Source organism: Elaeis guineensis, chromosome 9, assembly GCF_000442705.2.
Source record: "Elaeis guineensis isolate ETL-2024a chromosome 9, EG11, whole genome shotgun sequence".
NCBI classification, from domain to species: Eukaryota; Viridiplantae; Streptophyta; class Magnoliopsida; order Arecales; family Arecaceae; genus Elaeis; species Elaeis guineensis.
The window spans coordinates 6,698,174-6,827,789 of record NC_026001.2 but is presented as its reverse complement, the minus strand read 5'-3'; the positions used below and the strand labels follow the sequence as shown (position 1 = coordinate 6,827,789).

General features: G+C 39.3%; 7 protein-coding genes and 1 non-coding gene across 8 annotated transcripts in view; 3 read left to right on the top strand and 5 right to left on the bottom strand.

The window, feature by feature from the left end:
- LOC105051869 (uncharacterized) overlaps positions 1-2,263 on the top strand; it is a 16,801-nt gene extending 14,538 nt beyond the window's left edge. Inside the window, exon 2 of the mRNA XM_019852639.3 lies at positions 1,229-2,263. The gene's annotated coding sequence lies outside the window, so the exon portion shown is untranslated. The remainder of the gene's footprint in view (positions 1-1,228) is intronic.
- A 17,469-nt stretch (positions 2,264-19,732) lies between these two features.
- On the bottom strand, positions 19,733-34,448 carry LOC105051870 (tRNA nucleotidyltransferase cca2). Its single transcript, XM_073243526.1, is given in 16 exon segments — positions 19,733-20,295; positions 20,369-20,466; positions 22,714-22,878; positions 23,696-23,840; positions 23,994-24,056; positions 24,853-24,936; positions 26,450-26,516; positions 27,021-27,148; positions 27,286-27,395; positions 27,965-28,063; positions 28,143-28,195; positions 28,915-28,967; positions 32,043-32,160; positions 33,231-33,361; positions 34,086-34,180; positions 34,183-34,448. Coding segments are annotated over 16 exon segments (1,722 nt in total). The 5' UTR covers positions 34,382-34,448; the 3' UTR covers positions 19,733-20,181.
- A 1,004-nt stretch (positions 34,449-35,452) lies between these two features.
- Positions 35,453-38,252, bottom strand: LOC105051912 (pectinesterase-like). The gene is made up of 2 exons (XM_019852797.3): positions 37,258-38,252; positions 35,453-36,679 (listed from the first exon to the last, which is right to left on the bottom strand). Exons 1-2 carry the CDS (start codon positions 38,249-38,251, stop codon positions 35,988-35,990), a joined length of 1,686 nt encoding a protein of 561 aa, XP_019708356.1. The 5' UTR covers position 38,252; the 3' UTR covers positions 35,453-35,987.
- An 11,619-nt stretch (positions 38,253-49,871) lies between these two features.
- LOC105051913 (uncharacterized) lies at positions 49,872-57,578 on the top strand. Its single transcript, XR_012134204.1, has 4 exons — positions 49,872-50,037; positions 55,512-55,809; positions 56,878-56,985; positions 57,298-57,578. It is a non-coding gene; the product is annotated as an uncharacterized protein (transcript).
- Positions 57,579-59,427: 1,849 nt separating this feature from the next.
- LOC105051871 (calcium-dependent protein kinase 28) lies at positions 59,428-67,309 on the bottom strand. Its single transcript, XM_010932516.4, has 7 exons — positions 66,236-67,309; positions 63,082-63,225; positions 62,821-62,973; positions 62,594-62,709; positions 60,589-60,756; positions 60,224-60,448; positions 59,428-59,899 (listed from the first exon to the last, which is right to left on the bottom strand). Exons 1-7 carry the CDS (start codon positions 66,789-66,791, stop codon positions 59,771-59,773), a joined length of 1,491 nt encoding a protein of 496 aa, XP_010930818.1. The 5' UTR covers positions 66,792-67,309; the 3' UTR covers positions 59,428-59,770.
- A 5,657-nt stretch (positions 67,310-72,966) lies between these two features.
- On the bottom strand, positions 72,967-79,348 carry LOC105051872 (probable sodium/metabolite cotransporter BASS1, chloroplastic). Its single transcript, XM_010932518.3, is given in 9 exon segments — positions 72,967-73,601; positions 73,980-74,040; positions 74,276-74,416; positions 74,515-74,636; positions 74,704-74,859; positions 77,245-77,315; positions 77,318-77,344; positions 77,347-77,383; positions 78,822-79,348. Coding segments are annotated over 9 exon segments (1,161 nt in total). The 5' UTR covers positions 79,200-79,348; the 3' UTR covers positions 72,967-73,433.
- Positions 79,349-89,009: 9,661 nt separating this feature from the next.
- LOC105051873 (NAC domain-containing protein 37) lies at positions 89,010-91,471 on the bottom strand. The gene is made up of 4 exons (XM_073243592.1): positions 91,345-91,471; positions 90,289-90,459; positions 89,935-90,210; positions 89,010-89,721 (listed from the first exon to the last, which is right to left on the bottom strand). Exons 2-4 carry the CDS (start codon positions 90,446-90,448, stop codon positions 89,222-89,224), a joined length of 936 nt encoding a protein of 311 aa, XP_073099693.1. The 5' UTR covers positions 90,449-90,459; positions 91,345-91,471; the 3' UTR covers positions 89,010-89,221.
- Positions 91,472-103,526: 12,055 nt separating this feature from the next.
- Positions 103,527-105,945, top strand: LOC105051874 (zinc finger protein STOP1 homolog). Its single transcript, XM_010932521.3, has 2 exons — positions 103,527-103,707; positions 104,208-105,945. The coding sequence occupies exon 2, from the start codon at positions 104,225-104,227 to the stop codon at positions 105,749-105,751; it is 1,527 nt and encodes a 508-aa protein (XP_010930823.1). The 5' UTR covers positions 103,527-103,707; positions 104,208-104,224; the 3' UTR covers positions 105,752-105,945.
- Positions 105,946-129,616: the final 23,671 nt, after the last annotated feature.

The window sequence follows — 129,616 nt, the reverse complement described above, 5'->3', positions numbered from 1 at the left end:
CGACAAATCACTCCAGTCGCCCGGTCTTGCTACCCGAATGAAGGCATCGGCCAGCTCTCCACCCGACTTAGGAGTGGAGGGGAGCAACTGTTGGGGGATACCCACCGACCGACCGACTATCGGAGGTCCGACCGGCTGGACTATCGGAGGGCCCGACCGGCTGGCGGCCCGACCGACCGACCGACCGACTATCGGAGGGCCCGACCGGCTGGCGGCCCGACCGACCGACCGACTATCGGAGGGCCCGACCGGCTGGCGGCCCGACCGACCGACCGACTATCGGAGGACCCGACCGGCTGGCAGCCCGACCGACTAACCAACGGCCCGACGGACGACTCTGACTGGCCGATAGTAAGTCGGACGACAGGCCGACGGACGCCATTAGCGGCTAACTGAGGCCATTCCACGGTCCATTCCCGACCGACTAAACCCAGAGGCCCGGTAGCCGACCCACATGAAGCTCGCCGACCGACGGAGGAGTCCGGCGCCACTCTGCTGGCCACCGACCTTGGGTCGGCCGACTCCACCAACCACCGTACGGCCGCCAGACGTTGTCAGTTCTGACATGGACATGCGGCACAGTTACCTGGGGGCATTGTCCCGCCGAGAGCCGGGTCAACCCTGGTGATTAGACGGCTACACGGCGACATGACGTTTTCACGGCGGCTCTGACAGCCTACAGTGAGTTGACAGTTCCTCACTTGTCCGCGCCATTAATGATGGCGCCATACCGCGCTCCACTATATATACCGGGGAAGGCAACAGTGCAAAGGATCGATCCGCTCCGTCTCTCCCAAAAACGCAGGCTCGCTTCTCTCTCTCTCTCTCTCGAGCTCTCCGTCTGCATTTCACTGTTGCCCAGTCACCTCTCTGACTTGACCGTCGGAGGGTCCCCGCCGGAGCCGCCTCCGGTCAGTGCGGACTTCCTTTTGCAGGTGCACGCTTCCCGGCGATCGGGCGACGAGGCGATTGGCCGCAACAGAAATATACCCCATAACTTAGATATCAGTGTAAGCAACTAGATGATATTTACTGGTTTTTGTATCACAATGTGCTGCTATACCTTAATTGATTTGTTTGATAGGTATTTTATCAGAAAGAGGAAAACACGGTAAGCATCAACATACACATCGAAACTTCTAGCCTTTATGGAACTAAATAATTCATACGTTGCATATAGGTTCATAACACTTTAATGAACATTCTGAATATGTTTTGTTGTTATTAGGTTTACATGCACATTTGGGCGTGAGGGCTTTGCTAGTTGACATGAAATATACGCTAATGCTTGCAGCCGGATTTAGCCTTATTTATTAATCCCATTACAAAAATCATTGCAATGCAAACCTGTGTACTCTGTTAGACCAAACTCTCTTCTCTTTTTTTTTTTTTTCCCCTTTGACTCCTCTCTCCTAAGGTCCCTCATACATTATTTTACCAGCACAAACTTTGTTATGGTCATGGCAGCAATAGCGATCATGAGTATGGAGGATATGGCTAAAATGAATAGCTAGGAGTGATTTGTATGACCAGACAAATGGCTGAAATACTGCATTTTGATAACGTAACTAACCAATCTGGCATGTTTGCAACCCTCGATCCAGAGGTTTGTGTTTTTAAGAAAAATTACTATAACGCCAATTTCCTCAGGTTGTTCCTTTGGATAAACAGATCGAGTAGGATTGGATGGTGAACTAATAATCAGCAGCCACGACTTTTCATCGAGTTTGAACCAAGGGACTGGGTGTTTTCAAAAGAAAATTATCTGATATGCTGGTGGGAATTATCACTGCCTCAGCCAACCACTAGAGAAAATGAGTGAATGTCGAGGGAATCCAGATCGATGAGCAAAAGCAGCTCAGAATGGAGCAATTAAGCAAAATATGCAACCTAAACAAGCTTGACACTGTCAAAATCAGCTCGTTCGCTATGAACTCGTAGGACCATCATCACCTTTATCTCTGATCTCTAAAGGAGAACTAGAACACACTCACTCTTGAGCTCATAGAAGATGACCTTCCCAAGCTCCAACGTCCCAGCACTGGGGATTGTGCCTTCTAGTATAGCATGGATCCCAGCGTATAGAGCAAACAATTTGTTAATCCGTCGACAATGAAAGAGTTGATAGCCTCGGCAACGGCGGCAGGGATGTGGAAATCTGGCAGCCAGACGGATGATGGGGTCCATGGTCTTGGATGGATGGCTTCGCGGAGTTCACAACCTCATGCTCACCGAGGCATCCCACCGGTGCTGTCGTCGTCAGCTTACTCGCCTTTAGAGGTTTTGATTATGGAAAGGGGAGGGATGGCTTTTGGCTGATAGCGGTTGGGGGGGCGGGAGATTCGGATCAAGCGGGGTCGGCGGAGGGTGTTTGATAGTGTCCAGTGGAACCTACCTCTCCAGCTCCCATCGATCATATGATTCCTCGCACCTGAAATCCTCCAAAACGATGCCGGTCTTCTTTCTGGATCGGGCCGGGAGTAGTGGGAACTCGTCATAGTATCTACCTGTCCATCTTTCCCTCCAGAGTACTTTTCCTAATTAATATATAAAAAAATTATTTGTATAAATAATTTAATTTTTAACTTATTTAGATGTAAAAATGATAAAATATTATTTTGAATGACATTTTATCATCATCACGTCACCCTCCATTTTCTACATAAACGACGTCAAAAAAAAAAAAATCAAATAATATGACATTTTTAAAAACGCCATACTATTTGATATTTTTTATTTTTCTCTAAAAAAATGATAAAAAAATAAAAAAAAATTAAATTTATAAAAAAAATTTAATTTTGATAAAAATAAAAATTATTATTTTAAATTAGTATATCCATTTCAAATTATCTTTTTAAAAAAATATCTGAAAAAAAATTATTGTAAATAAAAAATTAAAAATATCATAAAAAAGAATCGAAAAGAAATAGAAATTATAATTCTAAATTTTAAGAAAATAAAAATTTTAATTTTAATTCAAATAAAAATTGTTATTTCAAATTACAATCTCCTTTTCAAATTAATTTTTTTTAAAAAATATCATAAAAGAAGAAAAAAATGAGAAAAAAATAAAAATTATAACTTTGAATGAATTTTAAAAAATAAAAATTTTAATTTTAATTTTAATTCAAATAAAAAAGATAATTTTAAATTATTTTCTCCATCTAAAATTATTTTTTTAAAAAATATCTAAAAAAATATTAAAAAATTTAAAAAATAAAGAATACCATAAAAAATGAGAAAGAAATGAGAAAAAAATAAAAATTATAATTTTAAATTTTAAAAAATTAAAATTTTAATTTTAATTCAAATAAAAACCATCATTTCAAATTAGTTTTCCCATGTCAAATTAAATTTTTTTAAAAAAAATGTTCAAAATAATAAAAAATTAAAAAAATAAAAGTGCCATAAAAAATTCAAAAATTTAAAAAAATGAGAAAAAAATTAAAATTAAAATTTTAAATTTAAAAAAATAAAATTTTTAATTTTAATTAAAATAAAAAATTATTTCAAATTACTTTTCCAATTTCAAATTAATTTATTTAAAGAATATTCCAAACAAATGAAAAAAATAACTTAAAAAATTTCATAAAAACAGAAAAAAATGATAAAAATGGAAAAAAATAAAAATTATAATTTTAAATTATAAAATAATTAAAATTTTAATTTGAATTCAAGAAAAATAAAAGAAAAAAATGCCATAAGAAAAGTGAAAAAAAGAAAAAATATGAAAAAAATAAAAATTATAAATTAAAATTTTAAAAAGAATAAAATTTTTAACTTTAATTCAAATAAAAAATATCATTTCAAATTACTTTTCCTATTTTAAATTATTTTTTTAAAAAAATATCTGAAAAAAAGAAAAAAATTGGTGTAAAAAAATAAAAAATACCATAAAAAAAGAAAAAAGGAAAAAGAATTGAATTGAAAAAAATAAAAATTATAATTATAATTTAAAAATAAAAATTATAATTTTAAATTTAAAAAATTAAAAATTTTAATTATAATTCAAATAAAAAATGATAAAAAAATAAAATTTGTAATTATTAATTTAAAAAAAATTAACTTTAATTCAAATAAAAAATTATCATTTCAAATTACTATGCTCATTTTAAATTAATTTTATTTATTAAAAAATCACATAAAAGTAAGTAAAAAAATTAAAAAAATTAAAAAAACCATAAAAAGAAGAAAAAGAAAAAAATGGAGGAAAACGCCAAAGCGAATGACGTTTTTGAAAACACCATTCCCTTTGGCATTTTTGAAGCATAAAATCCCAAAAAAAACCCCCTCTCTCCCTCTTCTCCCTCTTCTCCGATGTTTCTCCGACGTTTTTTCCTCTCCGACGGCACGACGGCGAGCTTCCAATGGTGGTGAGCTCCCTCCTCTCTCTTTCCTCTTCTCTCTCTCTCTTTCTCTCTCTCTTCCTCTTCTCTCCCTCTTCCTCTCTCTCTCCCTCTTTTTCCTTGGCCGCCGGCGATAGAGGGCCGGCGGCGGGCCCGCGCGCCCCGACGGCGGCCCCCCGCGGTGGGCCCCGGCCCTCCCTTTTCATTGGCCGGCCCCCTCCTCTCCCCTTCCTCTCTCTCTCCCTCTTTTTCCTTGGCCACCGGCGACAGACGGCCGGCGGTGGGCCCCGGCCCTCCCCTTCCCTTGGCCGGCCCCCTCTTCTCTTCCTCTTCCTCTCTCTCTCTCTCCCTCTTTTTCCTTGGTCGCCGGCGACAGACAGCCGGCGGTGGGCCCGCGCACCCCGACGATGGGCCCCGGCCCTCCCCTTCCCTTGGCCGGCCCCCTCTTCTCTCCCTCTTCCTCTCTCTCTCTCCCTCCCTCTTCCTCTCTCTCTCCCTCTTTTTCCTTGGCCGCCGGCGACAAAGGGCCGGCGATGGGCCCGCGCGGCCCGACGATGGCCCCGAGGTGGCTCCCCGCGGTGGGCCCCTGCGGCGGCCCACCGGCGACGGGCCCCGACACGGGCCCCGACGGGGGCCCCGACGACGGGCCCCGGCGGCCCTCCGGTGGTGGGCCCGTGCGGTCCTGCGGTGCCCTTCTCTTTTGATCCGCGACGGTGGCCCTCCGATGGCGGGCCCATGCGGCCCTGCGGCATCCTTCTATTTCAATTTTTTTAATTTTTATTTTTATCTCATTATTTTTTATTTTTATCTCATTAGATTCAGATTTATTTTAAAATTCGATTCGATCATAATATAAAAATTTTAAAATATATTGCATTTATGAAAATATAGACCTGTCAGTTGACCAATGTAGGATATTCTATGATATCCGTATAAAATATATATTTGATTATATATTTTTGTACAAGTACCGTAAAATATATATATTGATCAATTGATTGTCTAGTTTGGACAGTTTGGGAATTGCATTTAATTCTATAGGTAATTACATTATTCGAATGATATGCGGAGGGTTCGAGAGAAATTTCAGACAGTATTTTTCTTTAGTTCTCCTCACACATTTTCAGTCGTGTGGGGAGAACTAAGAGAAAATACTGTCAAAATTTTTTTCGATCCCTTTTGCATATCATTTGATTAATATAATTAACCTATAGAATTAATATAATTTTCGAATGGGATAAGATCTATTTGTACCTATTTGTTGATGATATGATGTATTTATCATGTAAATCTTTTGAAACGATAAAATAATTAATAATACTAAATATTTTGATTTTGATTTTGTTATAGGTTTCTCTGAGAAAATGGTCAGTACTCAAATTCGTGTACTATTGTATTATGATGGCATGATACAAAATGATGAAACTGGTGTGCAGTACAGTCACCCTGCAAATCGGATGATTAGAGTATCTTGATCATTATCACGTCAAAATTATTGGACTATTTATACAGCAGTATTTCTGTAGATAAAAAAAAATATGAAATAAAATTGAAATGAAAATCTCCTAATCTATCGGGACAGTTAATGCAGAGCAATTATATCTTAGTTCCAATTAATGACGATGAAGATGTCGAAGAAATACTGACCTTTTCTTTGAAATATTCATAATATCGATTTTTAGAATTATATATTGAAAAGGAAGATGTACCGAACTTTGGATACTATAGTCGGCTTTTAACTCAAGCGAACAATAATGTTGGGCCTTCCTCACCTTTCGTAACTCTTATGGTGCAAACCGATAGTATTGAGACCGTATTTGCAGAACAATATTTTACTACTGCCGATCCTAGTTGTCCAATTATTCAGAGTCCTATGTTAATTTTTTCTGTGTCTTCTGCTATGGTGACTTCTCCTTTGCTAGAAGTAGTGGTAAGTGCGGGAGACGATACTCATAAGGGAATGATGACTGGTAGTCGGTGGAATAAATTTTGATAATCTAGGCTTTGAGTTAGATGAAAGCCGAGATGAAGACTATTGGATGGATGAGGACAGTAACAGTAATGATGATGATGATTAAGATGAGAATGATGATGAAGATTTCAGACTAATATTAATGTGGGAAAATCTCAACCTCGTTTGCACAAACCTCTATAATTTTTTAACGATATAAATTTAGATGATGGTGGTTGTGTTAGTGCTGGTCGAAGATTGAACTCTGACTATCAGTTTTGAGACTCCTCGATGACTGAATTTTTTAAAGATCTAATGTTTGAGAGTAAAGATTATGTAAGGAGAGTTGTTGATCTTTATCACATTATGAAGCATCGGACATACAATGTAGTTCAGTCGCATTCGAAATTATGGTCCGTACGATGTGTATCATCAGATAATGTTCAAAATTGTAAATGGAGGCTTCGTGCTGCATTATTGAAAAAATATGGATATTTTCAAATCACAAAATATGAGGGTTCTCACACTTGTTTGTTTACGGAGTTGAATCGAGACCACAAACATGTCAGTGGAAGGATGATTGGTACACTAGTCCGACATATTGTTGAGAAAGATCCCGGTGTCAAAGTTGAAGCTATTGTGGTAACCATTAATGATCAATTTCAATATATAGTGTCATACAGGAAAGTATGGTGTTGAAAGCAGAAGGCATTAGTTGATATTTATGGAGAATGGGAGCCGTCTTATGCTAAATTATCCTATTATATTGCTGCACTTCAACATGCAAATTCTGGTACAGTTGTTTTATGAAATTTTTTTCAAACTGTGAATTCTAATGTCTGAGTTTTAAAGGATATTTTCTGGGCTTTCCAACTATCTATCCAGGATTTTACGCACTGCCGTCCTGTAATCAGCATTGATGGCACGCACTTGTATGGAAAGTTTAAAGGTAAGATGTTAATTGCAACAGGAATTGATGCAGAGAATGGGATATTTTCATTAGCATATGCAATTGTGGATGAAGAGACGACTGCAAGTTGGAGTTGGTTTCTTTTCCAGCTCAGAACACATATCGTCAAAGATAGAAATGGAATATATTTAATTTCTGACAGGCATCCAGGTATATTAAATGTCATCGCAGATGAGTCTATTGGATGGAGTCCACTACGTGCCTATCACTGATACTGCTTAAGACATATCTGCAGTAATTTCAACACTCATTTTAAAAATGTGCAGCTGAAAAGAGCAGTATGGCAAGCAGGAAGTACTCATCAAGTTTGCAAGTTTAACTTTATTATGGATAGAATCAGAACAGCGAATGAAGAGGCTTGAAGCTGGTTGTTCGAGATAGAAAAGGAGAAGTGGACGTTGGCACATGATGATGTCTGCGCTATGGTGTCTTAACTACAAATTTGTCGGAGATTTTTAATAGTGTTTTAAGAGGAGCTAGAAATGTGCCAATTACAGCTTGTGTTCAAATGACATTTTATCGTCTTGTGAAATACTTCAATACGAGGCATGCCCAAGTCTTGAGATATGTAGAGGAGAATCTAAATAATCTTTTTACTCATCATGTTGCAATTAAGATTGCTGAAGATCAAGTTAAAGCTAACCAGCACAGAGTAACAGCATTCAACCTTCAAAGAGGTATATATGAAGTGCTTACGAGGAGAGTAAGCGCAGGGTTATAAGGTGGAAAAAATTTATGTACTGTTACTTTAGTTAAAAGAAAAAATATTCTTATGAAAAGTGGAGCATGTACAAATATCCATGTTCACACGTTTTAGCTGTGTCAAAAAATTGCTGTACATTTTAGTGGTTTTGTGGATGATGCATATACAAGTACAGCATATATGAATACTTGGAGTGGTGACTTTAATCCATTACCACATGAAGATTATTGGATGCATACACGTATGTTCAAATATGTTCCTGATCATCATCGTTTGAGATCCAAGCAGAAAGGTAGACCAAAGTCAACAAGACTATGAAATGAGATGGATGATAGGCAAATAAGAAGTAAGAACCACTGTGATATTTGTAAGAAACAGGGTCATGACCGCCGCCGCCGTCCTAGGATACTTTAACATACTTCAACTTCAAGCAGTGGAAGAAATTAAAAGCTCCGAAGATATATTTTCATCATTGTTTTATATATTTCTATGAGATTGTATTTGAATATACATGTTTAATATCCTTAGATGAACTGAATTTTGTGTTTAAGTTATATTGTGTGACAATATTATATTTAAAATATATTTCTCATAAAATGAATGGCTATCATATCATATTTCTTATTTTTTAATATACTTATGATAATATCATTATTTTAGATTCATTAGCATATTATGGCTTACGATCCACAGTATCTCGGTCCTCGAGACAGTAGTATTCTTACATTGCAGGAGCACCATCGATCACAGACTATTTTAGATGGCGAGTAAGCATTCCAATTCTATTTACTATTTAATTTTTTTTTGAAAAGTTATATATATTATCTAATTATTATATTTTATTGCAGGAATCCAGACACCTTCGTCTACGACGATCCGATACTAACTTCTGGAAGACAGAGGACATCCCACATAGAGTGCTGGATTATTTACGATATCTTGAATTTTATGGAGTATATCGGATTGATCGTATACCGATGGACGTTGGTCTTATTACTGCTTTGTTTGAGAGATGACGTCTAGAGTCACACACATTTCATCTTTCATTTGGTGAGGCGACCATCATTTTACAGGATATCAGCATCCTTACTGGACTACCAGTTGATGGCGATCCAATTATCGGAGTTGATCCCACGCTTACCATTTTGGAGTGGCAGGCTTTGTGCTTGCGATTGCTAGGGTTTGAGCCCGACGCATACTTTTTTGATCATTCACGACTCAGGATTAAGTGTTTAGATGATCGTTATCGATATTTTCATATTGCGGATGATGCACCAGAGGAGATGGTGTAGCAGTATGTTAGGGGTCAGGTGCTGCGATTGTTAGGTGGTGTCCTGTTACCCGATATTTCATCGAATAAGATGAAGTTGATGTTTTTGTCATTATTAGAGGATTTAGATTTTGCTCATAGACTCAGTTGGGGCAGTGCAGTACTAGCTTGCCTGTACAGAGCTGTGTCGGGGTTCTTATGTGATCAGAGCAAGATTGGTGGTTATCTTGTATTATTACAGGTATGTGAATTAAAAATTTTTATTTTTAATATTCAATTATATTCCAAACATTGGGTATATCATGTATGATTTTTTTTGAAATTTACAGATTTGGGTATGGGAGCGTATGCCGACTATCAGTCCATTACGATGACAGTTGCTCGAGATGCCATTAGAGCAGCATGATCCTGATGTTCCATTCAGACTGGACGGACCATTGAGATATAGGTATAAAAATATTATTTTTTTATTTGAAACTTACTATTTTAAATTTGATAAAATTTATTTAACATGAGTAGATTGTGAAACAGATGGAACATTGTATTCAACGTTCATCACGTATCGACGAGAGTGGCACGGGTTTATAGGTGCCAGTTGGATACATTAGTTGATACATATAGACAGATAAATTTTAAATTTTTTATAAATATCATTTTATAGTATTCATAATCTATTAAAATTTTAGCTTACTAATTTTTTTTATTTTAACTCTATCAGTTTTTGTGGGAGCCATATACAGATGAGATATTGGCTATATTGCAACAGATGTGTACAGTTGGACATGACATATGGACTGCTAGGGTGTCACTTATTTATTTTGATACGGTAAAGTGGCATCTTTCCGATCGTGTCCTACGGCAGTTTGGTCAGATTCAGGGTATCCTAGAATAGTTTGATACCAGCCAGAGACTTCATCGTATTGATCGACGAGGGAGAGCTCGTATTGACTGACGTATCAGACATGTAGAGTACATCGATATTTGGGATGCACGTCGAGATCACATTGTTCATGGTGATCCCATTTTGAGAGGCCGTTCATATACCGATAACTACATAGCTTGATTTTTTAGCATTACAGTGCAAGTCATTGGACAGCCTCGGTATGTAATTCCCGGATACGAGGACGAGAGTTCTGCTGTGCGTCTTTTGGTAAGACTACAAAAATTAATTTATATTGTTTGTGTTATATTTTTGCTTTATATTTTACAGTATATTGACTATTTTATTTTATTTTGTAGACTGATTCTATATCGGGTCTTGTGTTGGACGCTCGTCGTGCTTTATCTACGACTGATGAGGACGAACGGATTCGGATACTGCGTGAGATAGAGAGAACAAGTTTCAAAATATTGGTGGCGATTGGTGTTGATCTATATAGCTGTGCGTCTTGGTATGGAGCAGCCGATGCGCTAGATATGAGATATACGCCGTCACCATATGCTCCACATATGCCATCATCGCATATTCTGTAGATGTCATCATTAGATGCTGCACAGATGCCACTGTCTTTTGATCCACAGATGGCAGCACCTTCTTCTTCCTACATCCTCCAGATGACATCATCGGATACCAGTTGGCCACATGAGTATGATACTTTCTTTTCAGACCCATCCGTGTATCCAGATGAGAGGGTTGAGCGGGTCGCTCAGTCCGTAGATGATCCGACAGCATCCGTTATTTCTGAGCAGCATGACCAGCGAACTTCCTCCACTGATATAGGGGAGGAGCCATCACAGCAGGAGCAGGAGCAGCCGTTGAGGACCTTCCTGAGAAGGTCCAAGCGACCACGGGTACCACGACATCTTTGTGGGATTTAGTCTTTTTTAGATTTGTACTTAGTATTTTTGAAACTTTTATTGTACTATTTTTTGTACACTTGATATTTTTATTTTATTTAATATTATTAATTATTGATTTTAATTTATATTATTTAATTTCAAGTGATCGGATATTATGCTTTGTAGATATGGTTACACATGCTCTAATATGTCTCAGAATATTAGGAGAAAAAAAGTTATGCTAAAAGAGCTATAGAAATTATAATATAAATAATAATAATATATTAGATAATTTAATTATGAGATGAATCGGACCGCACTGGTACATCTCGATCTGGTACAGGCACGAACAGCTACGTACGGTGCGGTATGAAAAAAAAAATTGAATTAAAATTTTTATTTTTTGAAATTCAAAATTATAATTTTTATTTTTTTCTCATTTTTTTATCATTTTTCTTTTTTATGATATTTTTTATTTTTTTAACCTCCATAATTTTTTTTGGGATATTTTTTAAAAAAATTAATTTTAAATGAAAAAAATAATTTAAATTTATATTTTTTATTTGAGTTAACATTTGAATTTTTATTTTTTTCTCATTTTTTTCTTCTTTGTTTGGAATTTTTTAAAAAAAATAATTTGAAATGGAGAAAATAATTTGAAATGGTATTTTTTATTTTAATTAAAATTAAAAATCTTATTTTTTAAATTAAAAATTATAATTTTTAATTTTTTTATTTTTTAAATATTTTGCTCTTTTATGGCACTTTTTTTATTCTTTATTTTTTTTGATAATTTTTTTAAAAAAAATTAATTTTGAAATGGGAAAAGTAATTTGAAATGATGGTTTTTATTTAAATTAAAATTAAAATTTCTATTTTTTTAAATTTAAAATTATAATTTTTATTTGGCTCTCATTTTTTCTTTTTTTAGGTATTTTTTATTTTTTTAATTTTTTAAGATTTTTTTGAGATATTTTTTTAAAAAATTAATTTTAAATGGACAAAATAATTTAAAATTATCTTTTTTTATTTAAATTAAAATTAAGATTTTTATTCTTTAAAATTCATTCAAAATTATAATTTTTATTTTTTTCTTCTTTTATGATATTTTTTAAAAAATTAATTTAAAATGGAGATTGTAATTTGAAATGAAGATTTTTATTTGAATTAAAATTAAAATTTTTATTTTTTTAAATTTTAGAATTATAATTTCTATTTCTTTTCAATTCTTTTTTTATGGTATTTTTAATTTTTTTTACACTAAATTTTTTTTGATATTTTTTTAAAAAGATAATTTGAAATAGAGATACTAATTTTAAATGATAATTTTTATTTTTATCAAAATTAAAATTTTTATTTTTTTATAAATTTAAATTTTATAAGTTTTTTATTTTTTATTATTTTTTTAAAAAAATAAAAAATGTCAAATAATATGATGTTTTTAAAAATGTCATTTTTAATGGTATTTTTAAAAATATCATTTTAAATGATATTTTTAAAAATATCATATTATTTAATATTTTTTATTATTTTTTTTTTTGAAGTCGTCTACGTAGAAAATGGAAGGTGACGTGACGATGATAAAAATATCATTTTGAACGACGTTTTATTAATTTTATAATAAGTTACAAACTAATTTATTTATATAAATAATTTTTTTTTTTTATATTAATTAGGAGAAGGACACTTCCCTCCAAGACCAGCTGGAATTCAGCGTATGAAGATTTTTGGGTTTGGGAAGGTGATTTGGCGGGACTGGTTTTAGAACTCAGGCGTCGACTCGTATCAGCAAGCGACCAGCTGGGAGCAGATGGAACCCATCCTCAAGAAAGAAACCCATCCTGACAACTTTTTTTTATAAAGAATATGGTGCTCGTCCTGACGAGCTCTTTTCCCGAATAATATATAAAAAATTTTTTTTACCAAAATATATTCAAACCAAACTTATTTACCAAAATGATGTAAGAGGGAAAAACGCCATTTTGAATGGCGTTTTTCCCCCTGCCACGTCACTCCCCATTTCCACGGTGGCATCGTCCCAAAAAAAAAAAAAAAAAAAAAAGAAACGTCATTTGGAATGGCGCTTTTAAAAACGCTATTCCAAATGGCGCTTTTAAAAACGCCATTTTGAATGGCGTTTTTATTTTTCAATTTTTCCACCCAAAAATAAAGGAAAAAATCGTGAGAAAATGAAAAATTTTGTTTTTTAAAATTTGAAATTAGTAAATAAATTAAAAATTTTAATTTTGATTGAATTTTAAAATATAAAGATTTGAATTTGTAATTCATTAAAAAAATTAATTTAGATTTTTTATTTCAAATTTTTTTTAAAAGATGTCCAAAAAAATCTTAAGAAATTAAAAAAAAATTATCATAGAAAATAAAAAAAGAGAAAAAAATATGAAAGAAATAAAAATTTGAAATTAAATTGAAAAACATCATTCGAAATACTTGTCTTCAAAATTTTTAAGAAAATTAAAAATTATAAATTTTTTAAAAAATAAAAAAAAAGAATTATAATGTAAAAATAAAAAAGAATAAAATTTTAAAGATAAATTGAAATTAAAATATTATTTCAAATTACTTTCTCAAATAAAAAATAATAAATTAAAAAAAGATTCAAAAAAATTTTAAAAATAGGCTAAAAAATTTTTATAAAAATACAAAGAATTGAAAAAAAATAGAAATTATAATTGTAATTGAATAACAAATTTTTTATTTTTTAATTTTAAGAAATAAGAACAAAAATTTTTAAAAAAAATTTAAAAATGACCTTAAAAAATTTATAAAAAGATAAAGAATTGAAAAAAATAGAAATTATAATTGTAAGGAAAAAAAGGGAGGAAAATTTAATTTATAACTAAATTAATTTAAATATTATTATTTAAAAAATATTTTAAATAAAGAAAAAAAGGGAGGAAAATTTAATTTGAATTAAATTTTGATCAAAAAATAAATCCAGTGTAAAGTTAAAAAATAAGAAAAAATGTGGAAAAAAAATTTTGTAAATTGAACTTTAGAAAAAATAATAATTTTTTAATTAAAGAAAAAGAATACGTAATAGAATGCTAAAAAGAAAAAAATGGAAGAGAAATGAAATTATAATTTCAAATGATAACTATTTTAAAATAAATAAAAAAAAGTATCATAGGAAAATAAAAAAATAACAATAAAATAAGAATTATAATTATAAATTTTAAAAAAAATTAATTTTAATTTAAATTAAAAATTATCATTTAAATTATTATTTTCATTATTTAATTTAATTTATTTATTAAAAGATTACAAATACATAATATAAAAAATTGTAAGAAAAGTAGATTTATATTTTTAGTCGACCCCATGAATCGACTCATGGCTAAAAGAGTTTAACGGCACGCAAAATTTTTGACTGCGACACTCTGTGAGTCGATCCCTTGACTTTTTTTCTGGTAATTTTTATTTTTTAAATTTTATAAATAGAGGAAGAGAGAGGAAGAGGGAGAGAGGAGGCAGCTCACCGTCGTGCTGTCGGAGAGACGCCGGAGTAGGGAGAAGAGGGAAAAAGAAGAAGAGGGAGAAGGAGAGAAGAAGGGGGAAAGGAGAAAACGCCGTTTCCTTCGGTGTTTTTTTATTCTTTTTCTTTTTTCTAAATTTTTTAATTTTTTTTTCATAATTTGTTTAATTATTTGTTTTAATTTATTAAATTTTTTAATGATGATAGTAATTTGAATGATAATTTTTAATTTAAATTAAAGATAATTTTTTGTTTTAAATTATAATTTCTATTTTATTACCATTTTTTATCTTTTATTTACTTTTTTTATGATATATTTTTTAATTTAATTTGTAATTTTTATAATTTAAAAATATAATATTAGTTTTCTTTCATTTTTATGATATATTATGTATTCTTTTCCTTTACTTAAATTTGTAAAGGAAGAAGGAGAAGATCGAGAAGGGAGAAGGAGAAGGGAGAAGGAGGGGAAAAATGGGTTTGGGGAGGGGAGAGAATGGCGTTTTCTCTTTTTTTTTATTTTTTATTTTTTTTAATATCTTTACTTATCTATTTATAATTTTTTAATAAATAAATTTAATTAAATAATAAAAATAATAATTTAAATGATATTTTCTAATTTAAATTAAAATTAATTTTTTTTAAAATTTATAATTATAATTTCTATTTTATTATTATTTTAATATTTTTTTATGATATTTTTTTAAAAATTTATTTTAAAAATTTTATCATTTCAAATTATAATTTCAGTTTTTTTTTATTTTTATCTTTTTAGCATTCTATTACGTATTCTTTTTCTTTACTTAAAAATAGACTTATTTTTTCTAAAATTCAATTCAAAGAGCAACATTTGATATATTATTATTTACGTTATAATTTTTATAATCCTTTCAGCATAACATTTTCTCTCCTAATATTCTGAGACACGTTCGAGTATGTGTATCCATATGCACCAATCATAATATCCAATCATTTAAAATTAAATAATATAAAATAAAATCAATATTTAATATTATTTAATAGAATAAAAATGTCAAACGTAAAAAAAAAATATAACAAATATGAAAAAATACTAAATACAAATACAACAAAGACTAAGTCCCACAAGAACGTCGCGGCGCCCATGATCGTCTGTCGGATCATCTACGGACTGAGAGACCCGTTCAACTCTCTCATCTGGATACACGGATGGACGCCTCTCAAAAAAGTATCATACTCATGTGGCCAACTGGTACCCGGTGATGGCATCTGGGGGATGTACGAAGAAGAAGACGCTGCCATCTGTAGATGAAAAGGCGGTGGCATCTGTGCAGCATCAAATGATGACATATGCGGTGATGGCATATGTGAAGCATATGGTGACGGCGTATAACTCATATCTGGCGCCCGAACTGCTCCATACCAAAGCGCACAGGTATGTGGATCAACACCAATCGCCACCAATGTTCCGGAACCTGTTCTCTCCATCTCCCGCAGTATCTGAATCCGCTCGTCCTCATCAGTCGTAGATAAAGCACGACGAGCGTCCAACACGAGATCCGACATAGAATAAGTCTATAAAATAAAAATAGAACAGTTAGTATAAAACAATCAGTATAGTGTACAATATAAAACAAAAATATAACACAAATAATATGAAGTAATTTTCATAATCTTACCAAAAGACGTACAGTAGAACTCTCGCCCTCGTATCCAGAAACTGCATACTGAGACTGTCCAATGACTCGCACCGTAATGCTAAAAAACCAAGCCATGTAGTCATCAGTATATGAACGACCTCTCAAAATAGGATCACCATGAACAATGTGATCTCGACGTGCATCCCAAATATCGATGTACTGTGCATGTCTGATACGCCAGTCGATACGAGCTCTCCCTCGTCGATCAATACGATGAAGTCCCTGGCTGGTATCAAACTGCTCTGGAATGCCCTGAGTCTGACCAAACTGCCGCAGGACACGATCGGGAAGATGCCACTCTACCACATCAAAACAAATAAGCGGCACCCTAGCAGTCCATATGTCGTGTCCAACTGTACACATCTGCGGCAGTATAGCCAATATCCCATCTGTATATGGCTCCCACAAAAAAAATGAGCGTCGGAATCCATGGACCCCACCGTCATCGCAACCCATCGCATCGGAGCCATCACCATGCGGGGCCCGCCTTCAGGGCCTGCGGCCCCACCGACCGTCTGGGCCCACCGCCGAGACGCGGGGCCCGCCGTCAGGGCATGCAGCCGGGACGCGCGGCCCGCCGCCGGGACGCGCGCCCCGCCGCCGGCCGTCTGTGGCCGGCGGCCACGGAGAAGGGAGAGAGAGAGGAAGAGAGAGAGAGGAAGAGAGAGAGAGGAGGGGGCCGGGAGCCACGGCCGGGACGCGGGACCCGCCGCCGGGATGCGCGGCCCGCCGTCGGGACGCGCGGACCGCCGCCGGGACGCGCGGCCCGTCGCCGGCATGAGAAAAAGAGAGAGAGGGGAAGAGGAAGAGAGAAAGAGGAAGATGGAGAGAGAGGCGGGAAGACCTCACCGCCACCGAGACCTCGCCGCCGTGCCGCCGGAGAGACGCCGGAGAAGATCAAGAAGGGAGAAGGGAGAAGGGAGAAGGGAGAAGAGGAGAAAGAGAAGAGGGAAAAGGAAGAAGAAGGGAAAAAGGTCCTGGGAGGGGAAAACGCCATTCTCTATGGCGTTTTCTCCTTTTTTTTTTTCTTTAATTATTATTTCTAATCTTTTAATAAATAAATTAAATTAAATAATGAAAATAATAATTTAAATGATAATTTTTAATTTAAATTAAAATTAATTTTTTTTAAAATTTATAATTATAATTTTTATTTTATTATTATTTTTTAGATATTTTTATTTATTTATTTTAAAATAATTATCATTTAAAATTATAATTTTAGTTTTCTTCCTTTTTTATCTTTTTAGCATTCTATTACGTATTCTTTCTTTTAATTAAAAAAATATTATTTTTCCTAAAGTTCAATTTATAATTTTTTTTTCATATTTTTTCTCATTTTTTAACTTTACACTGTATTTTTTTTATCAAAATTTAATTCAAATTAAAATTTTAATTTTCCTCTCATTTTTTTTCTTCATTTAAATTAGTTTTTTAAATAATAATATTTAATTTAATTTAATTATTTAAAATATTATTTTTTATTTCAATTTCAATTTTAATTTTATTTCTTAAAATTAAAAATTATAAACTTTGTTCTTCAATTACAATTACAATTTCTTTTTTTTTTTCAATTCTTTATCTTTTTATGAAATTTTTTAAGGCTATTTTTAAATTTTATTTGAAAAATATTTCAATTAATTTAATTTTAATTTTACAAAATATATTTAAAAATTTTTTATTTTAATTAATTTTTATAATTTTTTTTAAAAATTTTAATTTATAATTCTTATTTTTGGTGACTTCTTAAAATTTTTCACTATTTAACTTTTCCTCATTTCTTTAACTTTTTAATGTATTTCTTTTTTATCAAAATTTAATTCAAATTTAATTTTTTTAAGTCACATTGATAAAATACCCTAACAAAGAAATTATAATTAATTTAATTTAATTTTATTCTTTTATGATATATTTTTTCAAATCTTTATATTTTAAATTTAAATCAAAATTAAATTTTTAATTTATTTACTAATTTCAAATTTTAAAAAACAAAATTTTTCAATTTTTCATTCAAAATGACGTTTTATATTTAAATTAATTTAGTTATTTAGAATATAATTTTTAATTTTATTTATAATTATAATTCTTATTTCTTAAAATTAAAAATTATAAACTTTGTTCTTCAATTACAATTATAATTTCTATTTTTTTCAATTCTTTATATTTTTATAAAATTTTTTAACCCTATTTTAAAAAAAATTTTAATTTTTTTAAAATAAATTATTTTTAATTTCTGAAAATAATTTGAAATAATATTTTTATTTCAATTAATCTTTAAATTTTTATTTCTTTTTAATTTTCAATTATAATTCTTTTTCTTTGATTACCTCAATTTTTTTTTAAAAAAATTTTTAAGACAAATATTTCGAATGATGTTTTTCAATTAAATTTCAAATTTTTATTTCTTTCTCTTTTTTTTTTACTATGATAATTTTTTTTTTCCTAAAATTTTTTTTGACATCTTTTAAAAAAATTTTGAAATAAAAATTCTAAATTAATTTTTTTAATGAATTACAAATTAAAATCTTTATATTTTAAATTTCAATCCAAATTAAAATTTAAATTTATTTACTAATTTCAAATTTTAAAAAACAAAAATTTCCATTTTTTCATGATTTTTTCTTTTTTTTTTTTTTGGGTGGAAAAATTGGAAAACGCCATTTTGAATGGCGTTTTGAAAAACGCCATTTAAAATGGCGTTTTTAAAGTCGCCATTTCAAATGGTGTTTCTTCATTTTTTTTTTTTTTTTTTTTTTGGGACGATGCAAGCGTAGAAATGGAGGGTGACGTGGAAGGAAAAAAAACGCCATTCAAAATGGCGTTTTTCCCTTTTGCATTAGATTGGTAAATAAGTTTTCTTTTGATATATTTTAGTAAGTAAGTTTTTTTTTTATATTATTTTGGAAAAGTACTCTCGTCCTGACGGAGGACTTTGTGATTGAACGTCACCATCAGTCGCCTTCAAAGACGAATCTTCTCTGACGCACTTGCTTGATGGAATGGCGAGGCGATCATACATCTCCCCCCACCCCCCCTGGAGTCCTCAGGGGAGACAGTTAGGCTTAGAATTCTTGCTGGTTTTGGTGTTTCAACCTCAAGGTAAACTAAATGGAGTCAAAGAACAAATACAAGTAGCAGTTTGTTTTTCTAAAAACAGAAAAAGCAAAAAGAAAAAAAAAAGAGCAACGGGCAGACAACTCAAGTCTTCCTGCCAACCCAGCTGAAGATGGCTAGGCAGCCTAGGCTATCGATCAGATATGTTCGACTGAAAAGTTGCCCAGACTGCAATATAACTCATAAGCCTGATGGCATCAAACTTGTAGGAAACAAAACAAAACTTTTGCTGATCAAATAGCACCAGAGGATCTTAAAGTGGAAAATAGCACAAGAGTCTTGAGGGAGCAATTGGGGTGATCTGCGACTGTAAGATTGGCCATCGGCCTTGTTAAAGACGCCACAGACAGAGCTTGATAAAAGGGATAACTGAATTAAACTAACTGATGTTTAAGCCCTTTCCTGCAGCACCACACAAGAAACCTGGCCTATGAAAGATCATTATATTGATGACATTGGACCTGAAACATAATTTGCCGTATTTTTTTGCATCGGTTGTAAAATTGCATTCCCACTTGCCTTCTCAGCAATTTACAAAGTAGAAAATTCCATGCTTCATCTGTTCTTTATCTTAACCGATACTGTCGTTATGCCTTTATAAACAAAAATTAGGCGATTAATTTAAGATCATGCAGAAGGAGCTGGCCAAAGCACTTGGTGAGTATAAATCTGGGTTGAAAAATCTGAATTTGGAGACCAGGCATGCAAACACTGCATCAGTCAAACATCAATGCCTGCCGAGCCGAAGATCTCCAAACACCAAAGTGTGAATTGTTGTATTAGCATACGGCTGACAACTAGAATATAAATGTTGTTCGCCACAATCCCTACAGGATTAGCAAACAAGAACCAGGCTGCTGGATTGTGTTATATTCAAGCACAACAATCTAGCTTCACTCGTTTAGCCTGGGACTGCTTCATCCAATCAAGACACTCCTCTGTAGTTCCTTCTGGATGAGCAAGTTGCCATTTGATCAGCCTTTCTTGCTGTCAAGAAGGAAACTGCCTGTAAGCAATTAAAGTATGAACGCTAAATTTGATGCAGAATAATTTATCTTACCCATTCCCTGATAAGTGGACCTCCTGATTTAAGCTGCAAAACACCCATTATTGCTTTTCCATCGAGCAATGGCTTCATTTCCCACACATTATCAAGATCTGAAAGACACATCTGACATCATCAGCAAATAGCCACCCTCAAAAAAGAAGAAGAGAAGAAGAAGACATCATCAGCAAATAGCAAATATGTCTAGTGATAATATGGGGTGAAGAAAATGAAAAAAAGATATTTTCTGATAAATATTATCAATCTATTTATATAACAAAGCAGCCTTGAGTGTTTGTTTAGAAAGGAAGAACCCAATAGTACCACAATGGCATTTCATCTTTCCAGCTTCTTAAATCATGAATTACAAGATGTGAACAAATTCTGCCATGCTTTGTATTAAGAAAATCCCGAGGATACAAATTCTCTCTATGGAAGCTGTTTTTCCTCAGCATGTCTCTAACTCCAAACAATTGCCCTTTCCTTCTACAACCTTTGTAAGAAGATGCCCCCTTGCCATCTAATAGAGTTTCATCAATACAAACATCGTTGACTGTATCATCAATGAGATCCAAGGAAGCAGACCTCAAATCGGTAAAATTACTGATTATGCAAAAATCAATACTTCTGTTTGCAGCTACCAATCAAACAAATACACATCATGGACCTCACCATTCCATCGTGCAATCATGTCATTCTAATTGCCTCTGCAAATAGTCACCAATGCCTTTTGGTTGCCTGAATATTCCAGCTTCAAACAAAGTTAAAGTTTCACTCAACTCAATGGTTAATTTTGCAGCAAGCAAGCTCTTCAGATCTTTCACACTACTGAGCAATGCAGCTTCACTGACTTCAAGGCATTTGTATTCTTGTTCATTGCTCTGCAAGGTGGTTGTTTCAGTATACCCCTCGGAATTTTCTTTCCTTGCTGCTCACTTCAATTCAACATATCTGCCACTCTGCTACTTTACCTTATTGATCTCCTTTTCAAACATCTTCAACACAATTCACAAAAAGAAATTGATTTTTCCCATTCCAAAAAGCAATTGATTTCTCCAATTCAATGTGTTACCATTTGAAGCCACTGTGAAACTCCTCCATGCTCTATAATTAGTTTTTGATTGTTCAAATTCTGCTAGCATTCTCAACTCAGATTGGGTTACGTTATTGACAGTCTCTGCTTTCACCTGATTGGCCTACATCATTACTTATTTAAGAGATAAATTACCAATGACTTTTGTGATTCTTCCGCTTCCAAGGCTAACTTTAACTCATCTCTTGGTAACCTAAACTCCCTTTAGTACAAAGTACATCTGTTGGAGTGCTTCTCTAGATGCTTCTCTAAATTCCTACCACCTATGGTAGTTGAGACTACTGAAGCCTCCAAAGCTCCTACATCCGTTAGAACTTAGAAGGCTTCATTTTTTTTTTGTTCCCCCCAAACATTTGGGATTTTCAAGAGAAATCTCAGGAGCAAGCTCCAGGAAGAGATGGGGGAGGTGAGGGCGAGGGAAGAAGAGACAGAACAGGGTGTTTGGGGTTAGGACACAGACCACTCCTGCTTTTCAATTCCAACTTTTCTTTGTTTTTCTTTTGTAAAATTGCCAAAAAAGGGTGAAAGAGATGAAATATCAAAATACTGTGGATCTGGGAAGGAGATACTTGCACAACAGCATCATAATTTGCCAGGATTTATAGTGAAGCATGGACAGAACAAGAGACACAACTAGTGATAGTAGACTTAAATGGAAAAAAAGGTCCATCATGTTTGAATGCTTCCTGCCTCCAAACTGGCAAATGCTCTATATAGTTATTCATATTCAATTCACCAAGAACAAAGAATTATCATACTTAAATTTGTTCCAATCAAGTGATGATATAATTAAGAACTGAAGAACTAAGTTACAATGAAGATGGATGGAGCAAAGATAAGGTTTAATGGAACCCTCTACATCATATTTCCTCCCAATACCTTAGACCTAGTGGCACGAAGGATTGAACTATCACAAGCCAATGGCATAGCAACCTGGCATAGCCATGGTGAATATTGGGCTGTATTAAGCTTAGCATGCGTTGATACTGCTGCATAACAAGTATTAGAACAAAGCTACTACCATGTTAGGGAGAGGTGCTGATAGGGCAACATATCATCTATGCTAACTGGCCTAAAGTCCATGATCAGTACTCTTCTACATCAGAAAGAGACAACTTTGGGACCATCATCACAAAAAAGTTATTGGCACAAACATCAACATATTATGCACAAAACAAGTGACAGATTTTGACTCTTTTGGACCTACATATGCATTGAAATCCAGCATAAGGCACAAGTAACAGGAAAAATAGCCATGTAATGTTACCTGATTTAGATATAACTCTCTCAATGTTAACAAAAATCTCTCTGCTTCTTTCTGTTTCGAAGTTGTTGGTCAAAGGATCACCCACATGTTCAACCTTGGGGTATAATAAAGCGGACAATAACAAGGCAACACGCCAAAAAGTTTTTATTTGTCGCAGAAGCAATCCTGAGCAGGTTAAATACCAAATACAAATCAGCTTCAGGAAAATAAAAACAGTTATTGAATGTTAAACAGATTGACAACATATTCCAAAATCCAAGCTCAAAATTTGCTACCATGTTCATTGAACAAAAAGATTAAACTTCATGGAACAAAAGTACCCACTAAAAATTTTCAAGTGGCAATCTCAACCAATTATATCATGGCACATCTTATTCACAATTAATTACAAATTTCTATCTTTGCTGAAACGACACAGCTATTCACCTTATAAATTCTAATCAATATCAAATCTAAGTTAACCATGTAAACTGCCAAAATAATAACATCTAATGACAAACACAAAGCATTTCAAGCACATGTCAAAATATTATTAGACAATATTGCGACAAGCTAAAGCATAGACAACACAGCAATATTAAAGAAAATGTGCCAAAAATTGATAACTCAAATATCAAAATCACTAATTTAGACATACATTTGAATTGACAGGCATCTGTTGATTCCAACTCAGATATCTGACCAGCAGGAATTAACATTTATTGATAAATACAGAATAATAATAAAGATTTTGGTTGTCAAGGACTATGTTGTAATTGCATCCATAGTCTCACGAATTGGTATCAATGAATTAAACAGAAAGATAACTATCATTTGTTCCTAGATTGTTAACTGAAATGCTAACTGAAAGAGCCAATAAAAAAAGGAAAAAGAAAGAAATTAACAAATCAGTTACTACTGCAAACGGAAAATGACACTTTCAAAAAGAATCATTTATCAAGTAAGTTGCTGAATGAGGGTAAATAATTAAACACTTGATAACCTGCCAAAACTCGTATTCTAGAATCGAATGGTATGTCAAGGAATTCATCCTCCAGCTTTGCTTCGACAATTTTGGAATCTTTATCTGACTCCAGTAAAGAAATTATGGAAAAGAATCTCTCCAAGGCAACATGTAAACTCATAACCTATAAAACAAATCATATGCCACAACAAATTAAATTGAGGATCATAACTGCAGATGGGCTAAGGACAACCATATTTATGGTTAGAAAAGGGGAAAAAAAAGATTATGACTATTTGAAAATGTGGCTTGATTAAGCGATAAGAATATGACATACAGTTTCAGCATCACTATTTTTCAGCTTGAGTGAATTCCGAATGATATAGCTGGCAACAGGAATCTGTAAATCCAATTACCCGTATTAGTTGATATATTTACACGGGATACAAATTCTTGTTCCCAGAAGAATAATAAAAAAAAGAATGAAATAATTCCGGCTAAGATTGCTATGAAACCGCCATGATTAAAGTAATTAAAAAAATTGATAATGGTGGCACAATGATGTCTCCATTATACTGGTTCAAAAAGCAAGAAGGATGGGCAACAAATAAAATTCTGTGCACTAATTCAACCCAACCCCAAAAAGAAACTACAACTCCATTGAGCATGGCAGCTCAGCGAGAAAACAAATTGACATAGGAAAACAATTCTCAGATTAATCCCTGAAAAAAAAGAGTATAAACAAATGAATAAACATTCAAGGCAGCCCAAAAAGAATGTGCAAACCACAAATTTGTATTGCTTTTACCCCTAATGATTAGCTGAATCCACTCAGGCAAGTGATTCCAAGCATCAACCCAAGGTTCAGATTAAAAGTTCACTTAAGATAATGCCACTATGCTGGATAGGACTGTTTAGATTAAGTTAAAACTTTGATGAATCATACCTTGATCCATTTAGTCATTGTCTTTCATACAGGATGAGGCTTGTTGCTTATGATCAAGGCAAAGGACACAGGTTTTATTCAAATATGTCTTTTAACAGTTGATAGAACTTCATCCTGAAGATAAAAATTGAACATCTGACAAGAGAATTGTTTCTCATTTGATAAACCTCAAAGTGTATAGAAATTACATGAATATTAATTATACCGAACATGGTCTTTATCATTATATGAAATAGAAAAAGGAATTCACCTTCTTAGATTTTTTATCTTCATATATGGTATTTCTTACTGGAAGAAACAATGCCCCATACAGATAGAGCCTTCGCTGTTCATCCTGAAAGTTCAATGGCAACTAAGTGTTAAGACCAAAGAGACATAAATAACAGGCAAAACAAATATGCAATAGTCATGTACATGACATTGAGAGGTCTAAGAAATTATATCTTATTACAGAAATTGGAATTTACATGAAGGATGTCACCGCAGTTATGTTTGGGTGAAACTGTAAGCAAATAGGGTACTCACAGAAATTATATTTTGTTTCCTGTTAATTTCTTCTCACAAGGTCCCACAGATAAAAAGGGGAAAGATTTACTCATCAATGAATTAGAGAAAAGATTGTTTATGTATAGCCGGCTCAGATTCCAGAAACAATAATTAAAATAAATGTACAGAAAAAATCACAGATGTAAAGCTACCAGAGACGTTTTACTATTGCTTAAAAGAGAAAAGAAGGAAAAATGATTGAATTCATTAAAATCAATGCATTTTAAAAGCCACCTGTTCCAATATAAATTCAGGGAAGCTTGTATCCTTATAGATGTGTCCAAACCAGTAAGGCAGATACTTTTGTTTGTCATTTGCAATTTTTTAAGTGTCTTCTGCCTCTCCTGATTTTTGACATTTCTTCTGATCAAAACGGCTTTCCTTTATTGTATCTTCATGATTAAATTGTTCTCCATTCACAAATAAAAGAAGAAAAAGAAGAAGAAACCATATCTCCTGCTGAGGCCTAATGACATTCACCATAGAGATTATAAGTTATATTTCATTACCTCTTCACACAATTATGGAGATTTGAAGTTTTTCACACAGATGCTCATAGTGTGGCATATGTTGTTTTTTCCCTCCAAGTTAATTAGATCAAGAAATGACCTACTGAGTACAATTATCCCAGGTACACTTTGAAATAAGTTGACAACAGAGATAGTTGAGGTCTGCCTCCTGGATTGACTGCCCTTTTATGTTTAATTACTGTTGCATGAAAATTGCATACCAACTCCTTAATTTCAAAGACCATTTACTATATTTAATCCCTGGCAGTCTGGCACTGTTCATAAATGTGTACAAAACATATATAATGTACAGATGCAGGACTAACTGTGTCTGCCTAACTGTGAACAGGAACAACGTGTAAAATGCTTCATACAGACTAAACATCAAATAGCAGTGAAACAAAGGACTAGATATTGAGCTCCCATGACAATAAGGGTGAGGCAGATTACTTTTCATTGCATATCTCTGTTTTCATAAACATTTCAATTTTATGTTCCTAATCAGAAGACAATAATTTGTCCTACTTAATTTGCAAGGCAAGTGTCCATAGCAGCATGATATAAAGAAAGAATGCAGTCAAATTAGATAAGAACAACATATTTAATTGAAATGTGAATATATCAGCAAAAACAAGTGATATGCATGAGATATATATGATCACACCCTCTATATGTGCACCAACCAAACTTGCATCAGACAGACAAGACTAATGATAGAACATGAAGCATGATGTGATCTTAGTTCTGCTTCTTAAGTACTTGCTGCTAGGAGGGCATCTATGATTGACATACACTGAGTATGGAGTAACCAGTTGATTGCAGAAGATTCCATGCAGCATCCATATATGAAACACAATGCCTGCTCATAAGTAGCGAGGATATTAACAAAGAGAAAAACAACATTTTAATAACAAACAAAAACGAGTTCCCAAAGAAGCAACAATAAAGGAACTATGGGCACATAACTTAGAAATGATCTAAAATGAGTGTGAAGATGCACAATGAATTTCACAATAAACATATTGCACCAATTAGGGGGAAAATGGAGTTTTTTCAACCTATTTCAGATAACAAATCATAATATAGCAATCAAATGTTCAATCATATTTATTATAAGCTACCTTGCATGTGTATAATTCAAACAATTTGAAAGTATTAGTTCAACAATGAACATACAAAAATTTAGCTATGTCTGATATTTAAGAATAAAAATTAACAAAAAAAAGCATCATAAAAAAATTAAAAAAATATTCTAATAATCAAAGTACGAACTAGTTGGTGGGACAGAGTACATAAACTTCCAAATATAAGCATCCACAAGTGTCATAACCCAGCAGAAGTAAATCTTCTTAGGACCACCAACCTATCACATCCTTCGACTATTGATGGCTGAGGATTCTCAGGAAATGTGAAGACAACATAAAACAATTGCAAGTCACAAATATAGTCCATTGCTCTGAGGGGTTGATTGCCAGAAATCATGAGATCAACCTGTGCGGAAGTAGCAAGAAAAAAGTTATTGAATCCCTTATTTTGCATACATAATTTGCAATGAATAACAGCATTAAAAAAAAAAAGGGGAACTCCACTGGACTGTTTCTGAATAGCAGATCAAGAAAAAGGCATACTTCATGGCCAATACGCTCTCTGCTGATTTTATCTGCAATTGCAGCTCTCACTTCCTCATCAGAAGCTGCTTTTTTTAGATCTTCATCCAATACAAAACCAAACCTAGCACCTGAGGCAATAATAAATCAGAACAGATGTTTTACATCACAGCATTACTCAATGACAGCTACCAATGAAATTAAAACATTGCAGCCATGATTTTTTATTCCTGCTTTTCAAATAGTGAGAAAATTTAGATGAGCAAATTCCTTGAAAACACATACTTAAATATGCATATACTCAACGGAGATGAGACCTAATCTTCTAAAGTTTGACATAGCTTTTTTATTGATTTTCTGAAGTTTTTATTTTTTTAATTATTTTAACAATCAATTCAATTCATGTACTGCCAGCTTATTGCACTGAAAACCAACACAATACATTTGTGAGCCCTTCATGACCTCATATCATTGAATCTTTCTTTTCTCTTTCAAGAAATAAAAAGATCGCAAGAAAAATAAGAAAAATAGGAAAAAACTCAATTGCAGAAGCTGATTCATGTCTGCCTAGCAGGCAAAGACATATATATGATAGTTACCATCACGAAGTCACACAACGGCATTCCTAAGAAAGCATGCCTAGTTCAAATCATCTTTTTGAAGTCAAGCAATTAAGATTCTAAGAAATTTTAGAAAGTACCAAAGCGGATAGCACGAAGAACTCGAAGGGGATCATCCAAAAAGGTGGCCTTTGGAGGTAAAGGAGTAACAATATACCCGGTCTTCAGATCTTGAACACCTGAATAGAAAAAAAAAAAAATCATTTGCAAATAGAAGCAGCAACCAAATAAGATTGATCACCTGGGGCAAGAGGAAGCCAACCTCGTCCGTAAAATCTTCAACTGAATCAGTGTTGATATTATAAAACAAGCTGCCCAAATAAAAACATTTTATCATAACAATTGAAAAGAATCAAATGAACCCAAAAAAATAGTTCCAGAATTTTAAAATATAATAACATGATACCCTAAGTTTGTTATTGTGTGCATGAACAATACTAGATTCTGGTGCCTGTGTAACCGCAAGTGTTTGCTTGTCTTCTGGTGCTCATGTGTTTTACAGGAGGAACATTGGGATATTTAGAGGGGAGAGACAAAGCTACTGAGGAAGATGTTGAAGATATCCTTAAGGATAGAACAAATTCCAAAGGATGCAAGGGATTGTAAGACATTTCTAATCATAAAGTTGCTAATGACAAAAATAAGCAAAACAGATTGGAAAATTTATCTGGAGAAAGAATCATGATATTGCAACATCCTCACTGGGTGACACCACAAGAACAACATATACCCAAGAAAAATGGAAGACTAGAAAGCAGTCAAAGCATCAAATATTCTGAAAAGTTGTTACCACCAATAATTCATTATTAGCAATTTTTTTGACATCTATACTTGCAAGATGACATGGCAGTGCCACAAATATAAAGAGAATATCATATACCTTCTGATTCAGATGACATGATCTCAAGGCTATCACCTTCTAATTCCCATTCATTAAATTCTGACACCATTTTCTATATGAAGTTTGTTTTTCTAATTGCTTGTTGAGACATAGAAGAAATGAATTTCTCTTGGATTATAATTTGCTTACCTGTTAATGGTCAGATCTCTCCTATATGCATCTTCTTCGGCAGTTCCAAATTTCTACTCACACAATATAACATTATAATTAAATCAAACAAGACTACCATCATAGAAATAAAAAAGAAATATATAATTTTAACCATGCACTGGAAATGATAAAACTATATTTGACAATTCGGCAAAACAAGGAATCTATGGTACTCCTAATAACAAATAGTGCTAGGCTTTGGTTGTCAGATTTTGATTGTCCTCCATGACTTGTCTAAAATGGTCCTATACAATTCAAAGCAAGCATTCAACCTTTCTCACTGCATAATAAAGAAGAATAATTATAGGCATTATTGGCTATAAAATATATAGATGAATCTGATGTTTGTTTTTATTTTGAGGAAAAGGCTCGCAAGGCCCCATGTCCTGTCGCCATATTTGAGGAAAAGGCTTGGGCGATGATGATTGCATGATGAGGGGGCAGTAAAAGGTTGTTATTAGAGACACAATTTATGTGTTCTAAGCTCTTTGGCTAGGCTTAAAGATTCAAATCAGGGAAACATGGAAAGCATAACAAAAAAAATGAATTTGGATAAGTAAAAGTTGAAAAAGAAGAAGAAAATATTGATATATTAACAAAAGTACCATTGTTAAGACAAACATGTCAGATAATTGACAACCACAAATTATTGCACCACCACCACCATCAACAACAAAGGGCATCGTCTTATCTTCCTAACATTGATTACAACGTGAATTAGTCATGAATATTATGCAATCATAAGTTGAATAATTTGTGAATATTCAAAATTTTTTTGATTTGTTCAATTAACCAAGAACAATTTGTAAAATCATTAGCCCAAGAAAAAATCATGAATAAATTGAAAACTTTCAACAACTCAGAGAGTATTTTTATCAGAGGACTTGAATTTGTTAACTTTCATGTCTTTTTTTTTTTGTTGCACTATTTGGTTTTTTTCCCCCCTTTTTATCTTTAATTATGTTAGATAGTCTTGCACTCACTACTGTCAACTTTCTATGCATTACTCAATTAAATTATGGTGTATAAGGTAGAGAAATTTCCTGAATAGGGATTAATTTTCAATGCCTTATTTGAGGCAATAATAATGGAAAGATAGTAATAGCGCAAAGAAACCTCTAAACAAGCATGGTAGGAAATGTTTCCTAGCATCCATGTGATGATTCGGCATTATATTCCTTTAAGAAAAAGAAAATTCAAAAGAAACTCCCAGCATTTACTTTATGAGTTGTATTGTGAACCTCAAATTAGGTCCTGAAATATCAATGGTGTAGTTTTTTGTTGGATGTAAAATACCAATGGTGTAGTTGACATTATCAACTTTTGTTGGCCAAGCTTTTTTCCAGAAACTTGAGAGTGAAAACTCTCTCTTGACAGGTGGAACATTGGAGCAATGTGATAAATGCATGAAGTACTAGATGTTCTGAAGGAAACTGATAGATAGAGGGTCTGCCATGTGCATGGCACAAGCATTTTACTACCATTGTTCAAAAAAGTTTGATATATTAAAATCCATCAGCAAGTGCCTCATCAACATTGCACAATTAACCTAATTTTTTCCCTTGTATCTTTTGAATTTTTGCGCCTATATTTTCAACAGAACCATTGGTTTTATTTGCTTTGTCGAAGAATCACAAGTAGGACAAACAAAGTACCCAAATTAGCTAGTTAAAACTTCAACTTGGAAACACCTTCCACTTGTCTTGGAAAAGAACCATTTGTAAACTACAATCAAGAAGGCCACCTACATGAGTTGATCGACACCTTTTTTCTGAGATGATCTAGGCCTGTGCTCCTGATGTCTATTTTAAATTGATACCTCATAGCAACTAAATCAACAAGGAAAAGTTATATGTCCTGACCAGAAAAGTGAACTAACAGCGAGTCTAATAAATCAATTATGAAACAAGTGGATAAATATTGTCCCTAGCATGTTTTTGAAGGTCTTTTTGTCTGTTCTGCCTGGTGGCTACTTTGACAGTTTGGTACATTGTTTTGGTAAGGAAAAAAATAAATCCATAAGTTGTGCATAAATGCCACCTTTTTATCTGTCATCTATGAAAGGCTTCTGAGAAATTGTTTCAAAATTTACCCACACAAGCAGATCTTTTAAGGAGCGACTGGTGAGGTAGGAGCACAAGGTAGAATTACAAATGCAGACCGTTAGCTTATATGCAATATAAACAAAGCTACAACAAGCATATCTCATCCATCTAAAATCAGCTTAACCACTAGTAGAGGTGAAAACTGCCACGTTAGAAAACGTATTCACTCCTCGTATCCATCCAGAATTTGTCAAGGCACCATTAACATACATTGACAACCTTTAACATAATCCTGTTAATGATAATACCCTGCCACAAGTGATATATTATAAGAAGGTTCCTTGGCATGTGTTGAAGGTACCATGCTTACAATCCATCCAACATGTGCCAAAGTAGAGTAGTACCTTAAACATGAAGCCAACATGAAAAAACACAGGCACATGCATCCTATACCAATGTTAAGATTGGAGCAATGAAAAACCTTAAAACCTTGATAGATCATATGGCATAGTGGTTGACATACAATATAGAACCATTCATTGACTTTCTATACCTGATCTGTTTCCCTTCTAAATGCATAACAATAACTCTAATTTCCTATCTTAGCCCCTCATATCAAGTGGCAAATCAGCTCCTCCTAACACACTTCTTAATCAGACTCTGTCCATTGGAGCCAATGTTTCTTACTTTCTTTCAATTAAATCTGCACATCATTGGAGCAAACAATTGCAGAAGGAAACCAGTAGCCCATTTGTTGCTACTATGAATCTTAAGTATGGTATTACAAGGAAATGATAAAATAAAACATACTACAATATGAATGATGACAGCAATATAATAAAATGGCTCAACAAAGTAAAGCATAATAATCATATATCCACTTATCAAGTGCAGAGCTAGCACTAAAGGGGAAACAAGGATCAATTTTCATGAAACATGTCATGAACACAATGCTTGACTATACAAACCAGTGTGAACACCAGCATCATTTCATGATACAATCATTCAATATAACAAACTAATATCTGTTAACAACTGAGTAAAAGAGAAGCTTGTGGATACCATTGTAGGGATACGGCTGTTCTCAACATAGGTTTCAGACCTTAAATTAACAAAATCAATCCAAATATCATATATGCGCATTCTTGCAGTTTCCAAGTGTTTAGATTGATCAGGATTGCTGCAAAAAAATAAGAATACCATCAAACATACTCAGGTATTTTTTTTTCAAAAATACATAGAAATTAAACAATTACATGTAAGTACTTGAACTAGTGATTCTCATCCTCCTAATTAAGTTTTCCACTGGTGTTAGTAATCTAACAAAACAAAAGGAAAACAAGACATATATCACAGGTAGTAATTTCAATGTGAAAAGGCAACATAAGATGACAGTACTTAAAAAAAAAAAAAAACAGATGCTGCAATAGATATCTTGTATCCAACCTGACCATAAAACCAGGAGCTTAATACAACAATTTAATTTAATAAACCTCTAATTATTCAAGTTAAATGACCAAATTACACACAAACAGTTTGATAACCAAACAATTGCTAAACGAAGGATAAAAAAACCTCACTAACAAAAAGGATCAAAAATTAAACAGTGATAATAGCACCTATGAAAACCTGGTGGTCTTTTGTGAAGTTTGACTGAGGAAAAATGATATTTTATGTAGCATCACTAATTTCGAATCTAAAGCAGCTGTCTCCATATAAATGCCTAATCCTAGCACTTCTTCTTGCAGGCATGTTAAATTTCAATGGGCAGCTGTTAAGATGCAATTAATTAACTGAAGCATTTTGTAAAAACTGACAAACAATAACTTTGATTTTGTGCCAAGCATCTAATTCAAAAGGAAGGTGAGCCTTGGCTCAACGTAAGATTGCACTACTGTGACTTGGGTGTCACGGGTTCAAAGCACGGAAACAACCTTTTTCATTTGCAGGGATAAGACTGCATACATCTGACCCTCCCTAGACCCCATAGTGGTAACAGCCTCGTACATTGGATGGCCCTTTTTTATTTGATTCAACAAAAGCTGCCATGGGAAATATCTTTTTTAGAAGTCTATAACAACCACCTTTAGAGTTAAAACCAACTTCAAAGTCTTCATTGGCATTCATTTTCTAAAGCAACTCAAGGAAAGAGTCAGATAACTGAAATCCATAAAGACAGACTGCTATGGAGTAATATATGTAGATGACAACTAGCCTGATCTTCGACATAACAGATAATAGAATACGTACCACTGAATAACACCTATTCCTTGTTGTTCTTCACCTATAGAATGCAGGTACTCATTGACCTTCTCACAGAACTCCCGACCCAGCATATTGTCCAATGCAATATCAATATCATAGCAATCCTTCCCTAAAAGCTGTCAGATATTTATACATATATGGCTGTCAGTAAACTAAAATTTCAACAGTGTCAGAAGGAAAAAAAAAAAAAGCAGCAAAAAACAACTAAATATAAAATCATGTAATAGAGTTTGCACAGCAAACCATTACAATAAATTCCTAAATAACTCTTTCCCTTTTACATTGAGACAGAGTAAAAATTTCATAAATAACATGTCCTAACAAGGATTGAAGTACCAGGCGTACAGGCTACGAAACAGTACCAAATCAACCCTTTAAGGTGTTTTGCAACCTTTTTTTTTCCTCTTTTCTGCTGAGTACGGAGCAATAAAATTGAAAAATCACCGGTTCAACATTGTCCTATAATTAATCATATATAGCAAACTCCCAAGTAAAGAAAGGAAAAAATAAAGGAGGAAACAGAAAAGGAAAAGGACCTACTTTCGGGCTAACTGAAGAATAACCAAAACCCATCTTCAGTGAAGACACAAAAAAGAAAGTACAGAATGCGCATTCAAATTCTCAATGCCATAAGTTTGCGAGAAAAAAAAAAAAAGAACTTGAACTTTGATAGAATCCGAATAACCGTTATCGATTAAATTATACGACAGGAAGAATTTAACTTCTGATTTCATCACTCAGTTATCTTTTCTTGCTCTCACTCCACTATTCCTATCAATAACCGCAACAAAAACGACAAGAAATTAAAGGAACCACGAAAGGAATCAATACAAGCCCAACCTTGTCGCGGACCCAACCTCCAGCGACTCGAAGCTGGGTCTCCAACTTGAAGTGGCGAACCACATCGAGCAGCCGCCGGAAGATCTTCTCCTCTTTTCTGTGAGATCGATCCGCTCCTTCACCACGAGATGAGCCTCCATACTTCCACCACCGCCGCAATAGAAGCCTCGGAGGCGGAACCCTAGATTTCTCGCCGGGCGTAGGCGGAGGGTATGGGGAGATGGGAGACGTAAAGGCGGGAACTTGATTAAGCCTTGGATTGCGAATATCCGGGCAGAGGTGAGGCGGAGGGCCATTAGGGCGTTTTATAGTTTTGGACTTCTCATGATATCTTACTCTCGCTTCCGCTCGCGTATTTGTTGGGCTTTGTTGATTGGTACATTTGTAGGCGAGAAAAGGGGGGTTTAGGAAAAGATGTTGTTGCTAGCTCAGCAAAATCGGCAACTAGATTGCCGACCTAAATGAAAACGTATCCTGCATGCTGCGTACATTTGTAGGGTCTACTCGAAAAAAAATCCTTCAAAAAAATTAGAAAAATTTTATGTATAAATTTTTAGCAGGGAACTTTTCAAACATAAATAGTTGAGATTCGCCGCAAGTCCTAATTCTATAGAATTTTTTTTAGTTTGTCATTATTTTTAATATTTTAAATTTTTTTATATTATTTTTTTAATTATTTTTTAAAAAATTTTTAAAATTTATGTTTTAGTGAATTTTGATTTTTTGAGTTTAAATAGGATAATATCCCATTGTATGATACTTTATTTAAAGAATCTTCAAGGTCTCCTTTGATGTAGAAAAGTAAATAGGAAGAAAGAAGCATGAGGAGTATTTTTATATGTGGAGCTTCTTCGAGGCGTATTTACAAGAAAGCCAAACATATTATTTGAATTTTTATATTTTTTGAATAAATTTATCTTTTCTCCCAAATTTTTTCTTCTACAGCTATTTTGTTTTCTCGCAATTCTTCATAAATATTTTTGTTGAATTTGATGTTTATTTTGGATCTTGGGCCGGTACGATCAATTTACTTCCGATAATGTGCCACATTTGCAAACAAGTTATATTGTGATGTTCATTAACATTACATTCAAGGGGGCAAATGCATTTGCCAGACAAGTTAAAGCCATCAAAGTTTCCTTTCAGTTATTCTCATTTATCTATGCTTTCTCTCACCTGCATTGCCCTTGCTCACCATCCGTGAATCAGTTAAGAGGAGCAATGCTGTGGTTACTCAGATAAATCACTCAGAAAAGCCTTCACCAATCTCTTTGCTAATTTAAAGGGAAGAATGGCAGTATCAAAATACATCAGCTGAATGACTTCTTGAGTTACATATCCAAATTACTTGAGCATTTTTATTATGACAATAGAATTACTTTTTCGTCTCATAAAAGACCCCTGCAGTCAGATCAACACATTTTCATCATTAAAGCCATGCAGTGGCAGCATCACATAGAACAAAGACAAGGGTGTAACTTGTTAACTATTGATGAAACTTATATATTCCTGCTCTCAGACCATCTCACTACTCCATTATCAGCTTTTGGGCCCATCCTTCTGGCTCTGTTCCGGACTAGATGAGCAGAGAGAAAAGGGAGTGTGGCTTATCAAGCAGGTGCACTACTTGGGCATAAGTGGGGCTGGAATTTTATTTGGCACAATACTATTTCGCGTATGTGAGTGGCACTGAAGACACCTGGGAAAACAAACTGACATTTATAGGAATGCAACAACTATAATTATGGGTTGATTTTTTCCGCTACAAATGAAACAATATAACATAATCTGCATCATGGAAAGTGAATCCTCTTTATAAATTTACAGATATTAGACCTTTTTCACAAGATATATGCATTTTGATTGTTTGGTTTTCGAACAAAGAGCTTGCCCTGAACCAAATCACAAGTCCAACTTGAAGGGTAAACCACTGGATGGCAACCACATTTCTCCTGCTATCAAAATTCTTGCAGTGAACTCCAAAGCTGTTGATGGATCAGTTATAATATGGTAGCCTCCCCACTTAACTCTCTTTGAGGTATTGGAACCAGGCCCCGTGTTCCTGAACTCCCCATAGAACAATGTCTCCAGAGCAAAATCACCACTCCATTCCAGCCATCCTGCTGGAGAGATCAAGTCATCCATATAAGTTTCCATGTAGACCGTCCGTGAGTACTCCTTCAATGGCCTCCCGAGGAACGTCTGGAACGAGCTTCGCACAGGCCTTAAATCTTTTGCAGCTGTAACTCTACAATTTTGGATTGAGATTCCGGTGTTTTGGTTTGGATCAGTTCGACCTTGAGCTGTAATTGTGTTCTTTTGTTGGCTCATAGGCCTCCTCACATAGATGTTGCAATTCTGAAACACGACAGCAGCATTGCCAAAGATGAAATCAACAGTGCCATAAATTTTACACTCTCTGTAGAATTGTCTAAGAGAGTGGGCATAGAGTGTGTCTTGGTATCCTTGAAAGCTGCATTGATAGAAGACAGAAAGATCAGAGCTCGAGCGCAATGCCACTGCCTGATGCTTTGCTGGACCTGCAGTGTTTCGGAATGTAATTCCACGAGCTATGAATCTCTCACCTGTTACAGCTGAAATCCCCGAGTTTGGAGTGTTAGCATGCATGAAGAATGCCCAGGATTACATCTTCTCAGTTTTAATTTCCTCTGACATCTTCTAATTGGCCTTAACTCCATTCAAGTGAAGTGAAGATATGTCTAACATTCATCATTTTTAATACATCTTGGTGTTAGTGCAACTTTTCTCAGAAGCTTACAGTTGCTTTTTTTTTTTCTGAAAACAAAAGGGAAAAAAGGAAGAGGAAACCAATGTGGTTCAATAATGCTATATGACAAAGCAGTTCTATCGTGTACAGATAGAGCTTTTTATTGTGTTGATCAGTAAAAGAAGCAATTCTTTCAGCATACACAGCAATATTAAGGAGAACAAAAGAAAAGAATAAAACAGGATGGAATAGATATGTGATTTCAATTGTCAGGAAACTTTTATTGCCACAAAAAAAAAAAATTGTCAGAAACCTTTTGCATAAAGAATTAAAAAGTTCCGAGGAACTTTACTACGTAAACCACTGAACTAGGATGTGTAAATGAGTAAAAATTTGGAATAAAAGTTAACTATCTCGATGGTTAAACTAGCTCATTGCACTTACCAAAAGTAGCTGAATTATAGGTGGTGGATCCTCCCCCAGCGCTCCTGCTACCAGTGATCACAGTCTTCCCAATGCCATCCCCCACCAACATCAAATTCCTCATCCCAACATTCACATACTCCTTATAAACACCCTTCTTGACATAGATCACAAACCTCTTATTCCCACTTCCCTTGGAAGCCTCATCGACCGCTTTGCTGATGCTCGAAAAATCTCCTGTCCCATCCTTAGCCACCACCAGGTCCGCCTTCACTTCTCTTTCAGACACCTCCAGGAGCTTTCTGTCCTTAGGCAACACCCAATCCGGCAACCTTCTGTTATAGCTATCTTCTTGATGTCCCACTGGTAGGAAGGGATATGGGTCAGCCCACGGGCCAAATTTTCTATTGCTCAGCCTGGATACACGGCCCGATCTTATCGAATCGTTTGGGCTAATTCCTGGCCCATGTAAATTCCTCCTTGCTAACCTTGTGATAGCTAGTGAGTTGCTTATAAGCTCAGAGACATGGGTTAGCAATGGCTCAATGCCGGAGCCTGAGACATTGACCTCGGCGAAGCTGGTGCGACATGTGTCAAGATTCGTGAGTGCCGCACCCAACCATGAGAATTCATCAAAATGTGAATTTGGATGCAAGGGTTGGAGTTTGAGCGTGAGATTGAGTTGGTGCACCGTGGCCTCATAAAGCTCGATGCAATTGGACCATGCAGCCTGCTCATTTTTGTCAAGGTACATGAGCCCAAGTCTGATCGCACGGGCTCGAGCTTGCACCGCATGGTCCAGGGCTACTTTGATTGACACATGGTGGATGTGACTCTCTTCCACATGGTTGGCATGAGCTAAGTGGCCCATGAAGTGGGTGCATGAGTTTGGGTAAGGGGTTTGGCTGCACCACCATTGCATGCTCGGTCCGGCATCGGCATTGGAGATGGCAAGGGAAGGAAGGAGAATGTAGCAGATGAGTAGGGTGAGTAGAGGGAGCAAGGGTTGCACCATGTTAATGTACTATGAGTGTTTGTGATGTTTGGAGATTGTCAAGGTGAAAGCTCTTTATATAAGAATTGCTCTAGTTAAGACGTGGGACTATTGCTCCTAATTTTGTTATCACTTTCCCTTCTTATATTATCCCCAACATGTCATTACATGTACTATATAAGCGACAAATAAGTAGTTGCTAAATGATTAGAATTTATTTTCACACACCTAAAATAATTATTAATGCTATCAACTAAGTTTTCTACATATTTCATTCTGTCGTCATGTTCTTCTCTATCGTGCTATCATGTCTAATATCCTCTATATTATTAGATGTACATCACCTTCATAGATCTATTTTAGATTAGTTATTATATTAGCATAAATCCAAGAAACGTTTTATTGAGAGGACATTCCATATCTTTCCTCAAAAGGAATCGGGAACATTTGATATCTTGTTAAGACAAACGTTTAAGCATCAATTATGAGATGGAAGTTCTTTTAACAAATATGGTGAACACAATTCACATACGTTCCAAGCTTGAATCACACCTAGTTCTCTCTCCCCCCTCACTTTTATGATAAATGATGCAAACAAATTTCTTGGATTAAAGAAAGCAAATCTGGGATTATTAAAAATAACTTCATATAAAGTTAACCATACTACTGTTTTCTGAATTAAAGAAAGGTATCTGTTATTATTTGTAACAAATAAAAACAAAAAACAAAAGATAAAAACAAAATATAAACTCCCTTGGTATCTATTACATCAAAAGAAAAAAAAAAACAAATATCATAGAAGGAAAAAGAAAACTGAGGCGTATCTAAAACAAAATTATGCGATGACAACCAGTAGAATCAGTTACCATAGATGCATGCTAGTTCATGGGGAGAATATTTGGAGGTTCCCCACATGAAGTTTCAGCCTTCAAAAAAAAAAAAAAGTCTCATATTTGACTGCGTGCACGCTCGAAGGCCATGTAAGTGATTTGGTGGAGAGACCTGAGGTTAGGCGTGCACGCAGGTACCGAGGTACACCATGAGAAGTTGAGGCAGGTGGGGGTTGCTTCAAAACAACGTAGATTGCTTTTCTCCTTTTTTTTTTTTTTATTCTTTCAGAGAAAGGCACGCAAATTGGCTGCTTCATAGTTCAAAAAGAAAAGATAATAAGTGGGGCCTATTCATTTTACTGAGGATGAATATTTAGAAATTTACATTACCTATCATGTCATATTTAATTTGGCATATTTCCAAAGGGGCGAATTAAGCAGCTAATTGGATGGCTTCCAGTATAATGGATTTGAAATATGGAATACTTCATGGGATTTACCAATTTATCTTTGAAATATATTGATGGCAGATACGACTGGATTTATTTATTCAAGAGCCATGTGAAGGAGCTGGATTCCACACACAGATGGGAGGAAAAAAAAAAAAAAAAGGTGGTAAGAGAGAGGACGCTCATGTTCCTACTGGCTCCTCCAACATTTCCGGCTTTCTTTCCTCCAAACCGAAACGGCGGAGTACAGTTTTGAATTGTTGACCATCGACATTGAGACGGCTCGTGAGACTATAAATGGATCGTATATTTATTATATCCATATCTTTATTTATTTTTATTTGATGAATATAATTATAGATATGGTATTGATTGGATGTAAAAATTCAAATCATATATTTTTTTAAATGAATATAGATACATATTGGATATTGAAACAATGCATCCCGAATTCAAACTAAAAATCTGAGAAAATCATTAAGATTGGTATAAATGCTTCGAGCTTGGAAGTGATGCTGAAAAGTTGATGGAAGCCGCTCATAGTAAATGAACTTAAATTTATGCTAAACAATGTCTGATCGATTTAAAATAAAAAATAAAAAAATTTTATCAAAATTTATCCGATGGAGACTCTTCGATGATTAAGTCAATTAAATTTTAAAAAACCAAAGCAAGTTTAATAGAGAGAGAGTGAGAGTGGAGAGAAAAATTTATCACAGAATCTCCATTTGTTTCCTCATATAAAGGGGTTAATATCTAGTACTAAGATGATGAGATGCCTTAACTTCTGTAATGATTGTCAAGTCATATATGTGGGTAGAAATTAATTATTTTGATCGTATGACAACAGTCAACCATCTATTATGAATCGTAATTAAGGCTTGGATAGTGCTAAAGCCAAATACTTCGATCTATATCGAGGTCATGTCGATGAATATGCACCATTGTAGTATCTTTCATCAAGGAGAAGCATCTAATTACCTATTTAGTAGCATGAATATAATTATATATATTTATAAAATTAATCTAATAAAGAATATATCTTTCTCTTTTAATGATATGTGTTATGTATTATGTATTATGTATATATAATGAATCTAATAAAGAATATATCTTCCTCTTTTAATGATATGTGTTAGTGTGTGTGTGTGTATATATATATATATATATAGTAAAAATATTCAATATCTTATTAAGGTAACATTTAAGCACCAATTGTAATATGGAAATTCATGTCAGAAAATTAGTGAATATTCCTTTCTAGTGAAATCTAGTGACTATTTCAGCCACAAAAAAATACCCTTTTTTTTTTCATCTTTAATATATATATAATGAATCTAATAAAGAATATATCTTCCTCTTTAATGATATAGTGTTAGTGTGTGTGTGTATATATATATACAGTAAAAATATTCAATATCTTATTAAGGTAACATTTAAGCACCAATTGTAATATGGAAATTCATGTCAGAAAATTAGTGAATATTCCTTTCTAGTGAAATCTAGTGACTATTTCAGCCACAAAAAAAATGCCCTTTTCTTTTTCATCTTTAATGTATGAAGCAAGCTAAATGGATTAAAGCAAGTGAAATGTCTCATCCAAGAAAAAAGAAAGTAAAACCGGAAACTTGAATACTTCAAAAGAATTTCATGCGAAGTTAAAAAGATGTACTTTGCTGCTATTAAATTGATCAAACAACATATGTTAATTGTTTATATTCTTCTTTTGAGAAGGAAAGGCCTATATCAGGTTCACGTGGATGTATCAATGTTGTGTTGTATAAATTTGATAGACCTCAGCCCATGGAGAAAAGAAAACGCCAAGGAGCAGGTAAAGTAGATTTATGAGGTGGCTGGTAACCGAGAATCTCATAGAAGTAGGATTGTTTCTAATTTGTTAGAAGTACTTTCTGCCAAAAAGAAATTTGTTAGAAGTAGAAAGCCTGGTTTTGCGTTGGAACAGCAGTTAGAAGTAGGCATTTGGCACGGTATATTCCTTGTGGCTTATCCACAATCAAGCGTTTAAAAGTGGCAAAGGAAGGGAGTATTCATAGGAATCAGTAGAGGTCATGGCTTATCAATCCTAGATTTTTCAAGAAAACCAATTGTTAGGATATACCGACCGACCGACCAGCCAATCGACCGACCGACCGACGGACCGACCGATAGTATGTCGGTCGGGCAGACCCTTTCCACCCTCCCGATCGGCTACATCGGGGGGTCCGGTGTCCGGCCCCCGCGACGTGCCCGACTGACCGTCGGAGGGGTCCGAACCTTCACCCGACGCCCCTCAGCCGGCCACCGACCTAAGGTCGGTCGACTTCTCCAATCGCCGTACTACCGCCAGAGACTGTCAGTCCTGACAACAGCATACGGCACTGCCGCCTAAGGGCATTATCCCACCTAAGGCATGGGTCAACCCTAGCGAGTTGACAGCCCCACGGCGATGTGACACCTTCACGGCGACTCTGACAGTCTACAGTGAATTGACAATTCTTCAATTGTCCGCGCCATTAATGACGGCGCCATACCACGCTCCACTATATATATATCGGGGAAGGCAACAGTGTGGGGGGTCTTTCCGAAAACTCTCAGGCTTGCTCATTTTTCTCTCTCTCTCGATTGAGCTCTCTGTCTTCATTTCACTGTTGTCCGTCTCCTCCCTGACTTGACCGTCGGAGGGTCCCCGCCGGAGCCGCCTCCGGTCAGTGTGGACTTTCTTTTTGCAGACGCTTGTTCCCGGCGACCAGGCGACGAGGAGATTGGCTGCAACAGATTGGCGCGCCAGGTAGGGGGAAAACACGCACAGGACGTTGCGGTACGCTGTCCCCACGAAATTTAAGATGACAAAGATGAGAGCTCAACGATCGAGGGTCACCGGGTCGGCGAGACGCTCTTCCCACCGGGAAGAAGCCTCTCCTCCACCCTCCGCGGTGGAACCCAGCTCACCGCACCCCGCGGTGACCGCGGAGGCGCAGATCGCGACGATCGTGCGACAGATGACCGTGCTGACGGACGCGGTCAAGAGCCTTCAGCAACAGTCGGTCCAGCTGCCGCCATCACCGGCCGGGCAACCGGCGGCACGTCCGATGCCCTCCAGGAGCAGCCGCCGACGCCCGCATCGATCTTCATCGCCTCCGCAGGAGCACCTGCCGCAGCGCTCCCGCGGAGAGGAGGAGGGGCGGCCGCGGCGTGACACCCATCGGCCCCGACGGCTCTCTCCCTCCCAGCTAGAGCGAGCGAGGAAGGAGAAGCGCTCGCGAACGCCGTCCGCCTCTCTCTCGGACTCTTCCGGAGACTCTATTCCTGGGGTCTCCCAGCACCGACGGATCGACGACTACTAACGTAGGTTCGACGAGATCGATCGCCGGCTTGCCCAGTTGCAGGTGGACGGGCAGAAGTCCTCGAACGACGTTGACTTTCAGACCGCCCAACCTCTCTCCCGACTCATCCTCGACGAGCCGATCCCCAGTCGGTTCAAGATGCCGCACGTGGAGCCTTATGACGGCTCCACCGACCCCATCGACCACCTGGAGAGCTACAAAGCTCTCATGACGATCCAGGGGGCAACCGACGCTCTCCTTTGCGTCGGCTTCCCCGCTACGCTGCGCAAAGCTGCCAGGACCTGGTACTCCGGTCTTCGATCGGGAAGTATCCACTCCTTCGGGCAGCTCGAGCACTCCTTCGCGGCCCACTTCAGCACCAGCCGAAGGCCGCCCCGAATATCGGACAGCCTTTTCTCCCTTAAACAAGAGAAAAATGAGACGCTCCGACACTTCGTGGCGTGGTTTAACGCGGCCACGCTCGAGGTTCAGGACCTCAATGAGGACATGGCCATCTCGGCCATGAAACGGGAGCTGAGGGCGTCCCGATTTACCTACTTCCTGAACAAAACCCTCCCCCAGACGTACGCTGAGTTGCTGGAGTGCGCGTACAAGTACATGCGCGCGGACGAGGGAGCTTCCGACCGACGCCTGGCCGAGCCTAAAGGCCCGAAGGAGAAACAGAGAAAGGGTCGGGACCCAGCTATGCCTGGCGGGCCCCCGACCAAAGGTCGGGTGTCGCCCCCACGACGGGACAAGAGGTCGCCCCGACGTCGGAGCCCGAGGCCGATACGCCCTAGGTACGATTCCTACACTCCCCTTTCTGCTCCTCGTGCGCAGATTTTGATGGAGATCAAAGGGGAAGAGTACTTGCGACGGCCTCCGCCTTTGAAGGCAAAGGGCCTCGACCGACAGAAATACTGCCGATTCCACCGAGGCCACGGCCACAACACCGAGCAATGTATCCAGCTTAAGGATGAGATCGAAGCCCTCATCCGTCGAGGGTATCTCGATAAATTTTGAAGGAACCCGCCAGCTCGATCAGTTGCCGACCACCGACCCCAGCCGACCCAAGAAGCGAGATAATCGACCTACGGCCGGAGTCATCAACATGATCTCCAAACGGCTGGGCCTGGGGACGTCCGCTGGAGGGGAGCCGGCGAAGAGGCTATGCCCGGACGATGTGATTACCTTTACAGAAGAAGATGTTCGGGGCATCCAAGTCCCCCATGATGACGCTGTTGTTGTCTCGGCAACAATAGCCAACTATGATGTAAAGAAAATTTTTATAGATAATGGAAGTTCAACGAACGTTCTGTTTTACTCGACCTTCTCACGGATGCGACTGTCGACCGACCGACTCAAGAGAGTCTCTACGCCCCTGATAGGTTTCGCTGGAGACACAGTCACAACGGAAGGAGAGGTCACTCTGCCCGTGACGGTCGGTACCGAACCACGACAAAGCATGGTCCTCCTGACTTTTGCAGTCGTCCAGGTGCCCTCGGCCTACAATGCCATACTCGGAAGACCCGGACTGAACGCCCTTAAGGTGATAGTTTCGACGTATCATCTCCTGGTTCGGTTTCCAACCAAAAATGATGTCGGGAAGATGCGTGGAGATCAACACCTCGCCCGTCGATGCTTTCAGATCTTCGCTCAAAGCGACGAATCGAAAGGCCCCCTGGCGGCCGATATGCTGGACCAACGGGAGGAAGAAGAGTGGGGCGAGCCGGCCGAACAGCTCGTTCCCATCGCGATAGCAGGGAACCCCGATCGAAAGGTGTGGGTCGGGTCTCAATTACCCGACCCCGAGCGGCAACGTTTGGCAGAGCTACTGAAGGCAAATACCGACGTATTCGCTTGATCGACGGTGGATATGCCGGGAATTCCCTCAGAGACGATGATCCATCGACTCAACATTGACCCATCAGCGAGGTCGATAAGGCAGAAGAAAAGATCTTTCGCTCCAGAAAGACAGAAGGCCATCGACGAGGAGGTGGATAAGCTACTCGAGGCGGGCTTCATCAGGGAGACCACTTACCCCGATTGGCTCGCCAACGTGGTGATGGTGAAAAAAGCCAGCGGAAAATGGAGAATTTGCATCGACTACACCGACTTGAATCGAGCCTATCCAAAGTACAGCTTTCCACTTCTGAAGATTGATCAGCTGGTGGATGCGACGTCCGGCTACCGACTGCTCAGCTTCATGGACGCCTTCGCAGGGTACAATCAGATCCGGATGGCGCCCGAGGACGAGGAACACACCGCCTTCGTGACCGCCAAGGGCCTCTACTGCTACAGAGTAATACCGTTCGGATTGAAAAATACTGGCGCCACCTACCAACGGCTGGTTAACAAGGTCTTTAAAGATCAGATAGGGCGCAACATGGAAGTGTACATCGACGACATGCTGGTAAAGAGTGCGCAGATCTTGGATCATGTCCAGGATCTCGAAGAAACCTTCCACACTCTACGACGACAACGGATGAAGCTGAACCCGACTAAGTACGCTTTCGGAGTGACCTCGGGGAAGTTCCTAGGATTCCTCATCTCACAGCGGGGAATCGAGGCTAACCCCGAGAAGATCAGGGCCATCATCGACATGCGACACCCGGACACCAAGAAGGAGGTGCAGTAGCTCAACGGGAGGATCATCGCACTCAGCCGATTCATTTCTCGGTCGGCTGAGAGGTGCCTCCCGTTCTTCAAAACCTTACGACAGGCCAAGCGGTTTTCTTGACCGGACGAGTACAGGCAAGCCTTCGAAGAACTGAAGAGGTACCTGGCCTCTCCGCCGCTCCTCGTGAGACCGGAGGTCGGGGAGGTCCTGTACCTTTACCTGGCTACTTCTCCGGAGGCAGTTAGTTCGGTGCTCGTCCGAGAGAACGAGAACCGGGTCCACCAACCGATATATTATATCAGTAAGGTACTCCACGAAGCTGAGACTCGATACTCGAAAGCAAAAAAAATAATTTTTGCTCTAGTCATTTCGGCACGGTGGCTCCGTCCGTACTTCCAGGCACACGCCATCATAATCCTCACCGACCAGCCCCTGAGAGCCATCTTGCACCGCTCCGACACATCAGGAAGGCTGGCGAAATGGGCCGTGAGACTGAGCGAATTCGACATCCAATACCGGCCACGACCTGCCCTCAAAGCTCAGGTTTTGGCCGACTTCATCGCCGAATGCCCGACGACCGACCTACCGTCGAGGGAGGAAAGCCCGACGGAGGTCGGGACCCGCGACTGTGACCCCGATTCGACCTGGGTGTTGCATATCGACGGAGCTTCCAATGCTCAGGGGAGTAGGGCCGGTTTCCTACTCACCAATTCGGAGGGGGTGGTTACTGAGCACGCCCTCCGATTCGACTTCAAGGCATCCAACAATCAGGCCGAGTATGAGGCGCTCGTCGCGGGTTTGAAATTAGCATTGGAGCTCGGGGTTGACCGACTCGAAGTCTTCTCCGACTCCCAACTGATCGTTGGGCAGATCAAAGGCGAGTTCGAAGCACGAGGTCCGACCCTGGTCAAATACCGCCAAAAAGTAAAAGATCTCATGACGCCCTACGAATACTTCGAGATCTCCCACATCCCCAGAGCGAAAAATGCTCGGGCCGACGCGCTCTCCAGGCTCGCGACGTCCGACTACGGTGCCTTGGACCGGATGTTCGTGGAAAGTCTTGAACGGTCGAGCGTCGACGAGGTTGGAGAAGTACTGTAATTAGTGGCGGAGCTGAGTTGGATGGATCCGATTGCTCACTACCTGACTGACGGATCTACCCCCGAAGACCCTGCGGAGGCCAAATGACTCCAGTGGACGGCTTCCCAGTACGTAATGATTGACGGCCGACTGTACAAAAGGTCATTCTCTCTTCCCTTGCTGAAGTGCCTGGGGCCGACTGACGCGGACTATGCCCTCAGAGAGGTACATGAAGGAATATGTGGTGATCACTTGGGAGGCAAGTCCTTGGCTTACAAAGTCCTGCGACAGGACTACTACTGACCCACTATAAAGAAGGATGCTGCTGAATTGGTTAGGAGGTGCGAGCCATGCCAGAAGTATGCCAACATACAACACCGACCCACCAACCAGCTCGCTCCGGTCATCGCCCCGTGGCCCTTCGCCCAGTGGGGAATCAACATACTCGGACCTTTTCCCCCGGCGTCCGGACAACGAAAATTCATCGTTGTTGTGATCGACTATTTCACTAAATGGGTGGAAGCCGAACCCTTAGCACAAATCACCGAGCGGAAGATGGAAGACTTCATACAAAAGTCCATCATCTTTCGGTTCGGACTGCCGAACACCATCATTACCGACAATGGGCGACAATTCGACAATCGGGACTTCAGAGACTTCTGCACAAGGTTTCACATCACACACCGACTAACCTCGGTCGGGCACCCACAGTCCAATGGCGAGGTCGAGGTGACCAACCAGACCATATTGCATGGGCTCAAAACCCAACTGAATGATGCCAAGGGCCTCTAGGTCGAAGAGCTGAACTCCGTCCTATGGGCATACCGGATGACATCCCGTATCCCGACCGGAGAATCACCTTTCAGCTTGGCCTATGGAACGGAAGCCATGATCCCGTTGGAGATCGGAATGCCATCAACTAGGGTCAAGCAATATCGTGAGCCGGATAACTCCGAGTGTCGGAGGGCCGACTTGGACCTTTTGCTCGAGCTCCGCCGCGAGGCCCAACTTCGTATGGCTTCTTACCGACAAAAGATGGCCCGATATTACAACGTCAGGGTAAACCCAAAGCTCTTTCGACCTGGAGACCTGGTCTTGAGGAAGGTGGAAGTCTCAAAGCCCCTGGATCAGGGAAAACTGTCTCCGAACTGGGAGGGACCCTACAAGGTAGCTGATGCCTACGGACCGAGAGCTTACCGACTGAAAACCCTGGAAGGGAAACCCGTTTCCCGAACCTGAAATGCTAACAATCTGAGGTTGTACTATCAGTGAACTCTGTACCCCCCATTTGGAATACGAACTCAGTTTAAACTCCGGAGCTTGGAGTTTCGACTTTTCGACTGTGGTTCGGCGCTCGCCAAGGAATGCGAGCCCCCGATGTCCCAACACGGACTTAACGTTTTACTGCGGGTCATCGGACTGACCACCGACGGTGTGTCGAACGTTTGAAGGACCGACGCGCTTGCGAAAATGGGAGTTACACCCCTTCTACAACTTTCGGCTAGAACGTTCGGGCAGAACGATCAGCCGACTCGCCGACCCCGCTCCGATCGGGAAAGGAAAAAGCGCCGACGCAACCAACGCTGCGTTCACGACTTACCGACCGGGTCGAAGTCGGTCGAAGGATATTCGGCTTACCACCGTTTATCACACGGCGCTACACAAGCGCCCGACCAAAGTTTGGGTGAGGGGAACTTGACTTACCATCGCCTTCCCGATCAGACGCGTTGACTCAGCGCGCTCGTGCCCTAAAGTCGGTCGACCCCCGACTCACGAAATGACGGTCGACCCCCGACTCACGAAAGGACGGCTTGCGTTCGACTCTGGCATTCGGTTTGCAGCCCAACGATGGATGTTCGGTCTAGATCCTGAGACGGGCGATCAGTGGTCGGGGTTCGTCTTGCTTACCTCACACTGAACCGCCGACTATCTCAACTAACGACTCGGGATGACGATTGGGTGTCCTAGTGCGGCACGCCAAGGCGGCTCCCTCCGACCTTATGACCCCGCGATTACAAACACATTCCAGCAGGCAAGATAAGGAAGTCGAAAGAGAAGCTAGAAAGTTCTTAAGTTCATTCGGTTACAAAATCGGGCCGAAGCCTGGTTACAAGTGTGCTAAGAAAAACAGAGACGATAAAAGCAGACGAGGCCGCGATCATCCTTCGGAGTCAATCTCTTCGATTGACAAAAGCTCGGGGATGACCGGTGTATCCACCGCGATCGGCACTGGGTCGACGGTCGAAACAGGATCGTCGGTCGGCACTGGACTGGCGGTCGGTGCCGAATCACGGGTCGGGGCCTGGCCAGAAGTCAGGGCCATCTCTCCTTCGGCAATCTGTTCCGGGACGGCCTCTCCCGCCACGGCGACGTCTCCCGACGACGGGTCGGCCATCTTTTCCGTGGCTTGGTCCTCGACCCCCGGTGGGACGATGCCGCTGAGGTCCAGCTCTGGGTACAGGGCTTGGACTGCGTCCCGACCATCCTCGTACCCCACCCGGTACGATGCGAAGTCGGACTCCAGTAACTCCTCTCGGTACTGGTCGGAGCCACGAAAGTCGTCCACCGCCCGACTCGCCGACTCCTTCGCCGACCTTGCCTCCGCTTCCGCCCGATCGAGAGAGTCCTTCGTCGACTCCGCCTCTGCCTTCGCTATGTCGGCGTCGGCCTGGGCAATTGACAGGTCCTCCTCAGCCTTGACGAGATTCTCCAGGCTGACCCGGAGCTGCTCGCGTTCGGTCTTGAGCTCGACGGCGAGGCCGTCCCGCTCGTGCCGCAGACGGTGCGCAGTCCGACCCTTGCGCTTGGCTTCTTTTTGGGCCGACTTGAGCTCGGATCCGAGACGAGAGACCTCGTCCACCAACTTCGCCTCCCGGTCGGTCGACTGCTTCAGGTGTTCGACCAGCATCGCCCGGTCAGCTTCGACGGCCGCCGCCCTATCCTTCCAAGCCGTCCGGACGTTCTCGAACCTCCGGTACCCAACTTCAAGTTCGGACATGGTATAGATCAGCTGCGGACGCGGGCACTACGTCAGGAAAACGAAGTAATGAAAACACTAAGGAAAAAGGAGGCAAAGTAGAACTTACCCCGATCATGGTCGGGTAGAACGAAGATAGCATCTCGGTCACTTGCCGAGACCTCAGCACCTCCACATCGGCTGGGAGGAGGATCCCCTGGCACAGCCTCCTGGCCAGGTTGTGGTCGGCCAACGCCGACGCTCCTTCGGGGAACTGAGCGCCATGCGGCGTGGTGTGACTCCCCGATCTTGTGTCGTCAGCGGGGTCCATCGGGGCTTTCCCCCGATCGGCTACCCCAGCCAGTGGATCCGGTAAGAAGGGGATGCTCGAGTTTGATGCAGCACCCCCCGTTGCAGCTGCAGACGCCGTCGGATGGCGTTCGGGTTCCCGAACGGCGTCCGACGCCACTCCTATCGGCGAAGCCGCCGACGTTCCTTCGACCGCTTCCTCCGTCGGCCGCTCCTCCGGTTGCACCGTCAGAGCCGAGAGTGCGATCACCGGCTCCGACTGATCGGTCGCCGACGTCGCGACAGTCGGCACCGCTGCGGAGGGTTTCTTCGGCGGTCATGAAGGTCCGACCCCCGACGCCGGCCTCTTCCTCGCCGCATATTGTCGGATTTCAGCGTCGGTCGGTCTCATCCTCGGCGGTGTCCCTGCGATACCGACAGAAGGATTAATATATGCACGAGAACGAAGGCCAAATAAAAAGACAACCGATGGATCGAGCGATACCTAGACGGGGGACCAAGCTCAGGCCAGCGTCATAGAGGGCTTGTTCGGTAACAAGCTCTCTCTGCTTCGGGACCGACATGTCCTTGAGTCGGTGGAAGTCCTCCCGGTTGTCTGCCTCCACCCGGCTGTTCTCGTTCGCCTCGGTTCGGGGCGCGCCCCAATGAGAAGGGAAGCCCCAGGGAGAAGAAGAAGAAACAAAGAAAAACTGGTTCTTCCACCCGTGAATGGACGATGGAAGGTCAGTGATGAAGGAAAGACCCTTCCGGGGGTTGAAGAGCCACCACCCTTGGGCCTTAGGGTGGGGTCGAAGGACAAAAAATGTCTGGAAGAGAGAGATACGAGGGTTGGTCGGCAGAAGCTGACACAACAAGGCGAAGCTGATTATTAGCCAAACAGAGTTCGGCGCTAGTTGCGTTGGACAAAGTCCGTAATAATCCAGCAGATTTTGGATGAACTTCAGAATCGGGAGCCGAAGACCAGCCCGGAGGTCCTCGACGTACAGTGCCACCTGGCCCGCCGGTGGGTTATTAACCCGACCGCCGACCCCCGGGGCGGAAAGTTGGAACTGCTCCGGGATATGATACTGATCCCGAAGCCGATCAACATTCGGCTCCGAAAGCGAGGAAATCTCAACTTCCGGAGTCGACCGAGGGTCATCGATCGGGTTTCCCGACCGAGCCCCCTGAGATGAGTTTCCAGCCATAACACCGGAACCAAGAGGAAGACAAGACCAAAGGAGAAGGAGAAGGAAGAAAGAAGGTTTAAAGGAAAGCTAGGGCAAAACAGGAAGGAGCACGAACCCCGGGTGGACCCTTGCGAGAGCGGAAGAGGAGGCAGCTGCCGGCGACGACGGAAGGACCACTTGGGCAGAGTCTCCGCAGCAAATCGTCAGGAATGAGGCTTCAAGCACCAGTGGCCCTATATATATAGGGCCATTCAACGGTCGAGATGACGCCGCACCGATCGAGATTTCTCGGATGGACGACACGTGATGGCATCCGGGCCCCCTTTCGGCCCGACAGTTCAGCGCACCCATCTCGGGAAGGCCACGCCGCCTTCATTAAATGTGAAGGACGCCGGTCCGATAACCCCTGACACGTGGCGGAAGGACCGCGATTCGGAATTAAATTACCCGCGATGATTCGCGTTCCCGATGGGACGCCTGACAGCGCCCCGCGCTCCCAGAACCGACGTTGGGCGGCGGTTTGCGTTCCTCAAAAGGCGCCGGACACCCGATCGCTTGACACCGAATCGTCCGGCACCCGATCGCCTGACACCGAATCATCCGGCACCCGATCGTCTGGCACCAGATTGTTTGACGTCCCATCATCGGACAATGGGACCCGACATCGACCTGCCCGAACCATCCGCCGGTGAAGTCGGCAAATCTGGTCCGGGACGCAGCGAGGAATCCACTCCTTTCGCCCAACGTCCCGCCTGCATGGAGACGCGGGCTAATACGACATCAGGCTCGGGAGTGGGGGGCCATCTGTTGGGATATACCGACCGATCGATCGGTCGATCGACCGACCGACCAGCCGATCGATCGACCGACCGACGGACCGACCAATAGTATGTCGGTCGGGCAGACCCTTTCCGCCCTCCCGACCGGCTACATCAGGGGGTCCGGTGTCCGGCCCTCGCGACATGCCCGACTGACCGTCGGAGGGGTCCGAATCTTCACCCGACGCCCCTCAGCCGGCCACCGACCTAAGATCGGTCGACTTCTCCAATCACCGTACTACCACCAGAGACTGTCAGTCCTGACAACAGCATACGGCACTGCCGCCTAAGGGCATTATCCCACCTAAGGCATGGGTCAATCCTAGCGAGTTGACAGCCCCACGGTGATGTGACACCTTCACGGCGACTCTGACAGTCTACAGTGAATTGACAATTCTTCAATTGTCCGTGCCATTAATGACGGTGCAATACCACGCTCCACTATATATATATCGGGGAAGGCAACAGTGCGGGGGGTCTTTCTGAAAACTCTCAGGCTTGCTCCTTTTTCTCTCTCTCTCGATTGAGCTCTCTGTCTTCATTTTACTGTTGCCCAGTTTTCTCCCTGACTTGACCGTTGGAGGGTCCCCGCCGGAGCCGCCTCCAATCAGTGTGGACTTTCTTTTTGCAGGTGCTCATTCCCGGCGACCAGGCGACGAGGGGATTGGCCGCAACAGATTTCGATCGGTCGGTCGGTCGGTCGGTCGACCGACCAGCCGATCGACCGATCGACCGACGAACCGACCGATAGTATGTCGGTCGGGCGGACCCTTTCCGCCCTCCTGACCGGCTACATCGGGGGGTCCGGTGTCCGGCCCCCGCGACGTGCCCGACTGACCGTCGGAGGGGTTCGATCTTCACCCGACGTCCCTCAGCCGGCCACCGACCTAAGGTCGGTCGACTTCTCCAATCGCCGTACTACCGTCAGAGACTGTCAGTCCTGACAACAGCATACGGCACTGCCGCCTAAGGGCATTATCCCACCTAAGACATGGGTCAACCCTAGCGAGTTGACAGCCCCACGACGATGTGATACCTTCACGGTGACTCTGACAGTCTACAGTGAATTGACAATTCTTCAATTGTCCGCGCCATTAATGACGGCGCCATACCATGCTCCACTATATATATATCGGGGAAGGCAACAGTGCGGGGGGTCTTTCCGAAAACTCTTAGGCTTGCTCCTTTTTCTCTCTCTCTCGATTAAGCTCTCTGTCTTCATTTCACTGTTGCCCAGTCTCCTCCCTAACTTGACCGTCAGAGGGTTCCCGTCGGAGCCGCCTCCGGTCAGTGTGGACTTTCTTTTTGCAGGCGCTCGTTCCCGGCGACCAGGCGACGAGGGGATTGGCCGCAACACCAATTAAATTCCATCTAATAAGTTTTATACCTAAAACATTATCTAGAACATTTTAGAATTTTAAGATATATGATATTTGATCATTTGTTTATTCTACTTCATTTCTGTGTCACCTTCCCACCTTGGTTGGAGGATGTCATACATTGCTGACCATCCAAAACAAAAGTTCCTATGTTCTGATGTAAATTACTGCATGTATTAATGATGTGCATGTTATAGTTATAAATGGTTCAATCATCTGGATGTGTTAAAATATTTGCAGAATAACTGAAGAAAGAGAGAGAAAATGTCCTTCATATTTCGGTTCAAATTATATTTGATACATCTCATGGGTTATATATACTAGTACACTCATGTTAACAAAGAAAAAATATTATGAGCCAATATGAGTTGTCATGTGATCTCTAAAATCATATGATCATCTAAAATCATGCGATCGTTAAAATCATATAATCTATAAAATTATGTGATCACGTAAATCATGCTAACACCTCCCCTCAAACTCAAGATAGTACTGTAGATGCCAACTTGTGTTTGGAAATCAAATTACAGATGTACTTAGAAACTAATGTGAAAAATCAGAAGCTAAAGTAGCAGCTCAGAAGCTGATGTAGTAAACTAAAAGTTGATATTGTAGCTCAAAAGTTGACATGATGATAGATTAAGAGTTGAAGTGGTAGTTTAAAAACTTAAGTGATAGAGCATAAGCTAGCGTAGCAGTATACAGACTAACATGATAGATCATGAGCTATCATAGAAGCTCAGAAATTGATGTAGTAGATCAGAATTGATGTAACAACTCAAAACAGTATGATAGACTGTGTGTCAAACTGATGTAATGGTACAAAACCTGACATGATATCAACAATTGACATAGCAGTTCAGGAGCCAACTTAGCAACTCAAAACTTGATATAGTAGACTGATGCTTTAAGTGACAAAATACAATCTGATATAGCACAACAGAAGCTAACATAGCAGCTCAAGAATGGATGTGGTAGATCAAGAGCTGACTTAACAAATTGATGTATTAAGCTGATGTGATGATGTAGATTTAATATGGTAGAACAGAAGCTGACCTAGCAGCTTAGAAACTAATGTAGCAGATCAGAAAGCTGAAGCAACAAACTGATATGTTTGGCAATGCTGATGTAGCTAACTGACATAGCGGATTGATAAGTCCATTGACACGGTTGATTAACATGACAAACTTTATCTATCAACGTGTCTGACTGACATGATAGACTAATGTGTTTGCTGATATGACTGATTGGCTTGCCTTAAAATGATATAGTTGACTAATATATTTGATAATATAGATCGTTGTATCTTATTAGTGGTTGACATAGCTCTTATATTATGATGATATGACAAAATAGTTGATGTGGCATGCTTTATAGCTGAATAGATGATGATGTTGCAGGATGTTGCGTTTTATCTATGTTGATATGGCAAAGTGACATGTTGGTCATTATGGCTACTTTATATGATGTGGCAATGAGAAGGTTATGATTGTGGTGAGGGTTGGTTCTAGGAGAGATGGTGGTCGAAGGTCGATGATCCTCATGGATGGAGGATCATGGAAAAGGAGCAAAAGACCTCGAGCTAGATAATAAGGAGCCTAAGGTAGCAAGTAAAATCGAAAATGGAAAGAAAGAGACCAAACAATGGTGAGGAGGGACGACAGAAGATCTGAAGACGAGGAAAAATACGATGGAGAGGAGTTGCAGATTCATCAAAAAAATAAAAAATCTTCGAGTATTAATCTATTGAAAAATAGAGGATCTACAAATTTACTGAAAAACAGAAGATCTGCAGGATTTAAAATAGAGATCAATAAATCAACAATGGAGATCTTCAAGACTCTTAGATATAATAATGATGGCCACAATATAAGCAGAAGAGATGATGGTAGCATATTAACTGATTGATGGATCTGATACCATATTAAAATATATGTAAAAGAAATGCAAAACAAGGAAGAAAGAGAGAGAAAAGGAGCTTTATATTTCTATTCTAATCACATTCATGTATTAGGATACAGACTCAATACAAAAAAAAAAGAAAATAGACATGCTAATAAAAAAAATTATAATGAGCTGATATGGGTTATTATGTGATTTCTAAAATCATGTGACCACCAAAAAAAATATGATCCTTAAAATTATATGATCTCTCTAACATCATGTGATCTCTAAAATTTTATAATTATTTAAAATCTTACGGTCCTTAAAATCATGCAAACAATAGCATTGAAGATTAAAAGTACAAGACTTAGTTAAATGGCCAGTCTCTCACCCGCCTCTTGCCAACCAACTGATTTGACCGACACCCACATTGCCGGCTGCTAAGTAGTCACATGTGTTTTCAGATCCTAAACCGTTGAAACGAGATCTTTGCGTTTGCGTTTCATCCAACTTTTGTTTGCCATCTCATTACACATCTAACGTTTCATGTCCGACTGTTACATTTCCCTTCGTATACAAAACAATCCAACCCTGCTTCCTTTCTTCTGCATTCACCGTTACTTCCTCATGTCCTCCGGGAGGGAATCGAAGAAGAAGAAGAAAGGCTCTGAGGTGGAGGTTCTTTCATGGCAGCAGAAGAAGCAGCTTGCTGACAGAGAAGAAGAGGCCATAGAAAGAGAAGTAAAGGAGCTCATCTCATGGGTACTTTCCGTTGCATTAATGTTCTCCATATACTTATTAAGAGCTTGGCTCTTGAACTCTATATTTGAACAACTATGACATTTCTCAATAGAAGATTTTACCAACTAGTAATTTTTTGCACTTTTTATTCTTCTTTTTTTCCCCTCTAATCATGGGGAAGTTAACATGTGGTCCTCAATTACGTACCACGCTATCATGCTTGAAGTTGAAATTAGAAGATAAAGAAATACCGTTTTCTTTTGATGAAAGAAGATAAAGAAATACATTTAACATGGGTACCATGTTTTCCTCAAGTAAAAAAAAAAAAAAAAAAATGCAGCAACCATGTTTTTTTCTCTTCTAAAAGATGCATTTTTGAAACAACAACTAACAAGTTCTTGTATCAAAGTCAAATCTCTTGGTCCTCCACTATTTATCATAAGGTATATATTGTGCATGCATTTTTAATGAAAGGTGGCACCAAGTGTAGTTGGTAAAAACTTTGGAGGTTAGTACTAAAAATTTTGGATTTTGAACACAAAAAAAAAAAAAAAATGGTACCAAAAATTTTGTCAAGAAAGGAAGAAAGAAAGGAATAATGTCAACAAAAGCAATCGATCATGCACCCTTTCTTTCACGCCCTTTGATGAAGAATTTGGGGAACAGAGTGCCTAAGATCAAAACCTTGCTATAAAAGGAGTTAATAAGGAGTTAACAATTCTATCAAAAAAAAAAAAAGAGTTAATAAGAAAAAAAAAATCAAGGACCTTGTTTTTGGAACTGCTATGAAATTCTTGATCAATTGATAACAAAATAGGCTCTTATTATGAAACCAAGAAATGCTTAAGAAATTATTACATTTTACAAGCTCTCATTCATGAAGAACCGCTCCGTAAATGCTGCAACATCGGACTAATGAGTCATCCTCCATACATTCATTGCTCTACTATTATGATCCAAGTTTTTGTTTTTCTACCAAATGAAGCTCCTAAAACTGACATACAAGATCTCTCTTGGCCATACATCTTAATATATTGTTGTTTCCTCAAAAATGTCTTTTATATCCATCAATTTTTTTTCGAATGGCAGACTAATCTGATTGAAGCCATGGATGATAACCAACTAAAGGAGTATCTGCAAAACAGGCCAGAAAGCTTGAAAAGTGTGAAGACAGGGAAGATTGCACCAAGCAAAAAGGTAAAATGAACCTATCAATCTAGCCAAACTGATGACTACCATTTTAGTCTGTACCTTGAGTATGCTTTGGATTGTTCTCTTCTGCTGCTTCTGTTCTACAGAATCAAAAGTAATCGTTTCCTTTACACTTCCTAAATGAAACTGGTAGATGAGCACCTTTTCTCTTCAGAGAAAAAAGAGGGATAAAAAAGAAGAAGAAAAGCTAATGGATTGATACCAATAAGATAATTTCATCATCTAAAAGTTTTTTGGGAACATCATTTAACTCAAATTAGTTATTCTCTCTAAAAGTGTTTGTAGAGAATGATGCAGGTGCAAAGGAATGCAAAACCCAGGTCTTCATCCTCTTCTTCTCAAGGGCTAATGGCTGCAATTTGGAAGTTTCATAAAGAAGAAGATGAAGAATCTTCAGTTCAGTAACGGGAAAGGGAACAAGTCTGAAATCCATCTAGTAATCTACTTCTCGTCACAACTTCAATCTATAACATTGTACCTGAGACAAAAGCAATCAATACTCTCAACTTCTTGAAAAAGGCAGCCTTTGTTTACTTTGTCTTGTATTTGTTTTACGTGTTGTTCTGTGGCACCTTACATTCTTAGAGCATTCAAATCAAGTTTGATATTTTGGACAAGCACACTGTAACACCGACACTGAAGAGGGAGCAAACAATGAAATTCCAGTTTTCTTTTATTAGAAGTATTTTAAAAAAATACAAGCTCCTCACCATTAAGGACAACCCAGAGTCTGGGCGGATTGCAAAGTGGGATTAGGGAAAAAATTACCTGCTTTCTAAGGTGGTGAGGGCTAAAGCAATCACATGAAATCCTTGGACAAATAGAGAGCAGGGTATTGAAGTTGTATCTCCACCTGAACGCTTGGCTTATCAGAGTGAATAACATGAAGTGCGGCAATCACCTGAAAGAAGGGGACAAAGCCTACAATTTATCCCTTACCAAAGAAGAATTAGACCAATTGTGAGACCATTTTTAAAGTAGTCATCTCCAAGTTTCATAGAAAAAAAAGAGGAGGAAAAAAGATACCGATCACTTGAGTGGACGGAATCATGGAACGATGGAGACCTGTACTATGTTGGGTTTGTTAGCTCTGTGAAATTATTTGATGATCCTTTCATCAACCCTTCTACTCCATCCCTTCATCACCTTTCCACTGCTCAACTGGAGAACGTCCGTAAGAAAACTCCTAGGTTCTGCTGTAAAAATCTTCATGTATTAATATTTATTATTATTTTGATGGAAAGGGAAACTTCATGTATTAATTAAGAATGTGCTTATTCTATATACTGAGGTTTCATTTAAATTATATAATACTGTAGTTTCTCACCTGCCTTATTACAACCAAACCGATTTAGTTTCTCACCTGCCTTATTACAACCAAACCGATTTGGCTGAAACCAGCATTGCAGGCTGTTAAGTAGTCACATGTTCTTTCAATTTCAGATCCCAAACCGTTGAAATGAGTTGCTTTGTTCAGTCCAACTTTTGCCTGTCCCAGTCTAATCATATGTTTAAATCTCACACCCAACCGTTACATTTGCCTGACTGACATAAATACCACACTCCAACCACACCTATTTTACTCTACATGCACCATTACTTCCTCTTCTGATAGTCATCTTCCAGTTCTCAGTGTTTTGAGTCCTGCTCCAATAACTGGAATTATCTAGTGGGAAGGTCTTGGGTGATGATGACGATGATCTTGTACGGCGCGAAACATCAAAATTCTTTCATAATCAGTGACTGAAGATTTTTAATGCGTGATCAAATGATTTAAAGTTAGTGGCAGAATCGGCATAAGATGATTTAACTGCATAACAGATCTATCCTTGTGCCCGACAGCAACTACTTTTGTCCGATGGATGTTAGTGTCTAATGAAAAAGGACTGCTGAAGTATCTGCAATGCTCTTTGATCGTGAAGAATGGATATTATTTCTTATGTTGCTATTGGGAAAACTAAGAAGTTGTATATCACTGTTCCTCAAGAATCAGCGGAGTTTATGACCAAGAAAAGCTCATTTATTTCATCCTCAAGTTGTCGGACCTTGCAGATGCCGTTCTTTGAAGTTTGAAGACCATTGTTTTATGTTGCTCAAGGAGTTCATCGCAGTATTGAAGTATTGCAAGTTCTCCAAGGAGATCGAATTATCAGTTAAAAGGGTATGCTTCGTTTTGTTACAAGAAATAATTTATCTGCAAACTTCAGAGGAACAAGTACACTTAGTTTTGACAAGCCTGCTCATGATTTTAACTTTACATTTAAGATGGGAAGAAACTCTGCATGGCATCATATATCCTAATGATTGAAGGCATTCATCAAATTCTTAAATTGAAAGCTGAAATCTGCAACACGCCAGATGATCCCATATTGTTTCGTGTCAGATAGGCATGCATTCAGTTATTCAGCTTCAATGCAAAAATCGAAATAAGCTATGACAGTCACTCTTAAGACAAATTTCAATCATACAGCAGGCAGAAACAAACTAACAGCACCATTAAGACAACATCCTCCAATTGCACCTAGAGTTGCATTAACATATAAAGTTCATGTAAACAATAACTCCAGTCGTGGAAGTTGGATACAAGGATGGCTATCACATGGCTCTCTACTCAAAGCAAGCTGCCCTGCAAAATATTTCATCAATGATAGCAACAGAGAAAGCTGAAAGATCCATCCCACTCCCAAAAATTACCTAGTCATACAGTAGTTTCAAAAACCGTGGCTTCTTCAAAAGCTCTCTCTCTAAGATGCATCAGCGTTGTGCAGTCCTAGCGTTCGGATGTGTTCAGGACATCACCCAAACTAATATTCAAACTGTTTCTCATTGTCCTCCTTCCAATTCCTCCATTGCCCTTTCTCATCATTGCTGCAAACTCACTGTAGTCTATTTGCCCATCCTGAAAATGAGAGATGGAACTGAATTCAGTGAAAATGGACATTGAGTAAAAAGGGAAGCACCAAGGATTCTGGCAAAAATAAAACTGAAGTTCAAAACTACTTTCTTGAGAAATCACACTGCACCTAAGCTAAAATAACTAATAATATTCAGATCTGGAGAAAAGGCTGCATGCCGGGGGATCCTTGGACCTGCCTTCTTCCAGTATACATTTTATATTCTCTTTGAAATGAATTGGATGGTGGATGTCTCCCTATCCAAAATAAGCTAGGGAAAAAAGAAACTATCTAATTCCAAATATTAAATCATAGTGATGAGAACTCACATTGTCTTGATCAATTTCTTTAATCATGTCATCAAGATGAACATCATCAAGACCAAATTGTCGACAAGCCTGTGAGAGTTCATCAATGGTTATGTAACCACTTCCATCTTTGTCAAAAAAGGAGAATGCTGATATCAAGTTTTCTTCTCTCTCCAACTTATTCATGTGCACAGTTGCAGCAAGAAATTCACCATAATCTATTGTGCCACTGTTGTCTATATCAGCCTGTCACCAGTCCACGCTAATCCACATTAGAGCCTAAACAGTACAAATATAATCTGAAGACCAAATGGAGTTGCATGGAGAATTTGAGTAACAAGATTTAAAAAATATACCAAGACAAGGCATCTTGTTTATGTACATACCGCATGCATAAGTGCCTGAATTTCAGACTCCATCAGATCAGACCCCACTCGTTTTAAGCCATCTTTTAGTTCATCAAATGTTATTGTCCCACTATTGTCAGTATCAATCATCTTGAACAGCTCTTTTAGGCCACCAATTTCTTCCTCTGAAAGATTTTCTGCAATAACCTGCAAGATAGAGAAATTCCCCGTAAATGGAAAAGCTAAGCTTTTTCAAAGATAAGGTTGTACAAGATATAGCAGAACTGCAGTTTCCATAATCAGCTTGACATTACTGGCATCGTTTTGTTCAAAAACAATAATTAAAACCCTGTATATGCACAAGAACTCGAATGCCTTTGAAGATGGAAACAATATATCCCGAAACATTGGTTACAATCAGTCCTAACAAATACTCAATTCGATGTAAAGGTTTATGTAAAGCAAGATCTACCTTTTTACGGTCAGCATCTAGTGATGTGGTGTGGACCACCATTAAAGGCACAAAAGAGTAACACCACCCTTGAATTTAAGCTGAAAACTACGGCAAGGGATTTCCTATATAGCCTATGCATGTGTGCATTTATTTTGGATTTTTCTTTTCTCTGGCATTATATATGCAGCTTGTAAATCTGATTACCAATTGATCCAATATCCTAAATGTATTTGTTAAGTTCAGAAACACTATCTAATGGGACAAAGAATGCAAAATGATTTTCAATTTTATTTTCAAGAAAAGCTAATTTATAGGATTCTCAATTTTCCTTTATCAAGTTTACAGAATTCCATCCCTCTCCCCCAACCGGGCACCTGCTGGGTGTCTGTGTACCATTTGGTGCTAAAAGAAAAGATACACCTCACAAATATCATGCCACAGAATTCATGCCAAATATATGAAACTTAACACGCTTGTATGCTATCAGAATCTTAAATATCTTATCCCTTTTAACACAAATATAAACAGCCAGTTTTAGTCCAACTTCAGGAAGAAGCAGTATTAAAAAAAAAAAAAAAAAATTATGTTAAAGCAGACCACAAATACATAGAGCATAATATTTTTAAGGCAATGACAAGAAAAAGGATTCCAGGGTTTGTTCCACCCCTGACATCAGGCTAAAATTTATTGGCATTTTATTTTGCTTCAAACGGTTACAGCATATGTGGGCCATTACTAGATAGATACTATGATATGTATCTTTCCAAAAAGAACAAAGATGCTTATGATAAAATAAGGGAACATAAGAAATTCCACCACAACTTTGGACATAATCTAATAATGACAATTCTAGTTTTCCTGACTAACAAGATTATAGACAGCTTATCAGATAGAAAGACAAAACAAAAAAACCAAGCTTATCAGTTCGCCACTCAATGAGCATTATCCCATAACTTTGGTCTGGTTGTATTTATGATTTGGTGGAACCAAAGTGATGTACGTTCGTACACTGGAGGTCTTCTTCCATACATAAGCAGGAGGAATGGCTTGATGGCAGAAAATTCGCTCTGCAAAATGAAGAGATAGCCTTGTGCCAAGATTTCTTGTTCCAGATTAAAAATCAAATTTGAGAGAAAAAGGAGACAGTTCTGAAATTTCTGAAAGTATGATATCACAGTAATAATGGGCTTAGAACTTATGAGACGTTTCTAAGTTGGAATAGATCTGCACCATTTCTCAGATTCATTTAGAACAAAATCGATTAATTATAATATAAGACAGAAACTATATGAATAAAGCAGATAACGAGTCCAAAAGTAGCTCTATTTTTACATGAAGCAGTGTAGCATGATAACCAACGGACAGGGATATATATAGATAGATAGATAGATAGATAGATGATAGATAGATAGATAGATAGATATTGTTGAATGTATGAAGAAAGATGTAAAATTGATACACACTAAAACTTTTAAATGATCACCATTCATGAATATCATGTCAATAACTTTGCAGCAGTAACTTCAGAATGAAAAACCTTATTACTAGCTCTTCACAGACATTAAAATAACATGTGGAGAAAGATCACACCCGCAAAGCCATCTTCTTTAGTTTGTTCATTGCCGAGAACTGCTTCAGGCGTGATAAGACAGCAGAATCCAGAGGCCTATCAGGTGCCACTTTGTCATCTACAATCCATGGGTGACCTGGCATGAAGAACCTCACTGTTAGAGAAAGCCATACTTATTCTGCTACAAACCTTAGAGTGACTGCTTTAATCAAATGAACATCTATGGAAGCAATAAATGGGTACTTACAAAGAACTTCATGTGCTGTAAATCTTTTCTTTGGATCCCGATTTATCATATTACGTATCAGGTCCTTAGCACTGTCAGAAATACCAGGCCAAGGTTCAGATTCAAAATCCAAACGCCCTTGTAAAATCTGTCTGAAGATCCCCGCTTCAGTTTCTGAGGGTAAATGAAGATGCAAATATAAAGCCAGTATAAGAGATATTAGAATTAATCATACTTTAATTTCATGGATCAACCATCATGCAAGACAAAGATTAATCGTACCTGCCCAAAAAGGTGGAACACCGCTTAACAGAATATATAAAATGACTCCAGCACTCCAGACATCTGCTTCTGGACCATAATATTTACGCAATACCTCAGGTGCAACATAATAGGGACTTCCCACCACGTCACAAAATGTCTCACCTAAAAAAACATGAACATCATTAGCTCTGGTATAACAAGGCATGAACTCACACAACTTTGTCACTGTAAATGTTTCTAAATTTATTTTCTTTACATATAAATGGGCTAGGAATGTCAAGTTTCAGGATGATATATGCTTGAAATGATGATCGAGAATATCTGTGCATGAGTTGATGGACATAAAAAATATGTTGGTTATATTCGCAAGAGAATTCATTCATAATTTTCTTTTGTGTATTCATAAAGGATTGTGTTAGGTATCACTTGACAGATATACCTTGGACTTCTGATGACGGAGGGTGGCACAAACCCCCATTCGCTTCTCAGATGTCCATGTTTGTATGTCTATGTAAAGGACATGCTAGTTGAAAATCAGTCTTACATACTTCTTCAATCAATAAACTTTGATATGCTCATTGATCTACATTAATTTCATGCAGACTGATAGAACATTTTATCCCATGAAAAAAGTGGTGATTCTGAAAATACCCCAAGAATGTTAGACTAAGATTTGCTAGGTCAGTTGCTAGTTTTAATTTGGACAGCTGTGCTTTACACATTTATTTATCTAATTTTATATGCAATACAAGGTTAGTGTTGGAACAATGGGGAAGCAAATTTCACTTTTACAAGCGTGGAACAAGAGCCCATTGCTATATCTAAAGACGCTTACCCTCCTTGAAACCCAGAGCTTTGCAAGAGAATCTGGCATATCATGGGAACTCTGTCGAATATAAGAGCAAATGACACTGTTCACATTAGAAGCAATGTCTCTACCATTAGCTATTGAGAGAAACATCTTCCAATGTGCCCTCACACCCAAGTTCGGATGGATTGTCCATTGCTTCTGCATTATCTATATTGAGAGAAACAACTTTCAATGGGTCCTCACACCCAAGTTCGATGGATATTCCTCAGATGTTGTTATCCATAATATGATTGATGATAATGCAAATTCTATAAAAGATGCATAACTTCCTTTTTATTAGATGCATTTCATGTTGATGTCTCTCCACACCTTTTTAATATCAAAGGAGCTTGAATATACAAGAGAGCACCTACAGAACTTCACTCAGCTGTTGGGTGGTATCACCTGCCTTAGTGCAGATGTTGATCAACTTGGTGAAAAATTAGCAGACAGCTTTCAAGTGGAAGAGAAAAATAACCAAAGAACAATATAGCTTTGGGCATTTTTAACAACTATTTCCATCAAGCAGTGCTTTTTTTGTATAGCAATAACTTCCTTCAATATTTCCCAAGAAGCTTCACATATAAATTATATCCCAAGATTCCTTACCTGGAGCGGCAAAATTACCATACCACCCAAACTTCATATTTAAGAAGGTATTATTAATCACCCTTCCATATAAATCAAGAAAATGACTTCTGATATGCAGATATTTTTAGCAATAACACGTGTATTGATCAGTAATACTTTGTTTTCTGTGAGCATGTAGCAAATTGTAAGATGGAATGGCACAGTTCAACTGTACATTATAATGTAATTGCTTCCGACAGTTATATCTTCAAAAAAAAAACTAGCAAGAATTCCAAATATCCAACATTTAGTGAAGCATACCATCACATTAACCCAAACCTGTGATATGTGAAGTCGAGAAACAGCCCACCGAAACCACTCCAGCCAAACCACCCTTTGTGAAATAATACTCATCATAATCATGGGCTCCTCAGACTTTCCAGTTTCTGCTCAACATACTTCAGCTTCCAGATTACGATCTTTCGAGGAACACAAATGGCTGGAGTTCCCAATTGAATCGCTAAACCCACAACCCGCAATAAATAAAATGTATTTCACGACACTACCGTTAAAAAAAAAAAAAATTCCATGAAAGTATCATAAATAACTTTTCGTCAACTTTGTTGTACGCATGACTCCTATACTTCTGCAGAATTCTTTCCTGTTGATCTCCATTACCAACCCCAAATGCCTAATTTTGGGGGGAAAATGCTTACTTTTTACTGTTTGCAACACTTTTATCCAGTCTAAAAGTCACCCAAACTCTTCTACTCTCTGATCCCTCCAGCCAACATGTCATCTTTCCTAATATTTTCTTTCATTGGCGTTCTATAAACTGCTGAACTATCACAGTTCCAAAACTTAGATTTTAAGCAATATGTTTTTAATTCATGGGAAAGAAATGATACACCTGATCTGGAATCAACAAAGCACCATATACACAGATGTATATATGTATATATATGTGCGAGTATGGCTGGCCAACTCATCTAGAATTAACAGTAAAAGAAAGACCCTTTTCTGCATAAATACTGATCGAGAAAAAAAAATCTCCAAAATGAGAAGCTAGAGATGTCATTGAAAGATCTAATGTCAGGAAAGACAAGGAACCAGATTATACCTTATTCTTGCCCGTGATAATTGGATTATACCTCGAAGGAAGGTACGCAGAAATAAATTATTGATGGAAACTAATCAATGCCAGAGCATTGAACATGAAGAGGCATTTTCAGAGGAACAACACGATCAAGGTTTCCAGTCAAGTAACATGAATCCTCAGCTCTTTGAGATGGAATACACCAATAGAAATTTTGTACCAAACACACGATGCATAACTCTTCAATAATGATAAGTCAACAGGACTCAACCATTTATATCGTCCATGAAATAGAGACAATAATAAAGTCCAACTAAACAATTTTATAGAACCAATAAACACAACAAAGGGGCAGACTGTCTCAAACAACCACATTCCTCAGCACTTGTGGTCCAAGAACACCATCTTAACGAATATTATAAGAGGCATCAGAATTCATTCTCTAGCATTTAAAAGCCAGGCAGAATAAGGAGGCAGCAACCAACCACACCCCACCCCGCAACAAAAGAAAAAAAAAAGGGGGAGAGGGTGTGGAGAAAGAATCTTTGAACGAATAAAAGCCACATGAACAATGAAATCTGCGTGCTACGATCAACGATATATATACTTTTAAAAAAATAACAGGCCTCAAACAAGAAGCATAAATTAAATCCAACCTGGCTTGTAGAACACTGAGAGCCCGAAATCCGTGGCCTTGAGCACCGCATCCTCGTCAGCGCTGGCGAAGAGGAAATTCTCCGGCTTGAGATCCCGGTGCATGACACCTAGCGAGTGGCACGCCTCGACCACTCCCACAATGGTCTTGATCAGCTGCGCCGCCTTCCGCTCGGTAAAATGCCCCTTCTGGATGATCCTGTCGAACAGCTCGCCGCCGGCACACAGCTCCATGACGATATGGACGAAGAGGGCGTCCTCGTAGGTGCCCCTGATGCGCACAACGTTGGCGTGCTCGGAGAGGTGGTGCATGATCTGGATCTCGCGCCACACGTCCTCGTAGTCCTCCCGGCAGAGGAGCTTGCGCTTCGGGATCGACTTGCAGGCGTACTGGGCGCCATCGGCCTTGTCGACGCAGAGGTACGTCGTGCCGAACTGCCCCTGCCCGAGCTTCTTGCCGATGCGATAATGGTCCCGGAGGTTCGGCGTCTTGTAGGGGAGCACCGACGCCGGCTTCGAGGAGGACGGGGGAGGCTGGGAGGCGGAAGATTTGTTCATTTGGAAACAAAATTAATTCCAACTACAAAGTCAAATTTCAGCCAAAAATAGAGGAAATATTCTTGAATGCCCCAAGAGAAGTAAAAACAGGGTCTTGGCTAGGATTCTTGAAAAAGATCCAATCTTTATAGAGGGTTTCGGGGGATTGTAGGCTACTTCTGGGGAAAATGGGTTCTGGGTTTTCTCGGAGAAGGGAAGGGTTAGGGTTTTCTACTTTTATGTATTTTTCTTTCAGAGAAGGGCATGACAAAGTTTACGCATTGGAGTGTTTAAGCCGGAGGTTTGGGGTTGAAGGATTTGGTTTTTGAGGAAAGATGAAACCTTGGGAGAAAAGAAGGACTAACTTGGTCTAGAGATTAGGGTTTGGGAAGGGATAAAAGAGAAGGAGATAAGGGGAAATTTGGGGTCAAGGGAAGAAGAAGAAGAAGAAGAAGAGGAGGAGAGGAGGCCACTGCTATTCCTGTTGTTGGAAAGAAGATGGAAGCTTCTTTCTTCTCATTTTTGAAAAAAGAAAGGGTTTTTCTCTCCTTTTTCTCCTCTGCTAATTACCATGATTAGACTCCGATTTTAGATCCCCAGATAAATCCTAAGAGGATTTGTTATGTAAGTTGCCTCGCGGGTTTGCATCAATCCTCCTAATTGGGCAAATTAGGGATTTGGATTCCGTGAGTATGCAGCTGGAAATGGGCCGGAAATAGGATTAGTATTTTAATGTTTGCTGGAGATGGTTTTGGTCGTTGACTTGTTCTGGCAGGGCACCGGAAGGTAAAGCGTGTTGATTGGAAGGGGGGGGGGGGTGGCCGTTGCTGACTGTTCATTACAGTCAACTTTGTGTATCAATTAGTGTTGAGACTTGGGATGGCAGTAATTAAAAAATTGACAAAAGAGATGCCTTTGGTGGAGGTCTATTTAACAAAAATTTATAAAACTTTTAGTGCTCCGTTTTCCATTTTCCATTTCCATTTATAAAAATTTCTTAATGCTATGGTTGACGAATGGGGTTGGGTTTGATTTTGACTTCAAAGATGATGGATGAGAGCTATTTTCTTTAATTAAATGATCATGACAAGTGTGGACTTGCAACCTGGATTTATTCCAAATACCCCAGTCTGATATCTAGGGTTTGACATAAATCTTGATCCAAATCAAACCACAATGAAAAAAAATCCAGCCATGTTACGGTTAGGTATCTGGATTACTGACCTTGGATGTTAAAAAATAGATTTTTTTCAGGTTTTCTTTTCTGAGATAATAATTTTTACCATTTTACAACCAAATTTAGGACTAGACATTTGAATCCAAGAAGAATATCTATCAAATTTCATTAAACCTTGGCATATGGGTTTGATATGGGTATGTTAAAATCTGCCTTGATATGGAGTGGATTGTGCAGGACAGACTACTTTGGTCCACTTATTCCTTGCTTGATAATTACCTATGCCAGCTTATTCCTTGCTTCATAATTACCTAAGCCCACGAGAAATATACCAACAAGGGCTTGACTTGGTGCCAGGGACCTGTGGGGTCATCATTTACAAGGCAGTGGGAGACAAAAACAAGAGGAAAAATAATCTCTCTTACTTGTATTAACCTGACAGGTAACAAGTGGTTCAGGTCACATTTAGATCAGATCAGATAGATAGATATTTGCAAGACCATTCTATGTCATTGTTATTTATTTTATTTAATTTTGTTTGTGTATAAACAACTTATAAGTTTGATAAAATAAATTAACAGAAAAAAAAAATATAAGCAGAAAAAGACAGCAGTGTTACAGTCCAGCCCACAGAATCCATCATGTGGATAGCCGTGGGATTTGCTGTAAAGAACGTAGAATCCAACATCACACGCCTCCCACGGGCCAATCCACGTGGCCTGATGACGGAATAAGTTAAGTAATTGGCCCACCATCACACCGCATATGTACAGTGCCCTTTTCTTTTTTCTCAATCATATTTGGGCATGACATGCAATCCTTGGTGTAAAAAATAGAAAAAAAAGGACATAAAGGGTGCTCCCTCCATCACCATCACAGACAAAACTGAGGGTGACAAAAGTCTGTGCACGGGATGTTACCTACAGCTCACGCACACCTCATCCGATGAACGGGTCCAAAAGGGGGATAGCGTGTCGGTGTTTAAAGTTGGACAGAATCTAACACGAAGGACCATGTCACTGCTTCATGATGACAGAGAATGCAAGAAGCTGTGGAGCACCTGCCAGATCGCCAATTATCAAATGGAGTTGCACCCTGGTAACGAAAGAGAAACTTATGAATTTACCTTCCTTTTCTTTCTTTTTTTTTTTTTTTTTTTCTCCCCTGAAGGAGAATGGAGGAAGCAAGGAGCTTCCCTGTATTTATTAATGAAAGAAAACATGTACAGGTGAGGGTTTTTTTTTTTTTTTTTGTTGAAAGAGAATGGAGGAAGCAAGGGAGTTCCTTCTAGTTATCAATGAAAGGAATTGTGTACAAGTGAGAGAAAATACGGCATAAGAACCGGAATTCAGCTAAAAAAAATGATGAACAAAAGTCATCAATCTATTCTATAATGTCTTGTGACTATTTATCCTCTTTGTTGAATATACACTCTCAATTCTAGAATGTATGTAAAGTCTTTTATGTAGTGAATACATAAAAAAGATTTTTTTAGTAAAAATTCTTGTATTTCTCTCTCTCCATCGGAAAAACTTATTATGGGTCTGTATTTTTCTAATTAGGTTGGCATTATTGTTGCCTTTTAAGCAAACATCACTCAAACCCGTGTATATGTGGAATAGCTCCAATGTTTTTAAAGAGATGACACAATGAATCCCTGAGAAGTCAGAAAATTCATTACGTATTATTAATCCTAAGTAGTAATCATTGCGTTCATGTGAAGAATTGGGATTGAATTTAAGGAAACTCTTTCTACAGTCAGCATCTACTGGTGCTGAGGACCATCATGAACAGTCACAATGAGACAACTACGCACCTGCACCCGTATGCTGCATGAGGGAATCATTTTGCAGCCTCTGCGATGGAGCTGCTATCAGATCTGAATATTGCTGCATTAAGGGAATCAATTTGTTCGATATCCACTCCATGGCTTCTGTTGCAGCTTGTCTTTGATGAGATAATTGGTCGAGAGTTGGACTGTTCTGCCTGATTGATGAATGGTAAAAAATCTGTAAAAAAAATTTGTTTGTGAAATTGTCTAACGGAAAAACTTTCGATGCTTAAGTTAGTCAGAAAAAGAGCATAGCCAAAGAGAAAGCCAAAAGCAAGAGCGAAATCTTCTAATAGAAAAGATTACCCAGTCTCCCATTGCTTACCAGCATTTATAGAACTAGAAAAATCATTACCGTATAACCATCATCCCTGAATACTCGAAACGTGGGAGTTATGACATTTAATAGACGATTACCTCATTAATTACTGTTAAGGCTGAATAATGGACTACTCGTAGGCGATTATTGCGCTCCACGTTCGCACGTAGTTAATGCTTGTGTCGAATAACTGTTGTTGATACGGATAGTCGGTATGATGTCGAAAAAATTAACAGCTATATATCAAATATCATCAGCTAATCGTAGATTGCATGTTGAATCAAGTCAGTTAAATATCAACATGGTTAAGTCTGTTGTCCTTAATCAGTCAAGTATCGTCGATCTTAGTCAGTGAAATGTCGATTGGAGCAAGATTCATTGATCCAAGTTAGATTGAATCACAGTAATTCAACCGGTGCAGCATATTGAGTCGGTTGAGAGATGAGAAAGTAGATTAATCGGCTATAAAGATCTACCCCAATTAGTTCAGGGGTAGATTAGGTCCAAGAACATGTTATATTATATCATGAAGAATTAATCAAGCTAAACAATCCATATCCTGATAAGTTTATCAATAAAACATCCAATACTTCCACAAAAATCAAATCATGAATAACAAAAATACGATGATTAATTATATAAATTTCATTCCCTGTAGGCTGAAAGCCACCACCTTCAAAGCGTGCAGTACAGTTGGCAGACAGGTTCTTATTCCATAGGACTCCATTCCATCATTATCATTTTTTAAGGACTAAAATGTACAGGCGACCTTGTCTCTTCTCTAATCCTGAACGGTTCAGGTCTTCTCAGTCTGAAGACCTCACTTGGCTGGTGTCAACATCAGGAAGACGCACAAGCATATTACTACCGTTTAAAGAAAGCACGGCAACGATGATCTACGACTGACTGAAACTACGCACAAGCATATTGCTAAGACTGTGCAGAGGCCCACCGGAGACAGAGGAAGCATCCCACAGCTAACTACAACTGATTTGTGTGTGACAAGCAAGTATTGTCTTCATCGACTTTGTGCATGGAGCGAAACTAGTAAACAAGAAGTTGGGATGCGCATTATGGCCTTCGCAGATCATGCCATTTTGTGCATGGCCCAGAGCTGGACCATGCCATACTTAACATGGTAGGTTCTCATCTTCTAGTTTGCTTCTTTCTTGCACTCTCCTTTCATTGCGATGGGAACCTTCAAAGCGCTGGAGATGGTAACATCATGTGTCCTTCTGATGTTCTTCTCTATGGTATAGTCCAAGTCTTTTGAGAACAGAACCGATCAGGCTTGGAGAAGACTCAACGTTCTTGCACAGAGTCACAGACCCTTGCTGCGTTTGATTATTCTGCCTTTCTGGAAGAAGTAACAAAGGGGCACTACACTGCTTGCAGAAACAATAAATTGGATTCATCAGCTTCCATTATAACTGAGTTATTTGGACTGGGTTTGGATTGAAAATTATGGATCAGATATGGATTACAAAGTGACCCAAATTGAACCTGAAATAGCACCATGTATTCTTTATAATTCTCCTCAGTAGTGCTTGTTGGATGTGGTATGAGATATTGGATTCTTTTGGAACCTGTTGGGTTTCTTGAAATCAATTGATCATCTCAAAAAAGGTCTCGCCTGCTTTCAAACCATCTTATGCATCAATTTTTTACAGATTCAAAAATTAAATTCAACCATAATTGTTTTTAGGTAGGCAAGCATACCGAAAAGAAAAAATGCTGTATCACAACCTGTTGAGACTCCCATTGCTCTTAGTGTCAGCTCAATAGGAGGGCATGAGCTTTTGGAATGTCATCAGATACTGACAAAAATGATTCTCAAACCTTCACAAACTTAGTGCAGGCTCAGACTAGATATTTCAACAATTTGAAGACCCGCACAACCAGTAAGCCCACTGGTTTACTTGAATGATGAACAGAACTAAGTACCCACAATCCTCGAATGTTAATCAGAGAAATTTTTCAATCGGTGGATACAAAAACTTACATCTTGTCATCAGCTGGATCTTGTGGAATTTGGAAGTTACCCTAAAGTTGTAGTCCCTGTGTAGGTTGTCTCAAACAAGAAATCCAAAATGGGCAAATACCTAGCATGCTAAATCGAATCTCGAAGCTAATTCCAGTAAGCAACTGATTTTGCCAGCACCAAATCTTGGATGATACCCGAGTCACTGGTTTTAACCTAAGCTACTTTCTTATAGTAATGAACAAAGAATAATATTAAGTTTGAGCTCCTGCACGGTTGAATCAGCCAAAAATGGTTGCCATGCGTGCAGGTCTTGCATGTTACAGAAGTATGTTGTGGTATAAATACTTAATCAATGTTTTAATAAAAAAAATTAAGGTGAGGGAAAAAAAAAAAAAAGACAGGTAAAATGTCTAATGACAAGTTTGGAAGAAAGAAGAAAAATTACGTCACCAGCTGCCTTTATAGTAAGTGCATCAGAGGAATTTTAGAAGCAATGGCCAACTAAATTGTAAGATAAGACCATCTATAATAGTTTATAGGGCTCATGTATTGTTTGCTATATATGCCTGAAGGAGAAACCAAAGAAAGGGTAGGAAAAGTTGACTCAAGTTTTCAAGGTATCAGCCCTTCCAGTGTATTTGGCTTCAGGAAGGCAGTGGCAAAACCATGTCAAGTCCCACACTAGGTAGGGATGGTTATAGCACCTTGCAACTAAGGTTAGAAAGAACTTGATAGAATCATGTGTTTCTTGATCTACTGTCATCTGTTGTAGTTAATTGTTTAAAGCATCTTCCATTTTATGATCTTCAGGGAAAACACTTTGAGAAAATTGCATAAAATATTAATGTTTCAAAAAACACATCTGACATAAAGCAACCCATGAAATAGCACATAGATGCACATAGTAGTGCGGCTTGATTAGATGTAACTAAAAACAACAGAAAGTGCTCTTAGAGCTGATACATAGAACAATGCATAGAGTTAAACATGAGCACACAACAGTAATGCTCAAGTATTTAAAGCTCAAGGAGATAGAAGTTCAAATCTTAATTCATTTAAAACAGAAATCTCTGCTAAGAACAATATTTTGATTAAGTATGATTACAAATCAAATGAATAATTATATCTGAGCAGTCATGTGCGTACTGCTAATAGGGCTGCAACAAATCATTGATTTATGAAGAACAATAGTTGTTTCTGTCATTATTAGTTGCTTAAAATAAATATCACATCTAAATATAAAATAATGATTATTTAAATGAAGATACTTGACTGAGAATTGAAAAATTGTAAGCTGTGCAAATCTTCAGTACAATTAGTTGAAAAAATGATTGAATTTACATAACTTGATACTAATCACTCTTAGTATCAGATGGATCAAGATACCTCCATATAAAAGCCAAAGTGCTACCCATAATATTCATAAGCACAGCAGACAATGCAGGCGGTAAGGCGACGAGTGGGGATGAAAAGTGCGCAGTTGCTAAAACAACACCCAAGGAAGAGTTTTGCATGCCAACCTGTGAACATGAAAAGCTTTCATCATCCTAATAGTCACTAATCCATCATGTTGATGCATGTTTGCATGAAAGAAAATACAGTCGCAATAATTCTGAACAATACCGTTACATGTTAAGGAGCACAGGATATAATGTAAAAAGAATTTGTTGACATAAATATTAAAATGGTATTGACTTTTCATAAAGGTCTTTCAGGTTGAATCAGTGAATGCTTCTTCTGTCTGCATCATAAGGCAACAACATCTGTACATGTTTTATGTAACGAAATACCATCGCAGAAGGACAGAAATCAATTCCTTATTATCACACCTAAGTACATATGCTAACAGCTCTCACTACATTGAGTTACTACTCTGATACACAATCAAATAGCAATACCTCGATTGAAATTGCTCGACGCTGCCTTTCTCTGAAACCACAAATTGTTGCAGACAGGTATCTGTACGTGAAGCATCCTTAGTATAAGTGCAAGAAAAGAGATACCGGTGTTCTAGAAAAATGGTTAATAAAACTTTTCGAGGTTTCTCCTGAAGGAAAACATCTTTGTAAGTTATAAATAACAGTTCTTTGAGAAGAATTTTTTCCCTGCTAATACTGTATAAACATAACTTCCTTGACCATAAATTTACGTATGAATTGGAAATTCAAACCAGATAGCCAAGGACAATCCATACCCCACGAAAAAGCCTGCAAAATGCAATAACAGAACTGACAGTACTGCAACCCCGAAATGTCCAGAAAATATGCCCTGGATCCCACAATCTGATGCATTGATGATTGATGATTTCAGACGCACAACATTTTCTGAGAATACACTACAATTTTGAAAAAAAAATCATGTGTTGCATTATGTGTAGGTTAAAGAGAAGCAAATATTAGTAAACATAAGAATGAATATTTGCTCAAATCAAACCTGCTTGCAAGAAGTGAAGAAGTTAACACTGCAAGAAGAGGAGCAAAGGGCATAATAACTTTTATGATGGCAGGAAATTTGCTTTGCATGTAAGAACCCAACAAAATTGGAGCAACAACCACCTATAACCGATCGATTTTAAATTAGACAGGACAAGGTGAAAATGATAAGAATGGGATAGCCTTTTACCTGCAAAGTACTGATAGAAAGTTTCATGGCATCCACAGGGACATAGGTTCCAGCCAGAATTTTGGTCAAGAGAGGAGTGAGAAGCACTGCAGCTAGAGTGGTGCATACAGTCATCACAATGGATAATGGCACATCTCCTTGGGCAATTAATGTCACCTGTGACACTATTCCAAAGAAAAAGATAAATAATTCGAAAAATCTTACAAAGTATGATAATCATAAGCAGGTGGTGCAGCATGTTCCTTAAAATTAAAAATCCCTAATGTATATGTATGCAAGACATTAGTTTCAAATTGCTTGCATGTAGCAATATGTAGTATTAAGCCTCTGAGGTTTTAGGAGGATTAGATTGCAAGTAATGCCAACATTGAAATGCATTACCTCAATGATGATTTGGAAGGATGAAAGATTACAGATTCAGGTGTATTAGGGTAGATAAGAGCACAAAAGAAAGGAAAATAAGTTAGTTGTCAGCATTTTCTCCATTTCTTCTCATCACTTCCTTTCCTTTTGGAGCTCTTATCCACTGAACACCATGCTACTCTAATAAATCTAGTAGTCCAAATGAGTGTCAAAAAATCCAAAATTTTTCTTCTCTATCACTGAACTTTTAAGGAAACATGGTGATGGGAAAAGTTTTGAATAAAAAGATGCTTAGAGAAATTGCAGAAATTTTAGGAATCATCATTCACCACCTTTCATATCTTGCATCTTCCATCTGGAGAACTATACTTTATCTAACCAATAAACACTACCACATGTATTTGGATAAGCTAAAACAGTACCATTTTACTCTATGTTTTATCAAGGAGATTATCTTAAAGGCCCAACTTATGGACTTGACATTCCAAGAAACCATAAAGACATTTAATCATTGAACAAAATTTTAAAGAAATTTGATTGTAGAGGAAGTTATTAATGATTATGTAAAATCCTAGTTCTTGATAGATTCATTTCACTAATTGTTACCTGTTGCATTCGTCATTGTCCATTTGGAGAGCAAAGATAATGATTTTTGCCAACTAGGCATATCCCATCAATCTGTTGCCAGCCTCATGAATTCCTCTTCAACATTATGACTTATCAACTGCTAAACCAAAAGCCAAAGCAATGTTGACTACATCATACAAAACAACTACAGGTACAACCCCTTTTTGTCTTTCCCAGTCTTCCGCTGAACTCTGAACAATTATCCGAACAAAAATCTCCTTCAGTTGATGTTGAACATCAAGATAACAATTCAAACTAGCTCTCACTACTTGATTTGTCATTGGTGCAACTTGTTAGCTTACAGTCTTATACTTTTTTTTCAAGTACCTCGCCATGCATCCTCCTCCCAATTCTCAAACCTCTAGGACACCCATCTCATGTGCCCAAATTGTCTCCACTGGACAACATGCCAATCTATACAATACTAGGTTCTTTATCATCTTCCAATCCTTGAGAGTGGAAAACTTTACTGATTAAGAAGCTGCAGTAACATGGTGGCAGAGCCACAAGCTCAGTTTATTGCAAGAATGAAATGGGTAACCAAAGGCAAGATGAAGTAATCTCAGATGACTTATTGATTAAGAAGCTGAATGGAAGTTGGCAACACATGCAAACAGCAAAATCATTAACCTATTGTATAAAGATGGTGGATGGTTAGATCCACTCTTAACATCTATTCATACCTTGCATTCATAAAATCTTTCAAGGTTACAAATACAGCACCTGGTGGTAGAGCAATTCATCAAACAAAAATGTATTGTTTAGAAAACCAGCAGATAAGCCCCAGTTGGATGATTTAAGATTGGTTTGAACTAAAATTCTTCAGAAAATCCTGCAACGATCTATTTGGAGGAAATATTTTTCCCATTTTTTGTCAACAATCATTTGAAGTTGAGCAACAGCTATCAATTTATAGCCAAAAACTGCACGTGTTATTACATACAGGATTTGAGAAGTTCAATGAGAAAGGATGGAGTTTTGGAGGTTTTTTGCAGCTTCTTTTTATGTAGTTGATGCCCTTAAAAGATTCTTCAGTTCAGAAGAATGTAGCCTTCTAAGGAATGCCATGCTGAAATAGTTGTGTTTTAGTATAATGTTACAAATGATGCATAAATAATAGAAATACTGGCAACATCATAATCAGTTTGTATTTATCTGCAATAGTATTTTGAATCTAGGTAAATCCTAATATCTTCTTCCTCACTTCACAAGGCAGAAGATTTGGCCAGCCCCCAACTGATTCAGAATATAAAACAGAGTTTTGATGCAGCGAAACATATCACCAGATGACTACAAAAATCTGCATAAGAACTCAATATGTTGCCAGAAAAGCAATCTATATAAATTAAGACACAAACAGCAGTTATAATCACTCTATCAGCCTCATGAAATCGAATAGTATGTGCACAAATGGATATATAATTTGCTTTTGATTGGACCATGGTGGTGACAACAAAAACTATGTCAAATGTCAATGAAACAAGCAAAGAATCAGAGTTATTCTATGAAGAAAAGCAAAGGCCAGATGAACAATGAAAATGAAAATATTACCACATTGGATGCCGTTCCTCCAGGACAACATGCCAGCAGAATGAGACCAACTGAAAAGGATGGTGGAAGTCCAGTGCTCTGCTAACTATAGCTCCAAAGCTGGCATTATTGTGTATTGGGCAACACAACCAAATAGTATCTGACAATAATACAAAAGGAAAAGTAAAAGAATTGAAGAAAACACATTAGGAGCATCAGATGTATTTCACATTGACAACATCACAGTCAGAAGAAGATTTTGATCAAATAGCAGCCATAAGATTATACATCCTTAAACATAATGAAGTTTATTTCTGCCACATGACAATCTGACAAATGGTAACACAGTAAAAAGCATATGATTCTTTAGTGACATTCCAATAAAAGTTGGCAGCCACTCAGATGTAAAGCTCGACAGGGAATTGGGAATAGTTTCTATTTTGGAAAAAAAAAAATTCAAAGAGGAAAAGGGATCTCTTGGTGTCCCAAAAACAAACAAATTTCACAGCTTATCCCATTTTTTGCAATTTGCGATATGAATATGTACTTGCAAATAACACAATACATGGCTGCTTGCACTGTACAAAGATTAACATGGGCTAGAAATCCTTCTTTCAGCCTCTCCAACTTTCCCTTTACTTGCAACCAAAAACCTAGCATAAAATTGTTCCATCAATTACAAGCTTGCAACCTAAAGAAAATGCCTAAGGAACGTAGATACAGCACTTTTCCTTTTTTCCCTGAGCTAGATGAAAGTTCTTAAGCTTGAGAGAAACTCCGATACTATTAATCAACCTTTAAGTTTTGCATAAACCAGCTAACATCTGAATTACATTGACACTCAATTTATATGTTAAATAGAATGCTAATTTGCATGATACAGATGAACTTAGCTCCCTTGGATCTTGATGTAAGTTAGAATATATAAATCAACCATAGCCATGCATAATTCAATTTCTGTGGATTAACTTCAAGATATTGCACAATTTTCATTAAACACCATATCCTTCTAACAAGGCATACCGCATTGATGCCTATGAGATCATATTTTCAAGAAAGATCGACCCTTTCTTAAAATGGGCATATTGCACCAGAAACCAAGAAACCAAAATTCCACTAAAAACTTCATCTGTAATTGCAAAATAACATCAGATATCTAACACAGATCTGTGCACTCAGTTTTCATGAATAACTAAAAAAGATAGTCTACGATGTTAGGAAGGCCAAATCGTCCTTAAATAAGCACCACTGCATTAGATTCCAAATATTCAAAAATTCCAACCAAGACTTCATCTTTAATTGCACAATAAGATCAGGAACCTAACACAGGGCTCACATTCAATGTTCTAACATAAGCTTCAAGAAATTCTACAATGTTCCAGAAAGATCAAATCTTTCCGAAATAGGCATCAATCCATGCATGCAAACGTTCAAGAAATATCAAATCTTTCCAGAATAAGCATACCGCACCAAAGGCAAGAATCAGAAATTACAAGACTTCATTTTTTTCAGTCCAAATTAACATCTTGCGTCAAAGTCAAAGAAAAGAAAGAAAGAAAGCAAAGATAATTCAGAGGCCAAAGTTTCTTATGACTTACAGAGAAAGGCCTTTGGCGGAGGAGGGCAAACAAATCCCTCAGCTCCAGAGTTAGGCCCATAGCCAGCATTATGAAACCCAGAGAGAAGCTATACGAGGCGGGGGCCCGCTCCACGAACCAGGAGAAAGCCGAAGGCTTTACGCAGGCAACAGTGCCTCCGAAGGTCACGTAGAGAGGGTACAGACTAGCCGCTGTCGATAGCATCTTCTCCCATCGGGGTTTAACTGGAGAGGCCGGGTCCGGCGTTCTGGCGAGAGATTTGACGGTGAGGAGCTTTGGGGGGCCATAAAAATTGGATCTTGGAGGGCGGAGAGCGAGCAATTTGATTTGGCGTTCATGGTTGGGGATCAAGGGTTGAATGGGCAGGCGGAGAGACATTGATAGCACCAGCAGAAGCAAAACAGAGTGACGATATGTCGTATACGTTATCTACTGTTTTAGGAGAAGAATTGCCGAATTGGTGAGGTTGACAATTGCTTTGTAGATCGTACAATAAGGACTCGATTGGTCGAAGCAGGGGGGGGAGAAGCACATCCTGCGAAGTGAGGAAAAATCTATTATTTAGTTAAGTTATAAAAAAAAAAAAAAAAAAAAAAGAGTGAAAAAAATATTTTTTATAAAAAATATTTTTATATTTTATGAGAATGAAAATTTATGAAGAGATGGATTTAATACTTTTCGTGATATTAAAATAATAGTATTTTTTTTTAAATATTTTTTAAGATATATAGCTAAAATTTAATAAAATATCAATGGATGTTAGATGAAATACTGAATAGTAATATAATATATATTAATATTATCTAATATTTATATAAATTAATATTAATATTTATTATATTTTAATATTATTTTAATATTTATATTATTATAATATTTTTATTAATATTAATATAATATTATATTATATCTATATTAATAAATTTATTATATAAAATATTTATATTATATTAATATAATATTAATATATTAGTATTATATTAACATAATAAATTATTATGATCTAATATTATAATATATTATATTATATTTATATTAATATAAATATAATATTAATATTTATATAAAGTTTATGAGTAAAAATATATTTTATATCTACTAAGGGTATAATAGATATTTTATATATTTTTTTAAAAAAATAGATGTCCATTCAAATATAAGCTACTTTATAATAAGTTATCTTCTCATAGTCAACCAAACATATCAAAATACTATTTTCAGAAAGTTACTTTCCGAAAAGTTACTTTCTGGAAAAGTTTTTTCCGAACCAAACGAGTCCTAAGAGATAAATGCATGTATGGGAGACACGTGCGAAGCAATAGCTTGGGGGGCAAACATGTGCACAATAACAGATAAATGCAGGTATGGGAGACACGTGCCAACCAAAAACTTGGGAGGCAAACACATGTACAATAAGAGATAAATACAAGTACGAGAGACACATGTCGGGGGCCCAAATACATGCCAACACTATAGTAGTGATTTTTTTTTTTTATACAGACAGACTATTAAACCATTTTAATATGAGCACAGGCCAGAGAATCAGAATATAAAATATCACGCAAGACCCAAGGACAGTCGTTATCTTCATATCAGGTCCAATCTCCGATATGTTCGACAATAAAAGAGGCAGCCCAATCACGGTGCTGTTCTCCTCTCGGAATACATGTCGACAGACGATGTGGTGGCATGACGAAGGACCTCCAGAAATCATGGAGTAGTGGATGGGTTTCCAGGTGCTTCATCTCGTTCTGAATCCAGCTGATGACCGTTGTCAAGTCATCCTCGACGAAGATCCTCTTAGTTCGTAGCTCATGTCTTGCGCAGATGATACCTGCCCAAGCAACGTGGAGCTCCACGTCAGGAACAGATGGGTCGAAGATATGAAATCCTCAAGCAACCAAAAGCCTGACGTCCGGATCTTGGATAACATAGTCCGCACCATCCCCGCATCTCTGACGCTGCTATCAAAGTTGACTTTGACAAACTCTGAAGGTGGGGGCTCTCAGAAAATGAAAAGAGTTCTCCGAGCTTCTGCAGGCACAGCAAAAGAGTCCCAAAAACTTGTGGTGTTAAGGGACGTAGCGACAGTATCAAAGCGGCAGTACTTCTCAGCTAAACAACAAGCTCTCTCCACCACTCGTTGTGCAGGCACAAAAGTAGATTCTTACTTTGACTGTTATTTTTTGTTTAGTCTCTAAATAATCTTCATAATTACATTTTTTTCTATTTATCCTTGGATTTGTTTAATAGTCCTTGTTTTCCTACTACTTACAAACAGTTTGCATAATCTTAGGTTTGTTTAATAATTCTTAGTTTCACTAATAATTCTTGTTTTTCGTACTACTTACCTACAAATTACATATCCTTGGATTTGTCTAATAATTCTTGTTTTCCTACTACTTACAAACAAACTATAGACTTAATATAAAATAATCAATCAAGGCTGAATACAAAATTTTTAGGCAAATCCTTTTTGGATTCAAGTTTTAATGAAAATCTCTAGGAGGTACCATGCACTGTAGACTCCAAAAACTTAAAATATTGGGAACATAATCAAATGCAGGCCGATAAACCCGTATGGTATCTTTTTAGTAGTCAACATGGGACTATGATAACCTATGTCACTCAATCTTATAGTGTCCTTGCCATTATGGGTGCAAAGGAGTCGAGCCACTCGCGATCTAGTCAAGCTCGACTCGACTCGATTATTAATGAACTTGAGTAGAGCTCAAGTAGCTCGAATAGTTTTTTGAGTCGAACTTGAGTAGCAAGATATTCGACTCGAAAACTTATTAGCTTACTCGAATTTATATATATTTTTAATATTATTATTATTATTTATAATATATATTAATATATATATTATTAGTAGACTAAGGTTTGATTTTGAGCTTGAACTCGAGATTGAATATGGTTTGATTGATATTTGAGTCGAATCGAGTCGATTGCAGATTTTACTTATTTTTATCGAGTCGAGTTCAAGTTTGGGATATTAAGACTCGATCGATTTCAAATCAAGTTTCGAGTCCGAGTATTTTAAGTCGAATCGAGCTCGAGCTTCCAACTACTTGATCCGGCTCAACTCGATTGCACTCCTACTTGCCATGCTTGACACCTACTTGTAAGAGAGGTTTATCTATGGCTATGGTTGCAAATGGATCGGCTTTGACTCGTGATATGATCCAATCCAACTCGTTAGATCCAATCCGATCTATTTTAAAGGATCTATGGATTAGGTCGAGTTCTAAAATTTGACCTATTTCATTTTTCAGGTTGAATTTAGATTAATTGATTTCAAGTTTGACTCAATCTATTTAATTTTTGGATTAATTTTGGATCTTATACTCTATGATCTGACCTGACCCAAATCAGGTATAGGATCTAAATCCATTTGAGTGTCTAAATTGTAATTTAAGACTTGTATGAAAAATACCTTTAATATAAAGATAGATTTAAAATTATTTTTTTATACTAATTTATTTTGAAAGCAATATTGTTTATTGTCTATTTTATATGGTTAATAGTAATTGGCTATGTGATAATTAAAATATAGTTAGCTATATTTGATCTGAATCTGGTTTAGATTCGATTTTTCTGGATTGAGACTGGGTTATACTTGGATCCAACCCAACCTAAATGATTCGTTGGAGTGAAATTTTAGATGTGGATCCGACTTGATCTTCTATTAGGTTGGATCTGAGTCCGATATTAAAATCCAATCAAAGAATCAGATTGGATTGGATTACTCATGACTCAGCCCAATCTAATCCATTTGCACCTTTATCCATTGCCCGAATCCCCCTTGATCCTAGTAGGTCCTCCTCACCCTCGCATCCTCTAGTTCGGGACCACATGGTTAATAAGGGTCGTCGCGTATACTGCACATGACTCTAACACTACTTATAGTGAGTTTGGTATTTCTGAAGTATTCATGTGGTATTAAAAGGCTTTGCTTGCCCACAATTGCTTTTAAGTTAGCCTACCATTCTAATTTCTCAAGCTAGAACTCTAAAGGAAGAGAGAAGTGTATGCAAGGAAGAGAGATTTGGGATAATGGAGAGTAGTGTTCTACTAAAAAGCTCTAACAATTCCATTCTTAATGGGTTCGATAATGAGTCTTTCCCTTTGTATTGGCTCCATCAAGCATAATGAATGGTTAACATTGTTGTCGTCAAGGGACTCTGGGACTCTTACGGATGGAGGGCTCATCCCAGCAAGAGATATTATCCACTTTGGCCGCGTGGCCCTCTAGCGCCATTTGTTGTGATCAAGAGACTTCAAGGCTCATATGAATGAAGGGCTCATCCTAGCAAGAGTATTGTCTGCTTTGACTATACGCATACTGTAGCTTATAGGCTTGCGATCCTTGAGCTTCAGCTGGTACACTTACAGCTATCGAGCCTCACGACTTTGTCCCTTGGGCTTTGGCCAAAGATGCCTCTTGAGGAAGAGAGGGTCTTCTATCTCATATAAGACAGAATATGCCTAACTCACAATCAATGCGGGACTAAACTCTCCACAATAGTTAACATACGCATAAGTATCATAATTTAAATAGTTAGGATCATTCTAGCTCCTTCTATAGAAGTCTAGAAAAATAACTAGACTTTTTGCTAAAGTTATGGACTTCTAGGATAAGGATGGCAATTTTAGCGGATCTACCAATACCTGATCAAGCCTAATCTGATTAAAACCCAAGATGGGTATGGATTCTAATATATATATATATATATATATATATATTTGAAGTAGATTCAGATTGGATATGAATAATGATATGTCCCATTCTGAATCTGATACAATATAATCTTAATTTGTATATCTTTTTAAAAATTATAATTATTTTATAATATTTGCATATATCTGACCCTACTGGATTTGATCCAATCTAGTATTTGAAGCAAAACAGAGTGACGATTGGCCGTATACGTTATCTACTGAATTGGTGAGGTTAAGATTTGCTTTGTAGATCGTGCAATGAGAGATAAATGCATGTATGGGAGACACGTGTGAACCAATAGCTTGGGAGGCAAACACGTGTACAATAAGAGTGCGAACCGATAACTTGGGGGGCAAACATGTGTCAAGATCTGTAACACTATAACAATGGATTCTTATTTTGATTGTTATTATTTTTAGCTATTTTTTGTTTAGTCTCTAAATAATCTACATAATTACATTTTTTTATTTATCTTTGGATTTGTTTAATAGTTATTGTGTTCCTACTGCTTCCAAATAGTTTGCATAACCTTAGGTTTGTTTATTAATTCTTAGTTTCACTAATAATTCTTGTTTGTCGTACTACTTACCTACAAATTACGTATCCTTAGGATCCGTTTGATTGGGATGCCTCGGATTATGGGGTAATCTGACAATTTCTGAGAATCATTTATCTAAAAAAATAATTATGAAAATTTTTTTTTCACTATGTTTGGTTGATGAAAAAATTATTACAGAAAATGACATTGAAAAAAGATTAATATATTTGGTTGGAGGTAAATTTACATAAAAATTTGATCAAATTTACAAATATACCCTTTAACATAAAATAATTTTTTAATGCTAAGATAACATTATCATCTTCAATTAATTTTTATGTAATAACTATAATCACATAGCTTTTTACATAATACCATCTTCATATTAATTTTTTTATAAAATCTCTTTATTGAATGAATATAAAAAGATATCAGAATAAATTTAATAATTATATATGCAGCTATATTGAAATTTGGAGATATTTTTGTCAAGATTACCGTTACTTGAAAATTTATCAAATACCAATCCTCCTATGGTATTTATTTTACCCTCTCTCTCTGAAAAATAAGCATGGGCCCACTAACTTTTTTATTATCTTTTTTTTTTTCATATCAAATATGGTAATCTAATATAAGAATCATTTTTTCATGCTAGATTATCCCCAACCAAACAACCCCTTAGATTTGTCTAATAATTCTTGTTTTCCTACTACTTACAAACAAACTATAGCCTTAATATAAAATAATCAATCAAGGGTTGAATGCAAAACTTTTCTGCAAATCCTTTTTGGATTCAAGTTTTAGTAAAAATCTCTAGGAGGTGCCATGTATCATAGACTCCAAAAGCTTAAACTGTTGGGAGGATAATCAAATACAGACCAATAAATCCACATGGTATCCTTTTTAGTAATCAATGTAGGACTATAATAACCTACATCATCTAACCTTGTGGTGTCCTTGCCATTAGGGTTGCAAACGAGTTGAGCTGCTTACAAGCTACTCGAACTCAACTCGAGTCCAAACTCGATTTGACTCGATTATTATTGAACTCAGATCGAGCTTAAGTAGCTCGAATAATTTTTCAAATTAAGTTCGAGTAGTAACATACTCGACTCGAAAGTTCGCGAACCTACTCGAATTTATATATTTTTTTAATAATATTATTTTTATTTATAATATATATATAATTAGTAGATTAAAGCTCAATTTCAAATTTGAACTCAAGATTGACTATGGTTCGATTGATATTCGAGTCGATCTTGAATTTTGCTTGTTTTTCATTGAACTGAGCTCAAGTTTAGAATGTTAAGGCTCGATCGATTTTGAGTCGAGATTTATACCAGAGTATTTTGAGTCGAATTGAGCTTGAACTTCTAGCTATTCGACTCGGCTTGGCTCGATTGCACCCTACTTACCATGCTTGACATCTATTTGTGAGAGAAGCCTACATGTGGCTATGGTTTTAAATGGATCGGTTTGACTCGTGATCTAACCTGATCCAACTCGCTTAGATCTAATTCGATCCATTTTAAAGGATCTGTAGACCAGGTCGAGTTCTAAAATTTGATTTGTTTTATTTTTCAGGTTGGATCTGAATTAATTGATTTCAGATCTGATCCAATGCATTTGATTTTTGGGTCAATCTTGGATCCTATACTTTATGATCCGACCTGACCCAAATCAAGTATACTCTTAGGATCTAATTCCATTTGAGTCTCTAAATTATAATTTAAGACTTCTATGAAAAATGCTTTTAATATAAAGATAGGTTTAAAATTATTTTTATCCTAATTTATTTTGAGAACAATATTGTTTATTGTCTATTTTATATGGTTAATAGTAATTGGTTATGTGGTAATTAAAATGTAATTACCTATGTCTGACTCGAATCTGGTTTAGATTCGAATTTTTTGGATTGGGGCAAGATTATACTTAGATCCAACCCAACCCAAATGATCCGTTGGATTGAAAATTTTGGCCATGGATCCGACTCGATCTTCTGTTAGATTGGATCTAAGTTCGATATTAGAATTCGATCAAAAATCAAGTTGGATTGGATCACTCATGACTCAGTTCGATCTAATCCATTTGCACCTTTACTCATTGCCCGGATCCACCTTGATCCTAGTAGGTCCTCCTCACCCTAGTAACCCCTAGCGGGGGACCATATGGTTAATAAGGGTCATCGAGTATACTGAGCATGACTCCAATGCTACTTATCATGAGTTTGGTATTTCTTAAGCATTAGTGTGGTATTAAAAGGCTTTGCTTTCCCACAATTACTTTTAAGTTAGCCTGCCATTCTAACCCCTCAAGCTAAAACTCTAAGAAAGAGAGAAAAAGTGTACACAAAGAAGAAAGAGATATTGGGATAACGGAGAGTAGTGTTCTACCAAAAATACTCTTACAACTCCATTTTTAATGTGTTAGATAATGAGACCTTCTCTTTTTATTGGCTCTATCAAGTATAATGAATGGTTAACGTATGCATATTATCATAATTTAAATGGTTAGGATTATTCTGGCTCCTTCTATAGACGTCTAGAAAATATCTAAACTTCTTGCTAAAGTTATGGCTTCTAAAATAGGGATGGCAATTTTAGTGAACCCATCGATATCCGATCAAACTTGACCCGATTAAAACTCGAGATGGATATGGGCTCTAAAAAGAAAAAAATACTCAAAGTAGTTCATATTGAACATGAATAATGGTATGTCCCAACCTGAATCCGATCCACTATAACCTTAATCTGTATCTCCCTAAAATTATAATTATTTTATAATATTTGCATATATCTGACCCGACTCGATCCAATCCAACTAATTTTTTTATCTATTCGATCCGATCCTGCATCTTTACTTCATCTAACCCAAGGCGGATATAGACATAGAGTTTTTACTTGTAGGATGGGTACGGTTATTTGCCGGTCCGATCCATATTTAACCTGTTGCCATCTTTATTCCAGAGAATTTCACTTTAACCTCATTTTGAATAGACAAAATGTGCCCTCGATGTTGTATGGCATAGGTTCTGTTGTCAAAAGGTAATTTTGTTATAATTGATGTCTTAATCCCTCCAAAACAGATCAAGCAACCTGCCATTTTCCTAACCAGAATCTCAGAACAAATACATATTAAGAATTACCACAACGATAAAGTTGACGTTGACAAGTTAACCAATTATATTTCTCTATTTATTTTTTTCTGGTAGATTATCCTGTGATTGCACATAATTGGTATAATTTAAATTGCCAATCACTTACTCCCAAATCCATCAATAATGTCATTGATAATATGTCCATTCCACCGGAGCCCCACCTCAAGGAAGAAAGCATTGGCCTCAAAATCTTTAATCCATAAACTGGAACTAACTCATCGTCATGACATCAACCAAAATGATCTAACCGCAGCAGCAAACATCAAGCTCAACTATGATCTCTTTAGATTTGTTGAGAATTCTGGGGCAACATGATTGCGTTCCAGCCAACTAGCACTAACTCACCATCTACTTTGGCATTTCATTGATTTGCCAACTCTGTACCTGTCACTTCCAGCCGCCCAATGGGGTCTATTCCATCAATGGGAATCTCAGCATGGGCGATGGTTGTAGCAATCCAACCGACAACTCAATATGTTGTAGTTCCTTCAGCCACTAAACAATTACCATTGGGTGACAGGAAAGTTGGATGCAGGTGATCACAGTAAGCAACTGTGGTGAAGCTTAACTCAATCATGCTAGGATTTAGGAATCATGTTCACATATAAGTCCTTCATATTCTGGGCAGACTGGTCCCAAAACATGAATGCTTTTGAATCACGTATGGATGGTTTACAGGATTGTACAATGATAGGGCTTTGTGATTGTTTATAGGTGGTCCTGCTTTTGGCTTCCACTGCAACCTGCCTATGTGCAAGCTCAATGATGCTTGCTGTTTTCTCATCCCACAAAAAAGAACTGATGATTTCAGATTTCTGTTTTGGAATAGAAAGACAGAGCAATCAGCCATGTAATTTTTTACTCTTAGTTCCTGCAACTCTTTGTTTTCTCCAGAAATTATTCTAAAACAAATGCTGCACAGGTGATTGTTCAATAATTCAATCTCTCTCTCTCTCTTCTCTCTCTCTCTCTCTAATCTGCCCCTTGGTTAATAAATGATGAACTGCCTTTAAGATTTGCATTGTGAATGAGATGGAAATTTGCAATAGAATAAAGTCAATGATTGTGAACAACAATGCAGCACTTCCCTTCCTCCTTTTCCACTCAAGAAAACAATGCGTGCAGAAGATTAAATCCATATGAGATGATGTTAGCAAATGTGACATGTTCATAAAACTGAGGAAATATATTATGTAGGACCATGATTTGGAATGAAGAACAGAGCATCAGCATACTCCAATCCTAAGTTGGACTTTATGGTTGCATTAATGCATCGGGAACGTGAAGGTGGAAAGTGGAAAATTAAGAAAATTTAACTTCCCTGCATTTAAAATTTATTACAATAAAGGGAAGAATGGACTGAATGGTGATGAATGATTCAGAACATGACCCTACGAAATGGTGTCGATCTATCTGCTCATCAATATTAAGCACCTTACTGTTCATCAACCAATCTCATTTTATCATTCTTTTAAAAAAATAATCTCATTGTATTACACCAGATGGATATACATTCACACACATGAACAAATATTGTGATTCGTTGCATCTCCAGGAATAAGTATAGCACAATTAGTGCTAACCTAACGTACAGTAGAAAAGAGTTCTAGGACCAGTACCTTACAGCAAGAACTAAAGAAAAGAAAAGAAAAGAAAATCACCTCAGAGATTATTTTACTATTGCTGGAAAACTCATAATACTAGCTCAGAGAAAGAAGGGGAAAAAAATCACCCAAAGCTTCACAATTCCATACTATGGTAGAGTTATCAAGAAGAAAGGAGTTCCTTTTTCTCCAAGAACTTGAAAGCGGAAGACTAAATCAAACTACAAAGTCAAAAGCTTGTCTACCTAATTTTCACTTGATTTCATTATTAGTTTTTCCTCTATTTCTTGTTCAGTTTCTGGAGATGATATGCAACTGCTACAGATCACCATCGGCCAGCAGAAAACATTGTGTCAACCGAAGTCACCGATACTAGCTTTAGAAGGACAGAAAATGATCTTGGTTTTGAGCATCTATGTCATAATCCAGAGGAATTAGTGGCACATTTGAGTTAGAAGATGCAAATGATTCATTTAGCTGGGACGCGAGCAACTTGTCTAATGCTTTCCAATCAATGAACTGTCCTCTGAAATCATTTCTTTGGGCACTATGGTCCTCATTAGCCACAATACTAGGTTCAAAGATTTCCTTCACAGCTAAATTTGTTGATAGACTAGGGCTATCCAGTGATGGAATCTCAAGGACATGATTAAGGTGGGCCTGTCTAAATCCAAGCTCCATCTCACATCTAAATGATTGCTCATGAAAAGTTTGGGCTGCAATCGAGTTCGCCAAACGAGTGGTCGTACAGGCATCGGAAAGTGCTTCTAATCCATAGCAGTCATGATCTCTAATGCAGTATTGAGGATTGTAAGTGTTGAAGCATTGCCTCTGACTGGTATTTTGCTTCTTAAATGCTCGGCATACAACCCATCCTTCTTCCTGTAACCACAAAATGTATATCAAGTTGACTGGAATATTAGTATAAGTTCAAAGGGAATACAACTGAGAGCATTTGTGTACTTGTTCATCAAATAAGTTCAAGATAAGCGATTGAAGTCGAGATTTTTCATTTCAAGTAAACTTGCAGCCAAGAATTAATAATTTCTTCATTAAATATTAGCATCTAATATCAATATGGATTGGTTAACTTGCCTGAGGAGGACCATTTTCACTTGACTGAAGGCGGTATTCATGCATGATCCAATCTGTTTTCCTTCCATTGGGTGCACGGCCTTCGTAAAACACAAGAGTCTTCCTCATCCCTATAATTTTACATTTTGATGTCACAGCCTTGTCCCGCCCTGTAGCCTTCCAAAATCCAGTGGAGGTGGCCCTATTAGTGCGTGTTCCACTTGGATACTTCTTGTCTTTATGGCTAAAGAAGTACCACTCTTTCTGCTCCTCATGACCAAGGTTGCACCTGTCTATTAGACCAGAAGAAAGCAATTAGCAAGGCGTTCAAGTAGGCATGTATATGATCTTACTATGTTAGAGTCAGCAACCTTGCAGATCCCATGGTTCTATTCTGTAGAGGTCTATATCTGTAATGACCTCCAGATCAATCTTTTGGGAGGAAACTTTTCTTGCGAGGTAGTATCCCACAAGTTCTTCTTCTGTGGGGTGGAATCTGAACCCTGGTGGAATACAAGACTCCACTTCCATGGTCAAGTGACCTGAAACCCAAGAATTATAGTTAGATGGAGATGGTGATGTGGGCCCAACATGACTTCACACCCACTGCCCATAATACTAGATTCTCAAAATCCATGTAGTATATAAAATTATTGGAACGAGACCTTAATGTAAGTTAAGCCCAAATAAACCTTTATTAGATTGTTAGATCTGCTGACTCTCAACTGTACTGTACATTGGATCCTTAACTGCATGGGTGTTGGAAGAACATACATGATTCTTCTCTCACAATAACATAATTTTTTCTTACTTCCTAACTCTAATGAGTGTTATGTTATTTTAGACGCCAGTCAGATATCCACGAGCACACGTTTCTTCATTTTGGTAAAACATCCACAAGCACACATTATGGAAAGCTTTGGTAAAAGGTAGACAGGAAAATTGACTTTTGAGCTGCAGGCATATCCATGATTCTTTGAGTGCAATCCATGGTTAGGATGCTTTCAAATAGCAACTCCCTCCGCAGTCGTTTTTTCATTTTTTTACCTTTTACTTTTTTTTTTTCTTTTTTAAAGAAAAAGAGAAAAAAAAAGGAAGAAAGAGCTAAAGGCATCATCCACTATACATGTGCCAGGAAAAATGAAGAAGCACACTCGGACTTGTTCTCCTGTCCATCGTCATTCTCCACAAAAACCAAACATGTACGCATTGAAGGATACAACTGACCATAGAACAAAGAAGAAGGGAAAACATAAAACAAACGCATAGGGAACCCAAGGATCCATTACCATGCATTCCAAGTGCCCTACTTCTCTCCCCAGTTCCCCTCCCCTGTATCTTTAATTTTGCAACACAGGGAAGATGGCAACACATCCTCATACACGAAGTTACATAGCTTAGCATGCACTAAAGATGGCAGTACTCACCCAGAACTGAGATCTCGCGCTGCCTCAATGTAACTGTAACTCTCACGGGAGTGCCAAAGTTTGGGGGAGTATGTGCTGTATCGTATTTGGTTTATGAGAGTACCGTATGTGCGTCGAGAAATCCCAAGGTCTGCAATGTGGGAAAGAAGAAGATGTCGAGCTATATATATATAGAAATACGTGGGAACGAGGAGAAAGGGACAGAGCGTACATAGCCATCGATTGCGCGTGGGGTGGCTAAGAAAGAAGAGGAGATGAGAGAGACTGATTTGGACGGCGGGACTAGAAAAGAACCGATTGCTCCACCACCACCTCTCTCTCTCGACCTCTCCATACAGGAATGGGCTGCTGGACTAACCATTCTGCCGACCATGCCAAGTGGCTATACCAGTATGCTGCCACCTAGACGGACGCCAGGAATCTTTTATTGCACCATCAATCATTTTTTCCTAGCATCACCGTGAGGAGTGATGCATGGATCTTCTATTCCTCACTAGCATCTCTCTCTCTCTCTCTCTCTGAGGAGTCATGCATGGATCTTCTATTCCTCACTAGCCTCTCTCTCTCTCTCTCGGTAAATCGGATATATTATACCATCCATGTGTAAATACATCCATAAAGTTAAAATACATCCATAAAGTCAAAATTCAGGATATTTTAAAATTCAGGAGAAAAATCTGTTATTACATCCTGTAATATAGCTCCAATATGATTGGCCACATAAGATACTGTTATGGTGTAGAGAGAACTTTTTTGGTCCCACATCGGTTAGAGTGAGTCAAAAAAGAGTATGGCTTATATAGATTAGAATCTTCTCTCCTACATGAGACACTTTTTAAAGGACAAAATCGTGAGGCTCTAAATGACGAAGGTCCACTGAAGCTCAAAGATGATCATGAGCCAAAGCAGACAATACCTCACGTATACAGAGATTCGACTTCTTGATCCGCAACCGCAACAGATACTATCTAATCAACTATATTATTAGCTTCCCTATATATATATATTGCCTCAAAAAAAATAATAAGTATATCTCAATCACCAACAATCCTAAATAAAAAGATTGGGATCTATTTTTTAAAGATGATAAGTTCGAAGCTACCTGGTAACCATCAAAGAATAATCCTCTAAACAGATATGAGAGGCTTTCAAAATATTTGGAGCATATATATATATATATATATATATAAAAGTATATCTCAATCACCAACAATCCTAAATAAAAAGATTGGGATCTATTTTTTAAAGATGATAAGTTCGAAGCCACCTGGTAACCATCAAAGAATAATCCTCTAAACAGATATGAGAGGCTTTCAAAATATTTGGAGCATATATATATATATATATATATATATATATATATATATATATATAAATCTTTTCCACACAGCATATAGTTCCGCCATTCGACCTGTAGTATCATAAACTCTTCACCCACCAACAATAATAAGAAAGTTATTAGCAATCCAAATAAGAAAAATCGATCCATCGAAAGCACCTCTGTCCTATACACTATTGTTGAAATTAATCTTAAGAAAACATGAAGGTATTGGCTCCCAAGAAAAATATGTTGTTTGTGTTAAAGGTCCTTTTAAAATAGTCGTCTAGATAAACTTAATTTTAGGTCTGTATGGATGCTCTAAGAAGAATTGCTCTGGCACTTGGACTCATGCATGCCTTAGAAGATACGGCCATTCCTGGCCATCCCTCCCTCTCTCTCTCTCTCTCTTAAAAGAATAAGTTTTCTAATTGACAAGTAGTAGGATCTAAGCTATCTTACTATATATCTCTCTTGCTAACTCTTTTCTATCCTGCCTCTCACTCTTCTTAGGCTATGGAAAGTGGATAGGATCTGTCTTAGAAACTAAGACAACTAATTGGTTGCACCACAAGGACAGAAAAAAGGCCTTCGTCTTCTGTTCTTTAGGAAAATTTGTTCTGCTACTCCGGCCACTCACCACCCATTCATTAAAATATGAAAGCCCTAGGTTGGCAGTGCAAGTCTAGGTGGCGACAAGCCAGAGAATGGCATCTATTTTTGCACGGGGACACGTGTAAAGTTCCTATCCACAACGACTAGAGTTTTATAGCGCAGGGTGTTCCTAAAGTTTTTAAATCGAGTGTCACGCCATAACTGATCTTTGTTTGTTTCTCATTAATCTCATTTAACTAAATAAACTGCTCGACTTATATATAAAATAAGATGTGGATGGCTCTAGAGTAGCTACCATATATATATATATATATATATATATAATATATATATATATATATATATATATATATATATATATATATATCGTTTGGCTTTCTTGTTTTTGTTTTGTTATCTGGGTAGTGCAGTTTTGTTGAGACAGGCCCCAAGGCTGCCCTCCCAACAGTGACCTTTCTCCTGCATGCAAGTCTATTTGAGCTGGAACTTTTTCCCCCACGGAGGGTGAAACATGGTGCATATGTTACTGACTTGAAGGCTACATTCTCACCTGCTATATATCCAGAAATCATGCCATGTCACATTTTAATAATTTTTTTTTTTTTTTTTTTTTAATAGAGCCCAAGTGACAGGCTAACAGCCTAGTCGGTGAAGTCTTGTAACTCTTCAGAGTTCAGAAAGCACCATTAGTACAAAGTGGAGCAGCAAAATATTTGTTTTATTGTACTGAAAATCATTAAGAAATGGTAATTTTGCATGATTTTGTGTACAATCATATGAATTTTGAGCTAGTATTTAGTATTTAACTGCTTATGAAAAAATTGATGTATCCCTACATGTTTAATTCAAAATTGATGATGCAAATAATCCTTCAGAGGTTAGATGCTTTAGCCATACCAAGGATGAACTCTTTAAGATGTAATATCTAATTAGACAGAAACAAATATCCACACACTATACGTAGTGGAAGCCATCACTGCAATGTAATCTAGTATACTTCTCCCCCTTCTCTATCTCCACCTGCCAAGAAGTTGATGTGATAGGACCTATAATTTCCAATGAATAAACTTACCACTATCTATAAGTCCATGAAAAGAGACCAAGCTCATGACTTGTCAAGAAAGCTCTATAGCAGTTAGATTAGAGTGCCTACACGTTATCACGAGTCATGGAGTACTAGGATTCCATCTAAGCCTGGGTTTGAAGTTAGTTGAGACTCTAAATTTTTCCATAAGTTAAGATGCAACCAAAAAGGATCTTCTTCTTACCCCTCACTCAAAACTTGTTCTAGAAATATGCAAAGCTGCATCCTTGGTGACATTGACATTCAAGCTGCTTGACATTATCTGACAAATTTTACTGAGGTTGGCTTAGCTTGCCTTTGCAACATGCATGTAAAAAGGAAAGTCACTTTTGTACCCCGAGACGCCAGGAATAAAATAGGCAACAAGGCCTTCCATGAATCACCTACCCCCTTGTGTATGGAGCACAAAAACCAGGTTTGATGCTCATTCGGGGCACACTTAGTGGTAGGCAAAGCAGTACTCCACATAAAATACTGCACCTCAAGTTTGTTGGTGGGGTTTGGGTCGGCTTGTGGGGCGGAGGACTCCTTTTGCCACCCTTTCCTATAATATCACCATCTCCAACTATAACCATATCTAAGCTTTTAGTGAGCCAACTAATGAAGGGTGTGAAACAAGCTTCTAGAACCTTAACTGGCTAGCTTGAAAATGACCTACCTTCTCCCACAAACATCTCTACGTCTTAACCTATCCTTAATTTGGCACCTTTTGCCAAGTGGGTAAGAAACATCTTAGTATTTATTCCTTTGCATTTAATTGAGCTCTTCGAAGAAATAAGTTCCTTTGATTCCTTGAGCTTGATTAAGTGTGTTTGATTGTTCTGTGGGATGTGCACCCTGGTATAGGTTCAGTTCTTATAAGCTTCAGGATCGTAGTGTCTAGGTGCAAGTAGTTATTTTATGCTTTAAAAACCATATCAATGTGATGAATATACGCACTATATATCCACGCTTTAGCTTTCATTAATTGATAAATAATGTTAGTGGGATCTTACAACTAGACCAAAAAATCGAGGTAGAAGTGTAATTTAACTAATTAAGCGCAAGGTTGATACTCGTGTCATTGTCCATGAAAAAGTAAGCATCACCATCATTTGTCGGCTTAAAGTGGTCCCAATCCATGGATAAAAAGAAGGTAATTTGTAATCTCAGTTATAGCTACTCATGAACCATCATGTCTTACTTCTCTAAGGAGTGAACATGAAATCAAAAGAGGCCAAGAACCAAAACTTTTGTTCTATTCTCTGGAATAAGAAATAGACTTTCTGCTGCATCTGAAAGAGAGATGGAAGAGAAACTTCTCATCTTCTCATCATGTATAATACATTGATCAAATTCTGGTTCTCATCGGAAAACAGTACTGTCTCCACCATCCATGGAACGACTAACAAGGAAACAATGGAGGAGACAGAAGCAGCTTCTGAATTCATTTTTCTGGATCAAAGAATATACTTCACACTGAGTGAGAGAGGCGGATAAGAAGCTTCTCAATTCTCAGCTTCTAAATGATTTCATTATTTTTCCCTTTTTATAATCACAACAGATTAATAGTTTCGCACTCAAATCTACAGTTAAATCTACATAATGAAGAATGATGGTAGTTGTTAGGGGACAGGTAGCACAAGAGTGCAACTTGAGCTTGGGTGGTATGTATCAACGGCCAATGCGCCTGCGTCCAAAAGGAGCTCCAAGTTTAGCAGCATTAAGTAATCCAAATTTATGGCAGATAAAAATTTGATTCATGATTAATTAAACTATCAGATGTTTCAGATTATCTGATCATTCTAATTAGTATTGATGCTGTTCATCCTGAACTACCAAGTTAATTGCAGTGGCAATCAAAGTCTGAAGAGGGACATGGAAAGAGGATTGTAGTATTGATGTTTCGGATTAATTTTTATAGTGTACTAATATATTTAGACTTCTTATTGGGCTATTTTCAAAAGTCCAATTTTGCGAGTGGAATGACCTATATGAACAAAGCAAGAGCATCTTAGAGGAAGCTATGTTCTACTAAACATGTGAAGAAAATTGCCTCCCCAAAACATTGGGAAGATGGTTTCGACAAGAATTAGTGCTAGGCCCAAGTCGGACCTCTGTAAGGCCTGTCCAGATGGGGCCTCAAGCTGAGGCCCACGCCGCCTTCCAGAGCCGTGTGGAATCTGTTGGACCAACTGTACCAGCAAAAGAAGACACCCGTCTTCTTCATCTTACCACCAAAGCATACTTGGCTTATATAGATTAGGAGATATTACAATATGGACCTATTTAAACTGCTTATAAACTAATTGGGGCATTTATGATTTGATTTGAATGAATTTGAAGTCTTAGCATGATGAGGATACCATGGCCGAAATAGAAGAAATATGTAGGACCATTGCGAGCAAGTATTTAGGCATATATTGGCTATATATTGGATAGACGTTGAGTATGTATACAAGACAAAGGAGCCCAAATAATTTTTTCGTGCTAGTATTTTTAGGTGATCAGGTCCCGAGTTGTTACACTTGCTACGAAGATCTTCGTACACGGTTTGGAAACTTTTCGTTTCGGAGAAGGTCAAACTGTTCAGTTGGCTGTACTGCTTCTATGACAAAATATTAACCGCCGAAGAGATCGATCCTTGCTAAGAAGAATGTGAAAGCCTGAAAGGCCCGAATCTTGACCCCCTGTGCTGCTGGGAATTCGAAACTCTGGATCACATGATGCTTAACTGTGTTTTACTTAAAAACGGTCTGGAATCTTTGCCGAGCCCGTCCTCTTGTCTTTCTTCCTTCTGGACACGAAATCTCAAGGCTGAGTCTACGGTGGTGGCATCTTCAAACAGATCATTGCTAGCTGCCTTTCCAATTATTACGGGCCGGGGTGGAGCTTTGCAATGCTGAATTCATGTTGGAGCTTCTGATCTGTGTCCTCTCTCATCAGTGGTTCACAACTGTGGCTTTGGTGGCCGCTTGGCACCACAAGACCACCAATCATTGATAATAACTAACAGCTTTGGCATTAATATGGAGTTGCTTCCACCTTGCTTCCATGTGTTTTGGCAACTAAGCCCATCTCCCATGGAGATGCTCTCATTCCTCTGCAAATTAAAGCATACAGAAGTGAAATGATACCCTATCTTCAGCGGCGGAGCCTGACATCAAATGTTAGGAGGATAAATAATAATTTATTAATAATTTTTTAAATAAAATATTTTATAATAAATAATAAAATAAAAATATATAATATATTTAAAAATATTATAAAAATATTAATAAATATTTAATTTTATATATAAATAAAGATAAGCCAAAAATATTATTTTATGCTATCTGTAAAATAATTTTGATTGTATAAAAATCTCAATAATCTCTTCTACATTGAAGATTGAAGAATAAGTAAAGAGTTAAAGGATAAATAAAAACTATTTTTTTTAAAAAATTATTATTTTCAATAAAAAATTAATATATAAATTAATTATATAATTTTTTTTAAATTAGTGGACTCGTAATGTGTGTAAGACTAAAATATTAGAAGGACCACCATATATATAAATATATAGATAATAAGTATTTTAAAAGTTTTTGGAGGGACAGTACTGGCCTCCTCTGGTCCCTCTTACTCTCCGCCACTACCTATCTTCCACAATATTCCACTCTCATATGGAAAGATATTATACTCGATACTATATGCACCAAAATGGCCATGCACCATGCCAATCACTGTATTTTCTTCCTATACAGCATCATTTACCATACATTAATTGATTTAGAGAAAAAATATACGGTGATTGATACAGTGCACAACCATGTCATTGTAAAGTATTCTTCACATGCTAAAAAAAGTGCACATGACATATAATATAATCATGGTTTGCTATGCTAGTATCAGGGCTCATACCAATTGATTGATGGTACGGTTCGGTATGCTCCAATGTCATTCCATTCCAAGCCCGAACTAATACAATAGAGAGAGCAGGGGAAAAGAAAAATCAGAGAGAGAAAAAAGAGGGAGAAAGAGAGGAAGGAAAGGAAAGAGAGAGTGGAGAGACTGATGGTGACCGTTGGAGGGCCATGGAAGCATCTGGATGACTTGAGGAGAGAGGGAGAGTGTTGGGTGGATGTCTGGTCAGGACACCACCTCCCAAGATCCTTTCAGTACCACGGATGCAGCAGGAAGAAAGAAGAAACAAAACAAAAAGAAAAACAATCAAAATACGTGGATCAGCCACAAAAGGACTCGCCTTCACGGGGCATGCAAACTTCACTATGAAAAGAAAATTTTACAAGAGGAGACTTCACCCTCAACCCTTGTACACCCAATTCTCTCTCACCTGAAGTTTCCCTCACAAAAGCTCTCTCTCTCTTGGAGACCCCCTGAACCCCTGAAGAGCCTGGCGACCGCTGTCCAGAGCCTCCTGCTCCTTCTCTCTCAGCACTCTCGCCTCCCTCTCTCTTCTCGGGTTCGTACGGACTTCGTACGGCGCAAAAAACCGATCCATTGCCTTTCTGTTTCACGCACAGGCTTTTAAAGCTTTAAAACTAGGTTTAAACTTGATTAGAGAGGGATTAGGAGTCCTAAACCAAGCCAAAAAACCTTTTGGACCGTCGGATCAAGACCAGGAGACACCCATGCCGTCGGATCGCGCTCCGGTCCACGGAATAGTGCCGTGGACCGTGAGAAATGCATGAAAAATGCCCACGCGGTCCACAGGCCCCGCCGTGGACCGCCCGGTCCACGGTGGACCGGGGCAAAGGGTCGCGGGCCTGGGTCGCGCGTCCCGCGCGGGCTTGGGTCGCGCGTCCCGCGCAGTCCTGGGTCGCACGTCCCGTGTGGCCTGGGCCTGGGTCGCGCGTCCTGCGCGGACCTGGGTCGCGCATCCCGCGTGGGCCTGGATCCCACGTCCCACGTGCCGCCGCCTGCGGCCGCGCCGCTGGCGCCCGCCGTCGGTCGCCGGCGGTCCTCCGCCGCCTCGATTCTCATGCCGACTTCAAAAGCTCGTATCTCCTCCATCCGAGCTCCGTTTCAGATGATCTTGGTCTCGTTGGACTTCATTTTTCGCCGCAAACCTCGCTGTGGGCTCAATATGGACTGGATCTCGAGGCATCAAATCCTAACAATCTCCTCCTCGACTCGATATTCGGCCTCCTCCAAACTCCGAGAGCTTCTGAATCTCTGCGCCCCCATGCCCTGGGGCAATCGCCTGCTGATCATGGATGGGCAAACATGAGAGTCGAGCCAGGCTGCTCGATCCCATCTCCATCGTATGCTATGCTCCTCCTGACCTGAGACCTGCTCGGGGCATCATCTGCGGCAATAGGAATCTCACCTTGCGACGTCGCCTCTCATCCTCCCGAGTCTTTTGTCTCGTGTCCGATCCATCTCCTGGAGCTCCACCTCGCTCTGGGCTCCACCTGGCTCCCAAAGCTCCACCTCGCACTGGGCTCCCTGCCAGGTAATAATATCCTCTGCTCTCCTTCTTCCCTCCAGCACAATCCTATCGCCGTGTAGCACCCTCAGGATTCCTCCATCAGCTACCGTTCTGTAGCCTCTCGAATCCAGTCTGCTAAGTGAGATAAGATTCCGCTGAAATCGGGTATGTATCGGACCTCCCCCAATCTCCTCACTGCACCGTCATGTGTCCTCCAGCTGATCGTCCCAATGCCTCTGATCGCACAGCTCGATCCATTCGGCATATATACAGTGCCCTCACTGTTCTCCAGGGAGTCAAACTGCTCCTCTCTGCAACACACATGATAGGGGCATGCAGAATCTAATATCCACTGCTGGGAAGAAGTAGATACCTCGTCAGATATCTCCAGGACATCTCCATCTAAATCGCTGCCGGCCATCGCTATAGCAGCCACCGTTCAATTTTTCAGTTGAGGGCAATCTCTGGCTAGATGCCCCAACTCCTCACACCGGTAACACCTGATTTTGCTCAAGTCCCTCCTGGACTTGGATTGCCCTCGTTGCGATCTTCTGTCGCTCCGTCTACCGCCTCCTGCTCCTCCAGAAGCCACCAAAGCTGAGCTATCACCACCTGAGCTCGAAGCTGGGTTCTCCCTCCTGAGAACCTCGTTCTGGAGTATCGCCGCGGTGACCTCGTCCATCTTGATAGTGCTCTTCCCCACTAGAAGAGCAGTCACCAAGGACTCGTACGAAGGGGGAAGCGACGCCAGCAAAACCAGCGCCCTGGTCTTCTCCTCAACATTCTCACCAACGCTGAGAAGGTCGGTGAGGATCTTCTGAAAGTGGCTCAGATGCTCCTGCACGCTCTGTCCCTCAGTCATCCGCAGTTGGTAAAACTGCCTCCAGAGGAAAAGAGTGTTGGTGAGAGACTTCGCCATGTACAACTCCTCGAGCTTCGACCACAGCACCGTCGGGGAAGTCTCGCTCAGCACATGGATCACCACCTCATCCGCCAGGTACATGTGGATGGTACTCACCGCCTGCATCTGTAGCCGTTTCTAATCCCGCACCTCCATGGTGGTCGGCTTCTCATCGCACAAGAGAGCATCGATCAACCCCTGTTGGATGAGCACGTCCTTCACCTTTGCCTGCCACAAGGAGAAATTGCTTTTACCATCGAACTTGTTGATCTCCATCTTGATTGTTCTTGTTTTCTCCATCTTCAGTCTTGCTCACCACCACTGCAATCTGCATCCTTGTACCGCCTTGCTCTGATACCACTTGTTGGGTGGATGTCTGGCCAGGACACCACCTTCCAAGATCCTTTCAGTACCATGCGATGCAGCAGGAAGAAAGAAGAAACAAAATAAAAAGAAAAACAATCAAAATACGTGGATCAGCCACAAAAGGGCTCGTCTCCACGGGGCATGCAAACTTCACTATGAAAAAAAAATTTATAAGAAAGACTTCACCCTCAACCCTTGTACACCCAATTCTCTCTCACCTGAAGTTTCCCTCACAAAAGCTCTCTCTCTCTTGGAGACCCCCTAAACCCTGAAGAGCCTGGCGACCGCTGTCCAGGAGCCTCCTGCTCCTTCTCTCTCAGCACTCTCGCCTCCCTCTCTCTTCTTGGGTTCGTACGGACTTCGTACAACGCAAAAAATCGATCCACTGCCTCTCTGTTTCACGCACAGGCTTTTAAAGCTTTAAAACTAGGTTTAAACTTGATTAGAGAGGGATTAGGAGTCCTAAACCAAGCCAAAAAACCCCTTGGACCGTTGGATCAAGATCGGGAGCCACCCATGCCGTCGGATCGCGCTCCGATCTACGAAATAGTGCTGTGGACCACGAGAAATACGTGAGAAACACCCACGTGGTCCACAGGCCCCGCCGTGGACCGCCCAGTCCACGGTGGACCAGGGCAAAGGGTCGCGGGCCTGGGTCGCGCGTCCCGCGCGGGCTGGGTCGCACGTCCCGCGTGGGCCTGGGCCTGGGTCGCGCATCCCGCGTGGGCCTGGGTCCCACGTCCCACGCGCCACCGCCTGCGGCCGCGCCGCTGCAGCCCGCCGCTGGTCGCCGGCGGTCCTCCGCCGCCTCGATTCTCATGCCGACTTCAAAAGCTCGTATCTCCTCCATCCGAGCTCCGTTTCAGGTGATCTTGATCTCGTTGGACTCCGTTTTTCATCGCGAATCTTATTGTCGGCTCAATGTGCGCTGAATCTCGAGGCATCAAATCCTAACAGAGAGGAAGAACTAGAAAGAGAAAAGAGAGAGGGGGAGACAAAGAGAGGATGAGGAGACCAACGATGGTCGTCGAAGGGCTGTGGCTGGATTCTCCTTTCCATCCTTAGTCGGATTAAAACAAAGGCAATTTACTATTGTTTCAATCTTCATTGTGAGTTATAAAAAAATTAAACTGCAATCGAAATAAGGGTAATCATCCTTATTTTAATCTAATTGAGGGCAAGGAGGAAGATTCGGCATCCGGAGGGCTTTGTGGCCCTTTAGTTGCCATCGTCGGCCTCTCTGCCCTCTCTCCTTTCCCCCTCCCCTATCTCTCTTTAATTTTTTTCTCTCCAAAGAAGAATAGAGCTTTGAAGGCCTTGGCAGCTGTTGCTCTTGATCTCTGGACCTGAGATCGGATAACTGAGATAAAGGTGGGCAAGATACTGCTGTTGGAGCTTCGTCTAAGAATCTACAAAATATTCTCACTGGGGGTGTTCTTCGGTGAAGATCCTCCGACACTCAAATCAAGAGATAGAGAATAATGAGAAAGAGAGAGTGGATATAGAGAACTTATTTTGAGGGTCTCTATGCCCTTTATTTATAAGGGAGGAGTCAGAGTCGTACACATTTCAGAGTCTCAATTGTCCTCCAAATTTTGCGTGTAGATTAGGTTGAAGAGAGTTTTTTTTTTTTGAAAAAAATTCGATCGTGAAAGAATTCTTCTCTATCTGGACTTTTCTAATTTGACATAGTGGCTAATTTTGTTAATGAAGATTTGAAAACGCAGCTTGGCCATGGCCGAGCTTAAATAGCTCATCCAGAGCCGAGGTGAATACCTAGATCATAAACCGAGGATCCAGCTAATGCTTCTAGTTCAACATGGCGTGTCCGGTGGCCTTTGAGTCTCTTGTAAATATATGGTCTGATCTGATCCATCTTCTAAAGTTTGATCAGCGTCGAGGATACATTTAGCGGAAGCTAAAGTGGAGATCCACAACAGCAGTCTTGGCTGTCCTGATGAATCTCCTCATCTTTTCTCTTTTCTTTTCTTTTTATCTTTTTTTTCCTCCTCCATCTTTTCCAATATTTCATTTCAAGTTTTGGAATCAGATAATTCGGAACGATTCGGCAAATTTTGAATATATTCTTTTCCTATGCATCAACCACTCATTGACTTTTATATATCAAAATCTCATTCATGCAGTGCTTATCTCAATTAGCCCGCGGAGCAACGAGTGGGCGTGTAATGGTGCATGCAGGGGAGAGTGGGGTACCCTCCGTCCCGCCTCCGATCTGCCGCCACCGCATTGACCACGCGGCGTTTCGTTTCTCTCCAAAGACTTCCCGCTTCCTCACACTTTCCTCTCCTAGCCCCGCTCTGATGTCTCTCATATATGATTTAAATTAAACAGTACCCCCCCTACAGACACAAATTTCTTATCCATTGGTAAACTCGATTCGTGTGGTCCAATTAAGATGGAAAGTTTCGAAGGCGCACTGGAACGCCATCCTCCCTCATGTCCTAATCCTTTATTTGTGGAACGATGTAAGCAAGCCAAAGGTCAAAGCTTTAGAGCTCGTTGGACGAGCCATCGGAGGCGGCGTGGGGAGAGACGATCTAGATCAGCTCGGAGGGAGGTTTTCAGTCCGCGGGAGGGGTTTCGATCAGGAAGTGGTTTGAGGTCCGTCGCATTCGATTCTCTGAGCGCATTTGATCCTTCTTTCTGTGAGTCGTTCTTCTCCCTCTTTGATGCTATTTTTTCTCCCTTTATTTTCTAATTTTGTGCTTGAGATGTGGGAAAAAGATCTTTTTGGGTGAGGTTTATATGGAAAGATGGTAGCTTTTTCCATCTGCTTGTGGGGATCATGATGCGTTGCTTTTTTATGGGCTTTTTTTATGGGTTTTTGAATTATTCTTTTGCATAATTAGGGCTTTGGATCGACTGATTTGGAGTGGATGGTTATTTCAATCTCTTTCTAAATATTGGCCTCTGGATCTGGGACATTTCTGTGCCTTTTCTTTCGATCAACGAATCTGTTTCCTTTGTCGTTTTGGAGCTTCCCTTCGACTTATTACTTGCCATAGTTTTCCGTTCTTTATGTTGTTTTCTTTGTTTTTGTTTTTGTTTATTTCCTTGTTTTGTATCATATTTTTATTGACTGCTATTGATGGAAGCATCTTGGGAAAGCTTAGAACTTGGAACAAAATTTGCATCTGATACACAGGAGAGAAAAGCCTTAAAATGGATCGTGAGCGAATGCCGATTTTTGAGGCCTCCTCTTCGATGAGCTACCCATCTGAAGATACTAATTCAAACCCACTGTTCACCCAATTTGATCCGAAAATTCTAAGCTATGGCGCTGGAAGCGAACAGTCTGTTTCTAAGTTCCCCCAGAATTTGGATTCCTTATCCATTTGGTCTTCTCATGCTGAGAAAGTAGATAAACCACCAGATCAAGTTGCTTCATTTTCTGACAACCAAACAAATCCAACAGTGGATTGGGATCCAAGGTCAATGCTTAGCAACCTCATCTTCATTGATCAAAAGATTCACCAAGTTCAGGATATAATCCGTTCAACTATTGATATTGAAGGTCAATCCTCTAACCAACCAAATGAAGTCACAATGAAACAGCAGCTCGTGACCGCAGATTTGGCTTGCATCATATCTCAATTGATCTCAACAGCTGGTTACCTTCTTCCATCGGTCAATAGCACACTTATGTCAGATATTCCTCCAGTTGGACGGATGGGTGGTACTATTGCTTCGACTTCTAGCATAGCTTTGAATGATACTTTACAACAAAACAAGGACTTCGCCTCTGAAAGAAACAAGGCTATCCAACACAATGACTCGATCAAAAGTTTGACTCATACCGGGGATGAAGGAATCAAGCCAGTAGCTATGAAGCACCATGATGCGAAGGACCACAAAGATAGTGAGAATGGAGAAAATCTTCCCCTAGGCTCATATGAAGTCTTGGAACCGAAAAAAGAAGAAATTTTAGCACCACACACCCACTTCTGTTCAATCTGTCAAAAAGGATTTAAAAGGTCTGCGAACCTAAGGATGCATATGAGAGGACATGGAGATGAGTACAAGAGTCCGGCTGCCCTTGCCAAGCCAAGCAATGAAGCAAGCTTGGAATCTATGGCCCTCAAGAGGTATTCATGCCCCTTTATTGGTTGCAAGAGGAACAAAGAGCATGAGAAATTCCAACCTCTGAAGACAATTTTATGTGTGAAGAACCATTACAAGAGGAGCCACTGTGACAAGAGTTATACATGCAGCCGATGCAACACTAAGAAGTTCTCTGTTCTTGCAGACTTGAAGACTCATGAGAAGCACTGTGGACGTGATAGGTGGCTCTGCTCTTGTGGAACAACATTTTCTAGGAAGGACAAGCTGTTGGGGCATATCAATCTCTTCCCAGGCCACAGCCCTGCAATATCCGTGGACGATGTCAAAGCTTCAGGAGTGACAGATCAAGGGAGGAACAGTGAAACAATGTCTGAAATTGGAAGTTTGGGGTCTAACTTTCTAGGAAACTCCATGGATGATGTTGATGATCTAGACCTCGAGGATGTTGACGATGATCCCAGCTCTTTCTCCTCTGGAGACTTTGGTTCATTTAGCTTCGGCAACCTAGATGACATTCCACAACAATCATTTGATGCCTCAGAAAGTTTGTTTTCCTATTTTCCTTCAGGGTCTTGCGACTATGTCCAAAATAATGGAGATAATTCGAATTTGAATCACCTGGGCTGATGGCAGTGGCTCGAAAACATTGATAACTCAGCAGCATGCCTTCAGTTCTTTACATGCTTTCTCTAGCTCTCTCTGGTGATTTTGCATTTGTTGGTGGGGGGACTTTTGTAACTCAGCTGTGTCATGTTTAATTAGTGCTTCGTTGTACATAAATTGTTTTATGTTTATTACTAATAATTCATTCGTGATGGTAATGGCATGCTTTTAATTTGCATGCATGGCTGCAGTTTAACAGTTCAGATTCTAAACACTTGAGAGATCATACATGATTTTAGTTATGATTCAGAGGTAGCTACTTATTTTGCACATATATGGTGGAAAATTACAAAGTTGGCATATGGGGATCGTGACCAGGGTTAAATATTGAGAATTTGGAAACAGTGCAAAAAAGTCATCAAAAGTTTGGAAAGAATTTGGAAAATTGGGGGTAGAAAATAAACATAGAATGCAAATAACAGATGTATATTTATTCACATCAAGAATAAAAATCATGGAAGAGGCAGCAACCACAAACCGCAGCTAACAACCATAGTTAGCATTATTATTATGTAATCTATCAGCTTTTCTAATATAATTAGTGAACAGCTTGTGAAATAAATCAACAAATTTAAGAATAGTTGAATCATTTATTTAAGTTGGTAACCCGAGAACAATTCAGAAATCATTTTCTCAAGTGGAAGAAAATAATAGTTGAAGAATCATTCAGTAATTAAGAGACTGTTGGTACCATGAATAGAAAAACAAAATTATGATGGAATTAATTTGCTGCAACTAGACTGGAAGTTTCAAGTCAATATGCTTCTTGGCATAACAAATAGCCATACTTTGTGAGAAGTGCAATACTTTTTCTCTTCTTTCTTTTTCCTTTACATAAAGTGGCAGGAAGGTAGACATGTAGCTAGAGTAGATTTCTTTATTAACTGGACGAGGATGCCAATTTCTAATGACTGGGATCCTCAGATTTGGAGCTCTTTTTTTAAATAATATAAAAAAAAATTATTTACATAAGTGTTGGAGAATATCGACCGACCCCACTCATACCGACTTATAATCGGGCATACCCGACCGACCGACCGATCGTCGGGTGCCGTTACCGACCGATCAACGGCTCTTTGCCGACCGAGGATATATCGGTCGGGCAGACCTTTTCCGCTCTCCCGACCGACTGCACCCGGAGGTCCGATGGTCGACTCCCGCGACGTGCCCGACTGACCGTCGGAGGGGTCCGAATCTCCACCCGACACCGCTCAGCTGGCCACCGACCTAAGATCGGTCGACTCCTCCGATCGCCGTACTACTGCCAGAGACTGTCAGTCCTGACAGCAGCATGCGGCACTGCCGCTTAAGGGCATTATCCCACCTAGGGCATTGTCAACCCTAGTGATTTGACAGCCCCGCGGCGACGTGACACTTTCACGGCGACTCTGACAGTCTACAGTGAGTTGACAATTCCTCAATTGTCTGCGCCATTAATGACGGCGCCATACTACGCTCCACTATATATATCAGGGAAGGCTACAGTGCTAGAGGCCCTTGAAAACTGACAGGCTTGCCCTCTCTCTCTCGTTGAGTTATTTGCTTTCTTCTCACTGTTGCCTAGTCTCCTCTCTGACTTGACCGTCGGAGGATCCCCGCCGGAGCCGTCTCTGGTTGGTGCGGACTTTCTTTTACAGGCGCTCGTTCCTGGCGATCAGGTGACGAGGGGATTGGCCGCAACAGATTGGCGCGCCAGGTAGGGGGCTAGACATTCATGACAAAGACAAGAGCTCAACGATCGAGAGTCACCGGATCGGCGAGGCGCTCTTCCTGCCGGGAAGAGGCCTCTCCCCCACCCTCCGCGGCGGAACCCAGCTCTCCGCACCCTGCAGTGACCACGGAGGCGCAGATTGCGGCGATCGTACGGCAGATGACCGTGCTGACGGACGCGGTCAAAAGCCTCCAGCAACAGCCGGTACGGCTGCCGCCATCACCGGCCGGGCAACCGGCGGCACGTTCGATGCCCTCCAGGAGCAGCCGTCGACACCCGCGTCGATCTCCGTCGCCTCCGCGGGAGCGCCCGCCACAGTGCTCCCACAGAGAGGAGGAGGGGCGGCCGCGGCGCGATGCCCATCAGTCCCAACAGCTTTCTCCCTCCTAGCTGGAACGAGCGAGGAAGGAGAAGCGACCGCGAACGCCGTCCGCCTCCCTCTCGGGGTCTTCCGGAGACTCCACTCCTGGGGTCTCCCAGCATCGACGGACGGACGACTACGAACGTAGGTTCGAGGAAATCGACCGTCGGCTTGCACAGTTGCAGGTAGACGGGCAGAAGTCTTCAAACGATGTCGACTTCCAGACCGCCCAACCTCTCTCCCGACTCATTCTCGACGAACCGATCCTCAGTCGGTTCAAGATGCCGCACGTGGAGCCCTACGACGGCTCCACCGACCGGATCGACCACCTGGAGAGCTACAAAGCTCTCATGACGATTCAGGGGGCAACTGATGCTCTCTTTTGCATCGGCTTCCCCGTCACGCTCCGCAAAGCTACCAGGGCCTGGTACTCCGATCTTCGATCGGGAAGTATCCACTCCTTCAGACAGCTCGAGCACTCTTTCGTGGCTCACTTCAGCACCAGCCGGAAGCCACCGCGAACATCGGACAGCCTTTTCTCCCTCAAACATGGAGAAAATGAGACGCTCCGACACTTCGTGGCGCGATTCAATACGGCCACGCTTGAGGTCTGGGACCTCAACGAAGACATGGCTATCTCGACCATGAAATGGGGGCTGAGGGCGTCCCGATTCACTTACTCCCTGGACAAGACCCTCTCCCAGACGTATGCCGAATTATTGGAGCGCGCGTACAAGTACATACGCACGGACGAAGGAGCCTCCGACCGGTGCTCGACCGAGTTCAAAGGTCCGAAAGAAAAGCGAAGGAAGGGTCGGGACCTCGCCGAACCTAGCAGGCCCCCGACCGATGGTCGGGTCTTGCCTCCGCGACGAAACCAGAAGTCGCCCCGATGGCAGACTCCAAGGCCGACACACCCCAGGTATGACTCCTACACTCCTCTCTCTGCTCTCCGTGCGCAGATTTTGATGGAGATCGAGGGGGAAGAATACCTGCGACGGCCTCCACCTTTGAAGGCAAAAGGCCTCGACCGACGGAAGTACTGTCGATTCCACCGAGGCCACGGCCACAATACCGAGCAATGCATCCAGCTTAAGGATGAGATCGAAGCTCTCATCCACCGAGGGTATCTCGGTAAATTCTGGAGAAACCCGTCGACTCGATCAGTGGCCGACCGACGACCCCAGCCGACTGAGGAAACGACCACTAATCAGCCGACGGCCGGGGTCATCAATATAATTTTCAAACGACTCGGCCTGGGGACGTCTACTGGAGGGGAGCCGGCGAAGAGGCTGCACCCGGACGACGCAATTACTTTTACGGAAGAAGACGTTTGGGGCATCCAAACTCCCCACGACGACGCTGTTGTTGTCTCGGCAACAATAGCAAACTATGATGTAAAAAGAATTTTCGTAGATAATGAAAGTTCGACGAACGTTTTGTTTTACTCGACCTTCTCCCGGATGCGACTATCAACCGACCGACTCAAGAGGATCCCTACGCCCTTGATAGGCTTTGCCGGGGACGCCGTCGTGACGGAAGGTGAAATTACCCTGCCCGTGACGGTCGGCACCGAACCACGACAAAGCACGGTTCATTTGACTTTTGCGGTCGTCCAAGTGCCTTCGGCCTACAATGCCATACTTGGAAGACCCGGACTAAACGCCCTCAAGGCGATTGTCTCAACGTACCATCTCTTGGTTCGGTTTCCGACTAGGAACGGGGTCGAGGAGATGCGCGGAGACCAACAGCTCGCTCGCCGATGCTTCCAGATCTCCGCTCAAAGCGACGAGTTGAGGGGCTCCCTGACGATCGACAAACTAGACCAACGGGAGGAGGAAGAATGGGCCTCGCCGGCTGAGCAGCTCGTGTCGATCCCGATAGCGAAAAATCCCGACCGAAAGGTATGGGTCGGGTCTCAACTATCCGACCCAGAACGGCAACGGTTGACGGAGCTGCTGAAGGCCAATGCCGACATATTTGCTTGGTCGGCAGCAGATATGTCGGGCATTCCCCCGGAGACAATAACCCACCGACTCAACATCGACCCGACGATGAGGTCGGTGAGGCAGAAGAAAAGGTCTTTTGCTCCCGAAAGATAGAAGGCCATCGACGAAAAAGTGGACAAGCTGCTCGAGGCGGGCTTCATCAGAGAAGCCGCATATCCCGATTGGCTCGCCAATATTGTCATGGTCAAGAAAGCCAACGGAAAGTGGAGGATTTGTATTGACTACACCGACCTGAATCGGGCCTGTCCAAAAGATAGCTTTCCACTTCCAAAGATCGACCAGCTGGTGGATGCGATGTCCGAATTTTGACTGCTCAGCTTCATGGACGCCTTTATCGGGTACAATCAGATCCGGATGGCGCTCGAAGATGAGGAGCACACCACCTTCGTGACCCCCAAGGGCCTCTACTGCTATCGAGTAATGCCCTTCGAGCTGAAGAATGTCGGTGCCACCTACCAACGACTTGTCAATAAGGTCTTTAAAGACCAGATCGGACGCAACATGAAAGTATACGTGGATGACATGCTGGTGAAAAGTGCGCAGATTCCAGATCATGTTCGGGATCTCGAAGAAACCTTCCACGCTCTACGACAACATCGAATGAAGCTGAATCCGACTAAGTGCGCTTTTGGGGTGACCTCGGGGAAGTTTCTCGGATTCCTCATTTCTCAGCGAGGAATCGAGGCTAACCCTGAGAAAATAAAGGCAATCATCGACATGCGCCATCGAACACCAAGAAGGAAGTCCAGCAGCTGAACGGAAAAATCGTCGCTCTCAGTCGGTTCATCTCGCGATCAACTGAAAGGTGCCTCCCGTTCTTCAAAACTCTGAGGCAGGCGAAGGGCTTCTCTTGGTCGGATGAGTGCCAACAGGCCTTCGAGGATCTGAAGAGGTACTTGGCTTCCCCGCCGCTGCTTGTGAAGCCGGAGGTCGGGGAGACCTTGTATCTCTATTTGGCCACCTCCCCTGAGGCGGTCAGTTCAGTGCTCATCCAAGAAAACGAGAGCCGAACCCATCAGCCTATCTACTATACCAGCAAAGTGCTCCATGGCGCTGAAGCTCGATATTCGAAAACGAAAAAGATGATTTTCGCCCTGACCGTCTCCGCACAGCGACTCCGCCCATATTTCCAGGCGCATGCCATTGTGGTTCTCACCCACCAGCCTCTGAGGGCGATATTGCGCCGACCGGATACATCGGGACGACTGACGAAGTGGACGATGAAGCTCAGCGAGTTCGACATACAATACCGACCACGACCTGCCTTAAAGGCTCAGGTCTTGGCCGACTTCATCGTCGAATGCCCGACGGCCGACCAAGGGTTGGAAGGTGTGGACCCGGGACGAGACGCGGTCTCCGAGCTAGACCCGGTCTCCACCTTGGTACTGCACATCGACGGAGCTTCAAACGCTCAAGGGAGCGGGGCTGGGTTCCTGCTCACCAACTCAGATGGGGTAGTCACCGAGTACGCCCTCCGATTCGACTTCAAAACCTCCAATAACCAAGCCGAGTATGAAGCGCTCCTCGCCGGCTTGAGGATGGCAAGGGAACTTGGGATCGACAGCCTCCGGGCATTCTCCGATTCTCAGCTGATCGTGGGACAGGTCAAAGGTGAATTCGAGGTGCGAGACCCAGCCATGGCCAACTATCTCCAGAAAGTGAAAGATCTCGTAACGCACCTCGGGTATTTTGAAATTTTCCACATCCCTAGGTCGGAGAACGCCCGGGCCGACGCACTCTCCAGACTGGCGACCTCGACTTTCGACTCTTTGGGCCGGATGTTCGTGGAGAACCTCGAGCAGCCGAGTGTCGACCAGGTCGAAGAGGTGCTACAACTGACAACTGAACCAAGCTGGATGGATCCGATTGTTCGGTTCCTGACCGACGGGATCAGCCCTGAAGATCCCACGGAGGCCAGGCGGCTCCGATGGTCGGCCTCCCAATATGTGATCATGGATGACCAACTCTGCAAAAGGTCATTCTCCCTTCCCTTGCTCAGGTGCTTGGGACCGACCGACGCAGATTATGCTCTCCGAGAAGTGCACGAAGGAATCTGCGGGAGTCACTTGGGGGGCAAATCCCTAGCCTACAAAGTCCTGCGGCAGGGTTACTACTGGCCCACCATGAGGAAGGACGCGGCTGAGTTGGTCCGAAAGTGCGAACCATACCAGAAGTACGCCAACGTACAACACCGACTGGCCAGCCAAATCACTCCTATTGTTGCTCCATGGCCCTTCGCTCAATGGGGGGTCGACATTCTTGGTCTTTTCCCTCCAGCATCGGGCCAAAGAAAGTTCATAGTCATCGCCATCGACTACTTCACCAAGTGGGTGGAGGTCGAGCCCCTGGCGCAGATTACCGAACGGAAGATGGAGGACTTCGTCCAAAAATCCATCATCTTCAGGTTCGGATTGCCGCATACCATTATCAACGACAATGGGCAACAATTCGACAACCAGGACTTCAGAGACTTCTGTGTAAGATTTCACATCACGCACCGACTGACTTCAGTCGGGCACCCACAGTCCAACGGCGAAGTCGAGGTGACCAACCGGACCATACTACACGGGCTCAAAACTCGACTAAATGAAGCCAAAGGCCTCTGGGTCGACGAGCTGGGCTCCGTTCTGTGGGCTTACCGAACGATCCCCCGCGTTTCGACCGGAGAGTCGCCTTTCAGTTTGGCCTATGGGACGGAGGCGATGATACCACTCGAGATTGGGCTGCCATCTACCAGGGTCGAGCGGTATCAAGAGCCGGACAACTCTGATTGCCGAAGAGCCGACCTAGACCTCCTCCTCGAACTACGAAATGAGGCTCAACTTCGCATGGCTTCATACCGACAGAAGGTAGCCCGATATTACAACGCCAAGGTCAGACCAAAGCTTTTCATGCCTGGGGACTTAGTCCTGAAAAAGGCAGAAGTCTCGAAGCCCCTGGACCAAGGGAAGCTGGCTTCGAATTGGGAAGGGCCCTACATGGTGGTGGACACCTACGGGCCCAGGGCTTACCGACTGAAAACTCTGGAAGGGAAACCGATCCCCCGGACCTGGAATGCCGACAACCTGAAGTTGTATCACCAATGAACTTTGTACCTGTTCATTTGGAATGCAAATCCAGTTCCAAGTTTCGGAGTTTTCACTCTTCGACTGACGATCGGCGCTCGCCAGGATGGCCGAGTCCCGACATCCCGACTCGGACTTAATGACCACATGGAACCGACGGCCCGATCGCCGACTATGCGTCGGACGCTCACAAGGACCGGACTGTCCACAACAACGGGAGTTGACACTCCTTCTACGATTAGAGTTTCGAGCCAAACGATCGGCTAACTTACCGATCGAGCCCCGACCAAAGAAAGGCGAAATGCCCACGCAACCGCCGTCGCGACTTACTGACCGAGCTACGGCCGATCGAAGGATATTCGGCTTGCCATCGTTGTTGCTCCTAGATTGATTTTGATGATTACAAAGCAGATTGAAGGGATACAAAATTTTAAAATGAAAAAGTCCTTATGCTCTTCAAGGGCAAAATCGTAATTTCACTAAAATCCTAATTTGATAGTACCATTTGGTAGAACAAATGATTTGAAATCTATTGGTGAAAATTTCATTGTGTTTGGACTTATATTTTTGAAGTTATGAAGGTTTGAAGTGCATGAGTCGACTCATGAGTCAACTCATGGCACTGTGAGCTGATTGGCACGCAAAAATTCTCCTTGGCACGCTAGTTTTCTGACTTGGCACGACCTGTGAGTCGACTCATGAGTCGACCCACAAGGCATGAGTCGACTCATGAGTCGACCCCTGCTAATTTGAGCCAAGAAATTCCAGAAAAGCATTCTCTGGTTTTTGCAACAGAGGTTGACTCATGAGTCGACCCCTGAAGCATGAGTCGACTCATGAGTCGACCCCTGCGACGGGAAATGTCAGCAACGGCTATTTTTTTGCCCGTTTTAATTGCCATTTATGCTTCCTAAAAATCCTCTAACGGCTCTTTATCTGCCTAAATTGTTTTCTCTTGCTACTAATGCCATAAAATGCTTAAAATGGTGAAAGGAAATTGCAGATTAAATAGCAGATCAAATTGCAAAGAAAAAGTGTGGAAATCGGGAGATCAAACGTGAGATCAAAAGAGAAGAGAGGATCCGAAATCTGAGATCAACGAAATATTCAAGAAGAAGAGAGAGGATCCACAATATACTAGAGAGATTGTGAAAGAGAAAAGGAAGATCTTTCAAGGAGAGAATTCTTCACGCCTATCGTTTCAACCTTGATCTAGAGATCGTTCAAAGCTTTCAAGAGATCTTCAATCAACAATCAACCTCTTCTCAAGCGTTCAACCGTTCATTCATCTTGAGAAAATCTGAAAAAGGGGTTCTTCATTTGAGTAAAGCTTTTATTGTTATATTTGCTCATTTAAGGAGCTGTTATTGTATTCATCTGTGCTCTAAATATTCTTACTCTTTGTGAGTTCTTGCTCTTGTTTTTGGAGGATTTCCAAAACAAGGAAAGGTTGATCCGAACCTGAAATCGGAGTGTTTTGGGTTTGCTTGTACCCGGGAAACAAGTGTTCTAGCTTGGGATAGCTAGGGTCGGAGTTTCCGACGTCTTGTATTCTAGCTTGGGATAGCTAGTATCGGAGTTTCCGACGTTTTGTATTCGGGTTGAATACAAAGGATAGTGGATTGAAATTCTCAAGTGGGATCTTGGGGAGTGGATGTAGGTGCAAGGTTAGCACCGAACCACTATAAATCCTTGTGTTTGTGGTGTGCTTTATCGCTTTATCTTATTTCTTTATTATATCCTTGCAATACTACTTTAGGTAATTAATATTGATTTAAAGCCATTGTTTTGTTCTTCATAAGTTATTTGTTGGGCTTAAAATTTTTAGAAACCCAATTCACCCCCCCTCTTGGGTTGCATAGCTGGGCAACAAGTGGTATCAGAGCCAGTGCTCTAGCCCTTCTTTGATCTAACAATCAAAGAGCCAAAGATCTATGGCAACCCATGTTGGAACTTCTCTAGCTGAGGGGCAATCAACAAACCGACCTCCACTTTTCAATGGGTCTAATTACACCTATTGAAAAGCTCGGATAAAGATTTTCATACAAGCACTCGACTATGATATGTGGAGTATCATAGTGAATGGTCCTCACACACCCACCAAGATTATAGATGGTGAGGAGTCAACCAAATCCGAGAAAGAATGGGATGAGGTTGACAAGAAATTGGCACAACTAAATGCCAAAGCTATGAATGTTCTTTATTGTGCACTAGATGCTAGTGAATTTAATCGCATTTCTACTTGTGCATCTGCTAAAGAAATATGGAATAGGTTAGAAGTCACCCATGAGGGAACAAATCAAGTAAAAGAGTCTAAAATAAACATGCTTGTACATAAATATGAATTGTTCAAAATAGAGCATGATGAGTCCATAACTGCTATGTTTACTCGTTTTACTGATATAATCAATGGTTTAAAGAGTCTTGGCAAATCTTATACTAACAGTGAACTTGTAAGGAAGATTCTCAGGTCACTGCCAAGAACTTGGGAAGCCAAGGTGACTGCCATCCAAGAAGCAAAGGACTTGAACACTCTACCTCTAGAAGAGCTTCTTGGATCCTTGATGACTCATGAACTTAGCATGATGCAACATCAAGAGGATGAAATCAAAAAGAAAAGAACCATTGCCCTCAAATCCACAACTTCACCTGATTATGAAACAGATGACTCTGAAGATGAAGATCAGGATGAGGAGATGGCTCTCATCACCCGAAAATTCAAGAAGTTTCTAAGAAAAAGGAAACAGGGGATGAGAAAGAAATTCACAAAAGGGGATCAAAGCATAGAAAAGGAGAAAGATCAAACCCCTATATGCTACGAGTGCAAGAAGCCAGGACATTTCAGATCCGAATGTCCTCAATTGAAGAAAGGTCCAAAGAAATTCAAAAAGAAGGCAATGATGGCGACCTGGAGTGCGAGTGATGACTCAAGCTCCGACGATGAAACCTCAACCGAACAAGCCAATCTGTGCCTGATGGCACATGAAAATGAGGTAACTTCTGAATCCACTAGTGAATTTACTTTTGAAGAATTGCATGAAGCATTCTATGATTCAATTGATGAATTAAAGAAACTAGGGAAGAAAAACAAAGAGCTGAAATTGAAAAATCAGTCCTTAGTGAAACAAGCTGAAATTCTTTCAATTGAAAAATTCACATTGATTCAAGAAAATCAAAACTTTAAGGATGAAATTAACAGGCTGAAATCTATGGTAGATAAGTTCACCTTAAGTTCAAACAAGCTAAATATGATCCTTGATAATCAGAAAGCTATATATGATAAGGCTGGACTTGGTTATAAACCCCTGAAGAAATAAAAATTTTTGAAGGATATTTATGCAAATTATTCAAGCAAAAAGCCTACAAATATTACTTGTTTTAAATGTGGAAGAATAGGACATAAATCATACACATGTCTTATTAACAAATATGCAAACACAAAGAAAATATGGGTTCCAAAAGGAACCATTCTGACTAACCTGAAAGGACCCAAGAAAGCTTGGGTACCTAAGACAGAAACTTGATCTGTGCTTGCAGGTGTGTCTAGCATCCCAAGAAGGAAACAGGAAATGGTATCTTGACAGCGGATGCTCGAGACACATGACTGGTGATGAATCACAATTCATCACGCTTGATGCTAAGGATGGAGGGATGGTCACCTTTGGAGATAATGGCAAAGGAAAGATCATCGGGATAGGTAACATTGGTATCACTCCCTCCAAATACATTGAGAATGTTTTACTTGTTAAAGGTTTAAAGCATAACTTACTCAGCATTAGTCAATTCTGTGATAAAGGGTATAAAGTAAGTTTTGAATCATCTGTATGCATTGTGACGAGTCCTATTAACGCTGGCATTAAATTTATAGGACATAGGCATGGCAATGTTTATATGGTAGACTTGAATGATTTAACTAAATTAGACATGCAATGCCTAGTTTCCTTAAATGCTAAAATAAATGAGACTAGTTGGCTGTGGCATCGTAGACTTGCACATATTAGCATGCATTCTCTTTCAAAATTAATCAAAAAGGATTTAGTTCTCGGTTTGCCAAAATTGAATTTTGAAAAGGATAGAATTTGTGATGCATGTCAATTAGGTAAACAAACTAGAGTATCATTTAAATCCAAAAACACTATTTCAACTTCTAACCTTTAGAGCTCTTACATATGGATTTATTTGGACCAACTAAAACCACTAGTCTAGGAGGAAAATGATATGGATTTGTAATAATTGATGATTACTCTCGTTTTACTTGGGTTTTCTTTTTAGCTCACAAAAATGAAACTTTTCAAATTTTCACGAAATTTCATCGAAAAGTCACTAATGAAAAAGGATTTTCAATTCAAAATATTAGAAGTGATCATGGAACAGAATTTGAAAATCATGACTTTGAAAATTTTTGTGATGAAAATGGAATTGGCCACAACTTCTCTGCTCCTAGGACACCCCAACAGAATGGGGTAGTTGAAAGGAAAAATAGAACCTTAGAAGAAATGGCCCATACCATGCTCTGTGAAAGCAACCTTCCAAAATATTTTTGGGCGGAAGCTATTAACACAGCATGTTACATTTTAAATCGTGCTTTAATAAGACAATTTTTAAAGAAAACCCCCTATGAACTTTGGAAAGGAAGAAAACCAAATATTGCCTATTTTCATGTTTTTGGTTGCCGATGTTTTGTATTAAATAATGGCAAAGAAAAACTTGGTAAATTTGATGCAAAATCAGATGAAGCAATCCTTCTAGGTTACTCCTCCACTAGTAAAGCATTTAGAGTGTTCAACAAAAGAACCTTAGTAGTTGAGGAGTCCATACATGTTGTCTTTGATGAATCTAACGATCTTCCTTCAAGGAAGAATGAGGGTGTTGATGATGCAGATCCACTGATAGAAGGTATGAAGGAGATCACTCTGAAAGATTCAGCAACTCCAGAAGACAAGGATCAAGAAGATGAACAAAATGAGAAAGGTGAAGAAATTCAAGAACAACCTCAAGGTACAAATGACTTACCCAAGGAATGGAGGTATGTTCACAACCACCCTAAGGAATTAATTATCGGTGATCCTATGCATGGGGTAAAAACACGTTCTTCACTTAGAGATGTACTTAATCATTGTGCTTTTGTATCTCAACTTGAACCTAAAACTTTTGAAGAAGCTGAAAATGATCATAACTGGATTAATGCTATGCAAGAAGAACTCAGTCAATTTGAAAGAAATAATGTTTGGACCTTAGTGAAAAGACCTAAAGATTATTCAATAATTGGCACAAAATGGGTCTTTAGAAACAAGTTAGATGAGCATGGAAATGTAATTAGAAATAAAGCAAGACTGGTTGCTAAGGGATATAATCAAGAAGAAGGAATTGATTTTGATGAAACCTTTGCACCTGTTGCTAGATTAGAAGCCATTAGACTTCTACTTGCTTATGCTTGCTTTATGAAATTCAAACTATTTCAAATGGATGTTAAAAGTGTATTTTTAAATGGATATATTTCTGAAGAAGTATATGTAGAACAACCCCCTGGATTTGAAAATCATGCTTTTTCCCAATCATGTCTTTAGATTAAATAAAGCTTTATATGGTCTAAAACAAGCACCTAGAGCATGGTATGAAAGGCTAAGCAAATTTCTACTAAATAATGGTTTCTCAAGAGGCAATGTAGACACAACCCTATTTATTAGAAGAAACCAAAATGATATGCTAATTATACAAATTTATGTTGATGACATAATTTTTGGGTCTACTAATGAATCCCTTTGTCAAGACTTTGCTAAGCTTATGCAGGGAGAGTTCGAGATGAGCATGATGGGAGAACTCACTTTCTTTCTCGGACTCCAAATCAAACAATCAAAAGAGGGAATCTCCATCACCCAAAGCAAGTACACCAAGGAACTACTCAAAAGATTTGGAATGGAGAACTGCAAACCTATTGGCACACCAATGAGTCCCTCAAGTAAGCTTGACAAGGATGATGAAGGTAAAAGCGTAGACTTAAAATACTACAGAGGTATGATTGGCTCATTATTATATCTAACTGCAAGTAGGCCTGATATCATGTTTAGTGTTTGCTTATGTGCAAGATATCAATCTAATCCTAAGGAATCTCATTTGAATGCTGTTAAAAGAATCCTTAGATACTTAAATGGTACACAAACTATAGGGTTATGGTACTCTAAGGACTCACAAATTAATTTGTTAGGATATTCTGATGCTGATTTTGCTGGATGTAAATTAGATAGAAAAAGCACAAGTGGAACTTGCCAATTTCTTGGAGTTAACCTAATCTCATGGTTTAGCAAGAAACAAAATTCGGTGGCACTGTCTACGGCTGAGGCCGAATACATTGCAGCCGGAAGTTGTTGTGCTCAAATCTTGTGGATTAAGCAACAACTCGAAGATTTTGGAATCAAACTTAATGAAACACCAATAAAATGTGATAATACAAGTGCCATAAATCTATCTAAAAATCCAATACAACACTCAAGATCTAAACATATTGAAATAAGACATCATTTATAAGAGAACATGTTCAAAACAAAAATATAATTCTTGAATATGTTGCACTGAAAATCAATTAGCTGATATCTTTACAAAGGCCTTAGTGAGGATAGATTCTGTGAAATTAGGAGAAATCTAGGAATTCTAGATCCATTTGCCTAAACTTCTCTTAATTATTATCAAATATTCTTAGAGCTCAATTTCAACAACTATCCTGGTTCCAAAAGCTCAGTTTTATCACTCTAAAAACTTATCATTGAGCAAAATTCCTTCTCCCAAAATTTTGAATTTTTCTGGAATTTATTTGCATTTTTCCTGATTTTCTGAACTTCATGAGTCGACCCCCATGAGTCGACTCAATGGCAAACTTGTAAATCCCACCAACTTCCATCGGGTTCATTGTTTTTAAAACGGGAAACCCTGTTTATGAGACGACTCATCTTCTCGTCGTCTTCCTTCCGAAAGCCGTCCTCTCCAACTCTTTTTGCTCCAAATCCAAGGATCAATTCTGAGGCAATTCTCCCTCCTTCTCTCCACCAAAAATCGCCTCCTTGAAAAGGATTTTCTGTGCTTTCTCGCAGTGATAGGCGCGGGTGGAACGTGCCCTAGAACTTCACCGTTCATTCAAAATCCACTTCTTTTCTCCACCAAAATTCTTCTTTACTCTTTTGTGATCCCTCCTCCACTGAATTCAAGTCTTCTTGTCTGCTACTTTATTGGATATGGCTCCAAAGATGAAACTTCCCCAAAGGAGGAAATCAATCCGAGAGCCTGAGGAAATTGTCCGAAAGAAAAGGCATGCTCAGTCTTCCACTGTTCCCAATCCAGTTTCAGTACCTGCTCAAGGTCCCTCTCAATCCTCCATAAGCCCCAGTGTAAATCTTCTTTCTGATAGAAAAGTAGAAACCGGGAAAAATATAGATTTTCGGTTCTTTGAGAAAGAAGGCTTTACTTTTGCTACCAAGATCAAAAATCAAGGATGGAACTTTATTGCTCTCTTAAGGAAGTCACCTATGTTGATCTAGTCAGAGAGTTCTACCAGAACCTAAATTATGGAAACGGGTCTGTGACTTCAACTGTAAAGGGGATTGACATCTGTTTGGATTCTAGGATATTGGGAGAGATACTTCAGTTGCCTAGTGAAGGATACTCATATATGGAACTCCCAATTAAAGAAGAAGGGATCAGAATTATCTTAGGAGAAGATTTTTCAGGAAGTTTAAACAGATTGGAAGCAAAGCTACTGTCCATTGAGATGAGGGTCCTGCATCAGATTGTGACAAAACTATTCTTTCCTAGGAGTGGTAGACATGACTTACTATCTGGCAGAGATGTATGTGTCATGTTTCATATCATCACTCAGACCCCCTAAACCTCCCTGCACTTATGATAGAGGCCATGAGAGAAACTTTGAACAGATCCAAGGCACACTTGCCTTATGGTATGGCCCTTACTAGAGTATTTAGGAGGTTTGGAGTTAGCTGTGAGGGGGAGACACCTACCAAGCTCTCACATGTGGACACTTTCAACCAACACAGCCTGCACCGAATGGGAATTACAAAGACTGTTGGTGGTTGGATCAAGGGCTCTGAAGAAAGAGCTGAGGAGAGAGCTGAGGAAAGAGCTGAAGACAGAACTGAAGGCAGAGTAGAAGAAGAAGGTCCATCTTCTCCTGTACATGATTTCAGGGCAGCTTCACCAGATACCCAGTTCATTCCTGATACTGAGGCTGGCCCTTCTGAGTTTACTAGGATGCCCACACCAGTGTATCAGCCAGAGAGCAGAGCACCTCCATCAGAGTTCAGACTGGCTGATGATCAGATCGAGCATATATCTCAGCGTGTGGCTTCTTTGTTGTCTAGCCAGTGGAGTAGTACTTCTTTTGCACCTGGAGCTACTTCTTCTGATCAGACCATTACTCCCCACATCTCCACTGTATTTCAGATGATTTCAGATCAGTCCGTCAGGATACAGCAGCTTGAGGATACAGTCTGGAGACTTACTGGCAGAGTTCTTGACTTGCAGGGGCAAGTTCTTGCATTGGCCCATCCCAGCCACAGGAGTCTACTATTGAGGTCACAGACCTCACTGCAGAGGCTGGAAGGCTCAGAGGAGCATTAGAAGGTGGATATGAGCTACTGAGGAAAGAGATCAGAGGATCGAGTGAGCATGCTACCACCCAGTTCACTGCTCTACTTCAATCTGTTTCCAGAGCACTGAACGTACTTGATTCTATCAGACTCATGGTATCAGCCCTAGTATCTCAGCGTTCTCAGCCTCCCAGTTCATCTCGTTCTCCTACTCGTGGCAGAGGCAGACGGGTAGAGGACGCACTTCTGATCCATCATCTCCTCACCCTATATCTGATGACTCTGATTCTGATCATTGACTTATCTAGATCTTAGGAGTTAGTATCTTGTTCTAGGATCTATACCTTGGGGCCATGTATTGACATTTAGCTGGTTGAATTTTATGTATTGAAACAATTATGATATTAATGGAATCATCTTTTACCTATATCTTTGTAATGATTATATTTTGGTTATATTTCAATCTCTGATACATCTATTGAAATATTATCTTCTCCTTGTTGTTGTTTGCTATTGATAATTGCTATATTAAGGGGGAGCAAACATTGTGAAAAACTCTAAAGAGGAAGAAATTAAAGAATATTTCAGAAAAAGAAAAGGAAGAGTTAACTATGTTTGATGATGTCAAAAAGGGGAGAAATTAAAATTAAACAAAAATTGAAATTAGACAAAAAGCAAAACCCTAAATTATGAGAAAAAGGGGAGAAATTAAATTAAAACAAATATTGAAGAAATTAAACAAATATTGGAGAAATTAGACAAAAACAAGGATTGAAAGATTAAACAAAACTTTGAGAAATTTTGGTATCAAAATTTGGTATCAGACAGAACTTTAACAAAAAGTTATCCATCAAAAGCAAAATCATGAGTACAATGCAAATAAGTATTTTTTTATATATAAGCTCTGATATTCAAACTTGCTTTTGAAATTTTACTCACCTTGATACATCAATAAGAAATTTGTTTTACTCTGATACATCCTACAATTTCTTTCAACTTGATCTGATACATGATAACATTTGATCCGATACAGTGTGAAGGTTTCTCTAATATATTATAACATTTGCTCTGATACTGTATGAAATTTTCTCTGATACATTAAAAATTTTCTTGCTCTGATACATTATAAAATCTTTTCTGATATCATTGTAAAAATTATTTTTGCTCTGATACATAGAAAAAGTTATTTATCTTCTCTTGCTCTGATATATCTTGAACTCAAAATGATCTAATACCCTTTTCAAATCTTTAAGAAAATGGACAAACTATTTTGCATTTATATTACATGCCAAAAGAATCATACTCTTTTCAAGCATATACACCTATAATGGATTCTTTTGAAATTAATGCATTAACATAAATATTTTTGTTCATATTTTTGTCATCATCAAAAAGGGGAGATTGTTGCTCCTAGATTGATTTTGATGATTACAAAGCAGATTGAAGGGATACAATATTTTAAAATGAAAAAGTCCTTATGCTCTTCAAGGGCAAAATCATAATTTCACTAAAATCCTGATTTGATAGTACATTTGGTAGAACAAATGATTTGAAATCTATTGGTGAAAATTTCATTGTGTTTGGACTTATATTTTTGAAGTTATGAAGGTTTGAAGTGCATGAGTCGACTCATGAGTCAACTCATGGCACTGTGAGCTGATTGGCACGCAAAAATTCTCCTTGGCACGCTAGTTTTCTGGCTTGGCACGACCTGTGAGTCGACTCATGAGTCGACCCACAAGGCATGAGTCGACTCATGAGTCGACCCCTGCTAATTTGAGCCAAGAAATTCCAGAAAAGCATTCTCTGGTTTTTGCAACAGAGGTCGACTCATGAGTCGACCCCTGAAGCATGAGTCGACTCATGAGTCGACCCCTGCGACGGGAAATGTCAGCAACGGCTATTTTTTTGCCCATTTTAATTGCCATTTATGCTTCCTAAAAATCCTCTAACGGCTCTTTATCTGCCTAAATTGTTTTCTCTTGCTTCTAATGCTACAAAATGCTTTAAATGATGAAAGAAATTGCAGATTAAATAGCGGATCAAACGTGAAATCAAATGTGAAGAGAAAGAAGAAAAAGAGAAGAACAGAAGAGAGGATCCGAAATTTGCAAGAAAAGCCTGAGATCAACGAAATATCCATAAGAAAAAGAGAGAGGATCCACAATATACCAGAGAGATTGTGAAAGAGAAAAGCAGATCTTTCAAGGAGAGAATTCTTCACGCCTATTGTTTCAACCTTGATCTAGAGATCGTTCAAAGCTTTCAAGAGATCTTCAATCAACAATCAACCTCTTCTCAAGCGTTCAACGTTCATTCCACTTTGAGAAATCTGAAAAAGGGTTCTTCATTTGAGTAAAGCTTTTATTGTTATATTTGCTCATTTAAGGAGCTGTTATTGTATTATCTGTGCTCTAAATATTCTTACTCTTTGTGAGTTTTTGCTCTTGTTTTTGGAGGATTTCCAAAACAAGGAAAGGTTGATCCGAACCTGAAATCGGAGTGTTTTGGGTTTGCTTGTACCCGGAAACAAGTGTTCTAGCTTGGGATAGCTAGGGTCGGAGTTTCCGACGTCTTGTATTCTAGCTTGGGATAGCTAGTGTCGGAGTTTCCGACGTTTTGTATTCGGGTTGAATACAAAGGATAGTGGATTGAAATTCCCAAGTGGGATCTTGGGAGTGGATGTAGGTGCAAGGTTAGCACCGAACCACTATAAATCCTTGTGTTTGTGGTGTGCTTTATCGCTTTATCTTATTTCTTTATTATATCCTTGCAATACTGCTTTAGTAATTAATATTGATTTAAAGCCATTGTTTTGTTCTTCATAAGTTATCTGTTGGGCTTAAAATTTTTAGAAACCCAATTCACCCCCCCTCTTGGGTTGCATAGCTGGGCAACAAGTGGTATCAGAGCCAGTGCTCTAGCCCTTCTTTGATCTAACAATCAAAGAGCCAAAGATCTATGGCAACCCATGTTGGAACTTCTCTAGCCGAGGGGCAATCAACAAACCGACCTCCACTTTTCAATGGGTCTAATTACACCTATTGGAAAGCTCGGATAAAGATTTTCATACAAGCACTCGACTATGATATGTGGAGTATCATAGTGAATGGTCCTCACACACCCACCAAGATTATAGATGGTGAGGAGTCAACCAAACCCGAGAAAGAATGGGATGAGGTTGACAAGAAATTGGCACAATTAAATGCCAAAGCTATGAATGTTCTTTATTGTGCACTAGATGCTAGTGAATTTAATCGCATTTCTACTTGTGCATCTGCTAAAGAAATATGGAATAGGTTAGAAGTCACCATGAGGGAACAAATCAAGTAAAAGAGTCTAAAATAAACATGCTTGTACATAAATATGAATTGTTCAAAATAGAGCATGATGAGTCCATAACTGCTATGTTTACTCGTTTTACTGATATAATCAATGGTTTAAAGAGTCTTGGCAAATCTTATACTAACAGTGAACTTGTAAGGAAGATTCTCAGGTCACTGCCAAGAACTTGGGAAGCCAAGGTGACTGCCATCCAAGAAGCAAAGGACTTGAACACTCTACCTTAGAAGAGCTTCTTGGATCCTTGATGACTCATGAACTTAGCATGATGCAACATCAAGAGGATGAAATCAAAAAGAAAAGAACCATTGCCCTCAAATCCACAACTTCACCTGATTATGAAACAGATGACTCTGAAGATGAAGATCAGGATGAGGAGATGGCTCTCATCACCCGGAAATTCAAGAAGTTTCTAAGAAAAAGGAAACAGGGGATGAGAAAGAAATTCACAAAAGGGATCAAAGCATAGAAAAGGAGAAAGATCAAACCCCTATATGCTACGAGTGCAAGAAGCCAGGACATTTCAGATCCGATGTCCTCAATTGAAGAAAGGTCCAAAGAAATTCAAAAAGAAGGCAATGATGGCGACCTGGAGTGCGAGTGATGACTCAAGCTCCGACGAGGAAACCTCAACAGAACAAGCGAATCTGTGCCTGATGGCACATGAAAATGAGGTAACTTCTGAATCCACTAGTGAATTTACTTTTGAAGAATTGCAAGAAGCATTCTATGATTCAATTGATGAATTAAAGAAACTAGGGAAGAAAAACAAAGAGCTAAATTGGAAAATCAGTCCTTAGTGAAACAAGCTGAAAATCTTTCAATTGAAAAATTCACCTTGATTCAAGAAAATCAAAACTTAAAGGATGAAATGAACAAGCTGAAGTCTATAGTAGATAAGTTCACCTTAAGTTCAAACAAACTAAATATGATCCTTGAAAATCAGAAAGCTATATATGATAAGGCTGGACTTGGTTATAAACCCCTGAGAAACAAAATTTCTGAAGGATATTTATGCAAATTATTCAAGCAAAAAGTCTACAAATATTACTTGTTTTAAATGTGGAAGAATAGGACATAAATCATACACATGTCTTATTAACAAATATGCAAACACAAAGAAAATATGGGTTCCAAAAGGAACCATTCTGACTAACCTGAAAGGACCATTTATACAGCAGTATTTCTGTAGATAAAGAAAAATATGAAATAAAATTGAAATGAAAATCTCCTAATCTGTCGGAACAGTTAATGCAGAGCAAATATATCTTAGTTCCAATTGATGATGATAAAGATGTCGAAGAAATGCTGACATTTTCTTTGAAATATTCAGAATGTCAATTTTAGAAATATATATTGAAAAAAAAGATGTACCGAGCTTTGGAGACTATAGTCAGCTTTTAACTCAAGCCGACATATTATTGGGCTTCCTCACCTTTCGTAACTCCTATGGTGCAAACGATAGTGTTGAGGCAATATTTGCCAGAACAACATTCTACTACTACCGGCCCTAGTTGTCCAATTATTCAAAGTCCTATGATGACTTCTCCTGGTCTTCTGCTATGGTGACTTCTCCTTTGCTAGAAGTAGTGGTAAGTGCAGGAGACAACACTCATATAGAAAACGATGACTGGATAGTCGGTGGAATAAATCTGATAATCTAGACTTTGAGTCAGATGAAAGCAGAGATGAAGATTATTGGATGGATGAGGACAGTAGCAGTAATGATGGTGAGGATGAGAATGATGATAAAGATGTTCAGCCTAATATTAATGTGGGAGAACCTCAATCTCGTTTGTACAAACCCTTATAATTTTTTAACGATATAAATTTAGATGATGGTGGTTGTGTTAGTGCTGGTCGAAGATTGAATTCTGACTATCAGTTTTGGGACTCCTCGATGACTGAATTTTTTAAAGATCTAATGTTTGAGAGTAAAGATTATGTAAGGAGAGCTGTTGATCTTTATCACATTATGAAGTATCGGACATACAATGTAGTTCAGTCGCATTTGAAATTATGGTCCGTACGATGCGCATCATCAGATAATGTTCAAAATTATAAATAGAGGCTTCGTGCTGTATTGTTTGAAAAAATATATATATTTTCAAATCATAAAATATGAGGGTTCTCATACTTGTTTGTTTACGGGATTGAGTCGAGACCACAAATATATCAGTGGAAGGATGATTGGCACACTAGTCCGACATATTATTGAGAAAGATCTCGATGTTAAAGTTGGAGCTATTGTGGCAACCGTTAATGATCAATTTCAATATACAGTGTCATACAGGAAAGCATGGTGTGGAAAGCAGAAGGTATTGGTTGATATTTATAGAGAATGGGAGCCATCTTATGCTAAATTATCCTATATATGGCTGTACTTCAACATGCAAATCTCGGTACAGTTGTTTCATGAAATTTTTTCAAACTACGAATTTCAATGTTCAAGTTTTAAATTATATTTTCTGAGCTTTCAAACCATCCATTCAGGGTTTTATGCACTGTTGTCCTGTAATCAGCATTGATGGCACGCACTTGTATGGAAAGTTTAAAGGTAAGATGTTAATTACAACAGGAATTGATGCAAAGAATGGATATTTTCATTAACATATGCAATTATGGATGAAGAGACGACTGCAAGTTGGAGTTGGTTTTTTTTTCAGCTCAGAACACATATCGTCAAAGATAGAAATGGAATATGCTTAATTTCTGACAGGCATCCAGATATATTAAATGCCATCGCAAATGAGTCTATTGGATGAATTCCACCATATATCTATCACCGATACTGCTTAAGACATATCTGCAGTAATTTCAACACTCATTTTAAAAATATACGACTGAAAAGAGCAGTATGACACGCAGGAAGCACTCATCAAGTTCGCAAGTTCAACTTTATCATGGGTAGAATCAGAACAGTGAATGAAGAAGCTTGGAGCTGATTGTCTGAGTTAGAAAAGGAGAAGTGGATGTTGGCACATGATAATGGCCTGTGCTATGGTGTCTTAACTATAAATTTATCAGAGATTTTAACAGTATTTTACGAGGAGCTAGAAAATGTGCCAATTACAGCTTGTGTTCAAATGATATTTTATCGTCTTGTGAAATACTTCAATACGAGGCATGCCCAAGTCTTGAGATATGTAGAGGAGAATTCAAATAATCTTTTTACTCCTCATGTTGCAATTAAGATTGCTAAAGATCAAGTTAAAGCTAACCAGCACCGAGTAATAGCATTCAACCTTCAAAGAGGCATATATGAAGTGCTTACGAGGAGAGCAAGCGCAGGATTACGAGGTGGAGAAATTTTCATACTGTTACTTTAGCTGAAAGAAAATATTCTTGTAGAAAGTGGAGTATGTTCAAATATCTATGTTCACATGTTTTAGCTATGTGCCAAGAAATTGTTGTACATTTTAATAGATTTGTAGATGATGCATATACAATTACAGCATATATATGAATATTTGGAGCGACGACTTTAATCCATTACTACATGAAGATTATTGGATGCATACACGTATGTTCAAATATATTTCTGATCATCATCGTTTGAGATTCAAGCAGAAAGGTAGACCAAAGTCAACAAGACTATGAAATGAGATGGATGATAGGCAAATAAGAAGTAAGAACCACTATGGTATTTGTAAGAAACAGGGTCATGACCACCGTCGCTGTCCTAGGATACTTCAACACACTTTAACTTCAAACAATGGAAAAAATTAAAGGCTCTGAAGATGTATTTTCATCATTGTTTTATGTATTTCTATGAGATTGTATTTGAATATACATGTTTAATATCCAGAGATGAACTGAATTGTGTGTTTAAGTTGTATTATGTGACAATATTGTGTTTAAAAATATATTTCTCATAAAATGAATGGCTATCATATTTCTTATTTTTTAATACACTTGTGATAATATCATTATTTTAGATTCATTAGCGTATTATGACTTACAATCCGTGACATCCCGATCTCGAGACAGCAGTATTCTTACATTGCAGGAGCATCATTGATCACAGATTATTTAGATGTGGCATAAGCATTCCAATCCTACTACTTACTATTTAAATTTTTTTTTGAAAAGTCATATACGTTATCTAATTATTATATCTTATTGACAGAAGCCCAGACACCTTCATCTACGACGATCCGATGCTGACTTCTGGAGGACAGAGAAATCCCACATAGAGTGTTGGATTATTTACGATATCTTAGATTCTATGGAGTATATCGGATTGATCGTATACAGATGGATGTTGGTCTTATTACTGCTTTACTTAAGAGATGACGTCCAGAGACACACATGTTTCATCTTCTTTTGATGAGGCGACCATCACGTTTACAGGATGTCAGTATCCTTACTGGACTACCAGTTGATGGTGATCCAATTATCGAAGTTGATCCCACGCTTTACCATTCTGGAGTAGCAGGCTTTGTGCTTGCGATTGCTAGGGTTTGAGCCTGACGCCTAGATTTTTGATCATTCACGACTCAGGATTGAGTGTTTGGATGATCGTATCGATATTTTTATATTGAGGATGATGCACCAGAGGATATGGTGTAGCAGTATATTAGGAGTCAGGTGCTGCGGTTGTTAGGTGGTGTCCTGTTATCCGATACTTCATCGAATAAGATGAAGTTTGATGTTTTTGCCATTATTAGAGAGGATTTAGACTTCGCTCGTAGACTCAGTTTGGGGCAGTACAGTACTAGCTTGCCTGTACAGAGCTATGTGTCGG

Bases quoted from the DNA above. Each gene is read 5' to 3' on its own strand.
- LOC105051912 (XM_019852797.3), bottom strand. From the start codon at position 38,251: ATGGTGCAACCCTTGCTCCCTCTACTCACCCTACTCATCTGCTACATT. The intron at 36,680-37,257 runs GTAAGTGCAATG...CGGGGATTTCAG, and splicing joins CTATAATTCAGCTACTTTTG to CTGTAACAGGTGAGAGATTC.
- LOC105051871 (XM_010932516.4), bottom strand. From the start codon at position 66,791: ATGAACAAATCTTCCGCCTCCCAGCCTCCCCCGTCCTCCTCGAAGCCG. The intron at 62,710-62,820 runs GTAAGTACCCAT...TCTTCATGCCAG, and splicing joins TACAGCACATGAAGTTCTTT to GTCACCCATGGATTGTAGAT. The intron at 60,449-60,588 runs GTATGTACATAA...GACTGGTGACAG, and splicing joins TTCAGGCACTTATGCATGCG to GCTGATATAGACAACAGTGG.
- LOC105051873 (XM_073243592.1), bottom strand. From the start codon at position 90,448: ATGGAAGTGGAGTCTTGTATTCCACCAGGGTTCAGATTCCACCCCACA. The intron at 90,211-90,288 runs GTTGCTGACTCT...CTGGTCTAATAG, and splicing joins AGAACCATGGGATCTGCAAG to ACAGGTGCAACCTTGGTCAT. The intron at 89,722-89,934 runs GTTAACCAATCC...GGTTACAGGAAG, and splicing joins AAATGGTCCTCCTCAGGCAA to AAGGATGGGTTGTATGCCGA.
- LOC105051874 (XM_010932521.3), top strand. From the start codon at position 104,225: ATGGATCGTGAGCGAATGCCGATTTTTGAGGCCTCCTCTTCGATGAGC.